Source organism: Carassius auratus, chromosome 18 (assembly GCF_003368295.1).
Source record: "Carassius auratus strain Wakin chromosome 18, ASM336829v1, whole genome shotgun sequence".
NCBI lineage: Eukaryota > Metazoa > Chordata > Actinopteri > Cypriniformes > Cyprinidae > Carassius > Carassius auratus.
The window spans coordinates 9,293,725-9,437,903 of record NC_039260.1 but is presented as its reverse complement, the minus strand read 5'-3'; the positions used below and the strand labels follow the sequence as shown (position 1 = coordinate 9,437,903).

The following is a 144,179-nucleotide window of genomic DNA, read 5'->3' as shown; positions in this document are numbered from 1 at the left end:
ACATACTTTCCAGAAGGCCAACATTTCACTAAAAATGTTAAAATGTATTCTGATTTGTGGAGATAGTGAATTAGAGGGTTTTTGTTAAATGTGAGCCAAAATCATTACAATTAACAATAACAAAGACTTAAACTACTTCAGTCTGTTTGCACTGAATTTATTTAATACACAAGTTTCACAATGAGTTGAATTACTGAAATAAATGAGCTTGAAATGAACCATGACATTCTAATTTATTGAGATGCACCTGGTTAAATGGCTGCTGTGCCTATTTTATTCAACTTAATGCAGAAAACAATATCAAAGGGATAAATCCTAGTCTACAAAACCACTACATCAAACACTTAGTCTACATTTACACTAAAAAAAGGATATTGCCTTTTATGTTATTGCTACCTAAAAATATCAAACAGGCTTCTGAAGGATGCAAAACGGCATGGATGATTCAGACAGATACCTTAGCTTCGTATAGCAATGGCCCATGAAAGCACAGCACTCGTTCACCTGAAATACATCAGAAACATTCATGTGTAATATCCTCCACAGGTAGGCAAATAAAGAAAGCATTTAATCATATGAAAACGTGTATAAGCACATGATCACATGTTTATAGTGTATATCTTTAGCAAATACATTCAAAACAAGTCATAAAACACAAAACAAATGTATTTAAAAATACATTAATATAAGTGTTTATTGTAATTTTCCATTTTCTGCCTGTGTATCTAAAATCGAAACATAATTTGCATTTCTATTAAATAGTTCCACATGAAGTCTTGGCTTAAAATGGTTCTGCAAGTTTTAATAAAATCCTATTTATTCAACTAAATAAATTTTGTGTGTCTGTGTGTATATATAAAAAGGCAGCGGCTATTTGCACTAAGTGTAAACAGTGATAGAGGTTATTTATACTAAGTGTAAATAGCAATTAGATGCTATTTACACTGAGAGAAAATAGCATATTTTCTTAGCAATAGATGACATTTACACTAAGTGCAAATAGCTATAGATTATATTTACAATATGTTCAAATAATAGGGTCTTCTGCTTTTTATACTACTTATAGCAAATAGTGGCAATTATCTGCACCTCAGTATTGTAGTACATTATAAATTATTAAATGGATGGCGCATTATTGGGATTATTATATTTCCCTCAGATTCGACCCCAGGTCAATCGCGTCACATCTGCGTCACTGGAGCTGATGACTGTTGACCGTCTTTTGTAATATTGACTAACCGAATCAACTTTAGTGGGCGGAATTAGTGTAAATAGCCTCTGCCAACAATAAGGACTATTTGCACTTAGTGTAAATAGACAATCCGATATAAAAATTTAACGTATACAACCGAGTCTGATTTGTTATTATTTTAGCTATTAAACTCCCCCTATCAGCCAAATAAATCCTCGCTTTTCTCTGCGTTTATTATCAGCTAATTAAAAATCTTAAGACACGATAACTTGTTCAAATAATCAATTGTTGAATCGAACCAATTAATTAATGAACTAATCATTTTAGACGGTCACTGTGCCACACCACATTCAAAAAGATTCGATTCCAAACAAAGCTTCGTTCAGTAACCGGACCTTTCTAGTGGTTGTTTGGGTTGAAGCCTGTATCGTTTCATTAGCAACATAAATAATTTAAAATAGCTCTAACACGACATTCCTAGCATTATGTTATGAATGGTAATATATAACCATTCCCCCCAGGACTTCAATGCAATAACGGGAGCTTCCTGTAAACCAGGCCTGCTACAAGCTAATGGGCTAACGTTACATAGACAACAGCTAATGTTTTGTTTCAGGAACACACCTCTGTGTGCATGTATAAAGACTGCTACATATAACAGAAAGCACTAACGTGCAGTCGTGCATGCGCTTGACTGCTGCTAAACAAATCTGCACAATTCATAGAAAGCAATTAGCATTGCTCGGCTAAAACTGCTATACACATCTTGTTGTGTACACGCGCCATTGTGCGGAGGCAGCGCCCGCTTCCTTTGCGCGGCTGAATGAGAGGATACACCGAGCAACTGAGGACTCCGTAAGAGGAGACAAAGCTTTCCTGTAGCGAATCTTACCTTCTTGAAATTTAGGTTTAGGGTCCTGTTTAGGCGCCATTCACAGATTAAACAATAAAAATAGCTGGAAAATCAAATCCAGGCATTGCCAGCTCCGATTTAATTCACACAGGGTGAAGGCGCCGCGCTGCGTTTCTATGACGCACTATTTTGGCGCCCCTGTCAGGTGACTCCTATAATAAACAATATTTAACCGGCAGACTTGTTGGACCGTCACAAAATGTGTGCACTCCATAAGGATTATCGTTTAGAGCATTATTAAATTTGAAGTATTATGTATTCACATTTATCTGATAGTTATTTGTGTGTTGAGTCAAATCTGTTACAGCCTTACACGTGCAGTGTAAAATATAAATGTTCACAGTTGTGAATGTTTTTTTATTTTATTGTAGGCTATATATTTTTTTAATATTTGTTTATATTTTCATTATATATATATATATATATATATATATATATATATATATATATATATATATATATATATATATATATATATATATATATATATGTATATATATAATGATTTTCTTTAGTGTCTGAATGTGGTGCAATTAATTTTAGTTATTACTTAAACAGTTCAAGTTTAATTAACTATTAAAATATATCTTTGAATTTAGTTAAGAGGTCCACAGTTCATAAATATGCTTCATTTTATCTGATGTTCTTTCAACAAAATAATCTTATATAGTTTTATAATTATAAGACATTAGGCATTCATTTAAATGTTCAGTAGTTTTGTATGGAAACTTAAACCTTAAATGAAAAGTTGCAAAAAAGGTTGTTGTTTTTTCCAGTCCATCCTCTTTAAAATTATTTGCTATTTCCTCCTTAGGAAACTCTTGTCCAGTTACACAGAGTTGTTAAATGGGTTTGAGGGGTAAGGAATTCTTGTGATGTTCATGGTACTGCCTTTGTGTCAGCAGATGTGCAGTTCTCTCATCTCATCTACAGCAGGTAAAATAAGTATTGAACACGTCACCATTTTTCTCATTAAATATATTTCTAAAGGTGCTGTTGACACAAAATGTTTACCAGATGTTGGTAACAACTCAAGTAATCCATATGTACAAAGAAAACAAAACAAAGAAGTCCAGAAATTAAGTTCTGTGTAATAAAATGGAATGACTCAGGGGAAAATTATTGAATACGCTTACTGAAATATATTTAATACTTCATACAAAAGCCTTTGTTGTTAATGACAACTTCAAATTTTGCCAGTGCTACACCATCATGTGTTTGGGGGGATGTGCAGGGCCATTTGACCTCCAAACATGGTGTGTATTTTGGCATCCAAAGAGTACAATTTATGTCTCATCTGACCAGACAATATTCTCCCAGTATTTCACATGCTTGTCTAAATGTTGCGCAGAAACTTTAAACAAACTTCAACATGATTTTTTTTTTCATACAGGCCAGGGCGATTCAGTGCATCACTTAATGTAGTTATTATTTTCTTTGAATCAGTTGTACATGCTAATGACAGATCTTTCTGAAGCCCTCCACAAGTGATCCTTGGCTCTTAGGCAACTCTTCTGATAATTATTTTCACTCCTCTGTCAGAAATCTTGCGAGGAGCACCTGGTCATTGCCTGTTTATGGTGAAATAATGTTTTTTGTCCACTTGGGGATTATGGCCCCAATGGTGCCCACTGGAACATTCAGAAGTATAGAAAACCTTCTGTAACCAATGCCATCAGTATGTTTTGCCACAAAAGGTTGCAAAGTTTTTGAGAGAGCTCTTTGCTTTTACTCATCCTGAAATGTTTCTTGTGTGATGCGTTGGTAATGAGACACCTTTTTATAGGCCTTCAGTTGAGACTGAACCAATACTAATTCCCACTGACTAGGGGCAGGATCGCTTTCTAATTACTGATAGATTTCAGCAGGTGTCTTGGATCCATGCCTTTTTACACCTCCCTTTCTTCATATGTTCAATATTTTTTCCCTGGGTCATTCTACTTTATTACACAGAACATAATTTCTGAACTTATTTGTTTTGTTTGCTTTGTATGTATGGATTACTTGGGTTGTTACTGACATCTGGTGAAAATTTCATTAAGAAATATATTTACTGGGAAAAATGGTGATGTGTTCAATACTTATTTTACCCTCTGAATGTAGCATGTGAAACTATATGGACAAAGGTGGACTACATCAGTAGTGATTTATTCATATTGGGGGTATGATTCTGTTTTCAATATTTTTGAGAAGACAGCGTGTTGTTGTTTTAATAGTCATTTTCAAACATGCATACATTTGTTTCATTTTTACAAATTACAGAAATACCCATAATGACCTATATTTCTATATAATTTTCAGCTTAATCATTCATTTGTTCTTTAATATTATTAAATAAATTAAATCACTCTAAATAATTATTGATGCAACTAAATGTAGGCTAATGCATTGTTCATAGCTATAATAATAATAATACATCGTTTTATAATAAATTGTGACAAAAAAAGAAAAACATATATACATATTTTATATACATATATACATATTTTGCATATACATTATTATTTTTCTCATATTAATTTCGTTACACTGCTTCATGCATGCATTGCAGATTTCTGAAAATACCTTTTTAATAACCAAGGTGCAATATTTGACAAACAGTTTTTCAGTTTCTTTCTCAAAGCCCTTCTCGTAAGACAATATATAAACGGATTTAAGCAACTATTAGTATGAGCTAAACAAATAGTCACGGGGAATACATAAGTATGGACAATATAATACGCCTCATCCCAGTGAATCACGTTCAACTTTACCAAAACACCCCAAAATGTAATTGCGTGGTTCGGCATCCAGCAAAGAAAGAAGGAAAGAACCACAATTGTGATAGATTTGGTGACATGAATCCTGCGCTTTGAATGACTGCTATTCAGATTTCGCTTTCTCACAAATCTCAGAAGCAGCAAATAGGACACGGAAAGGATCAACATGGGCAAAACAAAAGCAACCAGGATTTTTTGCAAATGATAAAAGGCAAGCCAATAATGTCCGGCGGGAAACTTCAGCAAGCAGAGCTTCTCTCCAGCCACGTCGGTCACAGTGGAGAAAACTGACGTTGGCACGGTGGCGACGGTTGCAAACACCCACAAAAATGCGCAAACCGATTTGACAGAGAAGGATGTTTGGGGACGGACCCTGTTCTTGGTGGCTGAAGCCACGGAGCAGTATCGAGTGATGCTCATAGCAGTGAGGAAGAAGACGCTGGCGTACATATTCATCACAGTGACAGACAGTATGATCTTGCACATGGCGTCTCCAAACGGCCAGCTGAAATCCAGAGCGGTATCCACCGCCCAAAACGGCAACGTCAGGACGAACTGGAGGTCTGTGACGGCTAAATTAATGATGAACACATTAATGGTGGTCCTCTGTCTGCAGTGTTTCACTCTCATGATGAAAAGGACGAGCGAATTCCCAACTAAGCCTATTGCGCACACGAGAATGTACACCACTGAGATCAGGATTCTTAGGACCGGGCTCCTGTCCGCGGTCACGTCTATGTCCTCCAGATTTCCAAATGTGACATGACCCTGGGGGGTTCGGTTAAACACCCTGCTGCTGCTGTTAAACGGGTCACTCATGGTTAAGCATCCAGTAGCGCGGTCCAGCTGCGCTCAGCCAGCTTTCAGCTGTTGAAGTGGTTTTCTCAGCGGTTTGCCCATCAGCCGTGCGCTTCTACTAATATATACATAGATACACGTGTTGCGGTATTACCCGCCCTTGCAGGGCAAAGATTGGTTGGAGAATTTTGACGTATGTCAGGTGGTGGGAATTTTGGGGGTTTAAATCCTTGGGAATGTGGGAGGCAGGGGATAAGTACTTTTTATATACATAAGTGGTCTGACTGTATCTGCGTTCCAAAACATTCACTGATCTCAAAAATTATATTACAAGTTTGGGCACGAATTTCTCGTGGTGGTAAAGAGATGCCCGCGAACAGTGACGGCATTAGCGTTGTAACCATGGCAACCATAAGCTTCTCGAGCACATTTACACATTCACGTAATTCGATGATTCACGAAAACGTCGACACTACATATATTACACAAAAACTGTTCAAAAAGCTACTCGGATGAACCTCAACATAAAGTACTCTTATATAGAAATAAAAGAATATCACAGAAAAATACGATATTGGTAAAAAAAAAAAAAAACCTAACGCAATGCACTACAAAATTCAAATTACATGTAAAACATCTGCCCTATTTTTAAGGATTTTTTAGAGCAGGGTTTCTCAACTCTGGCCCTCGAAGTTCACTTTCCTGCAGTTTAGTTCCAGCTCTAATCAAACACACCTGAACAAGCTCATCAAGGTCTTCAGGAGCACTAGAGTTTGACCAAGGTTGAAGCTAAACTCTGCAGCATGAAAGTGAACCTCGAGGGCCAGAGTTGAGAACCGCAGCTTTAGAGTGTGTTTATCTTTAGTTATAAAGTTGAATTGAAAATAAATAAAAAAACTATGATTTAACCTTGTATGACTTTGACAATATTCCCATATTCATTTGAATATAGTTTTGAAATCTGCAGCTAGTCCATAAATGTTTCATAAAACATCAAATATATTTCTATATATTTAATAAAGAAATATATAAATATTAATTTGATTATTATTAATAATTCTAAAATATTATATTAATATTACATAAATACATAATATATTACTATAGCATAAAAAGTGTTTGTGCTTTCTATAGTTGTACCATTTTGTGCATTTATTTGTGATGAAAAATTTTCATAATTAATAAAGCTGCAAGCAACAATTAATGAGCCAAGCAGTGCATAAGCAAGCAAGGCAGCAAGCATCAGACCAACTGTAGCAATGAGTTATTGAAGCCATTTTAAGATGATTTTAGTCAAAGTGGCTGAAAAATCATAAAAACCACCACTAGTAATGTGATTTAAAGGCTTACCACTTTTGACCAATTGACTGTTACAAATTGATGTGGTGTGCTCTGTGTGAAGTGTAAATGGCACACACAAAGTTTGGTGTCACTGTGCCAGAGCTTTGCAGAGATACAGCCTCAGACGTAGTCTGGCATAATGCCTCCAATTTGTAGCAATGCTATACAAAAACGATTTTGTCTATCAACATGAAATCCATAACTTTTTGTCTGAATACGATCTGACTCAATTTCAGTGAAAATCAGACAAATGGTCTAGGAGGAGTTAAAAAAAGCAGGTATTGAACATGTATCTGAATGGAGGACATGAAGGTCAGCTGACTATGATATAATTGGTATCTAATGTTGTCGTCATAAGATGTTTTGAGACCAGTTTCATTACAATAGGCAAATGCAATCAAAAGTTATTAGAATTTTGGGAAATGTCATTATTAACCGTAAATGAATGGTTTATCACTTTTAACTAATAAGTGCCACTGTAACCAAATTGATGTGGTGTCAGGGCCACTGCTGGCCAAATGGGTGCCCTAAGCAGAATTTTAATGTTGTGCCCTGTCTTTCAAATATTATGAAAAAAAAAACACCTACTACAGTGGGGAAAATATTTATTTGATCTCCTGCTGATTTTGTAAGTTTGCCCACTTGCTAAAAAGTGAAGGGTCTGTAATTTGTTACGGTAGGCATATTTTAATGGATAGAGACAGAATACCAACCAAAAATTCCAGAAAAAAAAAAACATTATATAACGGTTAGAGATTGATTTGCATTTCAGTGAGTGAAATTAGTATTTGATCCTCAAGCAAAACCTGACTTAGTACTTGGTGCAGAAACCCATGTTGGCAAGCACATAGTTAAGACGTTTTTTGTAGTTGGTCACCAGGTTTGCACACGTCTCAGGAGGGATTTTGATCCACTGCTCTTTACAGATCCTCTCTAAATCCTTAAGTTTTCTTGGCTGTCGTTTGGCAACTCGAAGTTCCAGCTCCTTATAGGATTGAGGTCTGGAGACTGGCGAGGTCACTCCATGACCTTAATGTGCTTCTTCTTGAGCCACTCCTTTGTTGACTTTGAGGTATGTTCCTGGGTCATTGTCATGCTGGACGACCCATCCATGTCCCATCTTCGGTGTTCTGACTGAGGGAAGGTGGTTCTCATCCTAGATTTGACAGTATATGGCCCTGTCCATTTGCCTCTCAATGCGGTGAAGTTGTTAGCAGAAAAACAGCTCCAAAGCTTAATGTTTCCACCTCCATCCTTGACTGTAGGGATGTTCAAGGCATGTTCTTGGTGTCATAGTTAGCATTTCTCTCCCTCTCTCCCATCTGACCAAAGCACTTTCTCCCAAGCCTTCTCTGAATCATTATATGTTCTTTGGCAAACTTTAAATGGGCCTGTACATGTGCCTTCTTGAGCAGGAGTCCCTTGCGGGCACTGCAGGATTTCAGTCCATTGCGACGTAGTGTGTTACCAATGTTTTGCTTGGTGACTGTAGTCCCAACTGCCTTAAGATCATTAACAAGCTCCTCCCGTGTAGTTCTGGGCTGATCCCTCAACTTTCTCATGATCATCCTTACACCACGAGGCGAGATCTTGCACAGAGCTCCAGACCGAGGCAGATTGATGGTTGTTTTGTATTTCTTCCATTTCTGAATAATTGTGCCAACAGTTGTCTCCTTCTCACCAAGCTTCTTGCTAATGTTCTTTTAGCCCATTCAAGCCTTGTGCAAATCTAACATCTCTGACATCCTTTGACAGCTCTTTGGTCTTGCCCATGGTGGTGAGAAAGGATTGGAATGACAGATACAGATTGTGTGGACAGATGTCACCTAATGAGCTGACATTCGGAGAAACTTCTTAAAGTGACAGGACTAATCTGTGTTCCACATGGGCACATAACCAATCTGTGGAAGCCAGAATTATTCAAAAGGAGAGAATAAAGTCATAGTCAAAGTCGGGACGATCATGTCAAAACACCCATGGCACAAGCCTTACCATCGATGCCCCTGAAGCTGTGGCTTGCTAATAGTCTTTCACACGTAAGTGGCCAACAAGGCGTCGTATTTGCACTTAGTGTAAATAGACACTCCGAAAATCAACACTGATGTACGTCATCTGCTGGAGCATTCCAAATTAAAAAATTAAAAAAGGCGCACACTGCTTTTTCTGGAGGCAAAGTCATCAATGAACTCATCATATGATAATTAAAACATGAATTAATCAACAGCCAAAAAAGCTTCACAGGATTATGAACATATTTAAAGCGCCTTGAAACACGCAGCATTATTCTAATTGGTGACGTAGTTTCAACTGCAACAGGAAGAGAGGGCAGGACCTCTAGCAGCCCTGCTCCCTTTTTAAAATAGCCAATGTTGATTTGTTTATATCTGCTCGGAGCTTGGTAAAGCCTAACCCTTTTGACAGCCACAGTCTAATAGATCACCCTCTAGATTCAATGTCAAAGTCTTAGTAAAAAAACAATAGTGGTCATAATCATGCTACAGCTGTGTAGTTTTTAGTAGTTACGTTTTTAATACATGCTGACTTGTGCATATGCGGCTTTCCCGAGCGCAACGGCTTTGGCCCGAACAGATGTAAACAAAGATTTACATAAGCAATTTTGCATCATTCTAGCAAATTCGTTGATGCGTTACACAAAACTGTTTTGAATATCAACACAAAATCCTTATCTTTTTTCCAGCATGATCTGAAGATGATCTGAGTCAATTTTGGTGAAAATTGGATCAACGGTCTAGGAGGAGTTTGAAAAAATAGGTTTTCAAAAAATGGTGGACAGGAAGTTTGGCTGACTATGGCAAAATTGGTATCTTTGTTCTCGGCATGACCCAAAGAATATATTAAGACCTCATTATATTAGTCTAATTTATTCAAACATTTTTATCCAAACCATTCAGATCATATTTTGCACGTTTGCACAGCTTGTCAGTGAACCGAACTGGCTCTGTCTAGTAAATGCTGCTCCATGTGAAACCACGCACGTGATGGAGATTTACTTACAAGATGCGCATTAAATATCACATGCAATTTATTGTGCAGCCCTATTCAGAAATTATTAGCAAAAATAGCCATTTTTCATCTCATAACCACTAGGTGGCACTGCACTGAAACAGTGCAGATAGCCTCAGGTCATGGTTATTATTACACACCAAGTTTGGTCTCAATATGCTAAACTCTTTTTTGGAGATATAGTCTAAAATCCATTTTTGCATGCTCTTTGTTGAATTCATGCATGTTTTTTTAAGAACTGTTTGACAGATCAACTTCAATTCCATAACTTTTTGCCAGCATGATCTGAAGATGATCTGAGCCAAATTTGGTGAAATTCAGACAAACCATCTAGGATGGGTTTAAAAAAGGATTTTTTTTCGAACTATTAAAAAATAGTATGAGCCAAGGATTCAGAAGAAATGCTTTTTTTTCTACGACCTTATGGTTCAAAAGTTATTAGCATAAATGTGTGAAAGTTTGCACAACTGGTGGTCCTAAAGAGTTTGAGTTAGAGACACCAAATTTGCTCATAGTGGGTAATAATGAGACTGTACTGTACTGTAATAATGAGATCAGTGTGCCAAATTTCATAACTTTCCTGCCATAGACTCAAGTAAAAGGAGGCAGTGGCGATGAACTTTGGTGCTTGGCCCCAAAATATTAAATAAATCAAGAGCATCTACTGATTTAAATAATACCATCGTGAAAAGTGAGTACCCAAGTGAAAAGTCATTTTATTAAATTTTATCCTTTTATTTTAACAATGTTTAATTTCTATGGTAGTGATTTAGCACCTGCAATGTATTTCTAATAGTTTAAAATTATATTTAATAACGCACCCAATGCACACCTGAGAACTAACCTTTTTTTCCTATTAGAGTTGATTTCATTACACCCAGAAAAAAGCATAAAAAGTAACCTTCTTTCTGCAACCAGAGGTCAAACAAAGAAGACCAAAATACAGATAAGACAGAAATAGAAAAGATTTTAATGTATTTGTTTTATTACAGCTAAACCGCTCTCTACATAAACAAGTAACATTCATTAAGAAACAATGTATCCCAATTCAAATAATAAATAATTAATATAATATTTTGTACAAACTGGTATTGGTTTCCTGTACATAATGATTTCTCTCATAGCGTACCATACAGTAAGAGAAGAACTTAAGGCAGAGAGTTCATACTTGCCAGTTACTGGTACAGCTATAACAGACTGACTGTCTAGTGGTATACTTCAAGGATGTAGCGGATCAGTGGGCACATGAAATGTATGATTTCAGTGCAATGTTGAAGGGGCAATTTGTGTAGAATGATGGCGGTCTCAATTTTGTGTGCTATCAGGTAACTCAGTGCAAAGGTAAAAATACATAAATTAAACAAGCATGGGTTGATCAATCCAATTGTTAATTTGCAACACTGGAGACAAAAATCACTTATTTAGAAAGGTTAGTGGAATCTTTTGTGTACTGGCTGTCATCAAGAGAATAAAAGTGTGCTAATGTTCATCCAGGCCTAACATTAGCTGTTCCACATCCTTTTTTTTTAATGCATGAGAATCAATGACAAACTGCGGTCACGTTACAATGCAGCCAGAGGATATGCACACACGCAGCTATCCTGTTTATCCTGTTTAATTTCAACCAAAGTTGAATGTGACACAGCAAGTATGATTGTGGAATTAGTGCCTCAGATGTCTCATATAGTACAAATATGAGAGAAAGAGAGACACAGACACATAATTAGCTACTTGTACAATGCAAAGCAAGTGTTAAGAGCTCTTAAAATAAATGCATGAAAGTAATGCGTGATCAAACAAATAGTAAAAATATAATATATAGATTAAATAAATATTACATTTTAAACAGACGAAAAAAGACAGCACAGATTATGTTGCAATAAGGTCACCTTCCAAGCACGCTTTGAAAATCTATAAATTGTAGCCCACCTAAAGCCCAAACCACACAGACCTCGAGAAAATGACATTTTATACACTGCGTTCTCGACATTTAAAATGGAACAACGACATTCACTGGAGGAGACACCAAATGGAAATGGCAAGTGCGTTTAGCCATTTTTACACAAAGCTGTTAACTGGTGTTCGATAGCTGGAATATTGGGACCAAATTTGGATCGTAAGGTCTGCTGGCGAGGGATATTACACTTCTGTAAGGTTCCCGTTTTGAGGAAATGATTAATCTGCACTACGGCTAATGCAACATCGTTCTGTCATATCTGCAACAAACTAAATGAGGTATGCTATAGCGTCTGATACCCTCAGCGCTGATTTGCGAACCACACCTCATCTTTTGAGGTTTAGTTCAGACAAACATCATCAAAAAAAAAAGTACAAGAGTTTACCTCAGGTACTAACCAGCAAATCTGGGCACTGAAACCAAACTTCACTTCTTACATACTTAATGTGGTGATGGATGAGAAAGAATGTGCAACTGGAATAAGACGTGACCTCTGTCCACTCTTCAAGCATGTCATGACTAGATTCTGTATTGGCATAAGGGAATGCTTCTGTACAGCATACATCCTACATAACTTAAGCAATAATAAATTACCTGCACAGGATAATGGCATTAAATAACTTGATGTTCCCCCTCGCTGATCAAACAATGGCTGAGGGAAAGAGTCTTCGAAATTAAAATGATAACGATGACTGCCATTCTATTACTTTGACTGAAATAATTATTTGAAGTGAAATAAAATAGCAAAAAAGTATAAAAGGTACAGAATAATAGAATCAAGGAACAACACACACAGAGCAGTGAAAAACATCTTCAGTATCCATGGAGAAAATACCAACTGAAGTCACTCACTGAGTAGGCAGCGTCCTATTGTTTATATACAAAAGTAAAACTGAAAATAGATTTTTCTTCTCTGTACACAGTAATTTTATTCTTCTCTTTACAAAAGTCTTTGTTCTCTTTTTTTCCTTCTTCCCACCTTCCATCCTATTCACATCTAAATCTGATCACGAGTGCACAAAACTCCTTCTGTGTCCTCCTGTTGTTTGTGATAAAGGCTTGTCTTTTTGCGGGACCCCCGGCAGGGTCAGTCCAGTGAAATAACGTCGGGGATGGAGCCGTATATTACGGATGCGGCAGTGTCGGAGCGCGAGCGGGACACACTGCTGTGTGGGTGGCTGTCTCTCAGACTGCTGGAGGACACCAGACTGCTGCTGCTTCCGCTGCTGCTGCCCCCGCTGCCATTGGCTGGCACTAGAGAGCTGCTCGCCGCTGTCCCCGACTGCTCCAGGAAGAGCTGAGAAGAACCGTACGGCATGAAGCGGTTCAGCAGCAGCTCGTGGTCTTCTGATGCTGATGCAGAGGCAGAGGCTGCGGCGGCAGCGGCCATGACCATGTTATAATGCTGCAGAGAAGTAGAGATGAACAGCTTAAGGCTATGCTGATGTTTAATTAAAAATGTTAGATATTGGCCCTAGTGCATCTAATCCATCCAGACCAGATTTAGTTAAACATAGACGTTTGTTTGAGCACAACGCTGCCCTCTAGCTGCTGTGTCAGAGAGTGGACCTACCTGGTGATTGTCCCCTTGCAAAAATGAGAAGAAATTCAGATCTGTAGAGCAAGAAAAGAAGTTGTTTGGCATGAATTTGCTTAATATTTTTATTAAATATTTTTAATTGCAACAAATCCTAGACTGAATATACAAAGATTAAATATTTAAATTATACAAAGCAAATAATGGATTACAATCAGTGATGACTACACTATCCTTCAAAAGTTTGGGGTTAGTCTTTTTTTTTTTTTTTTTTTTTTAAGAAATACACCCCTTTATTTAGCAAGAATTCATTAAATTTCTCAAACGTGGAAGTTAAGCCTTTCAAAAAGATTTCCATTTCAAATACATGCTGTTCTTCTGAACTTTCCATTAAAAGAATCCTAAAAAAAAAAGGGTTTCATAGGTTTCATAGTAATATTTTGCAGCAAAACTGTTTTCAACACAGACAATAAGAAATGTTTCTTGAGCACCGAATCAGCCAATTAAAATGATTTCTGCCATCACAGAAATATATTCCATCTAAAAGTATGTTAAAATAGTAATACTATTTCAAAATACAGTTTTTACTGTTTTTGTGATTTTAAAAAGCAGCCTTGGAAGCATGAAAGAAATGTCAAATTCTTTCAAAATGTTACAAACCCATTCAAAACGCAAGCACATGAGCACGAACTCTACATAAAATATTCTATTATTGAAATGACGACAGTACCTGAGAGGTCATTGGGTGTGTGGTAATAGTGACGGTAGTCCTGGAGGAGAGGAGGAGGGGGAGGGATGTAGTTTGTCTCCATTGCTGGCATGCTGGGAGCTCGGGCCAGTGGAGACGTCTGATGATGCAGATTTAACACTCTGCAGCAAAATATAACAATTAGGAAAACTAGTCAGTTATTAAAATCATATAAAATTATTTAAGTAACAAATACAATGGCGCAAAATATCATCAAAACAGTTTTAAAACCACACTTGAAAGTGAATTTATTCCACAAAATATAAATCGACTGGCATTTATAATAAACCATTCACAAATATACCTTTTAAAGCATCTTTCAACAACTTTTTTTGGTTTAAATGTTAAGACAATAGATATACTGTTCAAAATAAAGGGAAAGTAAATTCTCACCCTTTGTTGACAGGCGGGGAGGTTGGTGATAGAGATGGACAGGCTCTTTTAGGTGGAGGCTCGTCATTATCTTCCTCGTCGGAGGAGCTGTCCAGCGTCAGGTCAATCACCTCCACTTTCTTACTGCTACTGCTGCTGCTGTGGGACGAACTGTTTCTGTGGTCTGACATTACTGACCTACAAGAGTCTTCAAAAGAGAAGCATAAAAAACTGATTCACTATGAACTTACTAGTTTTAAAACTGTACCATGCAAATTAGGGGTGTAACGATAAATGTATTCATATTGAACGTTCGGTACTAGGCTTTCGATTCATTGCACTGCGAAAGGCACAGCGAGAACCTCCTCTTGCTGGGTTGCATCGAAAGACGATGATCTTGGATCGACGACAGCCAGAGATTTGTCAAAAACATCAACTGTTGGCAATATTAAAATATTTGCCACTTCCAATTAACGTAGGCCTGTAACATTCTTATTTTTTATTAGGCCTATTATGCAGTTACTTTTATTATTAAATAAAAATTACAATTAAATTGCCCCGCAATAATTACCATATAAATGATGTGCTGCGAGGATAACAAAAGATTAGGCTATTTACTCCTCAATTAAAATGTGAAGAAAAAAGCAAGTATTTTAAAACAGGTATATTATACAATCAATTACAGGCCTACAATTAAAAGATTAACACCAACCGTCAAAACTCATCAATAAAAATCAATGAAATAAAAAGCTTTTATTTTAAGCACCGACTTTCAAAAACAACCTGTTTAACACAAAATATGTTTCCTCTCATTTTTTACCACCATGTAATATAAGAAATATTAAGGGAATAAATGGAAATAGTTAGCTATATAGCGTTATCAGCACATGTGGAAGTAGATCTCTGAGAGAATATGCGGCATCAATTGCTGAAAGCTCTTTCATTACTCCATCAGTCTGTTTTTACTTTCTCTATAGTGAATTACCTGAGATTAAGCACTCACTGGCATAACTCTATGTGTGTGTGTGTGTGTGTGTGTGTGTGTGTGTGTTATATATATCCATTGGCTCTCATTCATCGTTTAAAACAGAAATATTTCCAACATTGTAACGTAACCAATATACCCTGTAACGAGCCGGACTGTGACTCCACAGTCGTATCGAACCGAACCACAAATTTTGTGAACCATTACACCCCATTCAAATTTTTTTACTGAAACACAGGACTGAAACACAACTGTCTATTGTCTCCATAACTCCTAAGAAGTATAACAGTCTTTGTTGTAATACCTTCAATGCCATTTGACGAGGCTGACACTTCCTGTACCACCTTCTTGGATCTCATAGGAGCCCAACTACCATCTTCTTTAAACTGGATCTCATCACAGTCCACACAACTGCTCAGGATCTCCATGAACAACCTATTCAGAAACAAACATACTTTAAAAAAAAAAAACACCTTTCCCAAGACTTCCCAATTTACAGGCATAAAGTAACATTCAAAAGTTGTTGTTTTTAAGAAAATAATACTTTTTTCCAGTAAGGATGCATTAAATTTTGAACTGAAATTTTAACTAAGTGTAAAGTAAGAAAAAAAAAAAAAAAAGAAAAAAAAAAAAAAAAAGATTTGAAGTGATTGCAGATTTAAGGTGGCCCACAATCACAGGTATAAACGGTGAGAGCAGCACTGACCCGTCAATAATAAGGTGCTCATATGGGGCTTTCTTGTCGCACACCGGACACACCCAGGTGGGTTTCTTCTCATTCATGAGGATGTAGAGCGTAGCATCAAAGCACTGCAGGTGTGAACAGGTGAGCGCTCGACAGGGAATCGTCAGCCGCATCTTCCCGAGCTGTTCAATTACACACAGATGGACACGTCAGCATACCTCTTATGGCCACATACTGCTCTCAAATTTTATAACTGAATGATGAATATATAATAGTATCCGCTTGTGGGTTTTTTCCACATCACTTAAAATGATTAAACTGACAAAGAACACATTATGGCAAGTCAGATAGTCATAAGGAGGGCTCAGTGGCCTTGGTGAAATTATTTTTCTGACAAAATGATTAATGCAACTGAATCGGAAGGAACATAAATAGGTTTTACAGAACACTTTGAAGAGAATAAAATCTTTATTCAGTGTTGAGGGTCAATTACACACCGGACAGAGCAAGGAGACTCGCAGGCTGGTGGTGGCAATCTCACTGTCAGGGTCGGCCGTGAGCTTTTCTTTGACTGAAGAGAAAGAACAAAACATTGAATCAGTCACATCACTTGATTCACAACACTGAATGAATATCTCCCATCAAATTCACACACTGCTAACAGGTAGCTCAAGTAAGCTCTATAACTTTACAGGATATTGGAAAAACATTTGATTTTGATAAGCACTATCGCTTAATTAAACAAAATAGTGAAAATGTTTCAAAATACTTGAAGTGGAAGACATTCAGCTATATAGAGGCTCAGTCCAACTGTGATAAGTCTAAAGTTAACTTACTGAGTGCTCTTGAGTGGTCTGGGTTTCTAATGCCTTTTGACCGTAGTCTCTGTAGCAAAACTGAGGAGGACTGCTGTCGGACCAGGTACACTGCCATGGAGTAACTCTGTATGGACAACACAGTTTTTAAAACACATTCTGAAGATGGTTTTCAATTTAAATCCAAAAGAAATTGATTTCAAATAGATTTATGGTTATTACCCTTCCGATTTCCGATGTCCATGACACAACAATGGTGTTGGGAACTGTTGTAGACAACCTAACCAGGGAGGTAATGTTGATGGGTCTGCTCGGCCGCTTTGGCTCCACTCCATTTTTGGTTGGGGGAAGATATCCCTGAGGACAACCACAAAAAGTCATTGAGTTTGGCACATAAAACAATAAGCTACAGATAAATGTTTGAATCTGAAATATGTTTTGTTATAATAGAAGTTGAGGAAAAAGACAGATGTTGAAAACCTTTAAAAGTCTAGTTTAAGTGCCAAACAAAAAATTGGAAAAAATGTTCATTTAATTACTCGTGAAACTGAGCAAAACGTAATGAGATATTTTCCTTACACCATAAATATGAGTATGTTGTTTATCATGGTTTCACACAATTTGTCTGTCATTCGCAGACGGACTGAAAGATTCCTGATGATTTGTGACCAAAAATAAAGCCAGACTCACAGGGAGGTTACAGGGTTTTCCATTCACTTTCACACAAAGGTTGGGTGGGAAATGATCTTCCTGAGGACAACTTGTCTCTGATAAGCAAAACCTGAAAAATATGTGTTGAGATTTCTTTAGGAATGTGTGGGAAAGAATTCCGAGACTCTCTCACTAACCCAAACAAAAGAAAGCTACGAAAATGGGGGCAAGTTAGCCTCAACACAGGAAATCAGAAAATAGACAACACATTCAAATACATTATTCAACCGCACAACACTTTAAATAGCAAAGAATTTGGTATTTTATATGGTAAACACTAAGTTTTACATTATCATAAGGTTTTGTGATAACAGTGAAACAATGGGGGAAAGCAAAAAGACTCTTTAAATAATTATTTTGCTGGATGTTTTCAATCCAGCTGAGCATTGAGGATTTTTTGTGGGAAACTGTTGTCTTCTCATACCTTAGCTGTACTTGCACGGTGAAGTCACATTTGGTCCCAGAGATGTCCCTGTCGAGACAAGAGGGTGGGAGTAAAGGAATGTGTGATGGAGCGTAGGAGAGAAAAGCATACCAGACATTCTACAGGATCGCTCGCTTGGGCACGTTTGATTAGCACTATTGTCTGCTATGAAAGATATATAAAAAGACAAGATAAACTGCTAAACAGCCGTTTTAAATTCAGCAGGTTTTCAGTTCTGGCCGAAATAGCTTTTTTAGTTCTAATTTATTACAAGCTCAAAATTAGTTGGGGTATTTCAAGCACTTGAACCACATTACCTCGTCTATGTAATTTAATACACCCCCCACCCCACACACACACACTTACATTGAACTGCTGATCTGTTGAACTTGCTGAGGCGTTAATGCAAACGCAAAACATGTTTCCTGAAACCTCTGACTGTTGTCTGAGGCTGTAAAACAAAAAGAGAGGAGACGATTGTAAAAGATGGTGAACCAATCGCTCGATTGATAAAATGACAGTGATGAGAGTTGAAGAACTCTGTGAAGGAAAGGTCAGCCAAGCTAGGGAGTCATTTTCATTGCTACAATCATATTACACTGATACAAATAATAAGGAATTCAAAGTGTTTACCATTTAAAATGTCACTGTCTAATGAAAAGCATTTCAGTTCAGGGAGCTTACCAACTAGTCATTTATGTAGCAATTTTGAAAATATGTACTGCATACCAATGACATTTAGAGATCTGTGTGCTGCCGACTTTGTAGCAAATGTATGGAGAGGGTCTTTTCTGTTTCTTACAGTCCTAAATAAATGCTTAAGTCTGGTGTGTTTACTGTAAAGGAAACTGTTAGGGAGGACCAGTTTCCTTGTAATGTAAATCGTTTCTGCTGGTCCACATACTTTTGGTTATATAACATATATTTGCATTTTTCTTGACAGCACCCTTGAAAGTAATTATAGTCAAACCAAAAACAAAGCATCATCTCAGTTACAGAAACAAGGTTTCTGGTCCTTTTCTGTGGAACTACATTAAATGCTTGTGCAGTTTAGTTCAAAGCCAAACTCTGAAACATGGCTAAAAATAACTTGGGGCTACATAACCCAATCTCCTTAAATGAAGCACGGGTTTCAGGAGCGAGAGAGAGTGAGAGAGATAAGAGGAAGCTCTTTCCGCACCTCGTTTTGCGCTCCGCTCCACACCACACACACAGGTGGCTGAACTCAATGAAAGAGACTGAAATGAGAGGTGCGTTTTCTGCACACTGACCACTTGAGTAGTCATGTGAAAGAGGAAAATCTATTCCACTTAAAGTGGAGAGAGTTTAACAGTGAGAAGCTGGCAGATGGTTAATCTGTACTCGTGAGGAAGGAGAGGACGTGAGCCAATTCTCTGGTGCGCAAAAGATCCATCAACACTGGTTGCTCTCTCAGCTCAAACACAACTCAGATTTCACCAATCATTTTCATCACATTGACCTAGAAAGAATGTTCAGTCCGAGTGGCTTCAACTCAATATGGGAGAAGGACCATTGTGTTTCCTGAAAGCAATTTGAGGTTACAGGGTTCTTTGCCTTGCATAGCGAAAAGCACTCAATATATGGCAATCTCCACATAAATTGAACTCTATAAGAGTGCTTGTAAGAAAATTAAACTTGAAATAAGGTAACCTGCTTCCTCACTCCAAAATGAGGTAAGCATTGGTTAAGAACCTAGATTTGATTCAAACTGCACTCACTGCAATTCATTTTTGATGCCGTTTGGCATAACTGTCTGAATACATATATTCTGAGTATTTACTTTGGCATTCATTTTCTTTTAAAGAATAAAAAACAGGCATGCACTTAAAAAAACCTGCTGACAAGATAACTATCAAAACAAAAAGGCATTAACAGAGACTCCGTGCTTAATGACACATCCTCTTCAATGATATTGGCCTTTTATTCTTAGCAGGAGCTGGACAACTAAATATAGCACAGGTGGCCCTTGTCCAATCTGATAAGCCATAAATCACTTGAAGAGCACCTTTATGTTTGTATATGTGGGGGAGGGGAAGTCTTCATAAGAGGCCTAGATTGCCTTTAAAGAATGTACAAAAATATAGTTTTTACAAAAATGACTAGTAGGTGGGCTGTCCTAATCAGGGCTTGAAAATGAAAAAAATCTATCAAATCGGTTCACTCATAGCTGATTTCAACGTTTCCATTCCTGCGTTCATCTGCATTATTATTGTTTCAAAACTGGTGTGCCTAGAAAAAATACAGGTTAATAATGTTATTTTTTCTTTGCCTATAATAATAAAAATAATATAGCTGCAAGCAGCAATTACAGGGCCAAGCACTACAGAAGCAAGCATCAGACCAAGTGCAGAAATTAGTAATTAAAGCCATTTTAGGATGATCTTAGTCAAAACGGCTGAAAAACCATAAATACAACCTCTAGTAACATGATTTGTTGGCATATCACGTTTGAAAAAAGGTTAACAAATCGATGTGGTATGTTCTGTCCTTTGGAGTTGAGAATGGCACACACAAAGTTTGGTGTCAATATGCCAAAGCATTGCAGATACAGCGTCAGGTGTCATTTTGGCATCATGCCTTAAATTCGTTGCTGTAGTATTGTGAAAAACGGTTTTGTTTATCAATACAAAATCCATATCTTTTTGTCAGCATAGTCTGAAGATGATAAGATTCGATTTTGGTGAAAATCGGACCAACAGCCTTGGATGAGTCTGTAAAAGTAGGTTTTAAAAGAAAATCTAAATGGTGGACAAAGTTTGGCTGACTATGGCAACATTGGTATCACTGTTCTCAGCATGACACAAGGGATCTTTTAATACCAGTCTCATTACAATAGGCACAATTCAGAGAAAGCTATTAGCATTTATTTGAAATTTCATTACAACTTTTGACGACAAAGTGGCACTGTCTCAAAACTTTGAGGCAATTTCAGGTCATGGTCTCTATGGTACATACAAACATTCATAATGGTACACCAATGCATTCATAAAATATGGCATTTTATATCATAATCATCTATTGTAGTCAATGGCAATTTCATGTTTTGTTCAATTATAGCGCCACAAAGAGGCACAATCCCACCAAATTTTTTTATGTGTCAGAGTGTGTATATACATACGTGGGTCCAATTTGGTGAACTTTCTATTTTTGTTTTGGTGTTACAGATTTTAATATACAAGAGGAGAAAAAAAAAAAAAGAATGATGGTTGACTTTGCCACTAACTATCACATTTTTGGCAATTGGGCATTAGTGTATAATGGGCACGCTTTGTTTCCGAATTTACTATGGTGGTTTTGTGTCATTCAGAGTAACGTTTTTTAGGATATTGGCAAATGTTTTTTAAAAGCCAAAATGCAATGTTGCACAAACCATAAGGCAAAACCTGGAATGCTTGCAATTGCTGGACTCGGCAAGGATTCAGGAGTCTGCAAAGGTGAGTCCCATGAAAATAAGTTTATCACACCCAAAGTTATAATCAAGTGAGTATTAGATTTTACCACTAAGTGGCGCTGCCTCGAAACTTCTCAGGCTCCTTCAGTGCATTGTGCTGATGATCCATACCAAGTTTCGTAATGATACAGCAATGCGTTCGTAAAATGTAGCAATTTACTACAAAATTCTAAATGGCCAATGCCCAAAATGACTGACATGGGAAAACTAGGTATCATTCGACTTGTCATGTGCACCTTGTGATTTTTGGCTAAGCAATTCAGAAGTTATAAGTAAAAATATGCAGTGGTACAGTGCCAAAACATTGCAGGCAGTCTCAGGTCATGCTTGTTATAACACACAAATTTAGTCTCAATACACCAAACCGTTGAGGAGATACATCCTCAGGTCCATTTTTGCATGCTTTTCGTCGAATTAATTCGCGTGTTATTTGAGAACGGTTTAACTAATCAACTTGAATTCCATAACTTTTTGCCAGCATGGTCTGAATGTGATCTGAGCCACTTTTGGATTAGAATCAGACAAACGGTTTAGGACGAGATCGAAAAAGTAGGTTTTTGGAACAATTAAAAATAGTGGGAAAATAAAAATAAAAAATCGATTCAGAAATATCAGTATAATACTGCAATTCGTAATTAATGTTGGTATGTCGTGCAGCCCTAAACTGAACTGTGTGAGTGTGTGTCATTGAAACACAAATTCAGCTGCAACCCTGCGACCCACCCTGTCCCACTCTGTGACCCATAAGTGGGTTGCGACCCACAGTCTGAAAACCCCTTCTCTATGACTTCAGAAAGTCGGAAAATCCCTGGTAACTTTTATTGCAACTCCTGTACAGAAACACTGCAATACAGAGTGGAACAAAACTGCTAATGTTCATTCAGGACAAAGATAATGCTTCAAAAGAGATGACATTAGAGACAAAATTTCTTGGAAATGGCTTTACCAAGATGTATACTCTCTGAAAAGCTGCATTTCTAAATTCATTACCGTAGAAACACTATTCAACCTTAATAATCAAACAGTCAGCTGTTAGATATCATTCCTATTACTCACCTAAACTGGTGGGCTTGATAAGCTCATCAAGTACATCGTAGAATGGCAGCCTTTGGAGCTTGACGTCTGGATGGACTGGGTGAAGGGTGGAGGTGAGATGGGGCAGGCCCAGCTCATGCTTCGGCCCAAGCAGTGCGACAGGTAGTAGAGACGGTGAGCCATGCCCATCAAATCCCAGCTGTGTCAGGCTGGCAGGCAGGCCTGCGGGAGCCCCTCTAGTAGTGGAGTGTATGCCAGGGAGGGAGAGGTCTGTCGGGGACACCATCTTTGTGGGGAAGCGGCGGCGGTAGAGCTCCTTGATCTTCATCTGCACGGCAGGGCTACAGCCGGCTTTCAACAAATGTAGAGCTTTGGTCAAGAGTTCGTGCTTCCTTCCATGTTTGTTGCGGCCAGCATAACCCAAAAGAACCTGAAGCTCTGAGACACGGAGGCTCATCACCATTTGCTGTTGTAAAAAAATTATAGAACAAACAGGAGTTAAATTATACAAATATATGTATATATTATTTTTTTATATGTTACTTCGATTTACACAAGCTCCAGTCTGGATCCAGAACACCTGAGAAGAGATGATGCTGACCTCTCAGAGGACCCCAGATGATACTAACCCTGAATCAACAACAGAACTAACAAATATTGCTACAAGTGTGATTGCATCATATAATAATTGCTGTTAATAGTTCATCATCTGGCTGACTACGTCTTGTATTAATTTTTCAGAAAAATCCTGTCATACGTGCACAAACTGACAGTCACCACTTATAAGCTACTACTAAATATTGTAGAAATGTAATTTTCTGTAAAGATCCTTTGTAACGATTTGTATTGTAAAAAGCGCTATACAAAAAAACTTGAATTGAATACTGACTAATAACTTCCACATGTTATACCTACTGAAAGATAGACATATGAAAGACGAAATCTTGTAATGGTTTCATTTCTATGTAATCATTAAATCATCCTAACTCGTGGTATTTTTAATGATGGTGATTTATTATGAAGTTATCCAGTCTGTTCAATAGGACCTATAATTTATATGACGTATACACAATGTAGACAATGTAGCCAAAATTAGCAACAAGTAGAGATGCATCGATAGATCAGCCAGGGATCGGAATCAGACCATTTTCCTCATGATCAGCCTGGATCAGTGATGGAGATTTATTTAGCTTTTCATATATCCAAGTGGGCTGGGGATAATTCATGGGTTGGGTAATAAAATGCACTCTGATTATATGCGGGTGTGTAGAAGGTGGATAAAATAAATAACAAATGATGCAAATATTAACAAAACATTTTTTTTCATGAGGCAGATGATATCTTTTGTGTATGTGTATGTTTGTTCGTTCGCCTGATTGAGAAGTTGCAGTGACAGAAACAGTGACATTCCAGATAAATGCTATTGAGCAGGCTAATATGGCCAGAGAAGATATTTTGTTTTATAAATAAACGCTCATTTAAAAGCAGCCCACGGTCAGCTTATGTTACCGTTATCCCTTACGACTCACACAAGGTTTTGTTCCATTCTCCATGCTGTGCCAACTCACAAAAGACTATTTTAAGCCAAGAAACATGGAGAGCTGCTTCAGAAACATGCCGCGGGTGCAGTATAAACACAAGAATTGACTAGAGCGTCTGCGATCAGCTCCGGTTCAAGTGGAGACGTAACGCACCACAGACGTGTGCAGTGAGACGCAGATCAGCTCTAACGTCACTGAAACTGCTTTTAAAAATGAACCATCCATTCATCATATCATCATGCAAAACATACATGACAAAATGCTAATTTTTAATTGTTTCTCGAACTGTCATAGCATTTTCACACTGGCAATGACATGACTGGGGCTCAAAATCATTTATGGCACGCATCATGTACATGGTCAGGCGTTGACGTCATCAAATTGCAATCGGTTCATGAGATACCCAAAATAGTGTGTACCAATCGAGTCAAAAACATACATTGTTTTTAAAAAAATTTTTTTTTTTTTTTTACTTCTATATAGTGGTGTATTTTTAATAGATTTTGTGACTACTGACAGATAGATATCTCCAAGGTGAAATCACAGAGTCATCATTTCTACTCAAACATTAGTCAACCTAACTCTTGGTAACTAGTTTCTAGGTGCCTCATTTTCAATGATGGTGATTTAATATGAGGTTATCCAGTCAGTTCATAGGACCTATGATTTATACGCTTTATACACAATGTAGACCGACTAGCACTAAATTAGCTTCAGCTAGTGTTCATTATAAACCAAAAGTCATTCATAGTCATACTGGCCAAAAGGCAAGTCAGTGATGATACAATAAGTTCATTTTGCCAAATGCAAAACAAGTCAGGTTTTTGTAGGATTTTTAGGTAGTAAGTTAACATTTGCATTGTGTTGTTGTTGTTTTTTGCAATGCAGACCTGTAATTGTGACAGCCCTCATGTACGGCGTCTGACCACATATGTAAACATTAGCACCTACATGTGTGGGATCAAAACCACTTCTCATGTGCAGACTTTACCTCCCCTGTCGTTCTTGGATATTCTGAGAATATAAAGGGCTGTGTTGATGTTACCGGCATTTGGATTCTATTAAAATCTATGGACAAGTAGAGAGGTGAAGAGGGTGCAATAGTGGGGGAAGGGAAGATCAAGCCTTAGTCTGGGCCAGTTAGCTTTCATAACAAAAGCAGTGGAGCACAGCTCCAGGGAAAACAAGAGAACCGCAGAGGCTCATATTTCTCCACTTCAGAGAGACCAGAGTCCCCTCCCCAGTTTACTGCCAAGTGCCAATTGGACTGTTTACACAAATACTCACACTTTATTAATTTCCTCCCACCCACCCACCTCCTAACACAAATAAACAAATGATGAGACTCTTGCTCTCGTCCTACTGTAGTTAGGAAAGGCCCCCTAGTATAAACCTAGAAGAGATCAAGAAGCTTGGTATAGCCAGAATGGTTTCAGAACGTTTTTCTTTCATGCTTCTAAAAGCAAATGAATATCCCACAACCTGTCTGAAAGTCTGGACTCTAGGTCAACAGTTGAAGCCCCTAGACAACAGTGAGCTAGCTGAGAGATCAGGAAGAAAGGACCAAACACTCTTAAGTAAATGGTTTATTAGGATGAGCTCATTCTCTTCATTAGAGCCCAATAATCCTGAAGACAAAGGAATAGGAAGTGGACCCTGAGCTGTGCAAAAACCTTCCTGAAGATTAAGCACTCAGGCATCTTCATGAGATTCTAAGGAATCCTAAACCTTATGGTTTTTCACAGCTACATGTTAAGTCCACCTTCACAAGTTTGAGGTCGGTAGGATTTTTCAAATGTTTTTTTAAAAGAAGGGGGAAAAAGCCTCTTTTTAGTATTGTGTGAAATATTATGACAATTTAAAATAACTGTTTTCTGTTATATATACAGTACAGACCAAAAGTTTGGACACACCTTCTCATTCAAAGAGTTTTCTTTGTGTTCATGGCTATGAAAATTGTAGATTCACACTGAAGGCATCAAAACTATGAATTAACACAACTGAAAATATGTAATATTCTAGGTTCTTCAAAGTAGCCACCTTTTGCTTTGATTACTGCTTTGCACACTCTTGGCTTTCTCTTGATGAGCTTCAAGAGGTAGTCACCTGAAATGTTCTTCCAACAGTCTTTAAGGAGTTCCCCGAGAGATGCTTAGCACTTGTTGGCCCTTTTGCCTTCAGTCTGCGGTCCAGCTCACCCCTAAACCATCTCGATTGGGTTCAGATCCGGTGACTGTGGAGGCCAGGTCATCTGGCGCAGCACCCCATCACTCTCCTTCTTGGTCAAATAAATTAAATTTAAAATTAAATAAATAAAAAAATTAAATTTAAATTAAATTTATGCATTTAGCAGACACTTTTATCCAAAGCGACTTACAGTACATTCCACACCCCCAACCTTGCGCTAGCTTGCTTGCTAACGCAACGCTCTACCAGTTGAGCTACAGGAACACTAATAATAACAACAAATAGCCCTTGATGCCTTCAGTGTGACTCTACAATTTTCATAGTTATGAAAGTAAAGAAAACTCTTTGAATGAGAAGGTGTGTCCAAACTTTTGGTCTGTACTATATATATATATATATATTTTTTTTTTTTTTTTTTTTTGAAAACGGCAAAGCTGTATTTTCAGCATCATTCTTTCAGAAATCATTCCAAAATGCTGATTTGGAGCTTAAGAAACATTTTTATGATTAATGTTAAAACAGTTTTCCTGGACTGGCTAATACTTTTGTGAAAATTGTGACATACTTTCCATGATTCTTTGAATAATAATAAAAAAAAAAGAGCAAGTGTTACTTGAAAAACTTTTGTAAATATCTGTATTGTCACTTTTGATCAAGTTAATACGTACTTTCTGAATAAAAAGCTAAAAAATAAAATAAAAACCTTACTAACCCCAAATTTCTGAAATGTGATACAGATCAATGATACAGATACCCTATGGGAAATTGGCTCTTGGGTCTGTAAACACACGTCTAAATATACCTCTACTAAGCAGCAGGATGCTGAAGACAAGGTTTCTATAAAAGCTAAGTCCATTCAGGCAGTGGGGGCCTAATGGTTAGAATCAGACATGTAGTTCGAAGGATGCCGTTTCAAGTCTAAGGTCTGGCAGGAATTGTCGTTGGGGAAAGTGAATAACCAGAACTCTCTTCCACCTTCAATACCACGACCTGGTTGTGTGTTCATGGTGTGTGTGTTCACTAAGGTACTGTGTGTGTGCACTTGGGTGGGTTAAATACAGAGCACATATTCTGAGCATGGGTCACCATACTTTGCCACACGTCACTTCACTTTCACTTAATCAACTAAGCAGCTAAAAAACAAGTACCACAGATCATGAAAAAAAAATCTTCTAAAAAGCCACAGTGAGAGATTATAAATATATAAAGAAAAAGACACCTTGCAAAACATATTCGAACAAAGTCAGTCCTGGAGAGCCAGAAGCTGCTTTGAAACTATCAATATTGTATAAAATGCTATAAAAGGTGACTAGACCTATATAAATGTACATGACTTTAGATTTTATTATATTTCCAAGCTAAGAAATGAAAGTTAGCTGTTATTTCATGGGTTTACATGGCCGAGGGAACCCTGCAGGTTGCTATACTTTAATTCATGATCCACTGTTTAACAGCCATTGCAATCATTTGAACACAAACATTTTCTTAGAAAACTGAAACATTCTTTGAAGTTCTATTTTTAGGGGGCATTTTTGTTGTTGTGCGTTTTCTGTTTCCACAAAATCTGTGGGATCAGGAAAGGTCCAGGAATCAAACTCAAGCTGTCCGAAGCTCTGCTGCACTACAAACTTTATAGACATTTGAGAAGAAGAAAAACAAACAAACAGAAATTTAATCTAGAAAGCTTTTGCACCCATTCATTATGAAGAGTGAGTGACTAGCACAGACTTCAGAATTTCTCTTTTGTGCACCATAAGAGAGAAACCGCTTACAGGTTTAGAACAACATGAGGGTAAATAAATGATGATAGAATATCTTTTTAGGCTCTCAGATAATTCCAGCACTACTTCCAAAAACATCAAAGCAATACAATAGCAGGCTCTGTTCTATGGTCTGATTAAGAATTAAGAACAGTCTAAAGCAGTGGTCTTAAACTCAATTCCTGGAGGGCCACAGCTCTGCAAAGTTTAGCTGAAACCAGCTCCAAATCACACCTGCTTGGAAGTTTCTAGTAATCCTGAAGACCTTGATTAGCTGGATCAGGTGTGTTTGATTAGGGTTGGAGCAAAACTGTGCAGAGCTGTGGCCCTCCAGGAATTGAGTTTGAGACCAATGGTCTAAATAGTACACTACTTCTCAGAAAATGTGTATTTAATTAAACAACTGCCTGAATTAACAGTAAGGTTACTGATTTAGTTTCAATAAGTGTGGTTATCAGAAGCCTTGATTCAGTTATGATAAAGACATAACCATAGGAGGCACTTCTCTGAAAGGATGTAATTTTGGTACCTGCATGAAGCAGGCTTCCTTCCTGCATAACCCACAAATGCACTGATGCACAATAACAATAAAATAAATCAAACTATAAGAGAATTCATGCTTAAAAATCACCAGTTTCATTAAGCACCAGGAAGTGGTTTAAACTATGAGATTTTTGTTTTAAATAATACATGAAACATTATGATACAGGTTTGCAATGCAACTGCAAAAGCTAGTATTAAAATCACAATAACACACTAACTAGAAGTACTACAACAGGTGTACATTTGATTATCATCTTAAGATAAGATTTTATTAGAAGAGTTATTTCCGACAGTGGTGGGTCAAAAGGTTCTGTCATTGAACATAAAACAAAAACAAATAAAAAAAATCCTGATTCTGGAGTCAAAAGGTGAAAATAAATTATCTGAGAATGTCAATATTTCATCACTTAACACTTTCATATAAATTTAACTGAAATTAAAATTTATAGACAACTATTACTCCAACTAAATCTGTGGCTCACTGTTTGTGTCATTGTTTGAAAAGAGAACAGGAAATGCCTCCTATAATGTCAAATCCAAAACGCACGGCTCAAAACAAAACAAACAAACAAACAAACAAAAAAAGTTATTTGGATTATCAGCAGTAAAGGTCATTTTGTTCTCTGCAAAATATATGTTTTATTACTGCCAACAAGAGTATCATGGTAAAATGTGTCATTGCCAAACAAAGCTACTAATTTTATGAAAAAGAAAAATCTACTATATAAGGGGGCATGGTATGGTGCCTCGTCTTCTCTTTTTGGAAAATACTGTTGTCAAATGGTCTGATCTATAACTCTTTCAAATTAACTAACATGTACTTTTGACAGTATACTGTCTAAGTGACAGAATCAAAGCCAGTAGAGGTCAACATGTTTCTCTCCTTAAGAAATAACACTATAGCAAGCTGACCAAATGAATTTAATATAACTACGAATCCACATCATGATTATAACAAGAAAATGTAAGTGGGAAAATCAAGCACAATCAAATCACATCAAAATAAGCAACAACGACAAAAGACATTAAAATGTACACACACACACACACACACACATACATATATATATTTTTTTTGTCTCAATGCAGGACTTCCTACGAAATCACAGTGAAACTAAAAGAAACAGGCCATTGTCGATAGTGCATCAAAATCTGGTGCTGTATAAACAGGGACAGTATTTTTGGATGTCACATACTCAATTCAAAGGTTCAAACGTGTCTATGATGTCCAAAATTCACTCTTGGTTGTCAGATATTTAGGTCATGAGTCTGAGCATTGGTCTGCTCTTCTAAATGCATCAGGTTAACTGAAGTCCTAACTGCCAAAGTAACGTTACCGAATCTCCAGGCTGTTAGCAGCCTACGCACCACCCACATGCTGCTTCACACTTACGACCGATTCCTCTGACGCCCCATGGACCATTTAATCCCTTCATTTAAACGTTAAAACAACAATTAGCAATATAAATATCCTAATTCAGATGGAAGACAGCTATTTTAACTCGAGCAGACAGACAGTTGTGCGGGTTAGCTGGCAGCTAGCTGGATCCATCACAACAATAACACTGTTCCTTTAACCGGCCTCAGAACTGCTCAAAGAGCGCGTTTAAATTAAATACGGAACGGCGCCTCGTTCAAAAGTAAATCACAGGAAAGGGTCGGACGAAAAACATTGCCGAACATGTCTTGGATAAAGGCTGTATTGAAAGTAATTTGTGGGTTATACTTTACCTTCAATTCCGCACTCTCCGCCATCTTGTTTCTCTGGCGCAAGCGTGATCGCGCTCATCGTTGTCTTGGCACGTGACCAGGACGCGTGCGGGTTCAAATGTGCAGGAATCAATAGTATGTTCCTGCACAACCGGAGGCTGCAGATTCAGGACCGCAGATCTGGGCCGCAGTTCTAGGACCCTAGTTTTTCCTGACAGCGCCACCTACCGTACTGGCCAATATAGCGATGGCTGCAGTTTCAGGAACGCAGTTGCTAGTATCCTGTTGGTTTAGTTTGCAGTCACGTTACTTTGTATATAGCATCAATATATTAATCTCAGTAGCATTTGTTTTTAAATGTGATTTTTGATTCAAAATGCAGCAGAGTTTAATTACTAAGTGTGCTTTGAGTCACAATTTTAAATTTAAACATGAATTTACACAAAATATAAATGAAATGTCAATTTTGTAAAATTGATGTATATCAATGTTAAAACAATTGTAAAAAATGAAGAACCTTAAAAGTCTTGAATTGTCTCTTGAAAAGTCTCTTGAATTATACAGTATATTGATTCACTTCCTTAAGGTGAATTAGCTCATTATCAGGTAAGTTAAAGCTGGAATCAGCGTATCGAGTCACTAAATTACTGCCAATATTTTAAAAGTTGTTGAGAGGCAAGACAAAACACAAGAATGATTCAAGAACGTTTATTTATATACATACATACATATATATATATATATATATATATATATATATATATATATATATATATATATATAATATATATTATAGTTCAGACCAAAAGTTTGGACACACCTTCTCATTCAAAGAGTTTTCTTTATTTTCATGACTATGAAAATTGTCGAGTCACACTGAAGGCATCAAGGGCTATTTGAGCAAGAAGGAGAGTGATGGGGTGCTGCACCAGATGACCTGACCTCCACAGTCACCGGACCTGAACCCAATCCAGATGGTTTAGGGGTGAGCTGGACCAAAGACAGAAGACAAAAGGGCCAACAAGTGCTAAGCATCTCTCGGGGAACTCCTTCAAGACTGTTGAAGACCATTTCAGGTGACTACCTCTTGAAGCTCATCAAGAGAATGCCAAGAGTGTGCAAAGCAGTCATCAAAGCAAAAGGTGGCTACTTTGAAGATCCTAGAATATGACATATTTTCAGTTGTTTCACACTTTTTTGTTATGTATATAATTCCATGTATAATTCCACATGTGTTAATTCATAGTTTTGATGCCTTCAGTGTGAATCTACATATATATATATATATATATATATATATGAAAAGTGAAAGTCCTTGCAGCATGTGGTGCATCTCTTCAATTCGGGCAGGGATCTCCCTTTTTGGATTGTTATATGTATCTTGGAAAAGAGAGAGTGTACTTGTTAGAGTATTTTGAGATCATGAAAATATCCCTAATGCCTTTTTTAATCATCTTTCCTACAATGAGCCTAATCGAATCCATAAAATCACTTCATATTGGCCATGCAGAACATGACAGAAACTAACACATGATAGCAATGTATAACTGTATGTGGAGTAGACCTGCAGATTAGGCCAAATTGTAAAAAACTTTAAAAATTTCCAAATGCCTCATTTATCATTGCAAAATAATGCCAAAACAACAGGCAACTAGGCAGTCAGTGCAGTTTAATTATGAAATATATTTTATACACAAATATGGTAAAACAACGACTATTAAGCCAATATTCACACTAATACATTAAGCTGCAGGTAAATCTTACAAACCTTACATCAACCATGCTCTTGTCATCTGATAAGTTGAATTAATGTGCAGGCTAGATTCACTTATAATTCTTCGTCATTAAAACACAATTAGGATTTATGAAATCATAGCCACGAATTAACGTCGTAGTAATTAATAAAACTAGCTCACAAATTCTTAATTTGGTGGGAATTAATTATTAATTCATAGGTAGCAGTTCTCACTATGTAAACTTTGCACCGTTTAAACGTTATAAAATAAAACTTAATTAAATATCGATACTCACCGTCTGATTGCTGTCCACGTCGTCCATCTTTAATTAGTGTTGATTCAGTACAGTAGGTGGCGCTGTCACAAAAATACTAGGGTCCTAAAGCTGCGGTCACAGAATTGCGGTCCTGTAACTGCAGCCTCCGGTTGTGCAGGAATACCCTTCTCGCAGGAATCCCTCTCTAGTTCAGAAAGTAGCGCGCGGATTACGTGATTTCTCATTGCCTGAATGCAATATATGGCATCGACCAGATCTCCTGTAACCAGATTAGATTTATCAATTTATACAATTCATACATTTTTTGTTGTATTGATTAAACAAAAAGGTAACGGTACATTATTTCCAGAAAATCGGATGGGATTTGCGTTCAATGACGGGAAGTCCGAGTCATTTCCACAAATCTAATTTAAAAAATGTAAAAAATAAATTGTAAACAAAGTTTGGCGATTTTTTTTTACAACCATGATCCATCTTTCAATATCTAAACCAAATATAATATGCATTTATATTAAACAATGCTAAAATCCTTTACATCTTTTGGCTGGCTTTGATAAATAAAAAATAAAACACGGATATGTGAGTTTGACAGCTGAACTCTGATCTAATCTTAACACCAATAACTTTTATTTGTAACATTTCTGCTGTTTGGCTATTTGCTAGGCCATTTACTTTGTATCCCATCAGCCTAAACAAATGAATACATTTGTAGTACATATGCGTGTAGGGTGAATCAAACACTCTTTTAAGCAGGCACGTTAAGGAAGCATTGCCTTCTTGATTTTTCAGCTTTATACAACAATGCTTGTGAAAATATTCCGCATTTGTTTCAGAGTGTAATAACTATTTTGAATCCTATTTTTCTAGTCTATGGATGTCCACTAGATGGCAGAAGCACACCTTTTATTGTTATTCCGACTTTTCGCGGACGTTTTCTTTCCTTTTTCTTGTAGCAGTGCAGTCAAACTCGGGAGGGAATAAATGTGGATTTATTATTTTATCCAGTTTGGTTTAGTTGTATTAGCATCAAATTGTTTTATTTTGTTTTTTCATTGTTTCAGAACAAAGCCATAATAATAACAATTCTGCATCTAATGATTCTGCTTATTTGTACTACATGATTGCAAAGACTTTAATTGATAAACCAGAGACTGTGGTAATATGTTTATTTATTTATTTATTTGGGGGGGGGGGGGGGTCTTCCTAACCTTAACCAATTCTATAAGTACAAATCAACAAAATAGATTGCCAATTTAGGTATAATTGCAAAATTCTATGTATGTGACCTAGCTATTAAGATTCCAAAATAGCAAGGTTCTAGAAACCTATACAGCTGACTACATTATAGCAGTATTTATGTAGACAGAACATTTATTTTTACACTAAGTTTCCTGAATTGGTAAAAGTGGGTCTCATTACTTGTGATGTTGTACTGGAAGGCGAGCTGGTGGAATGAGAGGAAAGAACCAACATAACCTTATCTTCATCAAACTCATCTACTAAGTTGTTGTCGTGAACAATACATGGAGATAGAAACTAAAGTAGCAGTAAAATCAGTTACTAAGCTAAAAACAAATGTGTGTTAGTGGATACATATAATTCATCTTAACCCTTTTGTGACTCATTAGCCTACTGATGTAAGGACACCATGTCTCATGCGCATGCATTAATTATGAGAACTGAAAAACTATGTCTCCTTTACAATACTTCATTATTTTCAATAAATGGAAAAATATGATTATTGATTATATAATAATAATTGTTAGTTAATATATTCAGCTCATCAATAAACCAAAAAGAAATGTCTTATAAAGGGTCAAACCCCACCCCATCACTGACTAATGGGAACTTTTTTCAACACCCTGAATTTATATATTTTTTAATAATGATCAAAACTGTCATAATGATACAGTTATTTTCATGGAAATATGCACAGGTATATTCAAACTAAGATTTTGATATCAATGTCATGTTGTTCTTTGGGACTCACACAGATGCAAATGTTATTCATCGTTATGGAAATTGATGAAATGAAGACCAACTCTCAAACAGGATCATTTAATCCACATTTCAGTAGTTAGGGCTGCCAATTTAAAGTGCTTTACATCAATATTATACAAATATGCAGATGAGAATAAACAACCAACATGGACATGGAATAAATAAAATATACAAAAACATTCATCTAATTTAACAAAACGTCCTTACCTATCACTATAACAAAAAGGGTATCACAGGATACATAACAAATATATGCATTGCACATGGCCACTTAATACCAGTGATTTCTACAGCTGATGATAATATTTTTAAGTGGGACGTCGATTTTTTTATAATGCAGTTTTCTAGAACTTTATATAAATTATACAGTACATACAGTGACTCTGAAAACACTCTTTTGCAAATGAAAATGATTTCATTACAGTGTAAGAGCTAAAATACTACAGTACACACTTGCTTATTCCAGGTCTAAAGGTTAACAGTGTTTTGCAGAGGGAAAAACAAAGTTTTATTTGACACAGCAGTATTTCTGTCTTCAGTAGGTGTCCGTCAAGGCGGAAGAAGAGGAGGTTTGAAGGTGCAGGTCCCAGCGCAGTGACGGGGAGTCAGCATCTTACACGAGAAATGGTGTAGTGCGTCGTGAGCTTCTGGGAAAAAAGTGAATGAATCATTTAAAACAAAAGCACCATATGATTGTCTGTGTTGGTATGTGTATAGATGTGTATAACAGAGTGTGAGAAACAATGTGTTTTAGGACAATAACTGCTTTAATAAACTGCAGTGTGGCTCAAGTCTGCTTCTAAAATAATATATATAGTGTCTACAAATGAACATCTAAACTGGTGTGGATTATCAAAAATATTCAAGGTCACACTTGAATACTGTCATACTGTGCCTTCTAAGTCCTTTAGTTATCCTGAATGCATGGAATGCATTAGTTAATCCTTTTGTGCATGGGATTTTTTTTTGGCATTCAAGTGAACATGTTTCAGAAGTTGTTAAAAACAATCAGATCCATGGCTATGCTAGTCCCTTACTGCAGCAATGCAAATACATAAACCTAATGATTAGTATCATATAAAACAGTCAAAAGGACTGAACAAACTCCAGAAAGGACCACGAAAAGTCCTAAAAGGATGTGATCAGTTCTGATTAGTGTACTGTTGTTCTATTAAATAGAAAGCCAGAACTTGTCATGTGAAGTCAAACGCTTACCTCGAACAATCTGGAGTTGCTGCACCATTTCCTCTCTGTATGAGAGCTCTCTTTTCATTTGGTCTTGAAAACTGTCTAAGAAAAAATGTGAAGTAAATTAAATATCAAAGCACATTTATGTTTATCACTATACAAAATAAATAAAAAATGATATAGTGCTTTTCAAAAATATTCAGACATTAATTCATTATTTTGACTGCTTTTAAGTACTGAAACCTAAAATGATGTTCCTATGTATTTTTATATACGTTTAAAAATGAACATAGAAATATACCAATTATAATACATTTAAAGATTGTGTACAGCAGTTTTCATCAGCCTCTCCAAGACTCGTTTTTTCCTGCATGTGTTTAAATCATTGTCATGCTAAACTTTATCACATGTTCCAGTATTTTGTTTCTGTTGCAGTAGTTCAATATTTTCTGTGAAATCAATTCTCAATTAAAAAAAACATAAAAAAAAAAACAAACATCCAATTGTATCTATTCATAGGGAGCATATCATTCAACCAAATAACCGCTAAATCTTTTCGCTTATTAATTTTGGCAGATTTTTTATGTGGTGCCTCTGTTATGCAAAACTCATTTAAATCTATTTTCAGCTACTGAGCTTTATTGATTGTAGGATTCTTTGTTGTATCTCTGTTAACACATGACAATATATATTTTGTGTAAGTGTAATTTTTAATGTAGCTATTAGTATTGAACTTTAAATGACCAACTAATAATCAGCAGGCAGAAGCAATTTGTAATGTATCTGTACCCATTTTTATAAAATGTATTATATTCAAACAGTATTTTTTTTGTTTTCCAAGTTTCAGTTCTTATAAATAAAAATATCAGTAGAAGTATTTAAATTTAGAATTACTTGGATTCAAGCAATTGTAAGTTTGTAACAACTTATAAATAAACATCAGAGAATTAATTAATGATATTTTTGCATATGTCTAGTAAAATGTAAATAATACATTTAAAATAATTTTAACATAACATACCTTTTAGACTCTGGAATTCACGCTCCAACTTTTTTCTAAGCTCAACTTGTTCCACAAGCTGTTTCTGCAATTCCTCTGTTAACATAAATAAAAGCAGCAGCTCATGCAAATGTTTAAAATTACAAAATGATTAATGGTTTTATTACCAAAATACACTAAATTGTTATGCTATTGCTGAATCCCCCATGGAAACCATAATTTTTTTTTCTTTATCAATTTCAACGAATCATTTTCTTTTCAGCTCTTCTAAATGCAGCACATATTATTTTTTTTTTACCTTTGGCCATGTTCTCTATGTTTTTCTCAATTAAGGAGACCCTGCTGCCAGCGTCCTTGCGCACTGATTCCTCATCTGCGAACACAACACATACATATGAAGCAAATCATCAGACTAGTGTTGAATATTAGGAGGTCCAGTTAACGATACGCACCATCATTTGGTTCCTTCAGGCGCTCCTCACTGATGTTGGTTTGATCCGGATGATTTTTGGGTTCCATCTCTTCTACCGTAGATGAAGGTTCTTCTTCATGCACGTCTTTAACTATAAGCATACATTTTTATGTTAAGATAGACTTTGTTTTCTAAATAATGAAGGAAGAAAAATCCACATGAATGAAAATAGGCCTACCACTCGCTTCGCGTTGATAAGTGGTCGTTGAACCAAAATAAGATGTGCTCATTTGATGCACGTGCTCGTCTCGTTCACGTGCATAGACCTGTAAAATTGAGAAGACTATTATTCGCAATTACCCAATTTTGCATTTTTTTATTTGAATGCAATTAGAATACGAGTGGAACGTCCGCTATTTTGATTAATTACATCTTCAAAGAACTAAGATAATGAAGAGCCAACAAATGTCCTGAATTAATCAGTAAGTTTCAAAAGCAGGGCGACAATTATCCCCATCATCTGGACGCATTCACCTTACTTAGCCTTCTCATTTCAAAACATTAACAATAATTAGCCGGATTCTATAAATTAGATTAGAATAAAACACATCTAATAAAATGTAAAATAAATCGAAAAAATTGACTAATAGTTGAAGTGAAAAAGAAAAGTATTTAAATTATTATTTTTAAATAATAATAAAAAAGACATTTCCTTAATTCTACTTTTCTGACGGCTTTTATATAACGGGCAACTTTATATTTATTATATTTTAAAATAATAGAGGATACAGAATAAATATAATGTTTAGAATAAATATAATAATGAATAATTTCATAAAAATCAAGCCGTTTAATAGGCTACCTAGCACTGCTTTTCCAAATAATGAAAAATGTAGCTATTAATACAAAATCGCAGGAATTACGCATGGTTCCGTAGATACTCACTTCAAAGCGCGTCGTGTGTTTATTGTCGTGACTCTCCAAATCAGACGACCGCGTTTCACTTGAATTCGTCGTGTGTAGATCACTCATGGTGTGCATTTGGCTATTCTCATGGTCTTGACCTTTAACCCCGTCACTTTGCGCTACGGTCAAACCGTGAGGACTCCGCCGCTCGTCCACAGTCAGCTGCAAACACTCCTCGTCGTCGTGCACTTTATGTGACTCCACATCCACATCCGGATCGTCCACGCTGTCCACGTCCGGAGACACCGATCTATAACTAGAACTTTCACTCAAGAAATCTGGTGACATGTAACCAGATCGAGGACCAGAATACGGACCCCGGTTTCCGTATAGCTTTGCGATGCTCTCAACATCTTTAACAACCGGCCTGAATGCAGATATGTAGCTTATTTTTCTTGAGGTGGCTGGCATCCCTTCTATAGACCTGCTCTCATCCCCAGATTTATCCTCCTCGTTTCTGGTAGACTGAGTGCTGGAACACCGTTCGTTATCAAGTAGACTGTCTTTTGGGGTGCTCGTGCTTCGGTCACTTTGCTCTGACACGTCTAGCTCACTATGTCTAGTGCACATCACGTCAGGTGGAGGTTTAGGCTGGGCATGATGGTATGTTGGCATGGCCAAGCTGCCTGTTGTAGGCCAAAACATCGGGAAGGAAGGATAGGTACTGTCCTTCGCGCTCGGCCAGAACACACCTGACAGGTTTGTTTTGTTCGGCTCTCCCATCACCACACCGTCATCCTTCTTCTGACACAATCCAAACGCAGGGAAACCGTACGGATGTGGAAAGAGCGGTGGTGGAATTTTCTGTAACATCCCAAAACTCTTACTGGGCACCGGAATAACAGGGTAACTGCGTATGCTGCTCGGCATCGTCACGTTCCCCCTCTCATCCTCACATCGAAGAGTTTTGTGGGGCACCTCAGACGGTTCCCCCTGGGTCTGACCTCTCGGTGCTTGCGTACTAAACGAGGACGAACTACCAGACCCACCGACTGGCAGCGTCCTCTTGCGGCTACCACCGTTAAACATGGCTTTGACGTCTTCCCAGGCATGGGACACGTCGTCCGGTGAGTTTTTATCGGATAGTTTTAAGTGCCTTCTCCACGAATTGAAGTTTGCTGCGTCGGGTTGCGTGTATTTGGACTCCGGCGTGCGATGAGAGTGAAAGATGAACTTGTTTGGAGAGAAGTACATGTTGCAGAACGAACACTTAATGCACTTCGCTCTCGAGCTGTTGTATCTGGCCGGGATGAAATTGCCCCGGCTGCCCCACGCGCATTCGTGCGACACGTCAAAAGCGAAATTTTCTGGTAATTTCGGCGGGCTGTGGGCGCCCAGAAACGACTTGCAGAGCCTCTCGGCCTCTCGCTTTGTAATCATCCCGCAGCGTCTCGAGGAGATGGGCATAGCCCCTGCGCGCCTGAGAATCTCCAGCTGGACCGGGGTGCACTGCACACAAGTGATGCCCAGGGCCACGCGCCGGTTGTGGATTTCGTTATAGCTGTAGCTCTTCAGAAGAGTGTTGGATATTTGGGCTAGGCAAAGTCTCTCTTGACCGTCTATGACTAGTGAAACGATCGGTATTCCATATAAAGAGGTCTCACTGACTTGGTTCGGCTTAAGTGTTGGCCCAGAGTAAGGCTGCAAGTCTTGTTTAGAGTTCGGCGAACAGCTGGAGTCTCTTCCAGCCGGCAGCTGATTTGGGATGGATTCCATTCCTGGAAATCTGCGGAGATGGATAGAAGGAATATTTTTTTTAAGTACACTATTGTGTATGTTGATCTAACAAACTGAAACAAAAAACGAGACTATTATTGTCTTATTTCACAGAATTGCAAAGCGATCGAATTTAATAACAGAATAATAATGAAAAGAAAAATAATCTGAAAAATAATATTTTATGCCTCGGTGGCCACCATGGTTACATTAATCTATTTTTAAAAAATATATATCTTTGTAAATATAAGCTACAGAGATGGCCGTAGTGGTAGGCTATTAACTTCAATTCAACTTTAGCCATTTTAATTCATTTCCAGTTTGTTTACATTACGAGTTTACTTTTTGTGTTGAACAAAAGACAGTCTAGAAAAAGCAAACAAGTGTTGTGTCAACACCAGGGATTATAGAGGAAAAAGCGGAAGGAAATTATTCATTGAGCCATGCCAAAGAGTTTAACAAAGGTGTAAGAAGCTTTAAGCCGCTTTAATTGTAATTACTAAAGATACACTTTACATCTTTGATCTGTTGATAAACCAAATAAGATTACAACTAGGTTTTCTAATCTCAATTTAAATAAAACTTAAACTGCGCAGCAAGTAGAACTGATTAGCTAGACATTGTAAAGAGACTATGTATTTAAATAGATTGCACATATTTATAGCCCGTGTTTTAATACGCATGTAGCTTATTTATAATGTTAACAACAAAGCAGTAGGCTATGCTTTTGGACAAATTGTGAAAAAGATACTGTGTCGCAGCTCCTCGCGATTAGACTTTTTTTTCTTGCCTCTGAACAGTTAAATACACAAAAATTTACACTGCAAGCAAACAAATCTCACCTTTTTTTCAGAAGAAAGCGAAGTGCCTTTTATTTCTGGAGGAAAACGCGTATTCGAAACCTTCGAGTCCTTTGGATAAATGCGCTCTTTCTGTCCTCTATTAGAGCGTTCTGGTAATCAGACGCCTTGGAATCGCGCCGATCTAATATAAAATGTCCACGAGCGCTTGTTTAGCTGTTTTCTCTCAGGCCTATTAGAGCGCGTGGACTTGCATCGTACTCGGCTCTCCCGCGACTAGTGTTGAGGTGCGCGCGGAGGGTGACCACATGCTAGTGCGGACCTCAACGACACAACCACTGAAGACATTCGACAGCGCTCAAGTGACAGATAAACTAATGGCGAGGCACTCCCACTTAGCGCCAGCATATTTACATTAACTATTTGCCTTCGGGACCAATGGGGACGACAGTCAGTGCTGTCACTGAGGCCTGGAGACGTTTAAAGTTCACCACGTGATCTTTTAACGCATGAAAGTGATTGCTTGTCTGCCAGTGTGTGCGGGGGCGTGTGTGGCATTTAGGAAGACTTTAGATTAGCCAACCTAGTAGTAGTAATCTAAATGCTGTATGTAAGCTCTGAAAAGGTTTGTTTAATGTGAAATAGCTACCACTTTTCGCGTTTGAACGTGGGAATTAAGCTGGTGCGTTCTGAGGTAAACGGGTAGCCTATGTGTTGTTGATGCTACAATAAAATGTTTTCTACATAGCATAACGGTGATTATGTTTTGTTGCATGCTTCTTAATCGATGCATCGAACCAAAACCTAATATTTGCAAATACCAACTTTTAAAAAAAGAAAAAGAAATAAAGAAAATGATGCTTAACAAAAAAAAAAAAAAAAAAAATTTGGAGAAAGGAGGAGTCATCCGATCAAGTCTCTTGAACCAAACCTAATGTTTACAAAACTAAGAGAAGAAATCATCTAGGCCAAGTCGTTTAGGGAAACGTTTATAATGTTAATCATTTACAAACCAGTCAGTGACCACGAGCTCGTGCACCAATGTCAACGTCTGACTGGGCCACCTATACAAATCCGCTCATGCACTCACCAAAGAAAAAGAAAGTAGTTAAAACAGATCATTTATTTTGTGCACAACTTACCATTTGTTTTGTTTTGAAAGGGAACATTTTATGGAAATCATACGAAATAGCATAAATTAAAAGAGTGCATAAACAGAAACGGGAAAAGGGAATGGCCTCGAGCCTTTTCATCTGTATTCAGTGTCTGTTTAAAAATAAACTATAGTGTTATTGAAACTGCATGGTGCCGGGGGACTTATAGGCTAAGCAATGATTGTCTCCGGGGGCTATTTGGATCGGCGTGGGTTAGGGGTGTGCCGTTGCCCGCATATGTTTTAGTTCCCACGGGTTAGTTTATCTTTTAGGAGCAATCATTCTTATGAAGACTAAGCGTAATTTACAACGTTACGCCTTAAATTCAGCTTGAAAGCCGTGTCTGCATTAAATATTTCAGATACAACGCAAAATCAAGTGGCTTCTATTTTGAAGGGAATATGGGATGCATAGGGCAATAATTAATAATAATGTTAATAATAAAAAGATTACAATAAAATAGCATAATAAAGCATTAATTTATGGCAAAGAAAACTTCCTATAAATGCATTTTACTCTATACAAAAATGTATTTCATGATTTAAGTGAAGAGTGAACTTTATCCATATTTTCTTGCTTTTATCCTCGCTAACTGTTCGTGATAGTCTCCAGAATGCTTGTGATGTGAAAGCGAACGCTTTCTGCAATATTGATAGCGAAGGGAGGACCTGGGGAGGGAGTTTGGAGTAATGCGACCCAGCCCAGTGCTATTGACTTTCACAGGCAAGAGACTTTCTTTCTCGCCAACAATAATTACCATTTTGGACTGTAATTATTCACTTCTTTTAAATTATTCAGGGACCGAGCTGAATGCCATATTGTTATCCATTATTTCTTTTAGTTACCCATCATGGTTGGAATCGGGGCAGGTACCGGATATTTCATTTAGCCCTTTTGTTGATCCTTAAGAAATTAGAGACCCCATTCTAACACTCATCGATGTGACAATATAGCCTACCTTGGTTGTTATACTAATGATAATGATAATAATAATAGGCTAATAATAATACAAATAATGAACAATAACAATTAACAACAATAAAACAATCCATAATGTATTACTATTATTATCATTTCAAATGGAATTAACTGAAAAAGTTATTTAGTAGTTGTTTATTAAATGTCAACAACTGGACGTTAATCGGTTAATGGATTCCTTTTCAAAAGTACAGACAGAGATATGGCTACATACATGCGTGAACCCTATTAAAAGCATTAAACACGCAAATTTGAGTTCCTGTTAAAAACTGCAATCTAAAAAAAAAAAAAAAAAAAAAAATGAAGGCCTGTTTACGTCCTCGTAAATTCAACGTGTCGACTGTATTACTGTTTGTTTGTTTGTTTACTTATCTATCCTGTTTATTTATTTATTACTTTATACTTTTATTTAAAAAAACTAATTATGAATATAAAAATAGCCTACTGCAAGAAGAGTGCTGAACTGAGTATCATAATGACGACGGACATTTCTGCAAGACTGTTAGGCACCAAGATGATCAATTACGAATTAATTTATGAAATCATAAGAATTTTTTTACCCTTAGCCTAAAAACGCAGCTGATATTACCCTTATAGAGCAAATATAGGCTATACCCCTTGTTTTTTAAGAAATTAAAAATGTCCAATTGTATGATTTTTTCTTTTCAAAATATAGGAGTAGGCCTGCTAAGAAAAACGTAACAAGCCTGACCAAACACAATATTTCAAGCTTAATTACTATTGGATTGCACGTGCTGGCATATCGACAGATTAGAACAAGAACACTGTAGAAACCGTGTTATGTTGTTGTAAAGCGTCAGGGAGGTTCCAGTGACCCCTATTCATTCCTGTTAGACAGCTCGTTTAGACAAGTTTAATGGTCTTTGAAGAAAGAGCAGACGAAATGTAACTTTCTTTAAAAGTTACAAGCCAAAACCTATAAATATGAACATTAAATAACCCCTTACAAAGTCGCCTCAGAATGGAGCTTCAGAGTGAACACTATTTCTACGAGGTATCAGCATAAAACCATGACCCCAATAAATTTAATTTTAGGGACAAATCAATCCTTTTCTCCTTTATCGATCCCAGCTAGCTCGCCACACTTGGGTCGCGTCTCAACGCCTTTTTTGTTTCACTTCGAAATAGCATTTCGATTAGATCCTTTATTAAGAGCGGATAGCTCCAAAAGGATCGCTGTGGCCAGAAAATTAAATGGTGACAATTTAATTACTGGACATTGATAAAGGCGTCCCGGTAATAGTCGTCTATGAGGACTGGCACACTTGTGTCAACCCAGGTGGACTGAATAGTGAAGGCTGTGCAGCACACACTGCACAATATAAACGAGAACAGGCGCAACAGCTGCACTACAAACGAGCGACTGAAAAGGATGCGTGCTTGTGAATGGTGAAGCAGTCAGCAAATCACACCGGGTTAATTATTTATGATTATTTAGAAGATATAGGTTTTAAAAATTTACAAATCGCTAAATATATACCAAAATATATTCAAACATATACATACATATATTCAAACATATACATACATACATACATACATACATACATACATACATACATACATACATACATACATATATATATATATATTATAATTTTTTTTTTTTATTCACGCAAGATTATTTGAAAGGTTAACCACTGAATGTGTATAGGAAAACTGGTGGAATTGTGCTGCATTGTGCTGCTGTAAAAGCAAGTTTAGAAACTAATGAGTAAGATCAGTTTTGAGAGCTGGCATAAACCCTTTTCTTGGCTCCTATGTCCTAGGCCCCTGTATTAATTATATAAGTTTTTATGCTGCTTTGTCTCCATCCTTCAGAGTGTCTATAAGGGTCAGGGTAGGGTCACCTGATGAGGTAGTGAGGCTGCCCATTTGTGAGTGGCAGCTACGGTAATTTTACTTGTCAACTCAGAAAATTAGGTTCAAAACAAACAAGGCTTTTAAAACGAACTTGTCACTCTTGGTTCCCTTGACACAGGGTCACTGTGCTTAGACTCCACTAGAAGGTTTTAAATCGCAGAGACTAAACAAAACCAAAAAAAGAAAAAAAAAACTACGTAAAAAAAAGATAGAAACCCAGCTAGGTTATTAGTATTTATTTTAGTTTACCAAATGGGTTGGTTAACCCTTGACATTATCAAAAGAGAAATACACAAAAACAAATGAAGACTCAAATGGAATCATACCCAAAATAAGGCAAATCACAGTCACGCTATAATTAATTTATGCACATTAAAGCAGACTAATTTTAACAACATAAGAGATGATCAAAAGCTTTCCGGACAGAAAACCGAATGAACATTACAAACGGTTTTAAAAAGAAGCTGCAGAAAAGTCAGCCTCTGTTATAACACAATGACAGCGAGAAAAAGAGAACGTTATTAAGAGATGAATCAGGAGGGTCATTATGTGGATCATGCTTACCTTTACAAGACTGAAGGAAAGAAAAACTCATTTAAGTGTTCCTACATTAATCACAGCCTGCACATCAAACTGTGATAACCACCTGAACACTCCATTAAAATAAAACTGCCAGCCCTAGGGAAATCTCACCTTACTCTTTAATTGTTTTGAGGCTTTGATCGGCTTTTTAATCCAAGATTAATTTATGCATTTTTAAATAACTCTACATATGATTAATAAGCTTGAAAATTAAAAGGAGTCTAAAGCAATTATAACAAGTGGTTGGTCATCACCTCATTAGACGGCGTTGGGAGATGCAGTATGTCTGTGTGCGGCAGAGACAAGCGTGTTTGTGTGTGTGCGACTGAAATTGAGAGGCACGTAGATTTTCATAAGACTGTCCGTACTCATATATTACCAACAGGAAGAATAGCTATGCAGCTGTTTATGTGCATTGTATAATGCATAACGGGACTGTATGAGTTATGATATGACATGCACTCGATGAAAGGCACAAGCGGTGCTAAGTGGGGAAATAGGAGAGAGTAGATTGGCAGAATGAGAGTGGTAGCTAAAAGGGTCAGTATAATAATGGGGACTTTACAGATTTACATACTAATAGTTTTATTCCCATGAAAGTAAAACGCAGCTCAGAGCTCCCAGACTGCTGGCCACGGCCAATTTCAGTTCCACAGCACTGGCTCTATTATTTTGGGAATAATGTCTCTTTTTAACTAATTGTGCAGTGGCTTCTCTAAGTGTAGATTTACACCAGCCCTTCAAAAGCCATATAGTCTGTCAAGGTCAAACAGGAGAGCAATGGAGCATCGGCCGTGTGTGTATGCGTTTATGTCATGCTTGAAAGAAACAGCAGCAGACAGGGATGTTAGGGAAATCTCTGGAGTGAGGTGGTGAGAGGGTATTGAAAGTAAAAGCAGAGGTTCCTTCAACCTGCTAATGTGTAAACAAGACATCACTCCACTCCTAGTCTGATGCTCATCGCCCTCCTTAAAATCCTTCCTTGCACTTTGGCCCGTCAACCTCAACGGCTTTCAAACACATATGTAAGCACTGGGTAGTAACTGATTATACATAATTACCTAATCAGATTCCAAAAATGAAGTACTTGTAATTAGATGATATTACATTTTAAAATTGTATTAATTAAATGACTATACATTATTCACATAATGGCAGCACATTATTGTGTTAAGTAATGCATTAATTCTCTGATACTGATTAATGACATGCAGGTAAACAAATAAAATATTTCTATTTTATTTTATGTACGAATACTTTTTTTAGCAGTCTGATTACATTACTTAAAAAAATTTAATCTAATATATTACACTAACTACAATAACATTTTGAAGTCTGCTATCAATAACAGACTACAGTTTGTAAGTAATCTGCCCAGCAATGCCTTGTCTCACAACTGCTATTTATACATTTCTTTATAATTTTCTAGGTTTTTAATAAAAAAAAGTATTAGTTTTTATAAACTTTTTAAATAATAAACTTTTCATAAAAACATATACTTTTGTTTTCAAGCGTTTTTGATTTAATTTTCTTTGTTTTCGTTTTTTCAATGTGATCTTTTTGACAGTTTTTGGGGCTAATTATTAAGTAATCTAAAAGTAATCTAAAAAGTAGTCTGATTACATAGTGTATAATCTAATACTAACTACAATTTTCATCATGTAGTTTGTTATCTGTAACCGACAACAATTTGCAACTATACCCGGCACTGCCTACTGCAAATCATAACACTTTGTCTTACATCTGCTGTTCCTCTATAAAGCCCATCACTTTATCTTACTCTGGGAGGTCTGTGTGTTTGAAACAGACTTATATCATGTTGTAAAATGCATTTGTCTTGCCAAATTTGAACTGATTTTTGAATTTGTACCACACATAAAAGTGTAAAGCATTATAGAGGTTATCTGCGACTTGCGTATGCGTGTCTGAGTCTGTTCACAACAGCCAAGAGCACAAGAACCCTTTTGTCACAAACGGAGCCTCATCTGTCACTGCGGAGACCTGCTCTCAAGAGAGAAGATGGGAACAAAGGTGCTAAAAGGCAGTGTGACAGTGAGGGCATCCTGAGGAAAGGGGAACCCTTTCACACACAACCACAGCTGTCAATCATTCTTCAATCACAAACACGCACACAGCACGCTCTCGCCACACGCTAACATATAGAGTCCAGATTGACTGACAAAGCTCCTTTATACTAAAAAGAAGCATTTTACAACAGCTACACTATTAGAAATAGAGACTGGTTTGATGGAAGCGCTATAGAAGAACCATTTTGGGTTCTTCAAAGAACCTTTCAGTCGATAGTTATTAAAAGAACCATTTTTCTTCTTAGTGTGAAGAACTTGTAAAGAAGCTTGGTGTAATGGAAATGTTCCATGGATGTTAAAGATTCTTTAAAGATGACCAATGATTTTTAACAGTGTAGAAAACATTTTAAATTGTTGCAAAGTTAAAGAGGTAAGAATGTGCCGCTTGACCTCGTTTTGACTGATTTTTGCAGGCTGCAAGAAAATGCATATTAAATCTGAAAAAAGAGCATCACCTCAAAAAGGCAGTTCCATCACCTCAGCGTGTTGGCCAATAGTGCCAATCACAGAACGAGCCTCAGCCCGCGATAATGGGAATTATAGTAATGAAATCTGGCGCCTGGGCCCGTGTGCCGCCCGAGGCGCTTGGTATACTATAGCGGGGCATTAACATAAAGATGCGACTTGCTTGTTTTGTAAGGTCTATCAGAGGGGTAGTCCACAGAGATAATAACTATTAGTAAAAGGACAGTGCTTTGCTGGATTCCAGCTGTGGAGGCTACATTTCCATACAGATGGAAAGGCTCTAGAGGGGTTATATGTATGCAGAAAGGAGCAACTGTGTGGGGTGACGCCATCGGCTATCTTCACCAAAGCCCTGATCTGATCTCCGTCCCCCTCATCATCTTTCCTTGTAGGAGTAGCAGTGAATTAACTCCAGCTATTAGAATACTAAAAGTTCTTTGCTGCAAGAGGTGAGATTGAAGGTGTGCGTGTGTACATTTGGGGCTCTTTATGGGACAGTTGTCCGATGTGTGGAAATCTGGACTCTCAGAGGTACCAAGTGCAAACAGCTTGAGCGACCTAGGTGTGACCATCTGCTTGACATCTCTAACAGGTTGGAAATGTGAGAAAGCGTGCAAATATCAGTCAGTGTCAAAGTTTTTGTAATTTGTATTAAAGGGACAGTTCACAAAAAGTAAAATTCCATCATCATTAACTCCTCCTCATGTCGTTCCAAACCTGCATGACTACCTTTCCTCTGAGGAATACAAAATAATACCAATATCATGAAGAAGGCTTTTGTCCATAGAGTCAAAGTCAGTGGAGTCCAAAACAAAAGATCTCAATGGCTTTCATTGTACGGACAAAAAAATAGCTGAGTTCAAAATATCATATTTTGTACTGCTCAAAAAAAGGCACACAGGTTTGGAAGTTTTGTGTAAATTGTATTTTTTCCCTAACATTGTTCCATATGTGCTTAGCCAGTGTTTGGTGTAATCAGTACTAATTGCACTATGTATCTATTTTTACGTTTTGTATCAGTGGCCCTGATAAAATGATTATGTGATATGAGGAAGAAGAAGAGAGGATGGGATTTTAGGGTATAGCCTGTTAGCATCTGATTAATTATGCATGTGATGGCTACACTATAAATAGCAATGGAGAGATGGGTATTGGTCCTCTAATGACCAGGCCAATGTCATGCTTAAGGCAACTAGTTTGTGTAAATAAGGCCAGCGGTCTACAAACAGCAGCTGTTACACACACACACACACACACACACACACACACACAATGACCTTCTCTGGTGTCTCACAATCCCTTGATATCACTAGTCAAAAATAATTAAATAAATGTTTATTACATTGTAATATTTGCATCAATCCATATCAATACACCAGTTTTTCTCAACCACACAGTCTCCATTATTTTCTCTTTCTCTATATTCACTAGAGCAATATTAATCTCTTAACAGGTGGGTAACAGAAAGGAATAATGACAGTATATATAGATTGGCCTTGATTAAGAGCTTAAGAGTTTGTCAGAAACCATTATGTCCCTTCTGGGTTATAATCACAGTCTACATTAAGTTTTTTTTTTTTTTAGCAACTGAACCCACTTTGTTACTTGCAGACAATGGACAAAGTGTGCTATTGCAGAGAACAGAGGACAGCCAGACACCCCATCAGGAATATTCTGCGTTTAAGAGTTATCTCCTCAATAATTAAGTAGTAATACACAGATAAGTGTGCTGCTGTAGTCTGTTTGTGACTAAAGAATGATTGACAGCTGTGGAGGTGTGAGAAAGGTTCCCCTAAACTCAGATTAAACTGCAAGTCTGATATTTGCTCTTAAAGGGATAGTTCACCCAAAAATGGAAATTCTGTCATTAATTCCTCACCCTCATGTGGTTCCAAACCCCTAAGACATCCCTTCATCTTCAGAAGACAAATAAAGATATTTTTGATGAAATCCGAGAGCTTTCTGACCCTCCATAGACAGCAATGGTACTATCATGATCAAGGCATAGAAATGTAGAAAGGACATTGTGTGCATAGTATTCTCTTGAATGGAGGTGGACTGACTTGGAAGAGAAGAAATTGTTAAATAAAGTAATTCTTTTAGTCTTCTTTGCACACAAAAAAGTATTCTCTTATCTTCATAAAATTATGGTTGGTCCACTGACGTCACACTGACTATTTTATAGATGTCCTTACTACAATTCAGGGCCTTGAACATGATAGTTCCATTCCTATCTAAGGAGGGATATAAAAGCGCTTGGATTTCATAAAAAATATCTTCATTTGTTCCGAAGATGAACAAAGGTCTTACAAGTTTGGAATGGCATGAGGGTGAATAATTAATGACAGAAATTACATTTTTGGGGTGAACTAACCCTTTAATATCATGTAACTTAAATTTTAGACACCGTATGCTGATATTATAATTTTATTTTGTCCACCAAGGAGAACCATTTCAAACAAAGCCAAAGCAGGATCAACTGTTGCATACATACTCCAAAACATAAGATGTTTCTGTAAAAGTCTTCAAGGGATAGTTGAATTAAAATTCTATATAATTTAATAACCAACATGTCATTCCAAACCTGGAAGTGTTTTTTTTTTTTTTTTTTCTGAAGAACACAGAATGTCTATACAATGAAAGCCAATGGTCATGGTAGTGCTATATATTCATTTTAACAGGAACGAAAACAAGGCTGTAAGAGATAGAAGAACAGTGTGTTCAGTGTAACATACCGATGATTCGGCTGATTATAGTTTTAAAAGTTGTGACAATACACTGAGTAATAGAATATAGTAATATAATATAGTAATATACACTGAGACAAAACTAATATAGGTTTGGAATGACATGATGGGGAGTAAATAATAGAAGATTCACTTCTGAGTGAACTATCGCTTTAAGTTAAGATCTGCAAAGTTCTAACCGAAATCACCATGGTTACCAAAGATTCCGGATCAAGGATGTTTCTGTACTATGACCTCCGAATGAAAGATATTTTCATTGACGTTAATGATGGCTGAAAATCTAAAGTTTCAAAAAGATCTCAGTGAGGCAATGTGCTCAGTCTGCCACAAACACGATGCTTAGTAATTAAAAGAGAGATCTGATCAGAGGTCGCCTTCCAATTCAAAGTGCATTACAATCACGGCAGAGAGAGCTGTTCAATTCTGCTGTAGCGAATATGGCGAGAACTCACCCGTGACATCAATCTCATTCATGTAACATCCCAAAACAGTCCAGGAGATGCTGTGAACATAGCAACAATCACAACAACACAAGCGAAACACAGGGGCAATAAGTGCAACTATCAACCCTCACAAGGCCAATCTAATTGAAGCTCACAGAAACACCTCTTGGCTGCTTTGCCTCAGCCCCGGTAACCTGCCATAATGCATTCGGCCATTTAAATTAACTCACAACATTTCCCCCCACTTTTCTTTAGGTGAGAGGGGGTGGAAAAGCTGTGGCTGCTCAGAGGAGCAATGTATCATTATCCAGAGTCCTGCATCCCCTCCTAACTGCAGCACCGCAGGCTAGGCAGCCTTGCGTGAGCTCCATCTACTGAGCCAGGCAATCTGGCCAGCAGACATGCATGTATTCATAATGGCAGCAGCCTTTCATAGGAGAGAAAAAGAGAGAGGGATGAAAGCTCTTTTGGAGGACACTAATGCTCATCATTACTAAATGCTACTCACATAACAGCTTATCCCACCCACAGAATGTGACTAGTAAATACATATTACTACAGCGGTTCAATTGGATTTAAAGCAAAGAGGCTGAGTGGTAATTACTGTAAAGATGGTTAAATGCAAGGTACTTGTAATGTTTGCCTGATTATTTTTGTCTGTGTCATTGCAAACAGAAGGAGGAGTAAATGCAGACAGACAAGCAATTAAAAAAAGTTTTTGGCTGAGCTTAATTCAGTTGTGGAAATTAATAATTTCTTACTTATTAAGTGTCTTGTTGTCCAAGATTAAGGGTTGTCCTGACATTAAGTCGAGATAGAAGCGAAATTACTTAAGATATTAACTTTTGTTTTCTGAAAAATGAATCAAAATTAAGTGAGTTTATGCTTAAAAAATAATCAATATATAAATCTGCCAATGAATACACTTACTTTCAATGGGGAAAAAAACATTTTCTTACTCTATATTTTTCCTTCCAAAAACTCACTTCATTTTGATAAAACATTCTTTAAGAAAACAAGATTTATTATCTTGTGTCATTTTGCCAAGTAGATGTATCTTGTTTTAGGAATGCTTAGATATTTGCACTATTACATGATCTATTTCGCAGTGTGTGTGTATAGCAAAAAACAAACCAAATTTCAGTCACAATAAATCAAATGGAATCCAAGCATAAAACAGAAAATCAGTAAGCTCTACCTTTTCTCATCTAGATAAAAAAATAGATCAAATAATTTAAATATTTACTAGGGTAGTAAATTAATTCCCATGCTAATAAAAAAATAAATAAAGTAATAATTGAATAACCCAGTTTAAATTATTGTTTTAGTTAAAATATTTTCATACATGGACATCAATTATGACTTTTGGGTTATATTAGCTCCTTGAAAAAATAATTTAGTTTGAGTGCAACAGTTCTGACATTCACCTCACAGTTTCAGGCTTATATTTTCCTCTTTTGTCTTTCTCATCCCCATCTTCGTGCCAGAGAGTAAAAACTGAACAGGATTATGAAAGGAAGCTGTTCAATGGGATTTAGAGGCTTTTCATCCTCAGTGGAACTGAGAGTTTTAATTCAGTCCAGACCCATATTAGGCCGCTGGTCATCTGAATATAGAAGCTGAAATAGGTGTTCTCTAGCCAAGGGGGGCAAGAGAGGAGAGAGGGGCGGCAGCGCAGCGGCTGATTTTGAATGATGCCTTTACCGTCTGAGTAATGAACAGGTCAGAAAGGTCAACCCATTACAACTGCAGCTACTTAATTATTAATTACACACTTCTATAAAGCAAAGGACAACTTCACTATGTTATGTGTGTGTGTGTGTGTGTGTGTGTGTGTGTGTGTGTGTGTGTGTGTGTGTGTGTGTGTGAGAGAGAGATACGAGGAACCTCATACACATATGCAGTGGGTGCAAATATCTGGGATATCCTAATAGGATTTGGAACATTTAAAATGACATTATGAAATACAGTTAGATATATACATTCTATACTATTTAGAGGTCACTTATTACATATGCAAATTAGCAACAGAAGATTAGATGTATTAGCTTTCAATGAATTACAAGGTGCTCTTAGGGTTTGGCAAAATGTGAAAATGTGTTAATTTTCTAATTAAACTATTTAAGACTTAAATGTTTATTTTAAGAAATATTTAAATATTTGTTTTAAATATTTCATGTGTAATTACATATTTTTTTTTAATATACAATATATTTAATAATAAATAAAAAGGCAAAATATAAGTATTGTCACTAGTGGACTAATAAACTTTCTGAAATCACTGAAAATATATACAAAAGTGACTACAAAAGTTTTCTTGCTTGTTTCTCTCTCTCTCTCTCTCTCTCTCTCTCACACACACACACACACTGAAACTAACTGCAGATGCAAATGGTGTAGACTAATACCATAGAAATGGTCCATGTTCAACAAGAGCTTCATGAGCTGAGATGGATTTAACTTAATAATTACACGTGGTGACAGAAAACCACACTTGGCTCACACAGTTACTGTATGCAATTAAAATATTATTCATTACCTTTTAAATACAACACTGGTGCCGAAATCCCATTAAATTTGGGATAATTGAGTGTGTTTAATTATCAGCTGTGGCATGAAGTTAGTTTAGGAGAAAGTCAGTGTGTGTGTGTGAGAGAGAGAGAGAGAGAGAGAGCGGGCGAAAGAGAGAAATGCGAGTGAATGGTGACCTAGTTAATGTCAGAAACATTGTGTTTTAAAAATGACCTTGCTCTTGAAGCTGGGCTCAGAATAACTCCGAATAACTCTTCTCTTAGACACCCAGGGCATATGAGAGTAATAATGTTCAAATGCTGTATCTTTTTCCTCTCACCTAGCAAAATTAGGTGTATTGCAAAAATATTACCGTTTCAGGGAAGGCCACAGACCATCTTTTCTGTAAGTGATGCACTGCATGAAATGTTGCTGAGTAAAAGCTGTTTTTGGCTTGTAACTGAGAATTATTTGTTATTGAAATGACTTATGATCTGTAAACTATGCCTTAAGCCAGTGGTTCTCAACTGGTGGGTCACAACCCAACAAAGTGGGCCGCAGGTCTGTTCTGACAGGGATAGCAATAAAAAACAATGCTAAATGCAAAAAATAAAAAAAACATTGTTACCTTCTTATCTTCTATTGTACAACAGTATTCAGCACAAATTCATGTTCCCATGTCGTCTGCTGTAAAGCCACAATATTTTGGCACAAATTCATGTTCCTTTATATTTTGTTGTCAACCTCTGCACAAACTCATATTCATTCATCTTTTGTTGACAAATTCTGCAGTATTTTTAGCACAAATTTACGTCTCTTTATCTTTTGTTGTAAAATTGTACACCAATTTTTTTTTTCTGGCACGAATTCGCATTCCTTTATCTTTTGCAGTCAAAACTGGAATACCTTTTGTTGTCAAACTTCAGTATTTAGGACAAATTCATGTTCCTGTCTTTTGTTGTCAAACTTCAGTATTTGGCACACATTCGTGTTCCTTTATCTTTTGTTGTCAAATTCTCCAGTATCTTTGGCACAAACACATGCCACTTGGAAGAAGCCAACCAAATCCAGAAGATGCCAATATGGACAGGTTGCATGACATCCTTGAAAAACATGAACAAAGCATACAATTACACAAAATAAAAAAACAATATGACTTGGATAACATGAAGTACTTGCAAACTGTTTGGTCTATGAGTCCTAAAGCAAAACCAGTTGTGAACCACCGTTGCTTTAAATGTCCAATTCACAAAATCCAGTTGTTAAATATTTACGTTGAAAAGCCACAAATGAAAGCATCTACCTGTTTGTCTGCACATTTTATCTCGTCTGAACCTGACTCGTCATAACCCTCCGGTAACATGCTGCGTACTGCCCCCCCGAGCTCCTCTTCTCCTTAGGCCGGCTGTGTGGTTCTGCCTGGCCTGCCCGGTTCAAGCTCAGAGCAGGATGGCTGGGGGCAGTTGAGTCTGGTGTTACTGAGCGAGATGGAGTCGCTCTGCCTGCAACTCCACCGTGCTTCATTAGGAAACAAAATATAAGCTTTCCACTCCATTACCAATGACTTTAGGAGTGAAAGCACATAAGACGGCGACTCACCTCATCAGCAATGCATTGCAATAAACGCGCAGGCTTGAACAGGCTACAGAGACAGAGAGAGAGAGAAAAAAAGGAGGGAGAGCGGGGGCAGAAAACAGCATTAGCCTACATATGATGTCTTTACAGTGGAACAGCGAGGAAAAATCATTAATGCAATAAAATGTGCCCAGATTAATCAAACGCATCAAACTCTTATGAAAATATCACAGGGGTAGAAATGTTCTATTACGTCTAATGGTGTCTAATCTAATACAGGCAGTTAAGGGCTTGGGTATTTCTTCATTGTGAAATGCAATTTGGGAAGTTTAAAGGGAGCCAGTGAAGCGTGGGTCTCACACTGCCGACAGGAACATGGGGCATGATGATATATTTTTTTTCCCCTCACTCTCTCCCCTTTCCTTCAAACTCATAAAAGCTCACTATTAAAGATCCCTGGATGGAGTGCATTTGAAAAGCTGAAAAAAAAAACAGAGTAAAAGATGAGAGGCAATATGTAATTAGCATGTCATAATCAAAACGACTCATTCGGACACATTATGATCACAGGGAGGAAATTATTGCATCGCTAGTGGCAATCTGTGGGCATGTGTTAACACCATTTCCATAATGAAAATACACAAATGTTAATAGCCCGCGCCTTGATTTGGAGGGGGAATACGGAAAAGAGTGTTAATTTCACACTGCACTTTCACTAGCCCTTAGGTTGTTGGAGAATTGCAGGGTTGAAGAAACACATATATAGGCTCAACCCGTTCTCAAATGTTGTTTTTCCGATTTCTCTCATTCGACGACGTTCTTCTCAGGCTGAAAAAAAAAAAAAAAAAACGCGTCGCTCCCATGCCACTCTTTTCCAGAGAGGCCCCACACAAAAATTCTCATTTTCAATTAAAATCCCATTTAATTTGAAGTTGACATCAAACCATAAATGGGAATTAGCATATTTGGGTGCATGCCAAAGTGTATGTTGTGTATCTTTTACTTTAAAAATTGATTTCAGCGCCATCCATTTAGCTCCGAATGGCAATGATTGATGAGAACGCTTTCTTTCTCAACGCAAACAAAAAGTAACAAGTCCTGGCAAGTTCTTTTCTTCTTAAGGATTATACAACTCTTTTTAAATTCACAACAAACAATCATTTGCACGTCCAATGATCATGCTCAAATGGAGTATTAAGGCAACATGAGACAGACAGAAGAGAGAGTGCAAACGCAATAACACAACATGTTTCCTCAGGGTTTAAAGACAGAAAGAAATGAGATGACTATATCCAATTTGTTTTTGCTCATAGAACAGATAAGGTTAAATTAATAGCATATTACATTTAAGAAGTAAAGGTTTGTGCATGCTGAATCACCCTTTCCTCTGCCCTTTATTTTAGACTGAGTGGCTAAGACAATGCATGAAAGGGATGTCAACTATTTTTTTTTTTTTAGAACATTTTAGCAACAACAATACAATTGTAAATTGTAAAAAAAAAAAGTGCTGCAATTCACAACCAAATCAATATTCAAATCTTTTGACTACCGTTGTACCAAAATTTGCAATTAAGAACACAGAAAGCAACTCTCAAACTTGTTATAAAGGTGGGAATTCAGAAACTTTTGTTGTATCTTGAGTCGATCAATCAAAGGACAGTCCTGAGACACCCCCCTTGTGGTTTTTTTCAATGCCATATTTCCTGGACGGGATGCAGTAAATTACTTGCTCATTTTACAGGGCTTCTTAGACAAAGCCACAATGCATTTATTGATTCATTCTCTAAATCAAATAAGGCTTTTTTCCCCTCTGCGTTAATACCTAGAGACCCCCTACCTGACACAATATCCATTCTGCTGCTGGAAAATGAAGTATCAGTCGACGTGGATAATGAATTCATCCTGCATTGCTAAAATAACTCTAATTGCCAACCACATGCCGGAGCAATTGGAAAATAATATTAATGCGCATTTGCTAGGTGTATTATCCATTTGTCCAAGTCAATAAGAACTGTCATTAAAAGCGGCAATAAAACTCACATTTCGCCTGCTTATTTATCTCACAGGGAATTCAAACTTGCATTTAGCACATTTTGCAGACTGATTACTTATCACATTACAATGCTTTTTCATGTTCAAATTCAAATGGGATGTTTCTGGAATGAATGGTACAGTTTAATTTGCATATTTATTATCTTTATGGGTAAGGTTCCAGAGTAGAGTTTGAAAGTAATCATAAAAGCGCATATTTCCCCTTCATCGCATCATTTCTCATCAGCCATATTGGCCCATTTCGACACTTTGGTTCGAATAAATGATTCTTTGCATTATTTTGTGTGGCGCATGTAAAAAGTTATAAATACGTTAGGTTTACCAACTCTACAAATGTGTGTCAGGCCAAAGTTGAAAAAAACATCACATTCTCTTGGTTTCCTTTGAAATAATCCAAAAGCAGCCGTCCAGAATGAACAAAATCAACCTCGAGGCCCATGAAAGCACAGCTCTAATTGACAGACCTTGGAGTTTGTGAGAAAAAAAAAAGGGTGACTACCTGTGATCAACAGCTGCTTTTGAACCCCTAATTCACTTCAGAAGAGAATAAGCGGAGGGTAGAGGGAGGACGCTGGGTGCTGAGCAAGGGCATTTGGCTTTGGTCTCCATGGAGATAAGAGTAAAGGAGAATGTAAGATGAGAGAGGGAGAGAGGAAAGCCCTCGGTGTCTCTCCTCACTCTGCCCCAGTGTTATCAAAATGACAGTCCTGTGGGTGAAATGAAATCCAGGCGAGTTAGCTCCGTCAGGACAGAGGTTAGCACACTGTTCATCTGTGTGGGAATTATGGGCCGGCCAGGCGCCAGCGGCACATGGGTTTAGCTGCGACCTCAGACATGGCCTCTCTCAGCAGCGGACAAATTTTTATCACGCCCACTTTCGAAGGACCCTACCCAAAATCTAAGCCTCTGGCACACAGTTAAATGCCAAGACACACACACACACACACACACACACAAACAACTGCTATCTAGTAGTTCTTAATAGAAGTCGTGTCTTGTAGTACTAAATGTAATTGTAACCACAAAATTAACTGTTCTTTCGCTGTGAAATATTCCAATCAACACATGCAAAATAAATTAACTCAGAAAAGATGATAACATAGAAATATCCCTGAGAGTAAGTACACTGTAGTTGCACTGTAAAAAAAGAATTCACACATTTGTTTTAAAAATTAAAACAAACAGCCTTTATATGCTGAATATGACTAAGTGTAAGCCATTAAACAAAAAAATGAGGGATAAATATAAGGATATAAAATAATGATTTAATTTGTTATTATTATATATAGTGAATATATAGAATTATATAGTGGTTGTCTGAGACAACAATTAATTAAAACATTTATACTGCAGAAATAAACCACTGCAACTAGTCATCTGATAGAAAGAACCGGATAGTTGTCACAGGTGAATTAAATTAACAATTTCAGACATTTAAAATGTTACTAAATATTTGCTTAAAATAAATGCTGTTCAATTAAGCATTCTATAAAGAATCCTGAAAAAAAAAGAAAGCTTCCACAAAAATATTAAACAGCACGACTGTTTTTAACTGATAATAAGAAATGTTATTTGAGAATGAAATCTAAATATTAGAATCATTCCTAAAAAAGTATGTGACTCTGAAGACTGGAGAAATGGCTGATGTACATTTAGCTTGCCATTACAGGATTCATAAATTAATTACACAATTTTTAAAAATATATAAAAATAGAAAACAGTTTACAAACAAGATTACAGCTTTTACTGTATTTTTGTTCAAATAAATGCAGCCTTGGTGTGCATGAGAGACTTGTAGTGCACTGTAGTGTGTGTACAGTCACACACACTCACACATATATATAAAATCTACATAATCTTAGCACTCCAGCTACACTTACACTACACAGCTAAACTTCCTGTTCTCAACTCATCCAGATGATTTACATACAGCATATGTAAAGGTGTCACTCTTTCTAAACACATCTTCATATTTGTACATCATATGCAACATCAAAACAATATTGGTATATGCAGATAGCATAAGCATAACGCTCTCAAAGTTGTATCACTATGACAAATACTTTCAAACATAAAGAAAAAAAATGAGGGAGAAGAGGAAAAGCAAAGAGAGAGAGCGGAAGAAACAATCAATCAGAAGGCAATTCGCTGGCGGCTGCATATGCATCAGATCATGTCTCATGTCTTCAAGGATTTTCAGAGCGAATCGTAAAACAAAACTCCATTACCTCCTGCCAGAGCATGCAAATGAATCACACCATGGGGTGAGAGGGAATTAAAGAGCCTTCTCTAATCAATGACAAGCCAGGATGAAACCCTCCCATCCATTCCTCTACTCTCCAGTAACAAAGAAAAGCTTCCCACATCTTCCCTATGTGTCCGTCCCTCTGCCACAGGGCACACAAACACACACTGAGCCTCAGAGCCTGTGTGATGCTAGTGTCACCTGCCAAACGGAGTGGACACCCCTAACAGGGACACCATAGCTCAACATAGCCCCACTCCCTGACCCCTGACCCCCTCCGAAACATGCGCTTGGAATCTGCCGCACTCAGTTTGTGACACGTGTGAGTATGTTTGCACACAGGGGAGGCCGGTCGGTTCGCACACAGATGCACAGGGCTGCGTAAATGACAGGCTGGGCCCGAGGACGTCTGTTGGCGTTTCCCGCTCTTCTCTTTTCCGGTCCTCTCCACCCGCTTCCCATTGCCAGCCTGCTACAGCCTGCAGGTGAGGAGTCTGTGGCGCCATATGGAGCGAGGAAAATTAACAACGAGGAGAAAATCTCCACAGCAGCGGGAGGCCTTCATACCCTCTCTCACGCTTTGGCTCTCTGCACTACCTCTCCTCCAAACAAAATTCAAAGATGTAGAGAGAGGAAGAGAGAGAGAGAGAGAGAGAGAGAGAGGGGGGGGGGGGGGTGATAAAATTAATGGGGTTCAACACTTTAACACAACACCGGCGGCAATATTTGCACAGAACGAAAAAAAAAAAATGTAAAAAACGAGAGAGAGATTTCTTCTTACAGTTCGGTCATATTGTGGTATTATAAATCAGACCCTGGCTTAAGTATTTTACGCCCCTGTTTTATAAATGTACATTAACCCCATTTGCCCCCCTCTACCTCCGGTAGATAGTCCTGAACGCAGGCAGATCATGCTGGGGGAGATTCCATTGTCCCTGGTGTGTCCTCATGTTTGATACCATCATGGAGGAAAAGTCCCCCATGGAGCCTCTCCCGGTCTGGGTCATTGATTACAAAGAGCCTCCTGGTTTTGTCTGACAGATGTGAATCTGTGCTATTTAATTTGGAGCGTTCCCCTCAAAGGGAGACCATTAGCCCATCCAATAGGAGCACAAATAGGATTCCATTAACAACTAGTGTTTCCGTAGAGCCAAGAAATGGGGAAAAAGCTACACTTTATGCTCCCCGATAGAGGAGGATGCCATTTGCGTGGGGCGACCTGCATAAAGTGCGTAAACAATGTAAAGCATGATCTGCATAAAGCGCGACTGACAATCGGCCTCTCCTCTCGGGGGTACGACTGCCACGTGTTGGTGGTGAGAGTGTCCTTGTTTGGCACCGGAGGAAGGTGGGGTTGCTAGTTAAAATGTTAATAAGTGTGATACAATTTTAATTTAACAGCCTTCTGCATTTCTAATTAGATCAGTGCCTGTGACTAAATGAGAAATAGAGAGAATCTGTGGCTTCTTACACTCAGGCTACAGTTTGTTATGCTTCTGTTTGTTGTTTACATTTTTAGTACATTATAAAGTTCACATTCAAGTAAGAGCTGTAATGTAAGGCAGGTGTTTTCAAACTTTTTAATACCAAAAAAACCCATAAACATGATGGTCCCCTTGTGAGCGACCCATTTAATATGCATGGTGCTTCCAAAATTAAATGATAGACTTTCATCTGTAATAATACTTCAGCCAAAATAAATGATTAAAACATTTCTTGAAACATATTTTCTTAAGGTAACAGTGTACTTTTATCTAAACAATTTTCAATTTAAATTTATGTGAACAGGAATGTTTTAATGAGCGTATTTAGAAAAGAAAATTAATTAAACAAAATACTTAAGATATAATGCTTAAATTATTAATTATTTTAATACATATCAATTAATAATCATAATCAATATGTATAAAACACATTAATCTGTTAAATATATATAAATGAAATACATAATAAACATATTTTAAGTTTTTGGAAGCCCTGATGTACAGCATATGATATTATATAAATCATATCGCAAGCAAGAGCAGGCTCTTAGATTTCACAGCACAATAAAAGCCATTAAAAGCACAATAAAATTATACACTTTAACATTTAAGTTAGCATTACCCACAAAACTGTGAGCGGTGAGTGAACTGGGTGATAAAAAGAAGTGGACAGCAAACAGAGGCACTTTTTTTGTACATGTTTCTGGAGAAGCTTCTCTGTGTGTAGCCTTGCAATAAAAGTGTGCATAAATTACTTTATGTAATCATACAATGTAGATTAGCATGATAATGGCAGTGTTAATAGATGCTGGGAAGCAGGGAGTGACAGCACTCCGAAACAAGACATGCCGGGGGCAGAGCTCCACGTACACACACACACACACACACACACACACACACACGAGCGCATGCAGACACACCGCTACTGGGAATAGCCAGTCGCACAGGCCTCAACACCAGCACTATGACTATGAGTGACAGAGTGTGGAGCCACTTCATCTGTTTTCCCTGAGGCGGACACAGTGCTTTCACTCTTCCACAGGCTATGGGCCGCAGGGGAGATGATGTTAATGTGGGCAAGTCAACAACTATCACTTATACATTCAGGACGGGAGGTGTTCTGTAGCAACAGTGTGGTTTGCCACTGATTTTTCTGAGGTAGAGAAAACCTAAGCCCTCATCCTGGTTATATTTGCATGCTTAAAGATGATTTCAGGATTATGGTCCTGGTAATATTTGCATGCTTCAAGATGATTTCAGGATTATGATGAGCCAGGGTACACTTTCTCTGCTCTTTGAAAGATTTCAAGAAATAATTCACCCAAAAATGATAATTTGTTGAAAATGTACTCATCCAAGATGTAGTTTGTTTAGCGTCACACCAGTGGATCCTCTGCAGTGAATGGGTGCCGTCAGAATGAAAAAAAGCATCATAACAATCCACAGATAATCCATATGACTAATTAATGATTAATTATGGTTAATTAATGTCTTGTAAAGTGAAGCTGCATGTTGGTAATAAACAAATCCATCATTAAGGTGTTTTATCTTTGTTGTTTCTGGCCAAAATATAAAATATCACTTCAAGATCCACAAACATATTTGTTTAGAGCTATTCTGGTCTGTTTCATATGTAAATAGAGCATGGTCTGTGCATATTTCTCTCTTTATTGAGATAAGACAACTTTTTCACTGGAGCAATATTATGGATAGAGGACTCGTATTTTAGCCAGAAAAAACATTTTGAAGTTAAAAATAAAGTTATCACTTCACAAGACATTACCTGATGGACTGTGGATTACTGTGATGTTTCTATCAGCTGTTTGGAGATCCAATCTGACGGCACCCATTCACTGCACAAGACTCATTGGTGCGCAAACCATGAAACCATTGACAAAGTTGGCAAGTAAAGGATGCCTAGTGTTTTAAAATCTGTTCAGATTTTAAATTCCACGCATCCCAGTGAATACTCAGTTCTGATGATTTTGTGAGGTCAAATGTCAGTCTCCCGGTCAGGGTGTGATGTGTTGACCGTTCTTAATTTGGTGTCAGGCTACCTGCTGCTGGCCAGGCTGGCTCAGAGGCATGGTTTAATCTCCTAATAGGCGTCCAGGGGCTTTAAAGGGACCTCTGCTCTCCCGACCGGATTTCTCTTCTGAAAACACCACCACCATTAGTTAATCACCTCCTTACGGCCTCCTGCAGTGTGACTCAACACAGCGACTACAATGAGCATCGGTCGAGCACTAGATATATTAAAGTTATCATAAGCAACAGACCACTTCAGAGACAACATACAGTTCAAGCCCCGTTTCATCCTACAAAGTCCCAGCAGGCCATTTCAGTCCATCAAACACCCAAACAGCATGGAGGACAAAAGACTTACTCACCAAGAGGACCCACTTCTTCCTGGGGCTTAATCTGAGTCGGGCAAAGTTCAAGACCACAGCAATTTGATAAGTCTGGCGATCAGGCTTATTCACAGATGTCTCGGAATCAAAGCGGGTGCAAATGTGGCCAAAAGCAATGTGGTTTAATCAGCGGAGTGAGCGGCTGCGAAATCAAACTGCGTGGAATTTTTCTCAAATGGCTCTATCAATTACCAATAAAATCAAGATTATGTTCCAAACTATCAATAAACAGCAGAGGGAGGCATGCAGAGCCATTTGCTGCCGCCACAGGAAGTCCGTACAGAACAGATGTAGAATCAATAGTCTTAATAAGCTGAACACGGCTGCCATACTGAAGTGTAAAATGAGACCGTTATTTCAAAAAAGTCATCTCGACTGCAGTGATTATCATGTACCTGCATAGAAACACACATACACTCACGTTTAAGACAATGCGGACTCTCAAGGGCCTGTTTTCTTGAAACGGAGTACAAGAAGCCGCCCTTCTGACAGCAGTGGATGGGTAGATGGCTCCATTCAGACTGATATGTGGGGGTCAGCAGCACTGAAACACACAGGAGAGAGACGGATGAAAATTAATTAAAGTTGGTGCGTGTAATGAATGACGTGTGGCTCGGGTAGCCCTTTTGCATTCAGAAAGAAGACAGCTCTGCCCCGTGTCCCTGGTGCAAACAGCCCCCTCTACGCCCAGGTTATTGTGTGCCAGCCCGCCACTTGCCCAGCCACCAACAGCATATCAATGAAGCTGCTCTCCTGTTTGTGCTAATGGTAATTACAACATGGGCAGTTTTGTGCTGAGAGACAATGGGTGGGCGGCCATGAGGGAAAGCAGGGTGATGCAGTGTGGAGTCTTAATGACTGCAGGACTGATGGGACCACAGAGGGCAGGGAACAGAATAGAGAGGAAGGTCTCTCGGTGGGCCAGAATGGGAGGATACACGGTAATGCTGCAAAAACAAGGCGTTACTAATCTTAATCCTACCAAATAAAACCTCAAACCTTGCTTCACATTTGTAATTAAGCATTAATGTGGCGATACTATGAGTATAATCACGGCCTGCAAACCCTTCAGCTGTGAATACTTGCAATTGCTTTTATAAAATGGTTACTACTAACTAAATAGATAAATCTGTATTTAAACTTATGTATATATGTATAGTTTTATGTTATTCATTTAATAATAATAATAGTAAAAATAAAAATAATAATATAACATTAAACCCAATAATAAATTATTATTAGTATTAATCCTTAACCCTTTAAAATAACCCAAACCTAAAAAAAGTATAAATACAATTAATAAATCATCATCATCATCATCATCAAAAGTATCTACTAGTGCCAGTGCTGGAACTTTCCAGTTCATGATTTCCAACAGTATGACAGTTTCACGTGAAAAAGTTTATATTGTGACTACAGCTGTGAGTGTCAATAGTGTTAGTTTAACTCCACTTCAGTTAATGCAAATTTAATATTCTATGGCAAGAAAGAGAGGTGTCAGGGGTCTTAAGCAGTCTTTATAGATGGAAAGCCAGTCAATACATTAGTAAGGCAAAAAGGCAATTTGGTTGCACTCAAAAATGTGCAACTATTAAGTCACTGTCAGGAGCCACAGGGGACTAAATGATCCCAGCATTTCTCGATGTTAACTACTGCCATTCCCTTGGTTCCCCACTCATTAAAAGCAGCCTGCATCTGCCCATGTAGCTTTTAACACACACAAACTGACCAACGGTACATCTAACAGCTCTTTACAGACATGTTCAAGCCAAGAGGTGTGAATGGATGGATGCCTGTGGATTTGTGAAGCTGTTTCACATGTAGACCGACCTTATCCTTGCACTACAGGAAACTCCATTTACTAAAGGGAAAACCTAAGAAAAATTTATTCAAAAGCAGAAGCAAACAGAAAAATTAAACCTGTACAAAATCTGTCTTTTGGTTTAGCATGACCTTGCCAAAATATTATTTAATAACTATACTAATTGACATCTCCATATAGAGCTATTAAACTTAAACTCAAATGGCAAACAGTCTCTCATGGCAATTCACTCTACAGCAGAAAATGCCCTGTATACCTGTTAACTGTTACCATTCAAATATTTGGGGTCAGTATGACTTTTCAAATAATACTTTTACTCAGTAAGGATGCATTACATTCATCAGAAGTGACAGTAAAGACGTTTACAATAAAAATTAAATAAATCAAGTAAATGCTGTTCTTTTGAACTTTCGATTCACAGAATTCTGAATAAATGTTTCCATTATCTTGAGCATTAAATCAGCACAAAACTCAGCTTTACATCACATTTTAAAATGTATATTAAAATAACTTTTTCATGACAACTCTCAGAAAGTTTAGCATGGTAATATACATGACAATGTTAATGTGTTTGGTCTTGGTGGAATAGATCTGCTATGCTGCTGCAGCTGACATGCCTATGTGAGCAGATATACTACTGCTCCACATATACATATATGAATAGCCCCATGGTAGATCTATACAGGTGGAGCTGGGGAAGGAGAAGGGTTTCTGCAGCTAGCTGAAACTACTACAGCAAGTATTAGCCAATAATTTGAAGCTTCTACAGCAAGTTCTTTGGCTGCTAATGAAAAAAAAAAAAAAAAAAAAAAACCACCAACAATCAGCTGCTCCATGTAAATAATAATGTGGTTATATCAGAGTGAATTAGAACTTATTGGCCTGTGCCATCTAGAGTTTCATGACAGAACTTATTTCAAATTGTTATATTTCTAAATATTCACATATATTCATTGTCATATTGCCGACAATAATTTTATTGCGCATTAACACAGTTTTTTATTATTATTATGAAAGTCCATTGCTAACTGGCTCTGAACACACATACAGACAAATCATGGGTCACAGGAGGGAATGCTCCTGACTAAATTATTGAGGTTAAGTATCAACATTCACAAATCACGGTCCACTGTTATTTTTAACAGAAAAGAATGCAACGTGCTTGTAATCATGACTTTATAAGTTGGAAATAGCAAGTTTCCAATAGCACATGAAGACAGCAGAGAAGCGCTCTCGCCCAACACAGTGGAGTGTATCATTTTGTTAACTTTGTGGTTTATCATTTTTAGTCGTATGGGACGCGGTAACACCTGGCCCTCTCACAATATATTACTTTACAGATTGATCGCTTTTGTCACTCAGAAATATTCATACAATCATGCAGCACATATCAGAAGATCTGCACTCTGGCGCGGTTAACACTTCCACTCACTGATCTATATATAACTGAACCGCACTCTTGCCCACCTCTTCCAACCGAGCCAGGGACTGCTAAACAGAGCGATCACACTGGTCAAACGAACCTGGGGGTTAAGATTGCCAACTGTGATCACAACCTAATTATTCTCCCGCATCCCTCACACGAGTCTCTACCCGCACATCAAGTGCACTCTGCTGCAATTGATCGTGCTGGTTTCTCATAGGAAGACGCCTGTTATAATGTTATGATCGAGGCTATAGACTTGATCATAACATTATAACTACAGGCTATAGAGGATAACTTGTTTTTCTATAACAAACTATAAAATATTTCCTATAAAAAAAGGTTAATGTCCTGGCAGTGACAAATAGCTTGTTTTATATTTAATTTAATTATATTAATATTATAAGTTGAGATTTAGGCTACAATAAATAACTGCTACTATGTAAAAGGAACACTGCTGTAAAGTGTTTGCAAACCAAATGTCATTACACTTTTGTTCATATAGCAGTAGGCCCAGTTTTAAAAGAAAAAAAGTGCACAATAAAGTACTTTTGAATACATTATTATTATTTTAATGTGATTAATCACGATTAAAAAAAGTCATCGTTGCCCAGCACTAGTATAAATACATTAATATGATACTATATGTTTGTTTTTTATAGACAACCCTGCAACACTTGTGCATAGTGTGCAATATACAAGAGATCCTAACTCACTCCATGTATCTACGAAGAGGGTCCTCTTTGGCCTGAAAAGGGTAAATGTGAACTATGCCAGCACCATGGACAGAGCAAACAGCAATAAAATGAGAGAAACAATAGACCGAGTCAGAGGGAGGGAGAAACACAGTAAGGTACAGAGGTCATTCTAGGGACAAAATAGCTCTCTTTTAGCTCAATACCAAGTTAAACAGTTCAATTACAAAATGTGCCTTTTGTGCTCACCTAACAATTAGAGAAGGACAATTACAACCCCCCCACTGAACACAGTCATTCATCACCCACCTTCTGCTGGAGCTCGCTTCCCCAGTGGACCACAAGTCACCGGGGTACGATGACCATCACTGGCCACTGCAACCCTACGGAGCTGACTCTGTTTCTATAAGCTGCTTTCATACTGACTGATGCTTACTGCAAATGTGTGCAACTGCAGCCCTTGTCTGTTGTTGTGAAATACTTTTGAACTATACTTGAATTTGTGGATTTTTTTTTATTTTATAAAATGCTTATGATTCAATGTTTGAAATTAGTAGATTAAAATAAATAAAAAAATAAAATAAAATACACATAAATTCTTCACAAAGCTAAAATGACTAAATCTTAACAACTTTAAAAGCATATAAATAATACTAAAATAACACAGAGTTCAGAGATGTGTGATTTCAGAGATTTGTGGTGACTATATAATGCACACACATTTGTGTTATTTTGTAATTTGATCACTTCACAATTATTCTAACATTTGGGGGGGAAAAACAGGTAATAAAAATGTAGGCGTGTCCAAACTTTGAAATGGTGATGTAATATATTATGATGTGTTCCACAGAATTATTGTGGTCAGACACGGCAGCTTAAGGAAATGAATGTGAGTGAGAAGCAATAAATAAGGCAGTAAATAAAGGTGCTCCAGCAGTAAGCAAGCATCACGGTTCAGCGATGTTCAGATAAGCACTGGTCGGGTGTTAGGTGGGCCAGCTTGGGTCTATGGGCAAGCCTCACTGCTCTATTCAGAGGGCAACATGGGCCCATCAGTTTGTCAGCAGACAGGCCTCACCCAGTGCACTCTTACAAGAACCCGGGGTGCATCGGGTTGCATGCCGATTAAAAGAAAAGAGCTGATGATTAAATTATAATGCTGGCTCATTTGGACTCTCAGATCAAATGTCTGATAGAGTACAAAGGGTGACATACAGAAGGGAGAAACACCAGACACTTACAGAATCCATGATGATCATTTAACATTTAACAAGCACTGGAGAGTGGACCACACCAGACAAAAACAGAAAATTCTGTCATCATTTCTGTCCACTCTTTCCACAACATCAAAGGGAATCAGAACTATAGCTATACAATAATGAATAAAAAAGTGCCATAAAAGTGTCATGAAAGTGGTGCATATGGCTTGTGCGTTAAATCCCAAGTCTTCTGAAGCCATATGATACATTTGCATGAGGAACAGACTTAAAAACTAAATAGTTATTCAGTTAAAATCAGCCCCTCCAGCTAACTGGTAACCACTTTGATTGCTTTGAATCGAATCAGTCAAATTTGTAAATAATCATTCAGACTAGTTTTGTGAAAGGATTTAATGAAAAGATCAGATACTCTAATTAACTAACTCTAATTCTCTCATAGAATTAATCATACCAAAAAGAGATCAAAATTAAACAAAAATGATTAGTATTGTCCAAATTTGACTAGTAATGTTGTGGTCTATTTCTCACACAAAACTTTCATATGGCTTTAAAAGACTTCAGGTCACATTAAAAACTTTATGATACTTTTTTTCATTCACTTTCAATGAAAAAATAAGGTCCTACAGGTTTGAGACACCATAATTGTAAACAATAACAGAAGATTCATGTTTGGGTGAAATGTGGCTTTTGAAGTGGTTATGCATGAGACCCCCATCAGATCTTTTCACCTTAATTTATTGAGCAGATGGCAGGGAGACTATCATTGATGAAAGCTGTCAGTGTGAGGTTAGTTTTCCCTCCACCTCCACTGGACTCGCTGCATTATCTTTTGAACTTCTAGTCAAGGGCCTTTTAGCACTGATGGGTTACATTTCCTATGAGCTACAATCAATACCTGTTAAGCAACACTTTAATTTCTTAATTAAATGAGGAGAGAGATATTAATTTTGAAGCGTAAGGAGCCTTATGGTGTCTGACAGTTTATAGTGATTACCCTCTTCCATGTATGCAAGCACAAAGGTAATTAGACTTCTGTCAGCACAAGATGTTTTCCTGAGCCAAACCAATACAAGCCTTTGAGCAACTATGCTGTTATGCGCTTCCGTGTTTCCACGATGGCCTGCTGACACTCTTTTGCAGTTATTTTGCTGGTATACCACTCTTTTGTGGACTTTCATTTTTTTCCACCATCAGATGGCATGTGAGAGCACTTTACATTCTGTTTCGTTATTCAAAGGAATTTATAATAACTAGGAGTCAAAGGACACGGAGGCAATTTTCACAAATTTTTTTCATCCCACTTTCCTGGTTAAATAGAGCCATCTTCTTGTGAAATCCGAAGAAAATGCCCCATGCCGCCATGTATACCTGGTAACCTTGGGGAATGAATGGACGTGTGCAATGCAGATTTGACTGACAGCCCCTACCTACTCAGGCTCGTCTGACCCCTGCAACAGCGCTCCACTATCCTGGCCTTCCTGTATCTTATTTACAATCTAGTGTGGCCTGTAATGAAAGCTTGGCCATGCACTATTCATGGTCCACTCTAAAAGACCCTTTACTGCACTCTGAACGGCTCAGAGAAAGAGAGGGAAAGGAAGATCAGCTCACCATCAGGCTATGATACCATTTGGCCTCCGGTATCAAATCAGCCACCACGCTCGGGTCAGAGCACAGCCATGAGTCTACGTTTGGGCTTTGCTTATATAAAGTATTCAGCATGAGGTACTTTTACGGAGCACTCCAAAGACAATAAGCATGGAGGAACATCCGCAGTTTCAATTACAGCAAGGCCATAATGTTGGCGAAGTCTAAACGCTTTTTTCCTTTTACCTTTTCACAGCTTCTCTTGGGCTTTAATTACAGAGTAAGAAAGTGATTAAACAGCCACATCAACAACAATAGAAGTGTCAGGCTTCAAAATATCTTTGTCTCGAGCAGGTGGTGCGCAAATACTAGACGTGTGAGTGTGTCAAAATAAAAGAAAAAAATGCATGCTTGTTACGGCCTTGTAATGACATGGCCAGGAAAAAATGCAGGTTTAAAGCCCCATAGACCGGTGGGTTGAATTATATTCCAAAAAGGCAATATAGGGCCATATCCCAGATGCCCAATTCTGATACAAATAACTGCATGCAAGCACAGCCCCTCAGAGTGCTTTGTGTTTTACATCGCAGGCAGTGTTGAGCACAAGCACAGGGCTACAAAAACAAATTATAGCCCAGTCAAATGGCAACAGGGGTGAGCTCAGCCAGTGTCAGAGAAAATACAGTACAGCTGGCTCCATGTCAAGGTCTGACCTTCTCAGGTATGTCGCTCTCTGGAGGAATGTATGAATACAAAAACAAACTCACGCACAGGCACAAAAAACTGTTACCATCTTATAATATTATTATTATTATTATACATGTGTTATTATACACATATACTAATATTATAGAGGTAGTCCACTCAAAAATTACAATTCAGTCGCTTACTCGACCTCATGTCGTTCCAAACTAGTATGCATTTCTTTCTTCAAAAGAACACAGAAGAAACATGATGTTGGCAATCAAACAATTTTGGGTCCCACTGTCTTCTGCTGTATTTTTTCACCCATACATTCAAAGTCAATGGGAACCAAATGTGTTTGATTTCCAAAAATCTTGAAAATATCTTCCTTAATGTTCAACAGAAAAAAAGAAAGATAGTTTTGAAACAGTTTTTGGGGCAGCAATCAACATTATGCCACAAATGCTGTCCATTGAGATTTTTTTGTATTAAACCTGCAATATCCCTTTAATAAATTTTAGTACCAATATTTCCATATATATTTTCATATAAAATGGCATCATATGTTTTCATGAACAAAAATTAAAATCGCATGAATCACTGCTTGGAAAGCAAGTAGGCATTGCAGCTTTCAATGAGACAGGGTTATTTCTCACTGCCATAAACGAATAGAGCTGTGCCGTATGGATTTTCTGTAGAGTTCAATTGAGTGAGAAGATGTTTGGCTTGCAGTATTGACTTTTCCTGAATGCAGGCTAGTCAGGTGCTTCTGCTCATCTCCAATTATGCTGTCATAAAAAGACCACAGTGCAATGGTGAGCTATGGTTGCAGGTCTATGACATTAAGCAGCAAGCAGAAATCCCTAAAGATTAATTTTTCATTAATAGACAACCGGTCCGTCATGTCTTAAGATTGCTCTGATATTGTTCACGGTAAGGAGGATAATCAATAATTTTAATCGGAATTAAGCGCTCGAGACTGTCAAGATTCAGATGACAGGGCCAAACATGACACATAAAGTTATTAGGCTGGCAACACTCTAGCATTTTGATAATAGAGAAGGATGATCTGACTAAACTAAATCTGTGCATGTCAGGAAATGTGCTCATCCCTCAAGCTCAAAATCAATATTAGAAATGGACTCATGCTTTGAAATCAAAAACAGAATATGATAAGCATTTCACTTTCAGTCTGCATCCAGCTTCTCATGGATAACATTGCAAATCTACTGTACTGTAGAAGATAAGTATAATTCATGCAGGCATTTATATGCATTTACAAATTAACATTTAGGGAATAGTATAATGCATGCAGGCATAAATAGAACAATTGCAAAATTACAGAAATACATGATAAAAGAGTATAAATTAATATAATTAATAAATCAAAATACAAATGTATGAATTTAAGTAAAATTATTTACAATAACATGAATCATAGTTTGAGTGATCTAATTTTCTTTCTTAAAAACTGGGGAAACTATATAACGGTCAGTTGGAAAGAAAAAATTCTGTGGCCGTTTTCTTAATTTTTTTCCCCCAACACATGCAACGTTATTTTGGATGTGCATGCATGACATTTTCCATTATGCATGCAATATACAGTCTATATAAGAGAAAGACTGTAACTAAACTGCATTCTCCAAAACCATACAGCATTAAGAAATAAAAAATTAAAAATGGGCAATTCTTTATCTATTCTAAATGCTGGATGCAGGCATGAAGGTCACTTTATAGAAACCGCTAAGGCACTAAGGGAAGGAAAGAAATATAATATAATTAAAAGTCTTTTTGCTATGATTAACTTTTAGACAGAACCAAACCCTTTGTGGAGTTGGAAAAGCAATTTCATTTAGCTCTTGCAGACCACATACTCAGGCAGAACATCACAGCTAGATGCAAAGAAAGTCTCAACTAAACAGCTAAGTGAAAAATAAGAGAGTGTGACATATTCCATGACCACAGTCCTCCAATAACAAACACAATATGCCACCATGCTCCCGTCCCTCTCCCGCATGTGTCAGATACTGAGTAACTATGTATCAAATAACATATCGATAAATCTCTTCAAGGTGTGAGGTGGAAGCTATTTGCTTTCCCATCGATAGCTGATTTTACTAGAGGATAATCATTTTTTTCTCCCAGTGGCCTGCCCTGATATTAAGTCGATATCTGCTGTCAGAGTTCATTTTGGCAAAAGTGGCAGAACAGATTGCGGATTGGGAGAATACCGACAGGCCTTATGCGCTGTTTTACGCTATTTATCTGATGCGTGGGTTAGACAACACCATAATAAAACATGCAAGCGGCTTTACTTTATTTATAAAAACAGTAATGATATATAAATGGATGCAAAAACTCTGCCCTGCCTGGCTCATGTGTATGTGTGAGACAATTCACATCACCAATCAGTCAAGATAAAGATCTGCCTCTCAGCGCATGAAAGGGGAAGTGAAAAGCGCTAGAGAGAAAAATCAATAAGGAACCACTCATTGAGGAGGCCACATGTGTGTCACTGTCAATAGGAGTTAATAGGCCTGGGCCCATCTCAGCAGACTGGTCCGGCTCAGGCTCACTGCGTCCCCCTCCATCACCTCATAGTGACAACTTAATACATACTGATAGACTGACTGCTTAATGCCACACCAACCTTAGCATCTAATAAACAGGCTTGTTTAATAGGCCAGCATTAAGAGAGAAGGAACAAAAGATGTTGCATTTTAGATTAAGGGCAACCTTCTGAAAGTGCAAAAGGTGTAAACAAAAGGGTAATTTGATATAGGTGCTTCTGCGATAGGCACATATATGGGAACACAATTCTGATCAGAGCATGTTTACCTTATAGCCAAGAGTAGGTTGACCTCCAAAGTGACACAGAGCAAGTAGAACTCTGAGCTGCCGTTATGAAATCTAAATTTAATGACGTTTGTCCAAATGGTAAAAAATTAGCTTGTTAATTGGGGTCTGCAGGTCACATTCTTTGGTCCAGTTACACATTCTCCCCCTCATTAACACCCATTAAGACCTCATTTAAGGGGATCTAATTTTTTAATTGATTCTGGTTTAATTAATTTGTAATTAAAGAGGACCTCAGGAGAAGTTCTGCAAATTTTATGGCCCTTTGAAAAATTACATGTAGGGAGAGTGAGAGTCCCTGAGTTATAATATGAATGCTAAATTGATGGCACTTATAGAAAATACAAACGAGGAGGAGAGTGGAGCAGAAAAATCACATCAAATGTCTATAAGGAGCATCATTTAAAAATTATTATAAACCTAAAATACAGGGTAACGTAACATGCATTAAACAACGAGCAATACTTTTGCAGAATTTATTAATCTTGATTAATTTTACTTCATATCACTTATACATTTTTAATCATTTTAAGCTTTATTAATTAACATTGTTATTATGAACATAAATTAACAAGTAATTTACAAATTAACATTTAAGGAATAGTTCACCCAAAAATGAAAATTTGCTGAAAATGTACTCACCCTCAGGCCAGCCAGGATGTAGATGAAAATTAGAAGAAAATTTAGCACCAATGGAACCTCTGCATGAATAGGTGCTGTCAAAGGGAGTCCAAACAGCCGAAAAAATAAATAAATAAATAAATAATAATAATAATAATACATTATTATTATTATTATTATTATTATTATATAAATATATAATATATAAAATTCACATTAACTTTGTGAAGCAAAAAGCTGCATAAAATTTGTTATAAATTCATCATTGTAGGATTTTAACTAAAATAAGTGTCCTCTACCCATAACATTACTTTCTCCCGTGAACAAAAGTTCATCTTGTCTGAATCAGGAGAGAAATATGCAGAGATCAAGCACAGTTTACAGAAAGTGTTGTTAAAGATTATGGTATAAAGGCTAAGTTTGTTTCTAACAAACATGCAGCTTTTCACAGATGTTAATTGATGTAATACTTGTGGATAATTGCGATGTTTTTAATAGCTGTTTAGACTCTCACTCTGACGGTACCCATTCTCTGCAGCGGATCCACTCTTTTGATCCAAAATTGTTACGATTAAGAAACAAACTCATCTACATCTTGGATGGGCTAAAGGTGAGCAATATTTAGCAAATTATAATTTTTGGGAAAACTTTTCCTTTACTCTAGATTAATAAATGCTGAGAAAGATTGCTGTTCATTAATACTTATTGATACCAATTGCATTAACTAAAAGTGAACAAAGTGAACCTTATTGTGAAGTATTACCAGTATATGCATTTAATCAAGAATTACCTCATGAGAGCCATCAAATAGTCAAGTACTGTTTGCACACTTCAACTGAAGCACAACACAGCAATTCCTGCAAAAGACAAATCCAACAACAGAAACAGAAAAAGAATACATCATAATGTTAATTACGATAATTAGCCTGTGATACCATGCAAAAGAACATTCCTTACCCTTCAATTTGATTCCGGAGTGAAAAAAAATCAGGTTTAAATCACCAACCACAAAGCAAGTGTGAACAACACGAGCCAAACATCTGTTGCACTCTCCTTGCTTCAGGTCAGAAACATAAAGAGGAAAGGAGATCTATACATTTTTAATGGAACATAGAAATTTATAAATAGAGAATGGTAAGTGTGAAGTCCTGGCTCCAATTGACATTTCAATAAGTAGAACACAGCGTTACCGATCCATTCCCAACTTTCCTGAAACAATTATTGAGATGGTACCTTCAGGCCATGTGTGCTCGGCCTCCCTGGAGCCCCAGTGGCTGAAACAGTAATTGACTAAATTGTAGAACACATCGGGGCCATTTACTGTACAAATGTGCTGAAAATGAATCGTTTAAAACGAAATGAGGGTGACTCTCAAATTAGCAGGGAAAATGATTGAGATGTGGCTCAGGGAATTAGGAAACATGATTTAGAGGTCTGCTAGAGCCTGTGTGTGTGTGTGTGAGAGAGAGAAAGATAGAGAGCGAGAGTGAGTTAGAGTGGGCCGTTTTACACACCACACGGGTCTGACTCGTATTTAAACACTGCAGCACACACACACACACACACACACACACACATACACCTGACCTGTGCTTAAGCGATACACCATCATGATAATCATCTAGCGAGTGCACTGTCAGCTTAGACATGACTGATGCATTCAGAAATGTATTCCAAATGCCTCATCAACTGCTGTCAATGCTGCATTTGACCCCTGTCTCACAATACTGAATTTTCCTGCCTAAAACAATAATGCATTTGACCTCAATCATAACTTCCAATCCCATGACACCTTGTCACTTCTTGTTAATACTTCATTTGTGCATAATTTCCACTGGCTAGGAAGAGACTGCTACCTAAAAACGTTTAACAACCGGCCGAGATATTTCACCTACTCATTTTAAAAAAGCTTAAACCGGCAACGACAACAAAGGGCAGAGTCACAGATCAAAGGACACAGCCCAAGATTGGTTTCAATGTCAACTGCTGTGAGGTGTTACAAAGTGATCTTAGCTACACATTACACAGTGTTCCCATTTCCTAAGAACAATTCCAATAAATTACACCGTGTGGTAAAGGCACTGACAGATTTGATTGATTGCCCTGCAGCCACTGTTGATTTTTGCTTCTTGTATCTTTTTTTTTTTTTCAGCTCCCAGCGTTCTTTATTTCTTAATCATCCCTCACAGTTCTCTGCCAATTAACTGTAGATTTGTGCTCCTTGGTGGCCTGTAGATCTATGTGTAATGATGTGTTTATGATGAGCACTCTGGCATTTCGGACTGCTAGCCAGATGAAACTACACTGTCTCATTATGGTTATCCCTAGGTGGCTCATGGTAAACATAAATGCACATTAATACATGTCTACATGCACAAATACATACATAGCTTTACATGCATATCTTATACATATATTTAAAGCAGGACCTGATCTTAAAGAGACAGTGTTGCTCTAACTAGCAGTGTTGGGGAAACTGTACAGTGAAGCTGTAGCTCGTCAAAGTTAAAGCTAATCATAATTTGAAGTAGTTTAACTACAACTAAGACTTCGTTTTGAAAAACTATAGTTAGATGTACTACAAGCTTCAAATATCAAGCTTACTAGAATAGTGTTATTTAAGGGGCTTTGGATAAAGTAAGGATAAAAGGATGAGGATAAAATGGACAATTTAGAGAAATTTGATAAATTAGAATTGGTATATTACTACACCATTCCCAGTTACTGTTAATAAAACAAATGGAAAACATGCAACATTGTCATAATTACAGCTGAAATACTAGAAGACATATTTTTAGCCAATATTAGAGGCTTTTGAATATTATGTTGTACGATGGGGGACCTACGGGGCAAAAAAGGGGGAGAACCACTGGTCTAAACAAACCAGAATTTTTAAATGTTACATTCAAGAGAGGACCATCCAAACAAATCAATGTGTGTGTAAGCCACATTCAATCACATAATAAAAAATTTAGCATTTAGAGATGCATTTTCTCAGTGTGCATATCAATATTAAAGGGGGGGGGGGGGGGGGGGGGGTGAAATGCTATTTCATGCATACTGAGTTTTTTTACACTGTTAAAGAGTTGGATTCCCATGCTAAACATGGACAAAGTTTCAAAAATTAAGTTGTACGTTTGAAGGAGTATTTCTGTTCCAAAAATACTCCTTCCGGTTTGTCACAAGTTTCGGAAAGTTTTTTTCGAGTATGGCTCTGTGTGACGTTAGATGGAGCAGAATTTCCTTATATGGGTCCTAAGGGCACATCTGCCGGAAGAGCGCGCGCTCCCGTATAGCAGAGCACTGAGAGGCGAGCACAGACATTCACTGATCAGAGCGACAGCGAAATGTCCCAAAGAAGTGTGTTTTTGGTTGCCAGGGCAAGACAACCCTGCACAGATTACCAAAAGAGAAACAGCATTAAGGGACCAGTGGATGGAGTTTATTTTTACAGAGCATCAACGGAGTTGTGCAAGTGTTTGTGTTTGTTCCCTGCATTTCGAAGATGCTTTGTTTACAAACAAGGCCCAGTTTGACGACGGATTTGAACATCGTTTATTTCTTAAGGATGATGCAATCCCAACGAAAAAGGGTCATGATTGTGTGTTGGAACCGCAGGCGGTGAGTAAAACTGCTTAAAATATCTCTGCCTCCTTGTTAGTGCGTCCCCTCCCATGCCGGAGACCCGGGTTCGAGCCCCGCTCGGAGCGAGTCGTTGCTGCTGCTGCTCTCCTTCAGTTTCAGCCTCGGGATCTGATTCTGGATCATAAATAAACGGCTGAATCTGACTGTAAGCCATGGTTTGTTTTGGATGTTTTTTTCCTCACGGTAATGTCACAACTTCCAAATGCTCTCAACGCAAAAGCCTACTGGCGCTCGTGATTCTTTAGCTCCGCCCACACGTCACGCCTCCAGCCGGTCGTGTTTTTCCGGGAAAAATCGGTACAGACTATCTTTCTCTTATGAATATAATAAAACCAAAGACTTTTTGGAGTTATGAAAGATGCAGTACTACTCTATAGGTACTCAAGATTAACAGGATATTGAGTGAAAACGAGCATTTCACCCCCCCCTTTAATCTTGAACAGGTACATTACTGAGTTAAAAACGTAGTACTAAGTACAATAATTTTTTTATTATTATGAATCATTTACATGAAGCATCTAAATTAACCTATTCAGTAAAATAAATGATAAATGAATGAATTTTAAGTAAATATAATAAACAATATTAAATAAATATACATTTTATTACAAATTATAACAAGACAGAGAGAGAAAAAGGACCATTTGGGGCGTTTCTTTATTCCTTTAGCTCTGACATTAAAAACAGATATGTACTATGAAAATCTTTGCTACTTTTTTTTTGCTTACTCCCTAAGACGAGTACCTGAAGTGTCACTCCAGCATTCAAAATGTTGACCAATTTAAGTCTATCAGTGATTTAGCCGCTCCTGGCTATTTACAGCAATGTTCACGTAATCTTTCTTTAATGGAAAATGTGTTGCTTATCGATCTACACTTTGCAATGCCTGCCAGCCACACTCCAATTATGACAGCTGTCAAAAGCATTCACAGGCTCTCCGTACACCTGATGTGAAGTCACGGCACACTGTTGATTTACCACCGATAGTCTGATCAGTTTATTTTGATGTGATACTACCATACTAGTACATATTGGCGTTACCAGAAATCCATCTGGAGTAAAAATTGGTGAAGAACAAAATGTGTGTTTGTATGTTTCTGCGTTAACTCCAGGCCAGAGCTGTGGTTCGCTGGCCCTGGCTATTAGGTTCTGTGATTTGCTATTCTGATCACACTCTCTTTACAGCCCATTTCCTTTCCACACAATAACATAAAAACCCATTTTTGTTCAATATCAAAGACTCCAACCGAATAATCACAAGGGTGAAACTGTAACTATTTTACAGGTACCTCTGGGATATCCCCACACAACAGGGGTGTCAAAATCAGCGCAGAGAAAAGTTTCTGCAGGGCAAAGCCTGTTTTGGCATTTGTTCCAACATCTGCCTATAATTACTTAATTATCCCAATCAGTTACTAGCTCTGACATTAACATTTCACCAAATGCTAAATCATAGCCGAAAGTTGCCCTGTTCTATGCCGCCGTGGCATTAAAACGGATCATGAAAAATGCATAGATGATAATGTACATGGAAACTTAACTAATTGAGCCAATTAAGGAGGGAGAATTGGTTTGAATGAGAGCAGGGGAAACAGTGCCCTGAAGGAGCCTGCTCTGACACCTCTGATATACTGCTGTGACTTTCACTATTCAGTCATTCAAGCCCCGGGTTATATTTCAGCAGACAAAAGAACTTGCCCTCAGTCTAATGGCTCGGTTAAAATCAACATAAAAGCAAGCAGCATGTCTTTAAATACAACAAGAGAACTTCTCCAGGCCACACACACATGCTCTAAGGGTGGAAGACATATAAATGGTCAAAGTCAATTTCACTAAAAGTTTTCTACAGTATATTGTGAAATGTATGTGATGAAATGACAGAAGGATGGATGGAATGATGGACAGACAGATGACAGACAGACAGACAGACAGTCCAATAAACAGATAGATAGACAAATAGATGACAGACGGACAGATTCACTGACCTGTGGACAGAGAGTCAAACAGATGACATAAAAATAGACAGATGATAGATAGAAAGACGGACAGACAGATAGACAGACCAACAGACAGATAGATGACAGACAGACAGACAGACAGACATACCTATGGACAGATAGATGAACAAATAAATGATGGACAGACAGATGATAGAAAGATGGACAGACAGATAGACAAACAGACAGACAGACAGACAGATAGACAAACAGACCTATGACAGACAGACAGACAGATGATAAATAGAAAAATGTACGGACGGATGGACATACAGACAGACATATGGACAGAGCATTAGATGAATAGAAAGATAGACAGACAGACAGACAGACTGGCAGATGCCTGATAGAAGACGGACGGATAGATAGATAGATAACAATAAAGAAAAAACAATAAAAGAGAATGATAGGTAGATATTGATTATAAAAAAAAGACTACCCATTGGATGTGAAATAAAGAAAACATCACTATTGTAAAGGTCATCCCGTAGAAACACAAAGAAGAGAACAGGCAATATTCATGCTGGATATGCCAAAATATAGATCTGCAAAGGGCCTTGATGCAGAAACACAAAGTCATTGGAGACCTTAGGAGAGATGAATGATTTGGTTGGGTTGAGAACAACACCCTCTAAAAATCCAAATCTGTGAAATCACCCCCCCCCCCACCCCAAAAAAAAGACATATTGGAGCCCTACGGTTGTGATTTCCTTCTTGCTATAGATGCATAAATAAACATAGAAATAAATACACAGAGGACACAGGCTGTGAGTGGCTGGCCAAGTGGGGCAGCTGTTATTAAAAGGGCTATTTATCACTGTCACCCTGCTCAGGTTTCATCCCTATCTGCCCGCCAGCATTGTCACTAGGCCGCACAGGAACAATGAGGCTCATCCAAGCACACCCAGCCCCACTGTTTGCACCCACTCACCCACACACACAAACATATACATAGATTCTCTTTCCTATATATTCACATGCCAAAATCAGGCTTCAACTCAAAATGCAGACACATGGCTAGTGCACTGATATGAAATGAACATATGCAATCTATAGCTGCCTCAACTCAAAGAAATGACCCTGGAAACCCATTTCAGACCCCCTCCCTCAAACAACAGCACCTTTTATTTTATGCTCTGGTGACTTATCGATTATAGCAACAATTACCCACTAATCTCTGCAGGTTGTGTTAAGTGAATTCCCCCTTTGTTGGACAATAACTAAACAGGGCTGTTGTATAAACCTTGTTGCCTGAGGGTTCAGGTCTGTAACGCTTCCAATCACATCATTAAATTTACATATAGGTAATAAATTAGCAGCCACGAGACTCCACCCATCAATTACTTTATCCCTGAAGAGGGACCATGATAGACACACACTTGGCTTTCCAGGTCAAGCATTTACCCTGGTTTAAGTCATCACAGACACTAGTAAGCCACACTATTGATTTAAAATTACAGGGTGGCAGCAACTTTCACATTACTTTGTGAAATTTTAAACCAGAGGCCTCGTATTCATGGAAACTGAGGGTGCACATACTTTGATTAGATATATATATATACACACATTTAAAAAAACTTCCATTTCCATGCAACATAAGGGCGTCTGCATCTTAACTGAAAACTGTAAGTCATTTTTGGGATTATCAATAAATAGTTCCATTTAGTGGATTTCTGAAAAAGAATGCCCATAAATGTCATTACATGCCTGAGCATTCAAAACAAAAAAATTCTGTGCACAGATGTAGAAACTTGCTTAATGTACTATTTGCATAATTACTGATATTAACTTTTTACAGACAATTATGCGCAAGAGAGAAATGCATTTCCCAAAAATATAACAGGAGAAATAAAAACTATGTAAACAATTATAATCTAAAATCAGAATCAAATTATTTAACAATAATATAAATAAATAAATGGATACATTGTTTAATAAAGAAGTAAAAATCAATTTAAAAAAATAGAAAAAGATTACTGTGCTATGTCTAATTGTAATATATATAAAAAAAAGCATCTTAAGGTCTCTGTTCAAGTTCTATTGTGCTGTATAGTCACAGTCGGCATTGCCTTCATTCCTGAAACTGCTGGACTGTGTAAAGCTTAATCAAGTGCTTTCTTAACCAACTCAATCCTCCATAATTCCTATTAATTTGGCATAATAGCAATCCTCTCATCTGGAATTAGCAACAGCCCAGCAGAAACCCTCCAGTCTCTGTGGAGCAGCAAACAGTCCAGCCAGCACATTCACATCCAATTCGACATGTATGTACATACAAGAGTGTAGATGAAAATGGTTAAAATTCATAACCCTTGCATAAGACCCCCATCAAGTCTGCTTTACACCTGTATTACATTTTCCTCTTCAATCAGCAGCTTTTGGGTCGAGCGTACGGCTCGCACTTCCCATGAGAAGCAGAAAGCCATTACAGAGGGCCAGGGCTCATTTGCAGAAAGATTGGAGATCTAACATCACGTTTGCGAAAAAAGAGAATGAGTATCAAAGTGGATAACAGGAATGATTTATTTCACTCTCTTTCCTCTATGTTTTTTCCCCTTTTGTAAAGGATTGCTCTTTGCTGCCTTGAAAACGTGTATTTAAAGTGGATGGCTATTTCACTAAATGCAACTATAAGATCTGTGATGGCTAGACACGATTTCTGCTGTATATAAGAATGCATATGGATGCATAAAACACTGAAAACACATTTCTAAGAGGAATAAAAATCTTGACCTTTGGTAGATGCCGTTAACCTCCAGCTGAAGAGAACGTGCCCTTGGAGCAGCAGATGTGTGAACTTTGGCGAGCCTTAAAGACGGTCAATACACATTTAAGAGATGAATCAGTGTTAACCCTCATGTTGTGTTCCAACCATTCTGACCTGGAGAGGATTTGCTCTTTTCCGAACATGCAAGTTAATGCTTTTGCATTGAAATAAATCTTAATGACTTCTCTCACACAGGGTATAACAACCTATCAAAAATGTTTTGAAAATGTTTGGACTTTTGGGGTATTTTCCCCCCATCTCGTTACACTTGCGGTGTTCCTATAGTGAAAAAAGAGCAGCCTACAAAAACCGCATATAAATATCTCTTTATGTTATGTTATTACCAAAACATTGGATTCAATCTTTTTATCAACTTGCTTTCTTTCAATTAGCAAAGGTTTTGCATTTGATTGTAGGCCTCATTGATCTCAGATTATGCACCTCAGTTTTTAAGTGAACAATGATTTCGAGTGAAAAATTATCCACAAATAATGTTTGTTTGTTTTTTTTCCACTCAAAAACTGAAGTACACTTTTTGATAACTTCGCATAATCAGACATTTACAAGCAATTATTTAAAAACTGGTTCTTTTTGGCCCAGCAACAAGAAGGAATTTCAGCACAACATAAGGGTTAAATGAGTATAACCTACTGTACATCAAAAGAAATGAGAAAAGAAAGTGAAAGCTGGATTAAACCACAGAAACAAGCTTTACATCATTCATACTTATTTTAAATATAGATATAAACAAGTCGTACCACCGCAGGTTCCTTAGACTAGCGTAAACTCCTTCAGTAAAAAACATAAATTCTGAATGCAAAAACAAAGCATTAGTTCAGAATATTGTAATAATGCTTTTCTGAAGAACAGATATAATGTAGCCTGTGGCAACAAGGGCATCGCTGCACACTAGCAGGGGGTAAAAGACAAACTTGGGGCGGGGGGGAGTGGGCCGTCTGGTTTTTAATGACCCAAAACTTTAAATACTGCATAATATATAACAAAATGGAGAGTTCATTTAACTCTCACAATAATTCATGGAGACACCATTAGTATCCATTATTCTTAATGTCAACACTGTAAACAGTAAATATGATCGAGGCATATTCCAAGCTCCAAGGGAGAAGCACAAGCGAAGTTGTAATCAGCTCGAAGGAGAACCAAAAACAATGCATTAAGCTAAATGTTCGGAAATATCAAAACAGAAAACATGAATTCAGACAACGCGTTAGAGATACATTTGCACGGATGTGTCAGTCAGATGATGAGGCATTAACATAAAGCACGTATTAACACGCATTCATAAATAACATCATCTGCACTTGTGCACTTCAAATGAACAACTTTTCAAATGAACTTCTGCATTAATTAATGTTGCATTTGTTTAAACTCCAACTAAAGAGCGCTTCAGAGACGGCCTTGAGGAATTGTTCTGCGTGAATTGTAACTCGCTTGCGTGAATCCAGAAAGGGTCAGTGCCTCGCATGACTGACAGCCACTGGAACCACCTGCAGCCCGTAGCAGTAGAAATACTGATTGGCACAGTGGGCATGCTGCCTTTCAGCTGGCCTTTTCAAAATAAAAAATGCAGAGAGGGGGAAAAAAGGAGAGAGGAAAATAAAATAGAAATATAGAGCCACTTGTCATCCCTTCCAATCTGCTTAGTAATGAGAAGGCTTTCCCCTCTGGGTAAAAAGATCTGCTTTAATAGATTTTTAATGGCTTTTCCCTTTTCTATAAGAACCACTCTCAGCACCCAATAGCATGGGAGAAAAAACACCAAGTAATTCCAGCCTCAGTGGTGTGAGGTCAGCAATTATAATACACAGAAATCACTAAGGCTTTAACAATTGCACTAAATCCATTTTCATTTTTCTGTCTGATAAAGCTGTGCTAACATGATGCAATAAGGGAAATCTCTATTAAAATATACTTACTATCACAGGGCATTAAGACCAGGAATGGTTGTAGCGTGGGGTCAGTTGTAACAACAACACTTGGAAAGTACAGTGATGCAATCGCTATCACACATGACTTCCTTCCTCCTAAGCTGGAAGTTGAAAAAATATAAAGGATTAACATTATTATTATTTTTTTACATGATCAGGTTAATACAGGTAAAATAACAATAGCATCACATGAATCAGACTCACGTTTAATTTAATATGTAACAATTACTCTAAACTATCACCTAAACGTTAAAAACAAGCACACACACTTAATTAGAAATAGCATGGCAGAGCAAACAGAAGTATGTAACACTAATGGCAATTTATTTAAAATTATTTCACAAAAACTTAAAAATTGGATGGTGTATAAGCCAATATCTGACAATTATGAAAGTGACTAAAGCTGTCTTTACGCACCAGAGGTAAGGCTGCTCTGTGCCTGCTCAAAGACTATATTCTGACTATATTCTATATTCAGACCCACCTCTGTAGTATCAAAGTATACAGTCGTTAAAAAAAAAAAAAAAAGTGTTATATAACCATTGTCAACTTCACCTAATTGTGGATCCAACAAGACAATGGTATTTGTAAAACTGAAGTCGTTGGTTAAAATAATCCAAACCAAGGAACTGACAAAAATTTGAACTAATTATATTTAGTATATTTACCTACAAGACAGTCACATGACTACACTCATAATAGTGATCTTATTCCATAAAAGAAAATCTCTTTCCATACTAAAATGAACTTAATCAGAATTTAGGACTGGAGCCAATACTGTAATATCACGAGACACAAATGCAATTAATACACTGGCAGACTTGTGACATTCTTGAAGATGTCCTCATGAATGTGATTCAATGAGCTATAATTGCTTACCTTGGTTTGTCACCATCATTTAATGAAGGAGTTCAATTCTAAACCTATTTGTCTCAGCACCTCTGTTGACATAAAAATCATGGCGTCCCTGGAACAGATGACACAAACTGTAATGCAGCTGACATCCCCCTGCTGATAGAGCACCCTGCGAGGCACAGGAGCCCGTAGTTGGTCTGGGAACTCAATGATAACCTTCACAGAATTAGCTGCAGGGGTTATTCATGCAATTATTGTTTCTGCCAAACCAATACATCTCCACGTCAACCAAAAATGTATGCGACTTTTCTTGCTAAATAATAGATTATACACCATGTAGCTCCGAATTCCCCCAACCCCGACACGATCAAATCCAGCTTTCACATTTTCATTAGTTACCTAAAATGTAAATAGTGTTTGTATTTAAAGATTTCAACTTGGTCTCCTTTATTTGCATGTAATTGAACTTGTTAATACAAGTGCTTAATCCTTTGTTGATTAGTACCTTACATTCAAGAGAGGGTAATTTAGACCTCCAATTACAAACATGAGTCTTGATTGCACGGCCCTTAAAACAAGGCACTGATCTCTTAACGTGGCACCGTAAAATTTTCCGTTACTTTACAGTAGCCAATTTGCTGCTCTGTTATCCTAGACCATTGACCGAGGTGAGGTGTAAGTGATAAGCACCTGCTCAGACTAATGTCGTCTCCTGTGGTTTGGCACCACACTTGTGGGCCCGACCAAAAACACCGCGGCATGGGCTTGAGTTTCTCAAGAGCTCACGTCAGCCTGTCAAAGCCACAAATGCCTGGCCTGTCAACGTGCGGTGATACTCTACTCCTCCTCCAGGTCTGTTACAGTATCAGCGATGAGGAAAAGGTCAAAGAGTCAATGAGGAATTAAGACATGCTTCCCTGAGCATTCCCCACGCAGCATTTCAGCACTGATACTAACTCTCATGAAAAGGAAAAGCTGGCCGTTCAGGCTAATAGTGCTGATCAAATTTTGCTGGCTGTCTAAATAATTCCATTAAGGCCAGTTAGCACCCTCACTCCTGCCTGCCTGCCTGAAAAAAAAAAAAAAAAAAAAAAATTATATATATATATATATATATATATATATATATATATATATATATATATATATATATATATATATATATATATATATATATAGGGAATAAGGAGGTAGGTATGTAATAAAATCAAAGATAATGATAGACAGTAATATGTTGTTTGTTTTCAAATTTGATATAATTTATTTTTAAGGGTTATTGGTAACTCATTACAGGCTACAGGGTTTATGCAGGTTTTTTAAGGTTAACTTAAGACATTTTTAAGACTTAAGTAAGAAAAACATAAGGAATAAATTAAAGTGAACACATCATTCAACATTCAACTATTTTCCAATATATTTTTACTTTATTTAACTAGTATACGGAAATAACTTTTACTGTACCTTCTGATCAAACTGGAAAAAGTAATGTTGTTTCCACTGCAAATGTTTATGAATAAAACAAGAACACATATCTGCCAAAAGGGTCAGATAAAACACCTAAAAAAAAAGAATAAATATTTTCCCTTGAATTAATTTTGCATCTCAAGTATGATTTAAGAATATTTAGGTATTTGCACTGGAAAATGACAAACAATACAGAGAAAGATATTCTGTTATAATAAACCCTGTTATAATTACCATGAAATGCCATAATTAATACTAGATTACACAATGACTCATTAAGATCAAAATTCTTTGGAATTATGATTTGTAAGACAAAGACTAAGAGATCCATCGATTTACATGTAATGCATAAAATTATTACTTTGATATTGCAACCAAAGAGAGAAAGCGGCAAGGCCAGACAATCGAGGTCCCTGATTAATGTGCTCAGCAGAAAGCTTTGAGAAGTCTAGGGAATCAATATGGTAGTTTGTCAAAGCCGATATCAGAGGTAATGTGACGAAGGATCCTGCAGAAGAGAGCCAGAGTCAGCAAAGTACATTATCAGAAATCAAAGCATCTGAGAATGACAGGAGGAGGGGGTTAAGGGTGGGTCCTGAACGAAGGCCACACTTCCTCTATTGTAATTAAAAAACATTTTATCAGGCCTGTCCTCCAAACAATCTCTCTTGCTTCCTATTGACAATATGCCAGGCAGGGCGTGAGCTCTAATTTGACTTTAAATAAATGAGCTGAAGGTATTTAAAATTCTGCATTAGCTTTAGGGAAGAAAACAAGTGGGAAAACAAGAAGTTGCGGAGCTTTTAAAATGCACATCAGATGCATCACAATAATGTCTAATTATCACAATAAAGTCAGAATAATCTACATACCAGGTGTGACAAATCAATTTAATAAATAAAAAAAATGCTGTCAAAGGAGTGCAATTTCAAAATAAACTTGCCTATTTATACCAAATGGATGAGCAACACAATAGGCAATTTGACAACAACAAAAAAAAACAAGAATAAAGACATATAATAAAGTCCATACCTTTACCGGGAAAATATAAAATTTTCTTGAACATTCTGATCAAAATTTAAATCAGCAGTTTTGATCTCTTTAATCATTTATCTAGTTGGCCATGCATATGGCTTCCCTAATTTCCCTTTTTTGTTTTACGTCAAATACTTGTTAAATATATTTAGGTTTTTATTATTACTTTTTAATTAACTTGTAGTTATCAATCTGATACTAATACTAATAATACTAATGAATGAATACAAAAGTGTAATATTGAAAAGAAAAATCCAAAGTTTAAAATTCATAATTTATTTGTTTATTTTTTGTGCAAAAGTGCAGTTGGTAATTCAGGTCGCACTTGGCCATTTGTACAAGTTTTCCGATAGCCTGTGACAAACATTTTCTTGTGCAACTCAACTCTTTTTAAATACTCATTGTGTCTCTGATATTAGAACTGAGCACCCTCCACCTCCTTGTATGCAAAGTAAACAGTAACAGGTCCTGCAGAGGTCTGAACCGTCTCTGTCACTCCAACTACCATCCATGAACCCAAGCCATATGCCAAGCATGGGATACCTTAAAGGAAGAGAGAGAGAAAGAGAAAACATTAGAAATGTAATGTGTGCTGTAAGAAACATAAAATAAAATACGTTTAACTAATATCTTAACTTACCCAGATTGATGACTTTCAATGCCCCAAAAAACTTATTTTCAAACTCCAGGTTCTGTGGAGGTGCTTTAGTGCAGTGGTATTTGATAAAAGGGAATGCACCGGTCCTTAGAATGTGGTAGTTCGCTCCCTGCACCTGCCAGTTGAAGTTAGACAGACCGAACTGGTCGTTGATGACGTCCCGGTAGCGCACACAGAATGACGTCCAAGGCGGCAGCGCGCGCTGCGTGAGGTGACATGTTAGTACTTCAGAGGCAGCGGGACAAGGCGCTTTATTTCTAAAGGTGCAGGGGAACAGGGCCAGTTTTAGAAAACCACCGTGGAATCTTCGTAGAATCTCTGTCATAGCCGAGTAAACCCTAGAAATCCCGCACTCGAGAGAACGTTACAGCTTACCGGTGCACCTTTCATACTAGTTTGACAAACATTTATATTACTACAACATTGCTTTTACGAAAGTACGATTAATTCGCTAGTTATGTACAGAAATATCATAGACAGTAAAAGAGGCATTCAATACAACCTTCACTGGTACGATTAATATCTTCTCCGGGAAGAAACATCCGAGCGCTTTTTTGTTCCTATTTGCCCTATGTAGTATGCATCATTAGTCTCATGCTCACATAGAGTTCCATTCATGAATGGATTTACACATAAAATACAATACAGTAATAGAACAAAAAAACTGGATATTTGAAATATCCAATGTATTTATTATATGTATATATAATATCCAAAATATATTAGGCTAAATGCTTAATAATTGTGATTATTTTATATGTTGGTCAGTCTATATAAATTAAACCCATATCGGGAGCCAATTACATATCAAGTTTTTTTTTTTTTTTTTTTTTACAGCCAAATATAACTGGATACAGTTAGATTCAATAACTAGATTTCAGATATTAGTCTTTTAATAGTTACAAGTTTTTTTTATTCCATAAAAATTAAATCTACTGAATCCACAAAATGTTTACAATTTATTGAAGGTTTTGTGGAAATAACTTACAACAGATCCGACCATATTATCTGGATGTTGCTACTGTTAAAAACAATCAAAATGTATTATTTTTAAGTGATTATATTATATGTGTGCATTATATAGTTTACTGATTAACCAACATCCCTCTCTTGTATCTCTAGCTATTAAGAGCTAAATGTCATGAATGGCACATGAAACCTAAATGTAATTATCCTGTTCACATTGTAAATCTTTCTAGATATAAATGCACAATAGTTTAGATCACTATAACAATGCGATCTAAAAATGTCATGGAGAAATCCACTCAAGCTAATTTATACATGTTTATCTCCTTTTAATGTTACTGTATGTTAGCCACTTTACAGCTATAACTAAGTTCTATAGAATTGTTTGGTAACAGCAATTATAACTGAATATGTAAATGCTATTGTATGATACTCTATAAGCATGTTGATTAATTTAGGGTTGTTCAGTGAGGTTTATGATATTATAACTGTTCGCTTTCGGCTGCAGTAATCTCCTTTTCTTCTTGAGATGTGGTTTGGTTTTGTATGGTCATGCCCAGGACTTCCTCAATATCCTTGATAAGGTCCTTATAAAAGCAAACAATAGCAAACATTCAGTCAGTATGTCTGACTACAGATCCTAACCTCTAGCCACTGTACAGTGAATTAGAATTTCTCTAAAAAAATTAAATAACATTGTGTTGAATGCAGCTATTCAGGAAGTGTCAATGAATCTACAGTTCACTCACAGTATCCAACATTGTCTACAGAGTTCTGCATTTGAATGACTTCCGATGCAGATAATATAGATAGATATAAAGCCTTGACTTTAATAAATGAATACCTTGTGTATTGTATTAAACGTTATTATGACACACAACTGACGTTTTCTTAAAACATGTGCTCAAGTATGAGGAGTTCTCATCTGAATTTGACCAAAAGCTCAAATTCACTACTCTTCACCCCAAAAAGTCTCAGCAAAACATTGGTATAATGTTGATGATAATACACTTTAGTTATAATACTAACAATAATTTATTTAGAATGGCATATTTAGAAAAGATTGCAACGAACAGTTTAGTGCAAACTGGAAGTTAACGTGTTTTTTTCCGCTGAACCTATATCACCCAGTCTATTCATCATTTGTCAAAGGTAATATGCTGCCAATTGTTATCTTAAATTACAATTTGACTTGAAAAATATGAGATTATTAAATTAAACAACCATGAACACTATTAAGGATGTTCAAAAGTTTTTTATTATTAGCATTACACTAAAGTTTTACAGAGCCTTTTGGAGCAAGTGGTGGAGTGGATTTGATGCAGCTCCTCTACTGAGTGACTGATTCTTACTGTTGCATTGTGGATATATTTTTGTTAGTTATTTGATGGTCATAATCCCTTCTTTGTCTTTGTAAAGTGACCCTGAGTGTTCAAAAGGAACTAAAACCATGATATGTTATATGGTGAAACCATCAAAAATCATTGTGATTAATGTCCTGCACTCTTAGAAAAAAGGGTACCAAACTGACACAGGGTATTAATATGTATTAATATTAAGTATTAATAAGCACTTTTTTAAAGTACTGATATGTAGGATTTAGGGGTAAATATGGTTATTTAGTACCTTATGGCATCACCCCAGTGACAGCTTTGTACCTTTTTTTAAGAATGTAATTTGTAGATACATGATCTAAATGTGAAACTATTTTTTTCTATAATGTGAAGTTAAGAACGTACTATTAGTAGTTCTTTAAAGAGTAGTTTAAGAAAAAATAACATCCACATACCTTAAAATTGCTTGTTCCTTGCATATTTGGAGCTGATATTTCCTGATGAATGATTGACAGGTTGTGAGCAAAGGTCAGCAGAGCTCCCTGGAGATCCTCTGATATTGTTCTGTTAACGACACGCAGAAACAAACGAGCTTACTAATGATCCCCCAGAACCATCAGAGAAAAACAAAAAAACAATCACCTTGTTTGGCTGTGGGGCTGTAAGGAGCTTAATGAGAACTCTCAGCCTTAAAGAGTGTGCTATTCTTCAGGGAGAAATGAAGAAGGAAAGCTGGGCTTCAACGGGATGGGTATAGGATTTATGTGATGAATGCCTTTAATTCGACTTGGCAGTATTTTGTGCACTGCCACATTTTGGGTTGAGGTATTCACTACATAATGTTTAATCTGCACTTGGGAGTGTGCTCAAGGTCTAGATATATCTCTAATGGTAATGGGGACAAAGGAAGGGAAAACAGAGCCGGAGAAAGATAAGGGTAATGCGTCTGCCTGCTTCTTGTGGGAACTCACAGCATGCCAAGGCTTCTTCGATCTCTGCTGTCATGGAGGGCGAATACAGTGCCTTGCCTTGCCTGAAACACATATAAAATATATTAAAACACTTGCTCTGCAATCAAAGCACTCCAGTTGTATTATTGGAAAACAAGCAAAGGTTTTACCTTGACATCGTAACCTATGCCCTGCGCTTTGCACATCAGGAAAAAAGTGCTATAATACACCAAAGAAAGATTGGTGTGAAGAAGTCGGGTGCACATCACTGCAAAGCGATTGGTCACTGAGGCTTCCTGAGGAGCCAACAAATACACAGAGTTAATCAACAAACTGCATGGGATTCTGTTGCTAAAAATTTGACCAGTATATCTAAATGATAAATTGACCTCTTGGGAACAGCAATAACAGCCACGCTAGAAACAAATAGAATGGTTTCAAAAGCCCAAATGGAGAAACATTAGGCATTAGTCTCATAGTCATATAGGGCACTGGGGAGAAAGAGTCCTACGTTATTAGGTTATACAGAAAACGGAAAGGTTTCCTCTAAAACCCAACGATGCCCACAGACACGGCAGATAAAAGATGTGTCTAAAAGAACGCCACAGGAGCGGATTAGTTAAGAGTGGCAGGACTCGCAGGACTTGTAGCGGGCATGAGGCATATTCTCAGTGACAGATATGAAGCGGAGGGTAAAGCACTTGCACGGTGTGCGGGGCATGAGTAATTCTCTTCTATGGAACTCTGTTTTCGGCTGTCAGACACACTATCCTCAAACAACAATAAAAAGCTTTTCCTGCAGGGTTTTAATTGTGTTTCTAATATTCTGGGCCTGAATGATGGCCAAAGCCAGAGCCATTAAGACAGGCAGGCGGGAGCCGGGCGATATAAGCACATACAAACTAAATGAATGTTTGATAAAATAATACAAGTCGCAGATTAACAAGCGTAAACTCCGGTTTGCCGCTAATAAAGCAAGTCTATTGTTTAGGGGCTGGCATCAGGTTGATGAGGTGCTCAGGCATGCATACACATGCATAATGAATATGGTATGCATTATTTATGGGCTGATTATTTAGGCTCATCTATCAAAATGATAATGAATTCAGTTTCTTCTAAACACCAATCAGGTCGGAAGCGTAATTACAGCGTTTAGTTGTATTTAACCAAAATAAAACAACAAAGCTTAGCTAGATCAATCTTTATGGATGCCATGATTTATCAGGATAATATTCAGCAGAGGACTTTTATTGCTCTGAGGTCCGGTCTCAGGGAACACATTCGGGATAATGGCATTCTTGTGCTTTAAAGAGCTAAAAGAATCACAAATAGTTTCGAGTGTAACCTTTAAAGTGACGTTTTTCATTCGAAATGTAAAGTTCTGTCATCATTTACTCACCCTCAGGACCTGTATGATATTATGGAACATAAAGAAGATAAGTATAGCAAGATGTCCATGCTGCTCTTTCCCATGCATTAAAACTGAATTGTAAAGAATTTCTAGCTTAAGAAGACTTAGAATATGACTTAGAACAGAACAAGTTGCATAGACTGCTTTTATAATGATTTCATGGTACTTTCTGACATCCTATGGTACCCTTCCACTTTATTGCATTGGCTTTATTAATGCTTGTATTAAGCAAGAATGCATTATATTGACTACATCTCAAGGTGAAGACTTTTATACTGTTACAATAAAATTCCATTACCAATAAATGCAGTTCTTTTGACATTTTCTATTCATCAAAGAATCCAGAAAAAAAGTCAGTTTCCACAAAAATGTTAACTGTTAATAATACTCATAATCAGCAGATTAGAATAATTTTTGAAGGACCATGTGACACTGATGCACGATTATAATGGAAAACAGTCATTTTAAATTGTAATATGTATTATAATTGTAATATATTTTTAATTGTTTTACTGTATTTTAGATTAAAATAAATGCAGGCTTTGTGAACATCCAAATTTTCCTTTAAAAAATATTTTTCAAATCTTACCTATCCCAAACTTACTGTACTGTAGGTTTAGAATGTCATGAGGGTGAGAATGACAGAATTTACATTTTAAGTCTGTTACTTAATAACTATTCTAAAATTAAGTCTTGAATATGTTTTAATTCCATATTTCAAATCCAGTATAACAACCATATCATCTTAATGCTGAAAGAATTGAAATGACAGATTCTTACAGCTTTGGTCTTTACTCTAGCATTACGTACAGAAGACTTCTTGTCTCTGACTGGAGGAGGAACCTCCAATTTACTGGTGCGGCAGTCCAGCGTCCCCCTCGTCATCATCAGCATCAGCTGTGTCATGGCCAACTGATTACTGTAGCCCAGGTCAAGATCAATAGCCCATACCTAAATACAAACCAGTGCACACAGACATAAGTCAGCAGATAAAACACATAAATCAAAATAACTATTCACTTATTTTTAGCCAACAAGTTGACAATGGAAGAAACTATTTAAAACAAACAGACAGATGGACATTGCAAATATTTGCAGAAAAAACGGAGCTCAGCAGACATGTTGTGTGCGCATGAGAGAGAGAAAGAGAGAGAGAGAGAGAGAGAGAGAGAAGCATACTGTGTCTAAAGCCCAACTGGAGACTCTCTTCACATCTGTATGGTTAATGGCATCATTATAAGGATATTAAGGGGTCAGGCCCAGTCCTGGCCTTATGCTTAAACAGGGCTAATTTTCCCTGATAATAATCTAATAGCTATGCCCTCTCTTCAAAAAGTGGCAAATAAATCACCAGTGAAGGAGTTGTTAATAACTAAGTGGCAGTTGGCTGACTCTCCTGTCGTCCCTATTTGTCAACCTAAACGCTGCTGCCAGTGAATGCAAATGGTGGCCCGGCTGCTGAAATCTCTTTATGATCACCGTACCTTGCTCAAAGTTCACATGCTGAAATACAGTGAACCGAATCATTTATTTACACTGGCTTCATTTCAGCTGCAAACACTAATTCATTTCAGTATATAAAAACTATTAAAAAGAAAGAGAATAAAAGATTGTTTATGTAATTTGCTTGTTTTATCCGGAAAACATATTTCTCTGTTGTTACTAATATAAAAGATGATGTTCTGTCTTCCAGTTAAATTTTTCCAACATTACTTAGTCTAAGGAATAGTTCACCCAAAAATGAATATTTGCTGAAAATGTACTCAACCCTCAGACCATCCTAAATGTAGATGTGTTTGTTTTTTCATCGGAAAAGATTTTAGAGAATTAGAATGAGGGTTCAAATGTCTTAATAATCCACACAACTCCTCCCGTCCATTAATTAACATCTTGTGAAAAGCTTCAATCCATCAGTAAGGTGTCCATAATCCATAATAATGCTTCCTACAGCGAATAGGTCCATCCCCCGTTGTCCTCTCACAACTGTTTTGGACTGTTTTCATATGTAATTCATGCTTGATCTGTGCATATTTCTCTCCTGATTCAGACAAAACAACTTTTTTTAATGAAGGAAGCGATATTACGGATTGAGGAATCAAATATATTACATTAGCTGGAAGCAGTTTAAAGTTACAAATGGTCTTGATTGTTTTATTATAAACACACAGATTTCACTCTACACTATGTTAATTGGTGGACTGGAATTGTGTTGTTCACTTGTAGATTATTGTTAAGTTTTTATCAGCTATTTGGTCTCTCATTCTGATGGCACCCATTACCTGTGGCAAGCAAGTGAAACAGACTCATCTACATCATGGATGGATTGAAGGCAATTCAATTTTCAGTAAATTTCCATTGTTGGGAGAACTATTCCTTTCATTCAAAGTTTGACTTTCCAAAAAAACTATTTTTAAAGCTCTTTTAAAAACTAAGCAACCAAAAAAGAAATTCCTTTTAGAAATAGCTCCTTTAAAGGGATAAAGTGAAGCAATGACCTTTGAAAACAGAACTCCAGACTTACAGTAAGACCTCAATATAGGGAGCTGAATTCACCCAGCAGTGCCTCCCGTTCATAGTTAATACCTGTGCTTGTGGGATAGGTGGGACCATTTAGCCAGTCTGTAGAATCAGCCAAGCCTGCTTCTTTGTCACCCTTAACAAAGGCGCTTGATATATACGTCCAGATTGTACCTGTCTTTTATAGCCCCTTCACTTTCATTAAAAACTGCAATCTTGCAGCTGAGCCTCCCATCGCACACAATGTGAAGCAAGCCTGCAAGGGCAAACACATGCGACCCACCTCTCCCCCACACACACAAAAAATACAGACTGCTTTTAGCAACAGGTCTGAATGTAAATTGATGTTTAAATAGAGACGGGTTAGCACTAGTCTGGCAGATCTGTCTGCCTCAGTGCCAGGAGAGATGGGATAGTAATGTTTGGAATTATCCGTCTGAATTCCTTTTGTCGCTTTTAATTGTGTGTGCAGTTTATTCTCCGTAAGACACGCTGAATAAAATTCATCCCGTGCCTCTGTGAATCCACAATATAGAGAATCCTGGTGCTATTCAATCAGAATAATGTATGAATTACTTTAATTTGCAGGAGTAAAAGCTATTCTATCAGGAGACTATATGAGATTCAAGTGTGAAATTTTCTGTTTCTGTGGAAGAGTACATTCCACCTCAATGCGTAATTTATCTAAAAAAAAAAAAAGCTGCCGTTCTCTGACTTCCAAAGTCAATCATCTATTTTAAAATCACAGCATGCCAACTGAGTCAATGATTAAAACAGCAGCATGTGACATTCATTTGTAAAATATATCTGTTCTATAGTCACCATTTCAGAATGATAAATACCATAATGTGCATATGGAGCTGTAAGAATCCACCGCTGACTCAGTGGGGGCTTTAGACTTTCACTGTGTTAAGTAAATGTCATAAGCTATTTTTCAGAACCGTAACATCTCATACTTTTCAAGAACATATACACACATGATTACAACACAAACAAAAGCTTCAGCGTACACCAACAGGTCAGTCCATTCCTGCAAAGGGCCCTGAAACATTAAGAACATCTGAGAGGAGGTCTCTGTATGCAATAGTGTCATACACAATGTGAGTGTGTTCTGCCACCCTCTAGTGGCAGTGGGAATCGCTAAAAGAACATTGTGACGAGACACATTTCCATCTTAGGCCTGCCAGCAGGGATCATTGATAAAAATCACAGTACTCTAATTAATTATGCATCATGTTGCCTAGTTATATAATCACTTCTTTGCTCACTTGTCATATGCACTATGTACATCATTTCCACAGGGGATATTCACGTTCCATGACTTAATAAACAGACCTAAATTTAGAAACACCAGAAGTTTTGAAAAATTGCTAAATCAATGTCTAACACAGCAAGGTCAGTGAGGTCAAATCCATACCATTTTTTCTACATTAGACTCAAATTTATTGTAATGCACCCCCCGTCTCCCCCCGCAGAGATCTTTCAGTTGTCATGTCCTTTGGCAGAGATGCAAAGCGAATGGTCTGAAATGCAAGGGATGCTAGTTAACCTCCCACTGTCAGGGGTGGCTCTGCACTGTAAAAAAGTTTTTATTTAGGTAACCTTAAAATGAGCTTCATGAGGTCTGAATTAACATCTAATACTGTATAACCCTTACTGCATTAGCTTATGCTGTCAAAAAGATTAGAAATAAAACTCTTTAGATAACGGCACAACATAATCTTTCAAATTTACTCAGTGTGTTGTCTTAATGCAGTTTTTACAGAAATCAAAAAAATAATGAGAAAATCTCATAAATAACCAAGCCAAAAAGAACATTACAGTGTTCAATCTGTCTTGACAGTGACCAAGAACCCCAACGTCAGAGGAAAAGACACTGCAGCCTGAGCTCATGTCTGACAGGGGTGTTGTAAGGTCAGGGGGCATGGCCTTAAAGGGGCATTAGTTTATTGACACAATAAGACCTGACAGTTTATTAGATAGCCTTTTGGCACATTAGCCCCTTGTCATTCTCTCATCTGTAAAGCTCTTAAGGGGAACCTATAGGAGTGTCCTATAACAACTCAATAAGAGCCTCGAACCAGTAGATTGAACCCTCACACTATCTATATTCTAAGGTGAGAACAGTGCCACATGTCAGATCCCATCTCACTCTCAACAGCTTCTTAACATCGCAGGTTCTGTTATCATAGAGCTGTAAAACACACCACTGACATTTAAGGGTCAATTTGTTTCTGAGAGAGCTTGTTTGATAAAAGATAAATAGAGCTGAGTGCTTACATTGTTCCTGGAGCTCAAATGGTAGAGCATGGTGCTAGCAATACAAAGGCTGTGGGTTCGATTCCGAGGAAACACTGCTGATAAAAACGTATACCTTTGCACTATAAGTTGCTTAGGAAAATAAATCTCTAGTTATCTACCCCAGCGTACTGCCTAATGTCATCCCTATAAATGTACTGCATAATGTCATACCTACACATTTAGCTTATATGTTATCTATATTCATATTCAAATGTACATTAATAAGTGACTACTATATGCTGCTTCATATATTTAAAGCAAAACATTATTAAAAATAAATAAAATATATGAAAATAAAATACCTACCAAATTTATAATAGAAAACATTTAATAATAACAGTATTGAGAAATATTATTACAAATAAAAATAATTGTTTTTGATATATTTTAAAATGTTATTTGTTTTTTGTGTTGACAGCTGAATTTTCAGCAGCAATTACTCCAGTCTTCAGCATTACCTGATCCTTAAAGATGATTTGGTGCTCAAAAAAAAAACATTTCTTATTATTATCAATGTTGATAACCGATTACAATTTTGGTACATACCGCAATACCTTTGTTCAGGATTGGTCGATGAATACAAATTCAAAAGAATGTTAGTTGAAATAAAAGGGTTCACAGGCACTGATCAATTTAATGCATCCTTACTGACTACAAGTATTTTTACTCTAAATCTTACTGAACCAAACTTTTGAATGGTAGTGTAAAAATAAAGTGTTTTATATAAGTGTTTTAAAGACTGAGTGCCGAACTGGTTCTCTAACCTGCTGTTCCAGGTTGCTGGGATCCAGGAAGGTTACTAGATCTAGGGATATGTGGCCCATGATGGAGCGCTGCTGACAGGCCTGACCCACACGAGTGCAAATGGAGTGTAAGACCTCAGGGCAGATGGAGGTCTGAGGTACGGTGCAGCCCACCACTTCCAACCTACTGGGCCCACGCAGTTGATCTCCACAGGACAGGATGCAAACATCTCCCCCTGGCTCCAGCAGAAGATCCACCGTAAGACATGTCACACTATCTGAAGGCGGGAAGGCTTCTATCACTCCACCTTTGGAAGGAGAAGGAAACAAAGAAAAAGCCTACCAGGGAAAATCTGACAAGTAATTGGGTAGCGGTACTTTGCAAAATTGGACGAAGGATACCTTCCCTGAGGAAGTGTTCTAGGAAACAGGTCCATGTTGCATAGCAGGATGTGTTGGCCGGATGTGCATGCGAAGCCAAAAGATGAGGAATCTCCTCTAAGAACTTGATCATCACCGACTCCTGCATCAAAATGAAAGATAAAAGCAAAGTCAGGCATAATGAAAATCCTCTAAGCTCCATAGTGCGACCAAAATAAAACAAATATCTTGACTTTTGTGCTATTAAGCAATTTCTAGTGTTTGGGGCTGATTAAAAAAACAAAAACATATAGCACTACATAGTGTCGACCCCCTTGATGAAGCAGTAACTACTGAAGTGTGTCTTAATTTGACATGCCTTACGAAAGCACAGAAGGTGGTTGTGAATGGGGGTGGTGGTCAGTGTTGATTGACAGCCCATTGCCACGGCTGTAGGCAATAGTAACTGCACCTGTCCCCAATAACAACTGACGCATGCTGGCAGATAAATACCCATGCAAGCCAATCGATCAGCAGATCAATCAGGGTCTGTTTCTGATCAATACAGGCCTTGTTTCTGTAACTAGAAAACACCATAATGGCTTTGACACTTAATTATGTTGTTAATTGCAATGTTTGACTTCCTGTGAGTGCCTCTTAAAACCTGTTGGCTAGTAAGAGAAAGAATTTCACCTTAAGGACCTCTCAAAGCAGGGAAAAAGGGACAGAGCACTTATGGATTGCACATAAGTGCATAGTTTGTGCTTACAACTGCAAAACAGTTTCTAAAAAAGCAGAACATAAAAGGGGAAATAATCTTTTTGGTGGGAAACTGTTTAATAAAAGGCCCTTTCTTATTTAGGCGCATTTCAATAGGTCCTGTTTTACAACCTTGAGAAGTGCAGGTTATGCTAAAGAAGATGTAAGGATGAATCAATTTTTGTCCTCCATGAAGTCTTTATCCTTTTCAAGTACATTTATAATGTTCAGACAAAACTGACATCACTGAGGAAGTTGTCTCAAAACGGGGAGATACGATACTGTTGATATTCAAGACATGAAACAGTCATCATCATATTCAAGTACCAGAAGAGCCAGGGTCAATCGCTGCGCTGTGATTTCACCCCCGACACAAGCCATAAAGCACACAATGGTGCGGCAAAAAGTGTAAGGAAACAGCCTTCGTTCCCAGCGAAAGAGCAGGCGCGCTCTGAGAATTTGCCAATGCACTTCACACAAACAGCGGGGAAGCAAGGAAAGCGAGAGGGAATAATTTTTGCCATTCTTTATTTGGACTTAAACTGCGAGCTGTACTGTGAGAGAGGATTCGGGCCTTGCTTGGCTTCCACATAAAGATGAGCTATTTGAAAATAGATAAATAAAATAGATGTCTCCTGTGTGCTTTGATTGCTGTTTGATCTCTACATTAGCAAGAGCGACATTGCAGTCACGAGCATAGTCAACAGCATACCTCCTAAAAGGGATTTAGGGCTTTTTTTTAAAGCTTTCTTTTTAAAGGGATAGCTCAACCTAAAACAAATATTCTGCCATCTTTATGCCTTTGGAACACAAAAGTAGATATTTTGGGAAGAAAAAAAAAAATTTTTTTTATGGACAATAACAGGTAAAACCCTTCTTTGAAATAAATATTTATTTGTGTGTGTGTGTGTGTTTTGTAAACCCTCTGATATACAGTTTCTATACATGAGATATTAGATATAATCCTAAACAAATATGAAATTACATTTTGAATAGATATTGAATTTTTTTAATGATTATGGAGCTTTCCTTAAAGGTATAGTTAAACAAATAGTCTGCCATCTTCATCTTTTTGTTTAAAAGTAAAAACAAAAGTAAGTATTTCCATTTGCAAAATGTTTTAAATGTCAGTGTTGCTGTTATGGTTTGACCATACAATAAAGGTCAGGTCCAGTGTTTTTTGGGCACCATTAGCTTTATTATATGGACAGAAACAGTTTTTTTTTTATTTGTGTGTGTGTGTGTGTGTGTGAGTAAGCTATATACCTTTATGATATACTGTACCTTTCTTATACATCAGATGTTAGGCATACCAATAAATCCCGCACAAATATAAAGTGGTGATATCAGGTAAACTGACATTTTGAATGGGTTTGAAAATAAAGCCTGCTTATAATATGGACATATTTGCGGATTACTTCGCAGATGCAACATTAACCAAAGAGGAACACAAAAAGTGTCGTTACATTCAAAATCTAATAAAATAAACGTGGTACAACACGTAATCCCACATGCATTGAATAAAATAAGTAGGAGGCAATCTGTCTATCTGTTGATGCTATTAGTATAATGCTCCCTCGTGTCTAATGACCCGTGTGCTGGCAGAACGTGCATGTTTGTAATGTGTAAAGTGTAGCGTGTACGAGTCCACCCAGCCGTTGAATAGAGTGAGATCCGCATGTCTTTAACCCATCTTCTCTGAATAGCTGTGAGGATCGCCCAAGGCTGAAACACCCCTCGGGGTGTGGGCCTCCCGAACACATTGCAAAGAATCACACAGTCTTTTTTTACATTGCCTCTAGGTCTGTTTTCACACTTATCTCTGTAGCTGTTCCTCTATATAGGACCATATGGGTTCTGGTATTCTTCCTCCTGCATTAGAAGAGGTTCTTTATACAATCAATAATTAAACAATGTGCACATAGTAAATAGGGTAAATGAAGGGGGAGCTCAACAGAGGCCTGGGCTTTGACCGGTGGAAATTAAAGGATGCATTACAGTGAAAGACAGCTCCCTAGTGAGGCAAAACAGCATTTAAACTTTTATGACTTATAACTAAAGCCAAACGTAAAACTTAAATGAAGCCTCTGAGCACTGATAATTGCAGTCAGATAATTACAAAATCATTATAATATTTTTTTTTTCAAAGGATAGTGGCCTCCAAATGCATGTTTTAAAAATTTAATTGCAAACAGACGTCATACATACTAAAGCGATATTTACCCTTTATTACCCAATGCAATTAAAACATTAGACTGATATATGTGTTCTAGAATATTTCACTAAAAGAGTGAATACAGATCTGAAGAAAATGAATGACATGCTGAAATAACCACTGTGCTCTCCATTCTGTTAGCAGAGCTTGCCATTGATTAAAAAGGTTGAAGAGGTAGAATAAAGGCCCGTACTGGCTTCCATATGGCCCAGAAGCCCTAAGGGTGGAGGCCAGCTCATCAGGCCCCAGCTCCCTTTCCTCTCACTGGGACCCCAGCTGGTGAAGAGCCCCCCATTTAAAGCTCCTTCACTGCCATCACCATAATGGAGCTTGGCTGGGCCTCAACCGCTTACCTCTGTAATTAACAGCACCAATGCCACCACAATTACAGCCCCAGATTCCTCTCTCGGCCTCAGTGTGAATTAGGGACTGAGCTAATAGCTTAGAGGTAGGACACGCGGCCTCGTCTTGCCCCCAGGATAGAAGGCTAGAATAAGAGGCTGGAATAAAAAAAGCAAGGTCTGATTTTGCACACAGCCGTGTATGATGATAACCCTGTAATTAGCTTACACAAAGCTCACGGTGTAATGGCAAAACACTGTATTTAAATCAAGGGCCAAATTGTAGGCATGTGATGCAGGAGAGGGTTATGAACACGATTACAGGCGGATAAAACCAATGTGTTTTTAAAGCACACAACAAGAGTGTTGAATACATCACATTTGAATTAGAATACATAAATATGCTACCATTCAAATGACTCATTATTAATTTCCCATGAATTTGAGTCATAAGCACTCTCTAGACGAATCACGATGATGGCATCAAAGTTTGGCCTTGGTCAGTAATGACAGGCTTGTCATTGAGACAAGGATGCATTTTGTACAGAATGTGAATATAAAAACCAGGCAAAGCGGAAATTCTAATGAACAGGGCTTGTGACTGAAGTGTAGCTGCATTTGCAAAATAAAAGCAATGGCACATTTCATTTCGCATTTAAAAACAAGCCACTTGATACTTCAGAATTGCTACTGTTGCACAACAGACACTCACTAATGCAGACTGTGCAGTTGAATGGTGTAAGTGCTCTAAGAACAAATCAGAAGAAATTCTGTCAACAGATTTTTTTTTTTTTTAAAGCAAAATCTGTGTCATGCACCCTGCCTTACCTAAAGCTTTGGTTTTTACTAATGTTAGTAATATCAGCATTGTAACGTTTTATTAAACATCATGGTATTTTAGAACTGAAATAGTTCCACTTAAATTCAATTTCATGTAAAAAAAAAAAATGCATATGATGCTTATAAATTATACAGATTCTTATTAAAGTTAATATAACGAAAAAGTTCAACAGAATTCTAATAAAAACAATTACAATAAAAATAATAATATGAATAAAAATAATTAAAATGTGTCTTTTCTCCAATTTAAAAAAAACATACTGTACATGCATACATAAATGAAAATAACTGAAGGTTATTTAAAGATAATTTATTTAAAACTAAAACAGTCCTACCTTTATTTGAGACTGTGATGTTCTCCACTGTTCAGGCCCATAGCGGCTAAACTCCTGCTGTGCCCATGGGTGGCATTTTAGGTGGCATGTGTCACAATAGGCCGTTCCCCGTCCACCCACTTCACTATCTATCTTGAAGAGCCATCGCTGGACTTCCATGTGTTCTGTCATTAGCCGGGCCAGACCTTCATGAAGCTGGAAGATTGACATATGAATCATATTCTATTCTTTTTCTACATCATCAAATGTAAGTTTCACATGAGGTGTTTAAACAGATGTCCGGCACACAGACCTGCTCCAGGGTGTATATATCCCACTTTCCTGGTGGCATGTCGACCCCTGCGCTACTGAAGATCCTTCTTCCTCCAGATTTAGTGCTGTATAGCTGGGTCACTTCAGGCTCTGTTCCCAAAAGTGGAACTTCGAGCTCATCTGCCACAGCCAGGTCATCAATATGGGTTACACCGCTGATCATGTAGGCCTGCTTCCCCTGGATCAAATTCTTGATGCGCTGTAGTGTTCGAGGACTGTACTTCAGGAGCGAAGCTAGACACATATTCCGGGTCTAAAAGAGGAATATAATTCGCTGAGAGTTAATGGCCAATATTAAGAGCACTACAGCTGCAGAATTAATGCTGTATGCTTCATAACATAAGAATCTCTAATAAAGACAATACATAACAGAGATATATTTTTATTATGTATATTTCCCCCCAAAGGTGAAATCTCAGCGGTCTTTGTGTACATAAATAACTGTCCTTTCCACTCCAGCTCTAAGGTCTTACCCCTCCCTTCATCTATGGGTGTAATTTATGAATGTGCGCAAGCACATTGGGCCCATTACGTGCAGCCGGAGGGGTCATGACCTCTCCTGTACTCCAACACGTTAAATTGATAAAGGAGAGTCAGGGGAGGGCTGTACACCTCTGCACCCTCTTGTCTTTACTATGTGCTTAGTGATGGGCTCCATGGGGAAAGCACTAATTACTCCACATCTGTATGTTTGATCCAAGCAGAATTGTCCCGTCTGTCATTGGCACGCCACGCTGGCAGCAACGGCTAACAGAGATTTATCCTGCTGACACGTCTGGCAGAGTTTACACACGGAGAGGAATCGACAGGGAAGAGGCAGCGCGTGCCTCTCGTACGCTATGCGGCAATAAATAACAGAGGTGCATTGCTTGCACGTAGAGTCAGTTAGGCCTACAATAATTGAAGAAACAAATCTCCATATAGTGTAAAGAAAATAAAAAATTCTCCTTTCTTGCAAAAATATATATTTTCAAGAATAGTTTACATTTGTGTTGTATTTTTCTATTAAACACTTCAAATGGGCTTTTAAGGTAACAGTTTTTTTTAATCTAATAAAATAAGTTATTGAATGGATCTTAACATCTGTTTCAGTTTTATACATCAAACAATGAGCAGAAAAAGATACACTAGTAAATACGCTTATAAATAAATCTCTTAATACTTATTATAAATAAATAATAAGTGAATATTACAAATGTTTTAAATAGTTAATATTTTTATAAATTATTTAGATTTGTATCATTTGTTTACATACAAGCCATTTATTTAAGCTTTGTACATAAATATATACAGTATTATTATAATAAATATATACTGTAGAAATATTAGAATCATTATAGTTTGGTCTCTGATATCAAAAAGAGTATATGTGAACCTGGAAAAAGAGTCATAAGGGTCTTTTTTTTTTTTTTTTTTGAGATTTATACATCATCTGAAAGCTGAATAAATTGGCTTTTCCATTGATGTATGATTTGTTAGGATGTGATCATATTTGGTTGAGATACAACTATTTGAAAATCTGGAATCTGAGGGTGCAAAAAAATCGACATATTGAGAAAATCACCTTTAAAGTAGTCCAAGTGAAGTTCTTAGCAATGCATAGTACTAATAAAAAATTAAGTCATGATAAAAAATTAAGTCATGAGATATATATATATATATATATATATATATATATATATATATAATAATTTATATATATAATTTTGACCCATGCAGTGTATTTTTAGCTATCCAGGGTCATATATATTGACAATGTTTATGTTTAGTTTTGAACAACATCAAATGCTTCCTAAGCTGTCTAATAAACTTATCATTGTATATTACGAATATTGTTGCTCTGTGACAGTTGCTTTTGTTCCCATTTTGTATGTAGCTTTAGATTTTTGTATTTCTGCTACATAAGTAAATGTAAAAGTACAGATCCTTGCATTGAAACCTAATCAATTATTGCAGATCTACACAGAATACTGTAGTAAATACAAAGGTCACATCTGTCGCCCTCTACAGGTGAGAAACAAAGCAAATTCTTTTATGGAAATTGTTAACAAATTCGTGTGCACAACTATATTTCAGAAATCACCTTGAGGGGAGACAATAGGTATCATCATCTCTAGGTGTGAGTGTGTGTGTGTATGTGGTGCACCATACTGGAAAATACTCCAGAGCTTCTGGCATGAGGACAGTGAAGCGTTTGGAACAGTGGGACTCAGGTGCAGAAGCGTCACCCAGCTCAATGGCTGTCTGCAGGCCCAGCAGGCGAGTGTAGTACTGGAGAACATCCTCACCCAGGCGCACCGGAGACACATAGATGACCTCGACGTTCTCATCTACATGTAACACAAACAGCACTGTGTTTGCTTTCAATGTGTCTGCTGTCAATCCAATTTGATCATGTCATGTTTCACACCCTCACCTCTGATATCACACAGTCGGCCCATCTGGGTATTCTGGAGGACATCAAATCCCCTGAGACTGAGCCTCTGATGTTGGGAGTATCCTATTGAACAAATCAAAATGATTTCAAATGAGATTTAAATATTTTAGCAATAAATTCATGATTTGTCAGGAAAACCCCAAAAAGACTGCTACAAACAAATCTCTATAATGAAATGATTAAACGCATACAAACTAACAGAGCGAGGCAATAAAAACAATAGGGTTCAACTTCTTAATTATCTGAGCTCACACAGGCCTCTCCTCAGCCACCCCCAGTGCAAAAATCACACTCCATCTGCTGGTGATTACAATTCACAACCATCATCATCCTCAATAGCCAGCATAGGTCTCAATGATACGTTTTTAGTAAATACATTTTCTGTGTTTTCTGCAGGTGCAACGAAATACATGTATTTTTTTCATTTTAAAATATTACGTAATCAGATGCCATCATAACAATTACCCAATGATGGGATGTGGATGATAGTCCTTTTGGTGGAGGTGATGTGTTTCCAGTTGGCTGCCAGACTCTGTGAATCACAGACAGCAGAGGATAAAAGAGAGTAAAAGTGACCGGCGACAGACAGCACCCAGCAGCACATAGATTTATTAGGTTGACGGCCCACCGATGGCAGCAAAGGGAGGATATTATGCTCGTCTTTCTCCCTGGGTCTCATGGAGACAAACCAAGCATAAGTCACATTAATTAAATCAGCTAAGTGCATACTTAGAAACATCTTCCCTCTATTAATTCAATTAGGAGTCTACATGAAGCTTTCTGCCAGGGGAAGATTAAGGCTTAATTAAAAGGATGTGAGTTTAAAGGGTGGAAACATACACAAGCTTGTGTCTGCTCACACAGTGAGTGACGGTGAGGATAAATGAACATGTGGGCACTAATTAAGAGACATGCTAGGTTCATAAAGATGTTACAGGAATGACAGCACAGACGAAACATCTGTTCTGACAAATAGAAACTTAATCTAAACGTGAGCCTGTGCTATCACAATCACTCTTTGTATAAGCACCTCTGCATCGAAAGTACAATTATTTCCTGGGCTATATTGATAAATATATGGATTATACAGGTGTGGTTTCACAGTTTTTTGATAAACAGACTGATTTTATAAAACATCTTATGAGTGGAACAACTGTACTTTCTTTTGCCACAGGTTCATGAACTGCCATTCAAAAGATGTGACCAATGATGGCTTGAGCCATTTCTGGAAGTTACTGGAGTAAAAACCTGGTCATTGCAAGAAAATGAACTAATCATAAAGTTTTGAAAAATCATTCTAAATAACAAGTAGGCAGCGTGGTTGTGTGCTTTTATATAAGGTTTAAAATTAATATACAGTAAAAATTTTGACACAATATTGCCAGTTACCTTGTCTGTTTTTGCTACGCCAATCATAATAGTTTCAAGACATCATTTGCATGAATAATTAAATTACTTATACATAAAGAAAGTAGCAACTGAATCAGTGTTTTTGAAATAATCAACCGAATGAATATTTATTTGTTTCATTCCTGAATGAATATTTGTTTTAAAAATAATTTGTAAAAATTTATATAACGCCTTTGCATTGCTGGTGTCCCGAGTTTGAATCCCAACTTGAGGACATTTCACAATCCCAACCGCCTCTTGCTCTATCCCACGTCACTTCCCGTCTACTCTACACTATCCTATCTTAATAAAGCAAAATGCCAAAAAGAAATATTTAAAACAAAAATCTGTTGAATGAAGGATTCACTAACAGAGAGAATTGTTTATTTCCTGAATGAACAAAAATTGGTTGAAAAAAGTATTGAATGACTCACTAATAAAGAATGTCCTTGTGTCCGAATATGCCTACATCCCTACTACATAGTAGATGAAAAACAGTGCGAAGAGAGTATATCCAAAAAGATCATGTGACTGTAGACAAAAAGTACCAAAATAACCTATTTTTCCCACCAAGGCTCTGAAGTGTGAATCCAGTGAACACTTTAATATCTTCAAGGCCATGGGAGAGGAGTTGTGAATGGCAGGGAAGTGACACAACATGACAGATGTAGTATTAGTTTATAATGCACACATTATTACTATATAGAACATATTTTTCATGTTCCTCATCAATGCATAATGTATAGACTGAATGCACACAAAAGTTAAATCTATGAAAAAGTTAAACTGTTAAGTCAACGCTTATTCAATGCAGATTCAAGGACCAGAACTAACAGTTATATAAATGTGTATTTTATTCACCTCTGCCCTGATGCAGTAGTTTTCCAGTTGGCAGATTCGTGAGGCCTGTAGACTTTTCTTCAAATGGCCCAGTTTGGCACGTTTCAGCAGAGATATGGCAATAACTTGTGCCGCCCATTTGGGCCTGAGTTGGAGCAGGTAGGCGGTACGGGCAGAGTAGCGCCTCCAGCAGGTCTGGATGCACACAGCCGCTGCCTGATGCCCCTCGATACCTTTGTAGCGCTGGCCAGGCTGACACATCAGGTCCCATACCTCATCTCTGTTCTCCAGCACAGAGAGCAGCTTCTCCACATGGGCACGCCGGCCCCTGCTGTCTCTCCAGTCAAGCTCACCGCTCTGCACGCACGCTGCCAGACGCTCCCCACACACCCGAGCCAGTGGAACCGCAAAGTCCAATAGCATCCGCTGCAGCTGGTCCAAAGCCTCTACCATTGCACCCCAGTAGAGGCAGTATTGCTTTTTAAACCTACAGTAGTCAAGATCTTCTGGGTCAATCTGACCCTCAGCTATGGCGAAAAGATATTTGCTGACGGCAGCTGGCACTGGAATGCTCTGAGAAGAGAGAAATACATACTATAATAAAGGCAAAAGGCTGTCGCAATAATTTAACGTGATAGTCCATAGAAAATTTTTAATTCTGGTTTAGTGTCCCATAATGGGACCATAGCTGTTTAATTACCAACATTTTTCAAATTTTCTATTTTGTGTTCCACAGAAGATACAAGATCATACAGGTTTGGAGTGACATGAGTAAATGATAACCGAATATACATTTTTGAGTGAACTATTCATTTAAAAAAGTGTTATGGCGCATACCCCCCACCACCCCCCATCCAACATACACATTTTTTCCTTGAAAACTGTTTTAGTAAAATATAAATAAACAAACAATAAAATTTATTTAAAGCAAATAGGAAGTAAGTGTAAAAGCTTTTATTTTTTGCAGCAAGTCATAAAACAAAAGGTTTGCAGAGGGTGACTATTTCAAATCATTATTTATATCTGCTTAGAGCTATTCCTGACACATTTAATAATATGTCAGGGGTAAAAGCTCACTTTACACAGAAAAATAAAACGGATTATCAGTCAGTTATAAAGCTCGCATGACCAGATTATTACAAACAGAAAACACTGACTGTCCAAATCATCCAAAATGTTACCTCAGCAAGCAGAACAGAATATATATCCTTGTCATATTTAACTTTATGTATGTCATAAATAAACAATACCTGCAGGTTAAGTGGGGTGAGTCGAGCTATCCCACGATTCAGTATTCCATTGTCAGAGCTTGCAGAAGCAGCTGAAGGAGGAGGAGCGTATATGGTCCTGGATGCTGGACTCTCGGTTCCTGATCTTCCAAGAGCCATTTTGTCTCTGCTCACATCCATCTCCAGTTTTAAAGCCATTTCTGATTCCTCTGTAATAATACATAAGAAGTACATACTAAAGTCAAAGACTGTACAACATATATAACCAATATAAGAAAACAATATTTAAATATATGTAATATTTGTCCAGTTATTTGATTGTATTGATGATTATTTATGATATTCATATATATTTTAAAAAGTACTAAATACAGTATACGACTGACACAATATCACAGACAGCATAAAATTATCTGATGAAAATGAAGTATTAATTGTACAAAAAAGCAATACTTGGGGCTTTTTTCCATAGTAACTCAGTTTACTCCCTCTATGTATGTAGATTGTTGGGATTCTATGCACAGCAAAAAGCAGGATTTGTGGATACACACAAACTGACTTTCTAACTTTAAATGTAGGCCGCAAGTGTGTAATGACATTGTGGAAATAGACTGACCTGTCTTACTTTGGTCACTGTCCTCTCTCTGGAGCACATGGACAGCTTTGGGCTGTACTGGGGTTTGCACTGAAGAGAGGTCGGCTGCTGAGGGTAGCAGCCCTGAAATGTAAAAAAAAAAAAAGTCTTAATACAATCTACAAAGAGGTTTTGTACACAAAATTACAGAATATTATTCATGAACACAAAAAGAGGGCACAAACAAATAAATAAATGTATGCAAACATATGAATTTACAGTATACTACTGTTTAAAAAGTTTGGGTTCAGTCAAATTTTTTTTTGGGGGGGGGGGGGGTAAATACTCTTTCAGCAAAGTAACATTAAATGAAAGTAAACACATTCATGCGGTTACCAAATATTTCTGTCAAAGAATCCTGCAAAGATATGCGTCACAAAAATATTAAGCAGCACGAGGGTTTTAACACTGAAAATAATAAGAAATAACTCTGAAGTATCATGTGACACTGAAGACTGGATTAATGACTGCTGAAAAATGCCATTACAGGAATAAATAGTTAAATATATATTAAAAAACTTTTACATTGTAATACTTTTTCACATTGCTACTGTTTTTACTGTATTTTTGATCAAATAAATTCAGCCACGGTTTACATTCAACAATCTTATAGACTCAAAACAGTAGTGTATATAATGCATAAAGAAAATCTGTATCAGTTTTACAAAAAAGAGGCATATACCTGCATTCATGTCTCTACATTCGGGTGGTGGTTTGGGCTGTAGGTGTTTAGGCAGACCTTCACGTACTGCAGTGAAACTCGAAGTGGAGCCAGTGACCAATCTTTGAGTCCCAACCTAGAAAAACCAAGGCAAACAAATGTTATGTTTTATTACATAAATGCACACTATACTCTTTCTAACCACTATGGTTCAACTATGCTGGAATATAGTTATTTTAAACAGCTTATTCACCCAGAATTAAAATGTTGTCATTTATTTCACTGTACTTCATACTTTTAATTCATCATTTTAGATTTACATTGACTGTAGCACTGAAATCTCCTTTGAGTGATTTAAATATGTGCATATTCAAGTTTAATGTGAAGAGAAACATGGTCACCATTCACTTACATCAACAGGGAAAATTTTATTTATATTTTTGGGAGAACTATCGCTTTAAGCTTGAACTAAGTAATGGGCCTTTCTTAAAAAGCCAATAAAACATTGTCCAAACATGGAAGAATTACTAGGCCCCGAATGATAGCTCTGTGGTCAAAGGTCAGAGGTTTTGAAAGTGACAGAACAAAGAGTATTAACCTACTGCCCCGTCTCAGTGGGCCAAAAAGACCTGCCTGCAGGCTCTAAAGCCACCATTTACCCTGTACTAGAAGATGAGAGAGAGGGAATATACCTCACTCAATAACTTGCTCACGGAGAATGCTATTAGCTTCGGGTCACCGATCAGATTTTTCCCTCCAAACAAAACTTTGTTGTAAAAGGCTGGGAGACGACTATCCATTAATCAGGCTGGTGGCAGCTTGTAGATGTCAAGAAATATGGTTTCTCTTTCTCTCGGTTCCGCTGGCTGTGCGAACCACAAGTGCATGCACATTTGTGAGAGAGAGCGCGGTGATGTTGTGTGATTACAACCAACAGATTTTCCGCATTCATTAAAACAAAGCTGGAGCTAAAATACAGGCAGTTAATGACATTGTAAACTGGCCAATAAGCCCCCTTCCCTGAAGCAATCAATCACATGCTGGCAATGCTTTCTGGATACTTTGAGCATGGCTCGGTTTATTTGTCTCGCACCTTCTCTCAAGTGAACAGCTGCTTGAAATCTTCTAGAATTAAATTCCATCAGAGCAATGCCTAAAATGCTCATACCACCTCATTATCATATAATAGTTCATAAATCGAATGAAAGTCGTGCTCCACATTCCACAATAAAAAAAATTACTGCAATAATTAGGACTTTCATGGTAGTCATATACTGTAGCGACTAATATAATTCATCATTAATTTTAACAATCATTTTGATAAAAACAAGCACCAAAACTTACTACCAAAGACAAAAAGCCCAATAAAAACATGTTATCTACAGAAAATTTATAGCTGATTAAAAGCAAGATGGCTAAATCACTTTTTTTGGTACATAAAAACGCAACGAGCAGGATGTGCATTAGTCATAGCAAACAAAACAGCATCAAAGAAAGAGGTCGGTCATTTCTTCAGTTCATATAAACATATAATGGAGAGCACACTGCATGTTTGTCAGGTTGTGGGCACATGCCAGACAGAGCCCTTCTGTACTCTCCTCCTCATCCTGCTGTTCTGGATTCTCCCCCTGATGTTCTCTGGCCTTTCTGTTGTCACGCAACTGAGCTCCCTGACAAACCACGAGCACCGGCCAGGTGTTTGGAGAGGTTTGGAGGCCCGCAGCTGTTTAACTAGTACAAGAGGACATTTAAATGAAAAAAAAAACAGTGGGAGCTCACTCGAAGACTCAGCGGAGAGCTAGCCGACAGCACAGAGGTATTGACGCAGCAGGCAGAGCGCCAGCAAGTGCCAGTTGGGTAAGCCACGGCTGTCTTATTGGCATGCGGGAACAGGTACCAGTGCCTGTCCTGAGACAGCTGTAAAGCAGCAGTCCATACAACTGCAATCAGGCGGTGGCCGTCCTCCGAAGAATGCTGATGTGCCGCAATCTGCGTCTGTCTGCTTTCGGCAGCCAAGTCTCATACCTTCTTCTCAACAACATGACAGCCTCCTCACGAGTGACAGGCAGAGGATGCAGGAGATAGAGGAAGAACCGCAGCGGAAAGCAGAAGGGGGGGAAACAGAGCACCAAAACAAATGGTGACCTTTAGAAAGATTAATTTGTTTACCAACAGACAGATTTAGCTGTCACTGCCAAACCAGGTGACCTTCAAATCCGCATCTCCTGTTTGAAAGCAAAGTGACTGGAGTCATCTATTATCACACGCCAGTCACGTAATTTCTTTTCATGAGGTTCATGTGACAGGCGCTGGCGTTAAGGCAATAGTCAGAGCTGGCCACCATATAATCAACACTATCAATAAGCCTTAATCATAAACGCTGACGGATTCTAATGCAACCAAAATAAGTCACATGCAAACAAAAAATCCAATTCTGTCATTATTTACTCACACTCATGTCGTTCCAATCCTGTGTGACTTTATTTCTTCTGTGAAACCCAACAGAAAATATTTTGAGAAATGTCTCATACAATCGTTTGGTAACCAACATTCTTCAAAATATTTTCATTGTGTTCTGCAGAATACATAAAGTCATACAAGGTTGGATGGAACAACATGAGGGTGAGTACATGATGATGACAAAATAATAATAGAAAGAAATAAAATAATATCTTTCAGCAACTCACACTGGCCCCGGCTCTCTTGTGCAGGTGAGGAAGCTGAATCCCATAATTTTGTTGCACAATCTCCTTGTTCTTTGGGTGAAAAGGATTATTTAGCAGACGCATGATAAATGCTGATTTGTGCTGTTGGGGAGATAGAACCACAGATTACAGAATAAATAATTTTTGGGCTGAACAAATGTTCTGAATATGTGTATAGATGGAAACCTTTTCCCCTGGTGATGGACCAGGAATCTGGCATCTCAGAGGACGTGCATTTGGTATTGTCTCATATGGTGGCTGCCTACAAAAATGTTATAAAAATATGATTTTACATAATCCAGTTGATAGGGTTTTTTATTTTATTTTTTAATACCATTTAACAAGCTTGGCGGGGACAGGCTTCTTTTCAGGCTCTTCAATACAGGGTAGGGTCAAAAACTGATTACTGACGGTTTTCAGATGATCCTCTGCATGCCTCTGTAATTCAATAAACAAATATTTACAGGCATCATTCTTCCATGCTCCACATTTCATATATTCCACTGCATGAATCTTACAAATCAGGGACTGCAAGACGAGACTTATTTAGATGAATAAGATGTAGGAAGATTATATATACTTATACATATACATATATGTATACATATATATCAGATGATTATACATATACACACACACACACACACACACACACATATAAGTAATTATCCTACTTTTATAAATAAAAAAATCGGATGTTAAAAAATACAGGCTTACAAAACTTTAGATTTACAATTATTAATATAAATAGTTTAGCAATTTTGTTTTACTCCCCCCCCCCCCCCCCACACATAAATTTGGTATTAATGTTGTGTATTTAATTAATTCAGACCTCAGTTATACAGAACTATTCAAGTCAAGTTGTCATAAAGATGGCTTTATGTAACCTTACCCTTATTCCATGTTCAGTCCTGCTGATGGCTGCATCCAAAGCTTGAATGTCTAAAACCTCTCCATTCTCTTGCACAGTCAATCGAACAATATTCCTTTTCAGTTGTCTCAAATCATCCTGCACCTAAGACACAATAAAAACATCACAAGAAAATTGTTTTACAAAAGTAATTATATCATATTCAGTTATATAATGGAACTAACATAGTTTCAAAGTAATTAAAACTTCAACAGTTGCTGTCAAGCCTTTTTTAATATTATTTTGTACTTGAGTACATTACCTGTACTAAAATATGCCCAACTTCGTCCTTATTTTTAAGTACGTCGGCCATTTTTCTACTAAACAATTCAAGTCACATTTAAGCTTTAGTGTCTTCACGTTTCCTTCCAAGTTTTACATTTTCACAAACAAAGGTCTGACAGTAACTATGGCAACACGACGCGTATGACAGCACAGTCTCCGTGAGCAAACGCACTTAAGCACAGTTATTATTTTTTTATCATTAACATTTTGTTCAGGATGTATCACTGACTGACTCGCGGTATTTCTATACCTATTCACTGGAAAGATGTTTTGCTTTAATTAAACTTTAGATTTCCTAAAACACGCGCGCATACACGGAAGCAGTTGAGGTTAGAGGTCAAAGGTTTCTTGGAGGAGTTGCTAACGTGCTAACTTTCACTAGGAGCTGTTTAATTGTCCAAAAGCTTAAAATGGCAGATGATCAAGGAGATGAAGTACCTACCCTGCCTTGTATCTTAGTCACAAGTTGTGATTCCAGCTTTAAAGAAGAGGAGCTCATCAGACGTGAGTAAACAATTTGAGAAATCTATTCTACACTCGATAGCCTTGATACTATGCTAACGTTAGCTGTCAACAAGAAACATTCACCGTTCAGTCTCTTAAATAGAGATCACAATGTGTCGATTGCGATAACAGTTTCTTTGTTAACCGCATAAAATATAACGTTACTGTGCGTTAAAGTATTGCGTAACGATTGCATAAAAGCAAAAACGTATATATACATTTATTTATTGTAGCGATTGCCCAACTGTCATACAATTCTTCATATGGCTTTTTGTTGATTTAATGTAACATTCAGTGTTTCCTAAACGTTACAATATACACGTTTGCCTCTTATGTAGGTTTTCTAATCACGACAATCTCAGATGATTAATAAAACATGATACAACTGGACAATAAATGTGGATCACTAACTTGTTGCTGTTATTGATGCAGGGCTACACAGTGCATAATAAGTGTGCAATTTTTATAACCTGATCCATTCGGTAACGTTACATAAATTTTTAATCCTTATGGCTAATTTAGTGCTTTACTAGAACATTATATAAAAAGAAATTGTATTTCTTTACATCTAGTGATTCTTTTTGTCCAGCAGGCGGCAGTGTTTAGCTTCAGTTAATTAACACATTATGTCTTACTTTAGGGACTCTTTTCAATGCTAGTGTTTTTTTAATGATATAAAAAAAACACACTTGGCCAATGACAGTTTTGAATGTTTTATTTCAGAGATCTTGGGCTCAGAATCACTACCTCAAGCTACCAAGATAGAGGAAAGGGTTTCTTGGTATCCATGGACAATCAACAACAAATACTACACAGCAAATGTCAGCTTATGTGTTGTTTCAAGCCCATTCGACATGAATACAGAGGTTGCCAGGTCTATGCAAGCATTCATCGTTTACTTTGACAGCAAAACTGTGAGTTAACGACATTACAGATTCGCCATTATGTGCTTTTATGTGCCTTGCTTCAACACTTTTTGTATTTCAGAAAAACACCCTCAACAGTGTCAACTCCTGGTTATCTGTAGTGGAGGACTTGGCTCCAGAAGTGCTGATCCTAGTGTGTGACCATGCGTGTGACAGTGGTGAGTGTGCGTTCGGTACTACTTATTCAGTGGTTTGGATGCAACATATGCAGTTTTTTTGTGTAAATATGCGGTTGCAGGTGTTAGTAAACAGGAGGCCCAGCAGTGGTGTCTGGCTCACGCTTTTGAATTAGTAGAGCTCAACCCTCAAGATCTACCTGATGAAGATGGTGAGAGACAAAACAAAGTTAACTCACTATTATGCACATGAATCGTTTTGTTTACAGTCTTTGTGCACATTATAGATGACTTCCCAGAGTCCACTGGAGTAAAAAGAATTGTTCAGGCCCTCAATGCCAACGTGTGGTCCAGCGTTGAGATGAAAGATGGTGAGACTGTACTGCCCTAAAGAGAAATGTACAATGGCATCTACAACAAATCATATTCAATTAGCTTTCCTTTAATAATAATTTCTTCTTCTCAGAACACAATCAGGGATTTGGGCTTATGAGCAGCCTGGTGGCATCTCGTCACAACAACCCACGACCCAGTCAAGAGACACTGGTTAGCCTTTTCTAATTGTGCTGCTTTTTAACGTATGTAGATGAACATTATTTACAGTGTTTTAGGTAATAAGGAGTCTTAAGGTCATCTCGTTGTAACAGACTATTTTTCTTGTTATTAGTCCTCTGTTTCCCCATCCAACAGTACAGATGAAGGCATTGAGAGCCAGAGAGCAGAGGATAACCAGAATATTGCAGTAGATACAGCCGTCGGTAAGTGCTTTTGTTAAGGGCTATATATTTATACTCATTTTGGAGGTAAATTACAATTTTTTCCAACTTATAGTCTGGTGCAACTTATATATGTTTTTTTCCTCGTCATGACGTATTTTTGGACTGATGCCTTTTTATACTAAGGTGCGACTTATAGTCCGAAAAATACGGGTAATTAAAGCATTTAAAGTACAAACGGAATAAGCCATTGTTTAAATACTTACTTGAAAGTATTTGTGTGCAGTGTTTAATTAAACATTTGCTAATCTGTCACAGATCCCATGATTGACATAGACATACAAGAGTTGGCTAATCTAACAGCTGGAGATGCAGATGTGGAGAATTTTGAGCGACTTTTTACAAAATTGAAAGAGATGAAAGGTATATACATTACTGTTCAAACCTTTGGGCTCAGTATTTTTTTATGTCTTGGTAAGAGGTTTCTCATGTTCACCAAGAATACAGTAAAAACAGGAATATTATGAAATTATTTTTACAGTATAACCTTTAACTGTTCTATATTTTAATATATTTTGGAATGTAAATCATTCCTGTAATGACAAACATTTATTGTCACTGTTAAAAGTTGTGCTGCATAGTGTTTTTGCGGAACCTGTGATTTCTTTTTTTTCTTTTCTTTTTTTTTCAGGATTTTTATCCTGATAATTTAATGTATCCTTGTTGAATAAAACATTTGTTTAAATAATTTACCGGAACTCAAAAGTGAAATAATGGTCATTACAAATAATGGTCATTTGTATTCTTAAAACTCTTTTTATTTGTAGACAAGGCCTCTTCGCTGCCACATGAACAGAGGAAAGTCCATGCAGAAAAGGTAATATACCTTTAATATTAATGCTCATAGTTTTCAAATCTAAATGTTGCGTTAATAATTGAGTTGCCCTCAATCAGGTCGCTAAAGCGTTCTGGATGGCTATTGGTGGAGACCAAGATGAGATTGACAGCTTGTCATCAGGGGAGGAGAGTTAAGGCCCCGGCTTCCACTGTTGCTACTCAGCCCACCCTCTGAACCCCAAGTCATCCCAAATCTGTCCAGCCCAAGACACATGGAAGAAATGCAGGCATGTCAGTGTCCAGCACCTCAATCAGGCAGTACAGAGTGATTATGGGCTTTTGGCTTCAAACATTGGAATCACAGAGCCATGGGATGGGTTGCTGGGGGCAAGATTGTTATTTTGCCTGTTCTCTGGTGGTGTCAGTGCAAGTCTGCAGCCACATACAAGGATGAAGCCTATGGCTCTGTCAAAAGAGTTGTAAATCAAATGATGGATGAGCTGACAAAAGATTGTTTTTAAACTTATTTTTCCGATGCAAGTCACAATTACGGACTATGCCTGTGCATGTCATTAGCTCTTCATCAATTAAAAGAACGATCTGTCGAATGAGTTAATGTTCTTTTGTTTGGAATTACATTTGTCAAGTACATTTGACATGATGAAATCATTCTTTACATACTGTAAGAAAAAGTCTGAAACGTTGCTCTTAAATCTTTTATTATTAAAACTTACATAAGTCAATATGACAGTGAATGCAAGAGAAGTAAACATGAGTGTAACGTTACAGAAAAGCAAAAAGGAAATTCAGGGGAACCAATAACTAAATTAAATTAAATTTAAATTTATGCATTTAGCAGACGCTTTTATCCAAAGCGACTTACAGTGCATTCAAGGCTATCAATTTTTACATATCCTTTGTTCCCGGGGAATCGAACTAAGCAGCAGTTTCATAATATGAATGAAATTACTGACACTGTAAGACAAAGAATGTTGTATTTGCTTCCAAATCAAGAGTGCAAGAAAATAAACAGGTTATAAGCAATATTCCAGCAAAATCTGAATAATATCAACAGTCCAATGTGTGCTTTGGCCCTGTTGAGTCACAGATGAAGAGCCGACAAGATTAATAGCAAAAAAACATAACTTGGGGGAAATCGAAGACGAGCATCAGTTGTTCAATAAAAATCAAACCGAGATTGTCAGGATTTTCACGATCAGTGATTCAGAGCTTATTCCTTGAGACCAGACATCCTCCAACAAAATATGAAACATGCTTTTGGACTGCTGATGTACAGTATATGCTGTTAACAGCCAGACCATGCATTGAGTTAGTTGTTGAATGTCAGTACTAAACAAATCAAGGGATTGGAATAACATGATGAGCAAAGTGTCCACATAAAAATCTAGCCATTTACACTATTCTCTTGTGAAATCAACTTTTACATGTAAATACATGCTTTCCAAGAGCTGCCAACAGTACCTGCCTTCTATTTTTCAGTGAAAAATAAAAACTCTAAATAGTGGCAATTTTTTTACCCCCTCAGAAATCAGACAGTAAAACCGCATAGTATGTAAAGACATGAAATGCTGTTAGTTGTTAAACAACTTCTGAGCTCAATGGATTGACAGTACTGAGTTTCAGACATGCCTTCGATGCTCCAATCATACAAAGAACAGAATCAATAAAAGGACAATCAAATCAGGTGATTGCTGAAAAGAAAAGTAAAGTAAAGACTAATGGTTGTGAATTTTCACAGGCAGAATCCAGTCATTTCGATAGAGGAGTCTCTGCTATCATGAGAAAATCTGATGCTTAATATAATCACAACATTGTTGACAACAGACTAAAAATCAGTGAAATTTTGCTAATGTGACATCTTTTTATATCTGTGTGTAACGTGACAAGTTTCTTAATTGCAATACCCTATGGCAGCAGTAAAAATATACTTTTTCGCAATCTCCATTCAGTTTATAATGCAAAAATACTTAATACAAAATGTATTTGCTGAGCATAAGTCAAACTGTAACCATCAAGTTCAAGAAATAAAATGGCACTATTAGCTACTAGCATTTGTCACTGACAAATTTCCAATGCTATTTTCTTGTTCACGCTAGTACGCACGCAAGCACTAGTATACTGTAAAAGTTCACACACGACCCCTTCACTGAAGGTGGTGGAAACAAAGCACTCTTTGAGGCCCCCCCATGAGGATGTTTATGATTTTGAGCAATCATATTCTGAGCCCAAGATTCAAATACCTTTAGATCAAATTAAATGCGTGATACACTTCTTGATCAAAACAAAAACGGACAGAATCATGATTTCATTTTCACATTTAAATTCACAATGAGGAAAATGCCTCATTTCAAACACTGAGGAAATATGATCCATGCTCCTTGCGTGTCATTGTTCAAAGTGCTTCAACTGTACGTGTCTATTTTTGCCCAAAGCAAAATCTTAGGATCTGTAAAAGATCAAGTGACAGTCTGAGGAGTCCAGCAGGTGTTTTGTCTCCCCCGTCCTCGGTTTCGCTCTGTTTGTTTGCTTGGCATTCAGCAGCAACAGAAGATGTCATTAGAAAGGTAAAGTTGCATGAAACGGGCTGAGGGTTTGTCCTATGACACGCTGGAGCAGCGGAGGTTCGGAGAGCCCATCTGAGTGAGCACTTTGTCCAGCCACTGCAGGGGGCCGTTGAGATGCAGCTCAATCCAGCAGGGGGTGCTGGTCACTGTCTGCCGCCTGCAGGAGAGAGAATCTGGGTCACTAATGTGCTTCCATGCCTGCTGAGCATTTTTAACAAACTACAGACCAGCCAGGAATATCCATTTTACATAATCAAGGGCAACCATTAGCTTTTTCTGTGCTACTGTCACAGAAATCAAGTGATTAAATGCCATTCATGGATTTGTTTTTAATACTCGGCATTTATGAGTAGTGAATTACGAAGAACAGATTTAGAAAAGCAAGTTTAAATATTAAATGGTAGAATTAAGTAAAATATTATTACAATTTAAAAGAAATGTTTTCTATTGTAATTCATTCCTGTGATGGCAAAGCTCAATATTCTCGTTTTTATTCCATCACTGATCCTTCAGAAAATCATTCTAATATGTTGATTAGATTTTTTTTTTTTATGGCTTATTTGTTTCGGGTCAGTGGTAAACTGTTTTGTTCTTGGCTTAAGGAAAACACAGTTACTTTTTATTAAATAATAATTTTCCAGGACATTTGACATTTTCCATGTGATTTCCAGGACTGGAAAATAAGTCCTCAGTTTTCCAGGATGCGTGTAGAGTATATATTATCATTATACAACAGAATATAAAAGTTTTAAGAAGAAAAAAGACAAGACAATATATATAATTTCTCTTGCAGAATAAAAGTATTAATTTCTTTCAAAAAGAAAAAAACTGATCGTAAGCTTTTGAATGGTAATGTATATGCTTTATCTGATGAGTGTCTTGGCTTACCGGTATTCTGCCCCCCAGCCTTTGACGAAACTCATGCGAATGGTGCACATGCGGGTCAGCTGGTAAACAGCCTCAAATCCCTGATTCACTGATTGGGCCAACAGAGCTGCAAATTCCTGATTATTGAAGATCTTCAGATTACAGCCTGAGGCAAACACAAATGTACATGCTTGAGTGCTTCTATGAAACAGGAGGAGGAAGTCTGACACTAGAACATGCTTGAGTGACTCACAGGATGTATATACAGAGCTGCACATTCGTCCAATCAGTACACGGACGGGCTGACTCACCTGGAGGAATCTTACATACTGTGGCAGGGTGCCAGCCATACCGCTGGTTACAGTTCGGACTCTGGACGAAAATAGCACTGTCGCTCAGACACTCGGCAAACACCTCACCGCCGATGTAATACAAACGCACACCTCGGCCTGAGGAAAGGTTAAGAGGTTAAACAGATTCAGTTTATTTCAGAAACTCTTGATTCCAGTATCATCCAGTACGTTCTTTTACAGATGTGAGCTGAATGTACCGATGTGTCTGCGCGTCAGTTCCACGGCTGCATTGCGGTTGACGTTGGACAGCAGGCCCAGACAGAAGCGCTCTGCGTTAGAGGGGTCCGTAAAGCCATCTACGGTCAGAGACGGTTGCGAGGCGTGGAAAGTCTCGCCCACACGCTGATTCAGCTCGTAGTAGGAAATCGAGCACCAAAATGCGGATTCACAATATGTTACCGGCTGCAGATCTAACACACACACACATAAATGAGGATGAGAAGGGATCCGAGTTACAAAAAGAGAGCAGAACAAAGATAAAGTGTGAAAGAACAGGAAAAGCTATGGACTTTGGAGTCTGGTGTAAAATCAGTGTCACATTGTGACAGAATGTGGCCCTTTGAAAACAGCAGGCTGTCCATGTGAAATTGGTTATTTGTTATTTTTACTGCAGGGCCTCCTGGTGTCTCTGCAGAGATAGAACAACCCAGCGACAGGATATTATTATTATTACATTACCCTGGGCTGAATGAGAGGACAGAAACAAAAGACCCTTTTATTTGAGGTTTCCTCTTATACAGCTAAGAGGCAAAGCCTGGGACTGGGGCTCACTAACCACACACATGGTTTATTGTGACACGAGAGGGAACAAACTCCAACCCCCATTCAGCGATGGATTGACTAGTAGCTTAGTAAATATCTCTATATTATTTTTAGATTGAATATTTATCGTTAAATAATTTTTCAAAATAAGCGTTATTTAGTGGGTGTGAGTACACCCTCAGAAACAAACATTCGGTGTGACCATAAACTCATGAATCAGATAGAAAAATAAACTGTAGAGAGGGCATTTTGCTAAATATATGCACCATATAACATATTCATTATATTTATATATATATATATATATATATATATATATATATATATATATATATATATATACTGTTTTTATGTTTAATTTGTTTGAATAAATCCATAGATTGTTTATGACAGCCACCACTGAATTTTTTATATATAAAAAAATCTAATTGAAGTAGAAATATTATGTAATTGTAACTTTATTATTTTAAAAACTGAATTGTGTAATTTTAACAGTTGTATTCTACAGTTTACAAATCAGTCAATTTTAACCTTTAATATTATAGTAATGTAGTACCAAATGACTCATGTATATTTTACAGCATTAGTTGAGAGATTTTTTTCCTTGAGAAAATTTGGCAAGTTCTGTACCTGATATATATCCAAAATAATCGATATTGAATCAAATAATTTAATCACATCGAATCGAAAGCTTGTGAATGAGAATCGAATTGTGAAATTTGTGTCAAAACACAGCCCTACTCATTTATTTAGTATAGTACGGGATGCTGGTGGCATTACTCGTGTTTTACTGCCAGTGACTCGTCCTAATGTTTTCTCATTGGCTCACTGAAGCAGAATCCCCTTATCACTAAATGACCTCTCACAGGACCAGGCAGGAAGACCAACGTTATGGAGAAAGTACGTCAGAGATAATCCAGCCAGATTAAAATCACAGTGGGGTGGAGTACTTACAGAAATCAGACTGACTCTGCATGGTTCCCATCACAACAAACACTTTTAGTGATGACTATTTTCATGAAAGAAACTACATCCACACGTGAAAGGCGAGAGGTGCCGTCAGGAAAGCTTCAGTTTTCACAAAAGGTGGTGACTTCGAAACATTTTAAAATATCGGATAATTTCTAAAAGATTACATTTTTTTATTAAAATACTTTTTTGTTAAACTATTTTCCACATGTTAGAATAATAGTAAAGAATGAGTAGATGTGTTAAAACTTTTGGTCATTTATACCGCTTAGACAATCTAGGGGATCTTTATGAAAACATAATATTTGGCTGTGAAACATTATGAATAAGTGTCTGTTCTTACCTAGGTTGCTGTTGGCAGGAGAGACAGGGTTGGGTGAAAGGTTTGGGGAGCCTAAAAAATAGAATTAGAACAAACAAATATAATTGGGTATCTCATAGCAACAACTTGATTGTGATGTCAGGGCTCTTACCTGTGTCCATGCTGTGGTTCATTTGGTGGTCGCTGGTTTCCCCATCCTCACTCAGGTAGCCTGGAGGAGGGGTCTCTGAAACATAAACCAGACATTTGTTATTATGAACCACACAAGACAGAGTTTTGTCTCCCTGCAGAACACATACTTAAATAATTTTAGAGTTATTAGGTGTGTTTGCCATTTATTTATATAGTAGCCTTAAGTATCAGCTGATGCACAGAGGTACCAGAGACCGACACTGTATTGAATCCAAAATCGTGTAAAACAAACTAGGGGTGGGCGATATGACCAAAAACTTACAAAGAATAAGGCAAGGCAAGTTAATTTTTACATAAAGGCATTGTGCTAGAAATATTACTATTATTTCGTAGAATGTATGTGATACTGCTACTACTGTTGAGAAAATTAATAAAACTTTATTTTTTAAAGAAATAAATCAAACAATATTTCTTCAATGTTTTAATTTTAATAGCAAATTCCCTTTATTTACCAAAAAATAAAATGTGTTTAATTTTCATTAATTAAAATACAAATTAAAAACTTTAAATACAACTGTAAATAAGTATAAAGAATGGCATTGTTTTTTGTTTTTTTTATTAACATATCCAGTTTTCTTTCAACTGTATACATTCAACATAATGTGTGATCTGACCATTCAAGCACAATAAGATGTGGAAGTGAGATGAATTTGTGAGCTCATGCTGGCAGATTTCTGTAAACATACTTTAGATGTGTATCAGTTTTTCACAACTTACTGCACTTAATAACTATATTTCACATCAATTATATATTGCTTTTTATTTTCTCATTCATGCATATTTCCTTATCACACTAATGTGTCAATAACTTTAAGCATCACTGTGCTATACTGATGTAATTACAAACCACAAAATAAACAATATAGCAAGATCTCTAACAAATGACACTTTGTACTATTGGCACAATATAAACCATCATACCACCCAGCCCTACTAGTCACAGAATTAGAACTTGAAAGAGTTAAAACTTTCTTTATATTATGTGCTAGGATTTTCTGAAGCAATTTACTCAAATGCCACAGTGTAAACGTGTTTTATAGTGAGAAGGTCTACCTGAAAAGTGGAATTCTTTTACTCGTGTCATGTGAAACACTTTTACACTAACAGTCTTAAGTCCTCAATATGATGTTACCGGTCATGAGATCAGCACTTTGATCTCTTCTTGTCTTATTCGCTTTACCAACTTTGTTAAGATGCCAGACTAAACGCTCTGATTTTGACAAAACAGCTTAAACGAACTGAGACACGACAAAATAAACTCAAGCAGATGTGTGTCTGTGAAGCAGCGTGTGAGTGTGTGTTAGAGTGAGCAATGCCTGTTGTGTGGTCCTGAGGGCATGTCTGGGTGAAAGTTAATGTGTGATTTTCAGAGAGAAAACAGAAAACATGTTTTCACCCGGTATATAGTTGCTCGGAGGCTCAATGCCCGCTGGGAATATGGTGTTCTCAGGGATAAAATCATCCAGTGGAGGGAAGTCTGTGGGGATGTCAGCATGCCGAGGAACCAGGACTGGAGGCAAAACTGAACACACGCACACAAGAAAAAAAAAAAGAAAAACTTAGTTTTCCCCCCAAAATCATTCAAATTAGTTTCATACACAAAACTGATTATGGAAGCAAACAGTCTTTGAATAACTAGAGGTAAAACACCAGTGGGGCTTACCTGGTGTCTCTACACGCTGGTAGTGGTAAGGGTTCACACACACCTCGTCCTTCTTCATATGGAAAGCAAACTCACACAAGTCTACAGCACGCAGCTCGTGGTGGGACTGCAGGTCAGGCCAGCGCCACAGCCGGCAGTAGATCACATGGGGAAGGCCTTTTCTGTGAGACACTTGCAGACGGCCATCCAGAGACCTGCACAAATTGTTCAAGGAGACAATGAAACAACTGGTCCCATTGAATTGACCACTTACACAAGAACCATTCCACCTTCTTTATCATAAAGCTACTGATGGATTGATTTGTTAAACAAATTCTGAAAATGAATGATTTTCATGATGATCAGTTAAGTCAGTTAGGTTGATGCTGAAAGAAAAGTAAACATGGATCATGTCTAGGAAAGTCCAATTCACAAATGAATGACTATTATGAGCTGGTTCTTATTATTAATCATAAGTATCATCTTAGCCAAAATGACTCATATTATTGGTTTGAATTAGTTGAATGAGTCATTGAATCAGTAAACTGGAGCAGATCTTCAATGAACCCAAAGTCATAATTAAGAAATGTTCAATGGAAAACAAAAGCTAGTAAGCATTACTTTTTACGTAATGCTCATGAGATCTAAATCAGTGTAATTATTGATTTTGCATGCTTAAAGTGCATTTAAAAGAAAACATATTCTAGAGATATTTATGTTGAAGATATATGTTTCCTAAGGATTACTGAAGTAGTAAATTAATCATTAATTATATTTTTAGTGAAACAAAATCTGAAACATTAATTCATTGGTTTTCTATCAAAAGTTATAATAGTATATTAAACTGCTGCAGAATATGTTTAACTGCTGTTTCTAAAACATAATCTACCATACTGCACCAGTGTACCAGTGTGTTATTAATGTGAAAGCCCAATAAATCTTGCCATGTGAGTCTTTTAATAGGCTTGCACTGGGTCAACCATTCATTTTCTGCAAAAGTGGGGATATTCAAATGGTGCAAGAGCCTCATTTAGTGGAAAGTGAAACAGGCCTTATTTTCAAACGGGGGGAGAGGTCACTGGCTGTGAGCAGAAAAAAGCCACAGGACAAAAAAACATGAATTGTTCTCATGGTATTGTGGTCTATGCTTCATGACAGCCATTGCTAATGAATTTCAACGCATTAATGCATTTTCACCCTACATTGGGATTATCCGAATTCTTTAAAAATGCTCAGACTCAGGGGACAGACACGAGATGAACAGAGAAAGTGAGTGAGTGAATTTAGAGGAAATACCAGGCTTGAGTTCAGGAGGGGAAAGACAGCGAGGCAGAGCAGACAGCAGACTGAGACGTGCGCCTGCACACTTTTCCAGTCTAGTGTTTACCTATTCATTCAGCTATGCACCAGCAGTATGAATGCCAGCATTCTGCACTAGAAATATCCACTAGGAACAGATGACATCTGTATTCACCAGACAGAATAAAAAAAATGACCCAGGCAGAAATTCATGTGCTGCCTAGATCATCTTTTTATGTATTATGTTTGGAAATTCAGCTTTAAATAATAACACTTAAAAGTAGTGGTTGACTGAAATGGGTTTTTATAATAGTGGATGTCCATTTCTAGAGAACAAGGTGAGTGAATTTAGGTGATATCCATTTATCGTAATGAACTATGAGATATACAGAAGAAATAATATAAGACTCAATAGCATTCAAACATCATAAAATTATTTCAGAAAATTTATTTACCATATTTTTCGGACTATAAGTCGCACCTAAGTATAAGTCACATCAGTTCAAAAATACGTCATGATGAGGAAAAAAAACATATATAAGTCGCACTGAACTATGTCGCATTTATTTAGAACCAAGAACCAAGAGAAAACATTCTACAGCCGCGAGAGGTCGCTCTAAGCAGCCCTCTGAGCAGCACAGAGCGCCCTCTGGCGGCTGGAGATGGTAATGTTTCTCTTGGTTCATTTCTCTCCGTTCAAATCAAATTAATTTTGATAAATAAGTTGCACCTGACTATAAGGCGCAGGACCAGCCAAACTAAGAAAAAAAGTGTGACTTATAGTCCGGAAAATACGGTAGCCGAAAATCTCTAAATTGCAAAAATAGTGTGATTAATTGGTCTGTCACTCAAAATATTTACAATGCTAAAAAGCATTTAAAGGGATATTTGGCTCAAAACTTAAAATTCTGTCTTTATTTACTCCATATGACTTATGCGCTATATATTTCAAGCCTTCCAAAGCCGTACATTAGTTTCATGTGAAACTGCAGCCTAAAATATTGCTTCTTTTATTGTACTAAATCAGGCCGGATGTCAATGACATCATCAAATTACTAGATTTGAGTGCTACAGAAGGCAAGATTTTAAATAGAGTAAAATCTCAAGACATTTGGACCCTTTCAGTCACTAAGAACTCATGAAGTCTATAAGCTATGTGATGATTCTATAAAAAATATCTTCATGTGCCACATAAAAATAAAATAAATAAAAAATTAATAGCCTGAAAATAAAAAAAACGTTTTAGGTGAAGCATTTCTTAATTTCGCTCTTCGAACATCTACACCATAATCACGTTTTAATAAGTAAGTTAGCCAACTGAACATGCATTCAATCCACCATCAGACAAGACACTAAAAGCCTTTGACCAGACCTTCTGTGAGTTTGCAACCCAACAAAGAGAAGACAGACTATCCCATTGTCTGACTCAGTCTACGGAGACAAAGCAAAGTCCTGGAGTCTCCCACTGTCACAGCTCAGCTGAAAACGGACACACGATTCCAATTCCTTCTGTTCAAGTCAAACTGACCCCCAGAATGAGTCACACACAGCAGAACTCATTCACCCTTCTGTCAAAGCCAAGAGCAGGCATACATACACATATATACATATATTCACATACTGCCTCGCTAAAAACAATACTGGAGTAACAACATGACCGAAACCAGTAATCAACAAAACAATTAAAAAATTAAATAAAAAGGGTGCCGGAGAGAGTTAAGGAGGGAAGACGTGTGCGTGTGGCTCACCAATAGCCTCAACTTTCCTCTTTAAGCAGCAGTGTTTGTTGTCTACTCTACCACATATCTCACATAATCCACATCTGTGGAGTCACACTAAATCCATTAGTCATCATCATGGACCCTAAAAGGCCCCTGACCTCAATTCTAACCAGTTTTGCCACTGAATTGTCCCATAACTGTCTATCTAAAAGACAGATCAGAAATTACACTATTAATTTCACACTCAGATGATAGCCCTTAAAAGACTTATTAAAAGACATTTTCAGCAGATAGCATGAATGTCTCACTTTGGTTAGAATCTTTCAGAATGTCTGCTCTGTTTGAATAAGCGAGTGGAGCAGGAAGTAGCATAACCTCAGAAACTCAGAGCCTGTGAGAAGGTGATGATTTCCTGCTCTTGTTCTGTTGCACACATGTGCAGTCTTCCCCTTGCCACCCAGATAGCCACTAAAGCAGAGAAGATTTCATCCAGAAGAAAAGAGAACAAATCAATGTAGGTTGCATCAGGACCTCACAGACTGTATGACACAGACGAGAATATTCAAACCCACCCAACGCCAACCTTTTACATAGGGATCAACTGATTATCGGCCAGGCCAATTATCGGCACCGATGTTAAGCATTTTATTGGTATCGGCCATTTTCAAAAGCGATTAATTTGTAACGTGCTATTTGGCTCTTATGCATAATACAGCCTGTCACAACTCACCATTCTGTGGCCTAAAACAATCTCCACCCACCGCCCATCTGATTTATTGGGAGTCAGGAGTCCGACCAATCAATGCTGAATTCACTCTCACTCCGAAAGCGCTTGCTAACTGGAGCTGCTTCAGTGATCACACATCAGTTTTCTCTCAAAGGTAATGCAGCAGCAGACATTGCGTAAGTTGCTATAAATCACAACCCAATAACATAACACTGAAGTTGCAAAACACCTCAATATTACCTATGATTTCTGCGATGCGAAAAACATGAATGGAATCGCGGAAGCCAGTCATATAAATGTAATTTAACATGTAATTTAAACATGTTAGTACACCAAAAATCATCCCGCCACAGCTGCAGATTCTCACTGACAACATAACACCCCTCGCATCTTTCACAGTCCGGTAATAAGCAGAGAACACAGAGCAGGACTTGAATATCGGCGCGGGATTGCGGCTATTAATAATAATTTTACTCATTCACACAGGTTCTGCATTTATAACACAATGTCAGATGACGGAATGTATAATTTGCACGTGCTTTTGAGTCATGAAAGCTAACTCGCACGCTCTCATTTTCTGTGCTCCCACAGATCGCGATAAGAAGAGTGACAGCTTTGAATAATTATTGAAGGAGTTTGCAAATGTGATATTGATTTAATACAACAGTTCAATAAACAAGTACTGCACGATTTCGCTCCATTTCATCAATGAAAATAGTTCCAAATAAAGTAACAGCTCAACCGCTTCGCATCTCTAAAAGCAAATACAACATGTTTCATTCATGAATGAAAGTGTGTTTTTTAACTAGTTAGTCAGTGAGTCAAGATTACTCATTCATAAAGAGTCACTTGCTTCATTCCCAAATAAATCAGCCATTCAAATGAATCAATTGAATGAATGAATGATTCAATGATAAAATCAGTGACATTCTGCCACCTGCTGCCAGTTTCAGTTTCATTTTTAGGCATAATTTCAGTTATTTTAATCATTTAATATTTTTGTATTCATTAAATGTCTGTAAATGTCCCTACAAGTCACTGTGCACCCTCTGTAGTACAAATTATTGTTTTATTAATACTAATTTCATATGATTGGTAACTTGTCTTATTCTACTTAATATTATATTGTTTTAAATGGACATTTTAAAGCATAAACATACATTTTGGAAATTAAATTATACAAATTATGCCATTCTTTGCCATTGCAAAGAAAATACTCATGGAGGTCACTTTAGGGAGTCACATTTGACCTTGTATTAGAAAGGTAAATTTTTTATCAGAATTTTTGATTATTGATCAGAAGGTGCTCCTAATTATTTGTAATTATTAGGACAAGTGCTCCTTATTACAAGTAGAAAAACACTGATTTTAAACTGAGTGTGTGAATGGTATGGCTGTGGAATGGGGTTTGGCTGAGGAAGAAATTTCAGTCAAAGATTATAATATAATTTTTTTTTTTTTTTTTTGCTTTAACCCCTGACTGCTACAACAATTACAACTTTTGTTTAAAAGAATAAATCACACAATACAATATTTTATCCGTTTTAATGTTAATAGTAACCCTTTGTTTGCAAAAAATAAAGTTTTTAACTCTTATTTGATTAAAAGATATATTAAATTGATTTATGCCTTCAATTGAAAATAGTTGCAGTCTTCTTAATAACAACTACAATATAGTTATAAAGACAATTAAATGATTCACACTTATTATATAATTTTTTTAAGTTAATCAATTGATGTGCATTAGATGATCAAATTGAACTCTTGTAGGTTATGATTTAGTCATCAAAAAAGAATTAATGTGGAGTTATAAGAGGTTATGCTATTACACATACATTTCTAATATTTAAATTATTGAAGCCAAATACTTACATTTCCCCAAGCTGTTTAGTTGTAGTACAGTATTCATACTTCATAGGCTTAATCATGAAACATACAGTGGCCCCGCTTTTATCTCTCTCTTTATATTACCCTTATTGCAAATGGATGCACAGAGAAAGACAAGAGTAAGAGTAACAGTGTGGGAGTACTACACTCAACCAACACCAGGGAAGGCAGTTATTGTCATTTTGACATTAATTTTCATTATACACCAGACATAAATATTGGTTATCGTTCTACTTGATATGTAATAAACAGTATCGGCCTTGAAAAACACATATCGGTCGACCCCTATTTTTACACTCAACCACAATCCAGTGAACATCCCACACCCTCCTCCAGACCTTGTACTACATTCTTGATCTTTGAATAACCATGCCACATATTGTGTTGAGTAAACACACTCTCAGCTGTGTTTAACGCACTGAGAAAGTCTGCCTGAGCACAAGTGTGTGAACAACGTTTTGTGGGGATTGGCTTACAATATACAGATATGGTCATAAAAAGGTTGCTTGACACAGTAGTACAGACAATAGATGCAGCAAAGAAGCATAAACATTAATTTCCTGTGTGAAAGCTTCTATAAAAGGGGCAGGATGTATGTGGTCAAACTGTAGAATACCAAAATTCAGCGACACAAGTGCTTAAGTCAGGCACAGCATGATCCGATCTATCACACTTTTTTTGTTAACTAGCTCAGGAATCAGGATACTGACAATGCACATACTGTGCAAATAACAGTTAGCAGCGATAGACTTGCAAGGTCTACTCATTTTCAAGTTTTCACCTTGTTAACTGTCTCAACAGTTCTCAAAGAAATCTCTCTCAATTTAAAAACATCTGCAGGTTCACTTTATTTTGTCCATTGTCTCATTTTAAATATTTTGGATAATATTAATTATTTACCAAAAAAATAAATAAGAAAATAAATGTACTCATCCTCATGCCATCAAAGATGTAAATGGGTTTCGTCATTGTAACAGAATTGAAGAAATTTCCATCAGAATGGGAGCCTAACCAGCTGATAAAAACCTGACAGTCAAGCTGATGTGATTGTTAAGTGAAAAGTTGCATGTTTGTAATAAATAATCCATCGTTGCTTTTACCCAATATTTGCAAAATGTTGCTTCCAGCTAAATTAGAGTCAGCTATTCATAATATTGCTATTAATTTTATTGCTTTTCAAGTCATCCGATCTGAATCAGGAGAAAAATATGTGTACAAATTTATAAGTGAAACACTCCAAAACTGTGAGGAAACATCATTACGGATTATGGACTAGTGTTTTAGCCAGATGGTTTAAAGTTAAATACCTTAATGATGCAATTTTTTCTTACAAACACAGAGCTGGACACTTCACAAGGTGTTAACTGATGGACTGACATCGCGTGGATTACTTTGTTAATAAAACATCATTTATTAACACTATAGCCCTATTCACATGGGATGAGTATTGTCTGGGGACCTTGTGTGATTTTGAAATTCAAGCTTTATTAAAATTTTCTGCAAATTGTACGGTGTAGTGATATGACAGCACCAAAAATACTATCCAACACTCCAAAGCAGCTCCATCCTTCACGAAAGATGGATAAAAATGGCGCACAGGAAACAAAAACCTCGAAAAAATGATATATGACCCACCAAATGCTGGCCAGATCACAGAGATGCCAATTCGCACGGGACTGGTATTATCACAGGATGGCAGTGTTCGGCAAAATATGGTAGGTCATCTGCGGGGGAATTTTTACTTTACAAATTACAGACATGGCCGGTTTGCAAGGGATTTATATCACAGACAAATTCCACAATTATTACAAATGACTGGAGGTCACCAGGTAATACTAATCCCGTGCAATAAAGTTTATGTTAGTCACCAGGGGATTCCCACTGAGAATGACACGAGTCTCAACTATTTATCTGTTTGAACAGACCTGCATTGACAGGAAGCATTCTTAACATTATTAGTAATGCTGGGCTGGCAAAAATTATTTTCTATAATTATTTTGGCTTCCAACTATTATTGTGGATTTTGCCATTAATAAATCTAAATTATTCACTAAAAATGGCACGTACTCTGCATATAATACTTGATAATATCAACTAAAAATATACATATCGCTGTGAACAAACCACAAAGGCTTTGTGCTTTCATCTGTAGGACTACTTATTCTCCAAATCCTTTTACCCATGACAAAATGTTCTGAGTACAATTGGATATAACTACCACAGAGGTTATGATATAACAAGCTTTACCCTCCTCCATCACCACCATTCTAGGACACAGGGCACAAGCACGTCCATTCACAAACAAATTTTACAATACTACTAAAATACACACAACAGCATGTAATTTACCCAAAATCTGTTAAAATTACATGATACAAAGCAATCACATTCACTAGTTGCAATGATTTTTTTTTTTTAGATAGACTGCTCTTTAACCTCACTACTGACCATTCACTGAAAGGTGTTACTCTAAGATTCCCGAAAATTCATTACATATACTAATAAGGTTTGATCTGTAAACTGTAAATGAACGCGCAATCCAGCTATGAAAAGTATTATTTGTCAAAACAGCCACAATCTGCCCCAGATATCACAGACTGTTATATAACAGATTAGCTTGGCACACTGGTGTTTGGCATTTATTTAGCCTGAACATTTAACTTTATCGCAGCCGTTTAAACTGTCTGTCTGTTATGAATATAGATGGGTGACGTTTATGGTTATCTATAAAAGCTTTCAAAACCAACTCAATGAAAAGTAACGAGTGTTTTTCACCATACTAACACATAGTCCAGCTAATTTAGCTGACAACTGCTTGTATGAATGCTACCAAACCGAGACCGCTTGACATGAAAACGTGATATTATAATAATAACCAAAACATTTAGTTATTTATTTATTCTCTAGATACTGTAGGAATCTAGACGTGACACTGAAAGCAAAAATGCAACGCAATAATGGCTTTAGCATGCTAACGTTAGTCAACTTAGGCGCGCACTTAAATGTAACTGTCAAAAAACATTTAACGTTAGATGGTTTACTAATGAAACAGCTGCCAGAGTACTGGAGAACACATTAACAATTTAACCAGTGCTAGAAAAGCTTGTTAAAATGAGAATATCTGTTGGCTTTTGCTAGTTAGCAGTGTTAGCTTCACAGAGTTCTTGGTTGTATATGGACGTGTCTAAAAAAACTACTAACTTCTCTACCTAGACACCTTGTTTGTGAACCGAATTTGCTTTCAGAACGATGCCCAAAATGCCATCTAGGTAGGCAGCTCGCATGTTTTGAGACACAGTCTACAGTATGTGTACCTCGGTATAGTGATGCATTTGGTGTTGATATTCTGGGTGGTGATGGCCTTCTCCAACTCCTCCAACTGTCCTGTCTTCTTTAACTTCTTCACCAGACTCTTCACTGCTTTTTCACACCATTTCTCCTCCTGTCCGTTCTGCTCACCCTTCTTCCAGCCCAACAGTCTCTTCACAATCGGTGGCGTGAAAGGTAATATAGACATCTTTAGTAAATCAACAACAGATTCAAATATGTTCCTTATCAGGGGACTACAAAGTCCTATGCTTTTAAAGACGTAGCGTCGGTGGACCTGTGAAATGGCCAGATCAAAACGAATAGAAAGTTTATGCCCATAGAGTCAGATTGGCGGATGCTGTTCAGCCCCTCGGGTCTGTTGGAAGTGAACCGCACGCACACAGTGAACTCCTCCAGCGAGACACAGCGCTGTCTGGACCCGCCCCTCCTCATCTACTCCCTACTCCCACTCTTTAGTTTAGACGTTAAATATTTTATTAGAAATAAAAACATTCATTCATTAGGAAAAATAATGTATAGGCCTAATACTTTTTAGTGTTTTAAAATTCATTTTAAAGATGTCTATAGGCCTATATATCAACACATCCTATATGTGCAACACATTATATATTTAGAAAAATACGATTTCATACGAATACGAAATTATTTAGTGTCAATTAAATAAAAATTATATTCTATTCCACTCTATTATTATATTACTACTGTCAGTTTTAACATGATATTATGATTACATGCACAGTGTATAATTTAGTATTTATATAATTAGAGATTTTATAAATAAAAACATTCATATCCATTGTGTTCCTAGCATTGATTCATTCATTAGACAAAATAAGATATAATACTTTTCACTGTCATTTTAAAATTAATTTTAGAAAATATATTACAACTCATCCTACAGTATGTTTAACACATTTATTTATTTAGAAAAATGTAAGATACATTTTTTGTGTTTAAAATTATATTATATTTATATTGTAATATATTATATTAATTATATTATATTATAGTATACTACTACTGTCAGTTTTAACATAATAATATGATTATTTGACCATTGTATAATTTAGTCTTTTAAAGATTTAGAGATTTTGGCAATAAAACAATTTGTATCGAAAACTGACATGATGATATATGTGTTTAACTTAATTACTTATTAATTTGTTTGTTTGGAAAATATGATACATTCTAGTGTCAGTTGTAAAGTTACATTTTTATATACATTTTATCACATTAATATTGTCAGTTTTAACATATTACAATTATTTCCATTTTGTATAATTATCTTGCAAAGAAAAAAGTTGAGTGTGATGAAAAAATATTTTTCATCCATGCCTAACACCAAATTACGATAGCTTGGTTTTTAATAATCTTCATTACATGTTGATTTTATTTTTTTATTTATTTTTTTCTTAAAACTAAGTCATTTTGTTCATGCGTTTGGTTTTATTTAAGCAACATGCCTCAGATTTGATGTATCTTCATAAACATTCCATGAACCGGCTTTTTTAAGTTATAGCACAAATCAAACTGAGGGCATGCTGAAAAGCTAACAAAGTGTTTGGAGATACACAGCATTATATGGACCTGAAGCCCTGGCTGAAATGGTGTACAATGGCTCTAGACTCCAGACGGGGGTGAGAGGGGGCAGGGGTTGAGACAGCAGCAGTCCTGTGTGTACTTGCATACATATTCAGGCCTGTTGAGACTTGCCCTCTGCAAGCACATACTGGGAATGTCCCGAATCAGTTCATGTTCATTCAGAAGGCCGTCAATTCAAGCCAGCTGGAGGGAGTACAAGGGCTCTGGGTCCATAGAAATCCATCTCTGTCAGAGACTCTCCTCTATGATACATTAATCGAGACATCCTATGCTTGGTTGACTCAGTTGCCCAAAATGGATAACAAATATATGACAAACTTCTTTAATAACACCTGTTCCATCACTTCTTAAATAACACCTGTTCAAATAAACCAAATCTCTGTAACAGTGTCCCATAATTATTTCAACATTAAACAAATATTAAGCAAGCTTGAATTCCCTGAAAACATTGCCTTATCACCCAGTGAAATAACAACTGTTCTGACTCATTTCTAAAGTCACGTCCTATGAGAGTGACGTGCATCCTGACATAGTAAAGAGAATCGGCTGGTTGGCTGCCCCAGCATGTGAAGTGTCAACACATTACCCTTTTTTTTTTACAACCCACAATGCAAGTTTCTAAAATAGAGGACCCCTGTCAGGCTAACCCTTTGATCCCCCCAATAAAAGCGATTTAATTTCACCTTCAGTGCATCCTGTGGAAATTGTTAAGGTGACTGGGGTGTGGGTATTTTGATCTGTTTGTGGGCTGTTATTCATATGTACTGAATACCACCCCCCTCCCCCTTGACAGATTTGTGCTTATGATATAAATAACTCTACCCAGAGGCCCATACTGATAGTCCCCTTTTCCTTTTATCTATTTTTATCTTACCATCAATGGGCACCATTTAATAATTTCATGCTGGGTTCTGGCACGGTTTCATGCCTCTTCAAGCAGGCCTAAAGAGAAACTCTGAAGTCAAATGAATCACAAGTAGCCACAAAACATAAAAAATATGATTCTTAATAAGATATCAATGTGAATAAATCATTACTGACCTTTACTGTGTAATGTTATATCCAATTTTACACCTTCAATTCCATGTTGACATAATGCCTAAAATCCTAAAATGACCATAAATATTATTATCATTGTATTAAATCATTATAACTCAAATAACACACAAGGTTATTATGTGTGTTATGATTATTAATGTAAGTGGTTTAATAAAATTGTATACTTAACATCTGCTTATAATCCTCATAATATTGGCCTCATTTGCTTCCATTGTAAGTACCTTATTATAACCTATATTTTTTACTTAAAAAAAAAAAAAAAACATAGGACAAGGCAAAATTATGTTTTGTGGTATTTAACATTACGCCACAAATACTGTCAACTGAATAACAAACACAGAATCATTTTTGAACAGTTCAGCCAAAACTAATGTCTTAAAGTTACCTTAATGGAAATATTATTACAATTTATTTAAAATAAATAAATAAATAAAAATAAATAAATCTGTTTTCTATTTTTATTTATTTTAAATGTGTCTCATGATCCTTCAGAAATCATTCTTCTATGGTAATCTGGTGCTCAAGAAATATTCCTTATTACTATCAATGTTGAAAACATATTTTAATGGAAACCATAATGAACAAAAATGATCTGGGTAACATTCATGTGTTTTTGGGAGGGTTGAGGAGGCAACGCGTGCTACCATGTGCTGTCTGCTTCGGCCCGCACAAGCCCAGCACCTGTTTCCACCCCAGGGACTTCACTGGGACAGCTGGTACAGAGCGTGGACAGAGTGTCAGTGTGTGTGTGTGTGTGTGTGTGTGTGTGTGTGAGTGAGTGAGTGTGTGAGAGTTGGGGGCAGATGGGCCGAGGCCAAGCATGATGGGAAAGCAGCAGAGTCTCATGTCCATGGCCAGAGTGAAAGATAGCTGTGGACAAAAGGCAGAGAGGATGGCCGAATGAGTAATGACCGCAGACAATCCGATGGATAACAATGGCATTGTGCCAGACTCCACACTGGGTACATGGGAAGCAATCAGGATTTGAGGGGGAGTGGGATGATCAGCTGGACATTACACAATGGTGCGAACAGGAGGGGGAAAAGGATTATAGGGATTTTGTGTAACCACAATAAAACTTAACACTGATGGAAACCTAAAAGTGATTGTGTGCTTTACTGCGAACGTTTGGGTTTTCTTTTGATTGCAGAAACAATTAGTAGCCTATATACTGTTTAAAATATACCACAGAAATGTTTTTTTTTTTTGTAGTATATGCAGGTTTTAATTCCACAGATCATGGATTGGTAAGAATTGGTAAGGATTTCCATTTCAAACTTTTAACCACAGACCATATGCATCAGTTGCACAAAACAAAATCTGGGGCAGCATCACAACCCCCGTCCTATATCATTCTCCTCTGACCTCATAATAAACCCCTCAGACACACTCCTCCATTATAAACACTCCCCTCCTCATTGTCTGTAGTCCCAAATTTAGTAATTTCTTTCCTCAAAGATAATGACTAAACTTTCTATTTGTCTGACTTACAGAAACCTGTCATTTAATAAAAAATTATTTTTAATGAAGTTTTTTCAGGACACCACTCACCATTGTACGCATAAGAGAAATTACAGACTTGTAAAATAAAACAAATTATAATTTAACTGCGATGGTTTTACATACTGTGATTAATTAAAAGCATTGAAAAAATGCATTGCATACAAAGAAAATTAAGAGCTGGAAACTGTAAGGACTATAACCATTTGTACCTTAAGGAATAACATCTTGTTGCAAAGTGAAGTTGATAAAGAGCTACCCTTAAAAATAGCGATATACCTCCACCTAGTGGTCAATTAAAACATTGCAATAATTACCCCCCCCCCCAGTTTTTCAACAAGAAAATCAAATAATTTTAATTATAATTTTGATTTAATTGTTTATAAATTGCTTTTGTTGTTCTTATTGTCAATGTAAACGGTCTGTAAATTACTGTCGAAAGAATGGAGTCAGCAAGTTTATATATATATATATATATATATATATATATATATATATATATATATATATATATATTATTCAGCAAGTTTGCATTAAATTGATCAAAAGTGACAGAGACATTTATAATGTTACAAATGATTTCTATTTCAAATTAATGCTGTTCTTTTCCACTTTCTATTCATCAAACATTTCCACAAAAAATATTAAGCATTTTCAACATTGCAAATAATATTTCTTGAGCACTAAATCTGCATAATGATTCTAAAAGGATCATGTGACACTTAAGACTGAAGTAATGGCTATATATATATATATATATATATATATATATATATATATAATATATTATATATATATATATATATATATATATATAGATATAGATATTAAAATAGAAAAGTTTATTTTTATTTGCAATTATATTTTACTGTATTACTGTTTTACTACATTATTTGATCAAATAAATGCAGCCTTGTTGGGCATCCTGACAACTTTTGATTGGTATAAAAGTAAATCCAAAACATAACAAACTGTGTCCAAGCATACGTTAAGGTTATAAACAAATTATAATTATGACTCATGATGAGTATGATTTTTTGCATCACACTAGGCCTGAATAAGCTGCATGCTTTACACAAAAACACCATGACTCTATACACCATGTTTTCCTATACATTTAACAGATTATTAACCCACTTAAATAAGCCTTCTCAACCAACCAATCGATACATTCCAGAGCGGAGCTTTTCAACTCTGGAATGATTTTTTTCAGTCATTAGCTGAATATAATCATTAACTGAAGCCCTACTGACAGCTCAGCCTTCTATTTTCAATCACCCTAGTAGGAGGAAAATATACCCTATAGCAAAACAACCCGTGATCTACTTTCACACAGTGTTTCTTAAGCTCATACTCTGAACCTCATTTAATTCATGACCCAGTGTGCCTCTCTCTGGGGACATTTTAAACCTAACACCACACTTTTCAGATGTTAATTGTCAATGATCATGCCTATCCATCTCCAGAACAGGCCCTTTCACACTGTAATATCCCAGGAGAAGCAGTCGGACGGGTAGGAATCGTGTAAATGAGTGCATCGGCTTACGCTTTATGGAAAATGAGCGCATGACAGTGCATTTACCTTCAGGCAAGTCGAGAGACTTATGGGCGTCATCTCTAAGCCTTCGAAAATACCAAACACCGTGATGTAATAAGACATGTACACTGACACATATACGCAAAATTACCTAACTAACCTAATCATTGTGAAATTACTTTTAGTGCAATCAACCCCCCACCCCCTTATCGCCCCATGCTAAGAGCCACTGTTTCCATATGCATGAAATTGCCAGTGTTAAAGTGGGTTATGAAATGGGGGTAATGCTGTGGATAATTCCACTGCACACCCACTAATGCTTTTTTCCATAAAATTAGGGCCTGTCGCCTTACTGAAGTGGCTGTGCCTTACAGCAAGACGCTTGTAAATTGCCATTTACGGATAATTAAGCATTCCTCATGAACATTAAAACATGCTTATTTTGGAGGGGCAGTGGCTAGGGATGTCTCCTCGTGTGGTGACTAATGTCTCTGGGGTATGCAGAGCTTCTTCATGGCTCATAGTTGCCGGAGGGCTGTAATAACTATTTTTTGTTGTGTAATTGCATGGCCTGCTTTTGACTAACTATTTGATTATTGGCACATAGTCTGTCATCACAGGTTTAGATTTCACTCTAAATGGCAATGCAAAGCTAAACCATTATTTCGCTTGAAGATCAATTTTACAAAAAGAACAACATTCTAAATGGGTAATGTCGGTGCACATAAACATTATAGAAGAAACAACAATTGTTAAACAATCCCTTAAGCAATCACTACACTTTTACCCTCTTGTTTTATGTCTTTCGTAAGCTTTTTTTCTACATCGCTGGCTCAGAGAGATATTCTGATGAAGCAGTGCATCAATAATCGTTGTTTTCTTAAAATGAATTGATATGTAAATTGGTCAGCAATATTATAGCACTTGATTACTTTACAAAAGAGCCACAAAGGCATTGTTCCCTAAAAACAGCATGGACTGTGTGATTGCTAAATGATCATGTGCAAATATCCTGTCACCACAGATTTAGATTTGACTCGAAATGGCTTTGCTTTAAGATAAATTCCTCTTTCTAAATGGTAACGCCGGTGCATATAAAAACATTATAGAAGAAACAATTGTTAAACAATCCCTTAAGCCATCACCACACTATTGCCCTCTTGTTTTATGACTTTGATTAGCTTTTTTTCAACATCACTGGCTTAGAGAGATTCTCTGATGCAGCAGTGCATCAATAATCATTTTTTTCTAAAAATTAATTGATATGTAAATTGGTCAGCCATATTATAGCATTTGATTACTCTACAAAAGAACCACAAATGCATTGTTCTCCAAATCTGATTGATTTTTACAGCTTCAGGCGGTATGATAAAATACTATAGCAATAAAAACCCCAATGCTATTATATGGTTTAATAAACACAATGGATGTAAATTGCTTTGCATTCATTCTATCACATTTTCCAATGCGTTTCGGTGTCTATAAAGTATAGCAGACTAATTATATCTTGCTAGTAGTGATGGGTTTAATCTAGTCGCTGAATCAATAATATCTCCTCTTTGGTTAACTGAGAAGTTATTTACAAAGCAAGCTAAAGCTTTGAAAATATAGATTTTCTAAGCTTATTTAATTTTTACATCCACTTTGTTCTCATAATGCTGCCCGAGGAGCCGCTCTTGGAGTACATTAATTGACTTTTTACGAGCGCATTTGTTCCTCTTCCCCGCTGAAAGAGAGGGGGCGATGACCTTTAGATGCTCGGCCCACCACCGTTATCCTCTTTACGCCACTTTACGGGCGGTTTGCTGGTGCCTTCATCTCCCTCCTCTGGCAGAGCAATGGTATTTCCTGACATGATATGTGCCTGCGAGCATGTAGTTACACGAGAGCCCGTGTGTGTGGGAGCATGTGTGTTTGCATGTAAGGGTCAGAGGTCAAACTACGGTGCCTGGAGAAAAGCAGCTTGAGATTGAGAGCACTTTAACTGGTTATTGCAACTCTACTGTTTATTTTAGCAAGAGGCCTGTAAAACTCGCCTGGTTTGGACTGTGATGTATGTGGATATAGCGATATGGTGTTAGATCTTGCGACAGGGGGAGAAGCTGAGGAGGAGAAATCGTTTTTTTCCTGCTTTATCTTTCAGTCTTCATTTCTAACTCTTTTCCTGTTTGTTAGATTCTGCATACAAGTTAGAGAGAGCTTGTGTGTGAGCTTGTTATGTCTCATTACACACAGACTGCATAGCTGTGATGGCTGTATGCTCTCGCTTCCATATGTAAACCATTTCCCTCCTTCCCAAAAGCCTGGCCTCATTAGCGAAGCCTTTATGACATGGCTCTACCTAAATGCCACAGATTTTTCCATTCCCATTCTCAGCCCAAATACACACTGGCAAACCAAAAACTTGCAAAGACTGAAGCAAGATATACAAATCCACATTGTGCATGAACAGTATATGTCATTTTTTGAATATATTGGTAGTGTTTTTCATATATTTTATCATTTGAAAAAAAAAAAAAAAAAAATATATATATATATATATATATATATATATATAATTATTTCATATAAAATATACATTTTTACATCACAAAGCATTGTTATTACTGTTGAAAACGGATGTGCTGCTTAATTAATTAATAAATGATTTATTCACTTATTTTTATTTTTTGTAGAAACCATTCCAACTTGTAAGGATTATTTGATGAATATACAATTTAAAAGAAAAAATGACATGGAAACACAGAGAAAACATTACTTTCATAAAAAGAGGACTGCATGAGCTTTGCTAAACCACCAGAAGGTGGGGATGAAATCTCCTTCCAAAGATCATTTGCAAGCTCGATCCATGAGCGCAAATGTTCCTTCGAAAGAGGGAGCTCTGGTAAAGCGTGTCAGTAATGAAACGTCCCCAATGTGATGTGTGTGTTAGCTACTAGCTCACAATAAACACACAAGACAGAGAGAGTGCCACCTCAGCAGTCTTCACTGTTGTGCAGTTTCTAGACATCACTAAATATAATGAAAAATCACTTGTCCTACATGAATGCATGCACTTAATGTTCATATGCATCCTTCTTTTAAACTTCAGTTCTTCAGAACCCACAGATGAGCGACTGAAACACAAGGGCCTCGTAGATTGCGAGAGAACATAGTGAAGAAACTAATGAGAGAAAAATACAGCTCTCGTTGCAAATGCTCTGAGGGCAAGTTTTGTTTTATGGTTATAGCTGGTTTAAGCATTCTGCTAGTTTCATTTGAACAAGGAGATGCCATTTCAGTGCTTGTTTTTCCTTTCTTAAAGTGAGACCGAATGTAGACCATTTTGAGAGGCTTATCCACTTCTTCCTCCAACCGCCCTTGAACCCCACACATATGTTTCTGATAGACCTTAGCACTCCACAGCACTCCTACTCAGCCTCTCATTCAGAAAGAAACGGGGGGAGAGGAAAGGGGAGGTGGTGGTGGTGGTGGTGGTGGGGGGGGGGGGTTCCACTGAAACACTAAACAGTTTATTTTCTCTCTGTCGTTCTCTGGGGCATGCTTTAAAGACTGCTCAATCACACGCTGATGTGTTCTATCGGTCACACCGAGAAACAAACCAATGACTTAATTCTACTCAAGGACTCTCCATTCATATTTTGTTCCTCTCCTTCAGCTTATTTTCACTTTTGTAGCTGATCTTGGAAACATGTGTACAATGAGTACAATGTTAATTTAATATAAATGCAAAAATAAATTTTTCATCAGC

The 144,179-nt window shown here is 37.1% G+C and overlaps 8 protein-coding genes across 14 annotated transcripts in view; 1 reads left to right on the top strand and 7 right to left on the bottom strand.

Moving 5' to 3' along the window:
* The window catches only part of morf4l1 (mortality factor 4 like 1), a 7,444-nt gene extending 5,207 nt beyond the window's left edge, over window positions 1-2,237 (bottom strand). The window contains exons 1-2 of the mRNA XM_026287483.1: window positions 2,085-2,237; window positions 458-504 (exon numbers count right to left, since the gene is read on the bottom strand). Coding sequence (XP_026143268.1) covers window positions 458-504; window positions 2,085-2,124 — 87 coding nt within the window. The 5' untranslated portion in view covers window positions 2,125-2,237. The remainder of the gene's footprint in view (window positions 1-457; window positions 505-2,084) is intronic.
* A 2,389-nt stretch (window positions 2,238-4,626) lies between these two features.
* rxfp3.3a3 (relaxin family peptide receptor 3.3a3) lies at window positions 4,627-5,743 on the bottom strand. Its single transcript, XM_026288198.1, has one exon. The coding sequence runs from the start codon at window positions 5,681-5,683 to the stop codon at window positions 4,640-4,642; it is 1,044 nt and encodes a 347-aa protein (XP_026143983.1). The 5' UTR covers window positions 5,684-5,743; the 3' UTR covers window positions 4,627-4,639.
* A 5,244-nt stretch (window positions 5,744-10,987) lies between these two features.
* pias1b (protein inhibitor of activated STAT, 1b) lies at window positions 10,988-30,554 on the bottom strand. Its single transcript, XM_026287482.1, has 14 exons — window positions 30,531-30,554; window positions 22,790-23,234; window positions 18,628-18,712; window positions 18,262-18,309; window positions 17,817-17,907; window positions 17,349-17,483; window positions 17,148-17,253; window positions 16,809-16,882; window positions 16,333-16,493; window positions 15,931-16,061; window positions 14,663-14,849; window positions 14,252-14,391; window positions 13,558-13,598; window positions 10,988-13,389 (listed from the first exon to the last, which is right to left on the bottom strand). The coding sequence occupies exons 1-14, from the start codon at window positions 30,552-30,554 to the stop codon at window positions 13,072-13,074; spliced, it is 1,986 nt and encodes a 661-aa protein (XP_026143267.1). The 3' UTR covers window positions 10,988-13,071.
* A 4,017-nt stretch (window positions 30,555-34,571) lies between these two features.
* On the bottom strand, window positions 34,572-41,349 carry skor1b (SKI family transcriptional corepressor 1b). 4 transcript variants are annotated; one of them, XR_003294309.1, is made up of 8 exons: window positions 40,648-41,349; window positions 38,069-39,815; window positions 37,362-37,449; window positions 37,164-37,274; window positions 37,010-37,084; window positions 36,733-36,807; window positions 35,739-35,809; window positions 34,572-35,170 (listed from the first exon to the last, which is right to left on the bottom strand). XR_003294309.1 is itself a non-coding variant. In XM_026287479.1 (8 exons), exons 2-8 carry the CDS (start codon window positions 39,803-39,805, stop codon window positions 35,073-35,075), a joined length of 2,259 nt encoding a protein of 752 aa, XP_026143264.1. In that variant the 5' UTR covers window positions 39,806-39,815; window positions 40,648-41,349; the 3' UTR covers window positions 34,572-35,072. The 4 variants fall into 4 exon arrangements, 2 of the variants coding, with proteins under 2 accessions (XP_026143264.1, XP_026143265.1); XM_026287479.1 differs by having other exon boundaries at window positions 35,739-35,813; XM_026287480.1 differs by having other exon boundaries at window positions 34,572-35,167; window positions 35,739-35,813.
* Window positions 41,350-88,116: 46,767 nt separating this feature from the next.
* On the bottom strand, window positions 88,117-89,046 carry c18h15orf61 (chromosome 18 C15orf61 homolog). Its single transcript, XM_026288197.1, has 2 exons — window positions 88,484-89,046; window positions 88,117-88,386 (listed from the first exon to the last, which is right to left on the bottom strand). Exons 1-2 carry the CDS (start codon window positions 88,824-88,826, stop codon window positions 88,259-88,261), a joined length of 471 nt encoding a protein of 156 aa, XP_026143982.1. The 5' UTR covers window positions 88,827-89,046; the 3' UTR covers window positions 88,117-88,258.
* Window positions 89,047-89,455: 409 nt separating this feature from the next.
* On the bottom strand, window positions 89,456-115,138 carry iqch (IQ motif containing H). 4 transcript variants are annotated; one of them, XM_026287477.1, is made up of 22 exons: window positions 114,953-115,138; window positions 114,673-114,795; window positions 114,115-114,218; window positions 113,967-114,042; window positions 113,763-113,882; window positions 111,097-111,211; window positions 110,397-110,498; window positions 109,802-109,989; window positions 108,573-109,124; window positions 106,788-106,854; window positions 106,302-106,385; window positions 106,037-106,215; window positions 103,866-104,138; window positions 103,574-103,768; window positions 99,126-99,246; window positions 98,745-99,031; window positions 93,943-94,113; window positions 91,922-92,047; window positions 91,773-91,834; window positions 91,444-91,507; window positions 91,257-91,365; window positions 89,925-90,054 (listed from the first exon to the last, which is right to left on the bottom strand). In XM_026287477.1, exons 1-21 carry the CDS (start codon window positions 115,001-115,003, stop codon window positions 91,258-91,260), a joined length of 3,168 nt encoding a protein of 1,055 aa, XP_026143262.1. In that variant the 5' UTR covers window positions 115,004-115,138; the 3' UTR covers window positions 89,925-90,054; window position 91,257. The 4 variants fall into 4 exon arrangements, with proteins under 4 accessions (XP_026143259.1, XP_026143261.1, XP_026143260.1 ...); XM_026287474.1 differs by lacking the exon at window positions 91,444-91,507 and having other exon boundaries at window positions 89,456-90,054; XM_026287476.1 differs by lacking the exon at window positions 91,444-91,507 and having other exon boundaries at window positions 89,456-90,054; window positions 93,973-94,113.
* Window positions 115,139-115,271: 133 nt separating this feature from the next.
* Window positions 115,272-118,685, top strand: aagab (alpha and gamma adaptin binding protein). Its single transcript, XM_026287478.1, has 10 exons — window positions 115,272-115,479; window positions 116,203-116,393; window positions 116,467-116,563; window positions 116,644-116,733; window positions 116,809-116,892; window positions 116,988-117,067; window positions 117,189-117,279; window positions 117,556-117,660; window positions 118,065-118,114; window positions 118,192-118,685. The coding sequence occupies exons 1-10, from the start codon at window positions 115,386-115,388 to the stop codon at window positions 118,267-118,269; spliced, it is 960 nt and encodes a 319-aa protein (XP_026143263.1). The 5' UTR covers window positions 115,272-115,385; the 3' UTR covers window positions 118,270-118,685.
* Window positions 118,686-120,206: 1,521 nt separating this feature from the next.
* smad3b (SMAD family member 3b) lies at window positions 120,207-135,131 on the bottom strand. The gene is made up of 9 exons (XM_026287473.1): window positions 134,715-135,131; window positions 125,788-125,981; window positions 125,521-125,646; window positions 124,084-124,158; window positions 123,954-124,004; window positions 122,077-122,289; window positions 121,838-121,975; window positions 121,548-121,692; window positions 120,207-120,816 (listed from the first exon to the last, which is right to left on the bottom strand). Exons 1-9 carry the CDS (start codon window positions 134,915-134,917, stop codon window positions 120,693-120,695), a joined length of 1,269 nt encoding a protein of 422 aa, XP_026143258.1. The 5' UTR covers window positions 134,918-135,131; the 3' UTR covers window positions 120,207-120,692.
* Between the last annotated feature and the right edge of the window lie 9,048 nt (window positions 135,132-144,179).

Bases quoted from the DNA above. Each gene is read 5' to 3' on its own strand.
- smad3b (XM_026287473.1), bottom strand. From the start codon at position 134,917: ATGTCTATATTACCTTTCACGCCACCGATTGTGAAGAGACTGTTGGGC. The intron at 124,005-124,083 runs GTAAGAGCCCTG...TCTATTTTTTAG, and splicing joins GAACCACAGCATGGACACAG to GCTCCCCAAACCTTTCACCC. The intron at 121,693-121,837 runs GTGAGTCAGCCC...TGTTTGCCTCAG, and splicing joins AGTATGTAAGATTCCTCCAG to GCTGTAATCTGAAGATCTTC.
- iqch (XM_026287474.1), bottom strand. From the start codon at position 115,003: ATGGCCGACGTACTTAAAAATAAGGACGAAGTTGGGCATATTTTAGTA. The intron at 113,883-113,966 runs GTTTCCATCTAT...TCTCCCCAACAG, and splicing joins GTCCATCACCAGGGGAAAAG to CACAAATCAGCATTTATCAT. The intron at 106,216-106,301 runs GTGAGGGTGTGA...TGTTACATGTAG, and splicing joins CCGACTGTGTGATATCAGAG to ATGAGAACGTCGAGGTCATC.
- pias1b (XM_026287482.1), bottom strand. From the start codon at position 30,554: ATGGCGGAGAGTGCGGAATTGAAG. The intron at 17,484-17,816 runs GTGAGTCTGGCT...GGTTGTCCTCAG, and splicing joins GAAAACCCTGTAACCTCCCT to GGATATCTTCCCCCAACCAA. The intron at 14,850-15,930 runs GTATTACAACAA...TCTCTTTTGAAG, and splicing joins CTCGTCAAATGGCATTGAAG to ACTCTTGTAGGTCAGTAATG.
- rxfp3.3a3 (XM_026288198.1), bottom strand. From the start codon at position 5,683: ATGAGTGACCCGTTTAACAGCAGCAGCAGGGTGTTTAACCGAACCCCC.
- skor1b (XM_026287479.1), bottom strand. From the start codon at position 39,805: ATGGAATCCATCCCAAATCAGCTGCCGGCTGGAAGAGACTCCAGCTGT. The intron at 36,808-37,009 runs GTAAAAAAAAAA...TTATGTTAACAG, and splicing joins CATAGAGAACATGGCCAAAG to AGGAATTGCAGAAACAGCTT. The intron at 35,814-36,732 runs GTATGTTATGTT...ATTTTTTCTTAG, and splicing joins TGAATTCCAGAGTCTAAAAG to ACAGTTTTCAAGACCAAATG.
- aagab (XM_026287478.1), top strand. From the start codon at position 115,386: ATGGCAGATGATCAAGGAGATGAAGTACCTACCCTGCCTTGTATCTTA. The intron at 116,564-116,643 runs GTGAGTGTGCGT...ATGCGGTTGCAG, and splicing joins TGACCATGCGTGTGACAGTG to GTGTTAGTAAACAGGAGGCC. The intron at 117,280-117,555 runs GTAAGTGCTTTT...AATCTGTCACAG, and splicing joins TGCAGTAGATACAGCCGTCG to ATCCCATGATTGACATAGAC.
- c18h15orf61 (XM_026288197.1), bottom strand. From the start codon at position 88,826: ATGACAGAGATTCTACGAAGATTCCACGGTGGTTTTCTAAAACTGGCC. The intron at 88,387-88,483 runs GTAAGTTAAGAT...TCTTCCTTTAAG, and splicing joins ATTGAAAGTCATCAATCTGG to GTATCCCATGCTTGGCATAT.